Source organism: Talpa europaea, assembly GCF_964194135.1.
Source record: "Talpa europaea genome assembly, chromosome: 5".
NCBI classification, from domain to species: domain Eukaryota; kingdom Metazoa; phylum Chordata; class Mammalia; order Eulipotyphla; family Talpidae; genus Talpa; species Talpa europaea.
In genome coordinates, this window is record NC_140071.1 from 115,589,938 (window position 1) to 115,722,361 (window position 132,424).

General features: G+C 41.5%; 2 protein-coding genes across 2 annotated transcripts in view; one reads left to right on the plus strand and one right to left on the minus strand.

The window, feature by feature from the left end:
- The window catches only part of LRRC66 (leucine rich repeat containing 66), a gene marked incomplete at both ends in the record, with an annotated part of 15,831 nt that extends 5,168 nt beyond the window's left edge, over nucleotides 1-10,663 (plus strand). The window contains 5 exon segments of the mRNA XM_084233012.1: nucleotides 4,542-4,711; nucleotides 6,371-6,563; nucleotides 8,536-10,367; nucleotides 10,533-10,542; nucleotides 10,545-10,663. Of these exon segments, the coding sequence (XP_084089138.1) occupies nucleotides 4,542-4,711; nucleotides 6,371-6,563; nucleotides 8,536-10,367; nucleotides 10,533-10,542; nucleotides 10,545-10,663 (2,324 nt within the window).
- Nucleotides 10,664-48,184: 37,521 nt separating this feature from the next.
- DCUN1D4 (defective in cullin neddylation 1 domain containing 4) lies at nucleotides 48,185-113,271 on the minus strand (the record flags this gene model as incomplete). The annotated part of the gene is made up of 11 exons (XM_084233841.1): nucleotides 48,185-48,240; nucleotides 48,346-48,448; nucleotides 50,518-50,622; nucleotides 62,874-62,982; nucleotides 69,997-70,088; nucleotides 75,456-75,526; nucleotides 82,733-82,824; nucleotides 85,628-85,742; nucleotides 94,221-94,260; nucleotides 94,437-94,507; nucleotides 113,109-113,271. The coding sequence occupies 11 exons, from the start codon at nucleotides 113,269-113,271 to the stop codon at nucleotides 48,185-48,187; spliced, it is 1,017 nt and encodes a 338-aa protein (XP_084089967.1).
- Between the last annotated feature and the right edge of the window lie 19,153 nt (nucleotides 113,272-132,424).

The window sequence follows — 132,424 nt, forward strand, 5'->3', positions numbered from 1 at the left end:
TATTTTTTGTAGCAGGTATAGATCCTGTCTCCCATCTGATTTCATGTTTCATCTAGTTGAATGACATCTTTTAACTTCTGGGGTGAGTCTGCTTGCCATGAGTTCCTTCAGATCTAGTATATCTGAGGTCTTTATGTGTCTTCGTTTAAAAAATATCTTTTCATTCAGTAAAGAATTCCAAGTTGTCCATTTTTGGGTATTTTTATTTTATTTTTTTTTAAAGATTTATTTATTTATTGATACAAGCACTGGGTACAGTCAGAAGCGTGGGAGGGTGAGAGAATTCACCAGAGTCAGAGCAGGGAACAGAACAGGCAGGCTGATGGAGAAATACACTGCTGAGGGGAGCAGCGGGTGCGGAAGGAGAGGTCTGTGCGCCATGTGGGACCCTCGCCTGCGGCCGGGGATCGAACCGGTGTTGCAGAGGCTGCGGGCAGCTTCGCAACCCAGCGCTCAACCGCTGCGCCACGGGGGAGGCCCTGTTTTTGGGTATTTTTAAAATACTGCTTTACTGTTTTCAATTTACATTGTTTCTTATAGCTGTCATTCTTTGTTCATTTTGTGGTGTTCTCAACCTATGTGCAATATAAATTTTTGTAGTCAAATTAATATTTTTCTTTATAATTTATTCCTTTGCCTTTAATTTCAAAAACAACTTCCCATAAGTATGATTCCACCATGCACTTATTTATTTATATGTCTTCACACCCCATGGGAAGCAGTTTCCCAAAGAAAACTTTTCAGGCAGATTATACTTTTAATCAAAGTGAAATTTATTTTGTTGTATGGGGATCAGAATGCCATCTGCAGGTGATCCCTGGAATTCACCAAGATCAGATGGTTTTATCAGGAGCACTTCCCTGTAATTCACACTGGACACCTTTAGTCACCCAATGCTGGCAGCTAACGTGCCATATCCTCAAGGAATGGCACCTATTTTCTTAAGCTCAGTGTGTTGGGTCCAAGTCTGCTCACACATCCCTCATTATCTTTGAACCAGCAGGCTAGTCAACGTGTGTTCTTTTCATGACACTGTTCTTGGCAGATGCCAAGAGAGCAAAGTCCACCACATTTGCACAATTCAACTCTTTGCTTGCTTAATCTCTGCTAGCATCTCATTGACAAAAGCAAGTTACATGGCTAACGTGACGGGGTGGGAAAGTCTACTCTGCCCATAGAGGAGTGGATCTTTGCTGAGCAATTAACTATTGCATTGGTGTCCATGGAGTTCAAAGTACTTGAAAATTATAGTAATCAAAGATAAGTCTCAATTACAAGTGAGAGAGATGATTTTTAATGGAGGAAATCGAGGCATGAAGAGCTTAACTAAAACTCCATGATTTCACATCAAAAGTCAAAAACAGAGCAGGAATAAAATGCAATCTCTTAAGATCCTCTCCAGGACCCTATTAACTACACGATACAAGTGGAATCACTAAACCACCACCCATGTTTGGCAATTTCATACATCATGGCCTCAGCCATTCTCTTGCCAAGAAAGGCGTAGCTCACCCCTCCCAACCCCCACACACTCCCAGATTTATTTTTCCCTTTTCTAGATTCAAGTTATCTTCTATGGCCTTGCTCAATGACTTTCTAAAAAAAATATAATGGTTGAAAGATCTGAATTCCAGGCCAATCTTCACACACACACACACACACACACACACACACACACACACACACACACACACACACGCTCCCCACCCCTGTGACTGGGCAAGTTTGTGGTTTCGCTGCACTTAGATTCTGTCATTTTCAAAATGGTAATACCCTCCAGGGCTTTGTAAGATTTAAAAGGAGATGTTTACAAAATGCTTAAAGCATAAAAATAGTACATGATTAAATAGTTTTAAAATAATTTCTTCCCTCCCTGCCAAAGCTAGACATGACCTCCCTCTCCACTGAACTAGAGTGCATCTTCAGTGCAACTGAACTCTGAGATAGTGCAGGAACCGTGAGTTCACAGAGCTGTGTGGGCCAGACAGGCCTCAGGAAAATGTTAAAGAAACTGTTAAATTCCTCTCTTATTGGTGTTGCGTTTTTTTCCTCACCCTTGGTATTGTTTCCATATTAAAACATCTAGGGATATTCTTTTCACAAGAAATATGTTTTTTTAAACAAAAAACAAAAACAAAGCTAGCAAGAAAACTAAATCGGAGACATTTAGCAGCGGAAGGAAAGGAGAGGGATCAGAACAGGGAGGGAAGAGCACAAGCTACTATGGCTTGGGTCACTGGTATCTTGGTGGTGGGAATTTTATGGGGATTACACCTGAGCGGAGAAATCAAACATTGTACAAAAATGAACAACGATGTAAAAAATATATGTATAGACAAATTTAACAAATAAACAAATAAATAAACAAACAATAAGCATCTGTTTTTCTCCAGGGGTTATATTCAAAACATTTACCAAGTGGTCTTTAGCTTGGGCTGTCCAGCTGGATGTCTCCTGGCTGTAGTGATGAAACAGAATTGCTGGGGCTGGGGGCAACGGGCTGGTGACTTGGGGGCTCTAGGAGTAGTCTAGAGTGGCCAGGGCAGCACACTGGACTCACAATGGCCATTCGCAAACCAATATGGAAGTATATCTTACAGTATATCCAACTGAGTATCAGCTTTGATTCTCTCCCATTTTTCAAAAAAGATTTATTTATTTATGCATATAAGAACTAGGTACAGGCCAGAGATGTGGGAAGTGAGAGGATTCACCAGAGAGAGTGGGGAGCAGAACAGGCAGATCTACTGAAATACACTGCTGAGGAGAGCAGCAAGTGAGTCAGGAGAGGTCTGCTGCACCATGTGGGTAGCGCCTTGACCAGTTGGGGATTGAACTCATGCTGCAGAGGCTGCAGATTGCTTCATAGTGCAGTGCTTAACCCCTTGTGCCATCAGAGAGGCCCTCTCCCATTTTTTTAAACATGCAGGCTTTGGGGCCTACCCTTTGATTTCCTATTTTTGATAAAGACAAAGAAATCGTGTTCTTCTATAAGTGAATGCCCTATTTAAAGCTGGCAGTCCTCATTCAACTCCAGCCAAACACTGTCTTATCCCAGGTACAACTTTAAATTTTTCAAGGCAAGCTAGAAATGCAAATTTTTGTATCGACTCTTTAACTTGATCCAGCAATTTTTATTTGGTCTCTGCACATGCCACACACTGTGACCTCTGGCCTATCGAATGCCTAATATATTTCAGGCATGGCAAGAGTTCACAAAGACATAAACTCTGCCCCAAAGGAACTGATCATCTGATAGAGAGGCTGACGAGCTGCAGTTAATTTTATAGACCGGAAGGTAGGAATGTAAATGCTTTGAAAACTGGTGACTCTTTCATTCTTGTGTGTATTCTTATTGCTCAAACAGGCACATGGATTTTATGCTATACTTGTCCTCAGCACCAACTGACTTGCTTATAGTGTTTTGATTGAATTATCCTTACAACTTAACTTCTTGCTTAGTGTGTACAGCTGATACGAGCATATGATAACACTGGCACACAGTCCTTTTCTGTAAGTCATCTTCTCTGCATAATCAGTATTAGGGTAAGTACCTTGCAGACAGCAGGGAAGGAAAAAAACCCTTTGGGAAATGAACAAACCTGATCTGTTATGTAGTAGTTGGTTAAATGCACAGACTCCATAAAAGAAAAGAACAGGAGGAAAAGTAAAAATGCATACAACTTCTTGGGAGATTCATCTGGGAAATCAAATTTGGAAGATTGCTACTACTGACGCCTTATTCTCAATCTTTATTTTCAATGCCGACTGGGTCTCCTAGTTACTCTCTGGACTCAATGAAACACAAAGACAGAGACTAAAATTTGATTACAATCTAGCTGTAACCTTACTAGCTTTGAAAGATACCAGATTACCTAGAAAATAATTGTAATATCAACAATAAGTAGTTAAAAAAAAGGATATAGCTATAAAATAAGAACATCTTAAAACTTCAAGTATTCATCTGTGAAATATATGAATAGAACAACTGCCCAGTTTTACCATAGTTTTACCATCAAATAAATATTTATCACCTCCTTCAAAGTTATATTTTAATTGGCGTTTTTGTTACAAAATGAGCACATGCTCATTGAAAGAAATCATTCAAAAGTATATAAAATCAAAACAAAGTTTCTTTCTTGACCCCAACCTACCTCCCTCAACCCTCCTCTTCCTAAGTGTAAGGAGGAAGGAAATGGTTTAGCTCATCCCCTGAAAGCTCCTTTTTTTTTTTTTTTTTTTGCTCACTTAAAATATATATGGTTGTGTGAGGTTCTTTTATTCTGGTAACTTTGGATTTACACTCTGTACTGTTCTGCAATTTAACATTTTCCTCTCTGTTCTGTCAGTTAATGTTCATCTACCCCTTTCTCTTCTATGACTACATGGTATTTTGTCATATTGATAGACCATACTTTGTTTAACCATTTCTCTATCGAGGATCATTTAGGTTGTGTCCAGTTTTTCAGTGCGGTTAAAAAAAAAAGTGCTGCAATAAATATTACCAGTTTATATTTTAACTTACTCTTTAATATTAACAGGACTATGGAAACTGAAGTCATTGCAGACTTTGGATCTATCATTCAATGGGATATTGCAGATCAGTTTGGCTGATGTTCATAACTGCCTGCACCTGGACAGCCTCCATTTAAAGAGAAACAAGCAATTCAGAATTCATCCACAAGTCTTCAAGAGGCTCAAAAAACTACAGGTTATACAATAACTTTTCAAATATGCAGACATAGGGGCAGTTACATTAGAGGAATATTTCCATTGAGACTTTCAGGTCTGGTAGTACTGGCTACTAGTCCAAAAAAAAGTCTGTTTAACAGCCCCCTAAAAGATCTGAAGTCTCTCTCTTGCCTCAAAATCAAAAGCCTCAGTAATAGACTTGAATTTAACTCAAACATAATAGTCAGCAGCAAGAAATGGCACTTTTTTTTCTAAATCAAATTAAACCCAACTCCAAGTTTTCACTTGCCAGTTGGCAAGAAATTACCAAGGGTCTCTCAAGAGGCTGCTGTCGAGGTGTTGACCACAGCTGGGGTCTCACCTGAAGGCCCAGCTGTAGAAGGATCCACTTCCAGGCTCCTGAGTTGTTGGCAAGATTCAGTTTCTTATTGGAATGAGAGCTTGGTTTCTTACTGACTGTTGGCCAAGGCCTGCCCTGAGGCCTGGGCTATGTGTGCCTCTTAACAAATCTCTTCAAAGCTGAAAGAGGGGGAGAGTGTCACCATCTTATATAATAAAGCTATGGGAGTGATTATTTTTGCCATACTCTGCTTAGAAACAAGTCACAGGTCCTGACCACACTTAAGGGAAGGGGATTACTCAAAGGTGTGAATATCTGAAAGCAGGACCATTGGAGTCTGTCTGTCATGGTGGTTACCAGAGCAGATAAGAAAGTCCACTTCACCTGGCAGTGCACCCGCATTTAGTATATTGCATACTGATTATAAGTATTATATATTGTATGCTGATTATATTTGTTTATGTAATTGCTTAATGTCTATTTTATTTTCTCTGCATATTTATTATTTTGTAAGTATTACTTTATAAGTCTTCCGAGGCTCACAGGTGATATATGCTACAGACATACTAAAATCTTACCCCAAGGAAGTCTTATCTCATCTACAATCCTCAATTCACCTAAACTGCACACGATTACACAATTTCTACTCTACTGTCTCCTCTACATGTTTGCCAGTAACTCTAAAATCTGGTTTTGGCACTTAATGAACACATTTGGTACCAGAAAGCTGAGTATTAAAACAGATATTACTGGGGTTTTTTTTCAGATGTTATTTAATACTTGTAGTATGTAATGCATCTTCCCATGTGTCATTTATGTGTAGTGAATATCCACAGTTACAGAGAGACACTCTACAACTCGAGATAATAATTGATGCAAAAGATCTCTCTTTGCTATTTCTGGTCATCCACAGTTGACTTCTCTACCCTATGTCCACATCCTCCAGTATTTTATGCCACTTTCAGGATCTAGATTAGATATCTAATTCTGGACTATGATAACAACAGAAAGTCTAGGTTTTAACTACCTGTACAAATTGTAACTCCGAGAAAAGAAGGAAAGGAAAATGAGCATCTAAAAAGGCACCAGGGTTAAAGGTCCTCCTGTACTGAATCCTTACAGCAACCCTGGGGGGTGGGCTCATAGAGAGGAAATACTTTGCTAAGGCTCACAGAAGAGTTAGGGATACAACAAAGGTTTAAACCCAATATCCCCTGGGTCTCAAATCAGTGCTCAGCTCCTATTGCTCCCACAGAGATGTGAACAGTACCTGTAGCTTCTTTATTTTGCTTCTAAATGTCCTTATTCACAGATGTCCTGAATTTGGCTCTTCTCAAGCAGGTCGTGGGCCTCAGCAACAAAGAGCTGACCGCCATCCTTCCCATGGTGACCATGGCTCTAGCACTGCCCAATCTGCAGGCCAACCTGGCTGGGACCCAGTGGCGGTGTGGCTGCCATGTCGCTGTCTTCCAAAATTTCATTTCTGAATCCTGGAGGCTAAAGTGGGATATAATTTGCAACAAATCTATAAGTAAGTCAGTAATACCTCTTTTGTCTAGAATGATTTCTGTTAAGCTAAAAAGAAAAAGCGTAGGAAAAATTTAGTCTCACCTGAAAGGATGTTTCATTTGAAACATAATCTATTGATTAGCCTTGGGCTATATCCAGAGCAGTGTTCAGTACCTACCTGTTTTCCTCCCTTCATGAACAATTTTCTTCACGTGGTCAAAGAAACCTACTCCAAATAGTTCAGAAACCACTGGACTTGGTCAAAACCAGAAATGTTGTGAGGAGTGGATTTTGCTCTAAAACTCCCAAAATGTCTTTATTTATTTATTTATTTATTTATTTTTTTGGTGGGACCCTCACCGGCAGCCGGGGAATGAACTGGCACTGCAGAGGCTGCGGGCTGCCTCGCAGTCCAGTGCTCAACCACTGTGCCACCTGGGGAGGCCCAAAAAATGTCTTATTTTAAATCCCAGTCCTTAACAAATAATCGAGCAAAGAAAGAACTTTAAAACTTGAAGCATAATTATTTTTTTCTTTTAAGATTTACTTATTTATGCATACATGAACTGGGGTACAGGCCAGAGGTGTAGGGGGCAGTGAGAGGATTCATAAGAGACAGAGCGGGGAGCAGAATAGGTGGATCTACTGAAATACACTGAGGAGGGCAGCAGGCGAGACAGGAGAAGTCTGCTGAGCCATGTGGGTTTCTCCTGATTCGCCCGGGCAATGAACTTGTGCTGCAGAGGCTACAATAGCTTCATAGTGCTGAGACTCAACCTCTTACGCCACCAGGGAGGCCTCCCAAGCATAATTATTTTAAATGTTTGCTAACCCTCTAAAAGTATAATCCTACACATATACAAAACATGCATATTTCAAAAGTATATTTTTCTTTGGAACCCTGCCACTCTTTCCAGTGCTAGAATATATTACTAGAGTCAAACACTCTGGTAAGCTTTTTTTCCACTATTAATTCTCTTGGCTAAATCACAAAACTAACCTGGGGAAGGGGTAGGAGGGCCAGATTTCTTTTTTTTAACAAGTCCGGGACACTGTTCTCTTCAGGATGCCATTGAAGTAGAAATGTGTCCCAAGTGCAAGGTTGAGAAGAGTTGCATGAGGCACAGAGGGCAGTCTTGGTGCCCACCCCACACTTGCTTCATTGGTCTATAAGCTATGCCCAGCCTTCTGAATGTGGAAGGCAGAATGTCAGGAACCAGTGGAAAAACCTGAATGTTTCTGCTGTTTGCCAGCACTGGGGAAAAGTGAGGAAATAGTATGGCAAACATGGGAAGGACTTAGGCAGACTTTGCCTGAGGTTGATGGAATGTTCTGGCAAACATGCAGCAGGCGAGGATATGGAAGGAGAAGCATGTGTCTGTCCCTCCATCTGGTTTCTTTCCTCCCACGAGCAGCAGTAAGGCAAGAAACCTGAAAAACACAATTTTCTGGACCCTCCGCTGCAAACCTAACACACTGCAGCCGTGTGTCTGTGCACGCGGAGCCCTGCACTTATGCTTGGTATCAGACATCAATTAAGCCATGAGACCCCACTGAATATGTGCACTTTATCACCACCTGATAAGGAGTGCGGAGGATTCACAGACGCTTTGAAAACCCCATGGAATCTTATTTCAATGTCCACTCAATGAATTTTTTTCATAAAGAGGAAAGTTACTTCCTTTTTTTTTAAATGTTGTTTTAAAGATTTATTTATTTATGCATACAAGAGCTGGGGTACAGGCCAGAGGTGTGGGGGGTGAAAGGATTCACCAGAGAGATTGAGGAGCAGAACAGGCAGGTCTACTGAAATACACTGCTGAGGGGGACAGCAGGCGAGTCAGGAGAGGTCTACTGCACCATGTGGGTAGCTCCCTGGCTGGCTGGGGATCAAACTCGTGCTGCAGAGGCTGCGGACAGCTTCATAGCGCAGTGCTTAACCTCTTGCACCACCAGGTAGGCCCTCAATGAATGTTTTTATCCCTCACCTTCAGGCAATGAGGAGACATATTGGTGGACGCCAAAAAGGAGAATTTCCAGAGAGACCCACCTTCCTCGAGTTCAGTGGAATCACGCGGATCGCTTCATACAGAGCAAAGCTGAGCAGCCCCGGGAAGAAGTTCATGTGCGCTTTCCCACCCTGCGGACCGAGGAACATGCCAGTGCGGGTACCAGAGAGAAGCAGAGGTGGCTGCCAAGACGAGTTAGGAGCGCCGGGGATGTGCAACCTCCTGGCAGCAAGGAAGCCCCGGCCCAGGACCTTGCCCTGGCTGTCTGCCTGGCAGTGTTCATCACCTTCTTTGTGGCTTTCTGCCTGGGGGCTTTTACAAGGCCTTTCATTGATAGACTGTGGCAACAGAGATGCCAGAACAAAAGGCCCCATTCTGTTCATGCGCATTCAAATGAAGGCTTCGATGATGAAGTTGAAGCTGCAAGAAACATCCAGTGGCACCCAAATATAGATGCGCACCAAGGTTTCCATGACCTAAACCTCCATGAGAACCAAAACACTTTCCTGAGAACAGAGGCCATCCTAGGCGCAATTGTCCTTCCTGATACAGCCCTGGCAACAAGTGGGAAGGCACCTGGCAGCCAGCAGAGCAGGGAACCATGTGGGGCCCACACTGGGGCATGGAGGGGAAGTCCTGACAAGTTTCCAGAGGACAGTGCAGCCCCTGCTGTTCTTGGCGCACAAGCAAACACTCATAATAATGCACTGATGTCAGCAGCACAGGACCACATCTACAGGAATGTTATTGAAGAAGTTCAGTATGATACTGTGCCCCAGGATAATTTTCTCAGTGAGCACTCACTGCACATCCCTGATTGTTTACAAACTGTGTCTGGCTCCATCCCTAACATTTCAAATGAATTAGACCCAACACTCTCAAGAGACAAGACAGCTTCTCTTTCTCCAATGCTAGCACAAACCAAAGCACAGAGCACTGGAGAGGCCCAGACAAGACGTGGCACCCAAATCTCACCTTTGGAGCTTTCTAAGGAAATGCAAACAAGCACTTACATGAATTGGCTGGATTTACAGCAGCAAATGCCCAAGAGGACCAGTGCTGAGCAAGAGCCTTCAATCTGCTGCAATGCAGTCACACTCTGTGGCCAAGGAGATACAGACCCACCCTCACCTGTCTGTCCTTCAGGATGGAAGAGTGACATGGATGTCACTCCTGCTAATAGAGGACCAGGCCAGAAACATGCTCCTTCTGACACACAGTATGAATTGGACCCCAACGATGATTCTGATGAAGGGTCTTTATTTACTCTAAGTTCTGGAAATTCAGAAGATGCAAGAAATGGGACTGGAGAAGAGGCGTACAGTGAGGATAGCTGTGGGGCTAGTGAGCCCCCAGAGAACAAAGACTTAGGGGTGAGGAAGGACAGTGTCAGGTCCTTAGAGGGTGGTGAGGATATCACTGCCCAGAAGATTCTGGGGGAATGTGAGACTCAGGAAGATCATTTTGAAAAACCTCTCATTTCTGGTCCACACTCTGGTATGTATAAGACTTATGTGGAAAGTACTTCTAACACCAATAAATCTGAGGATACATCGACTTTGTCAAGATCACAGGGCAATAGCCCTGTCAGTGATGAAATCCCAGGCATGTCCATTTATGACTATGTCACAGCTCTTCAACCCCAGGCAATGGAGTGGCAATATTCCCTTAAAGATTTCATGTCTTCAAATGTGGATATTTCACCACAAACACCACCATGTTCCGCCAAAGTTCCCTTAGATCCTAAGAGTGACTGCAGTGGAATAGACTCAGTCCATGAATATGAATCTTCCATCCAGAGAACAGACACTCAAATGGTATTACAACCCTCACAAGATTCCAGAAGAGGCAAAATGAATTCCAACCCATTGGGCACTTATGTAAATGAGAGACTTGTGTAGCCTCTTGAGGGCTGTGAGACCAAAATGGTTGTAAGACAAATACAGTTGTTGCAGACCTGTGGTGATAGACCTACTTTTCAGTGTGAAAGAGCAGGGGAGAATATTTTGAAGATGGCTCTAAGAGTCAGGTACCATCGTTGCAAGAATTCCCAAATAAATCCTGTTCACGAAGAACACAAGAGCACTTCAGTGAAAGAAATGGGAGTAAATAATCAGAGAACAAGAGGTTGTCATTCGAGAAAGGTAATTCTGATTTTTATATTCAAATGCAGACCAAAAGCACCTGATAGGAACTGGCTCTCTACGTGGTGACCAGCTCTACTACTAAAAAGACAACACTCAACTTGAAATCAAGGGGAAGTCAAGTAACTATTTCATTACAGGCTGAAGCACTTTGATGGAACCATTAAAAAGACTTTAACAAATTCTGCCCAAAGACCAGCACAATTTTTTGGGATTGATCATGCAAAATTGAGGGACTCAAAGCAATTAAATTTTTTTTAATGTTATGTTGAAAGAAGGACCATTTTCTAGAATAAAATGTAAATTAAAAATCAGCTCTCTAAAGGAGAAGTGACATTTTTTGTAAAAGAAAAATATACTCTACCCTAATCCTTTGTGTGACTTTCCAATCTAGGCTGTCAGGAGCTACATCCTTGTCTTTATCCTACCACTTCTCTGACATTTTTTCCTTTTCCTTCCTGACACTTTTCCTCTGTACTCATCAAGTACATTTCTCAAGGGTCTGTTCCCAGCCTTTCTTGATGTCACCCTTACCACTCTCCATGGACTAACTGCTTCATAACCAGCTCCACATACATGATGACCAGGTTTGCAATGAAAAGGCCCAACCTCTCTCCCAAACTCCAGACCCACAGTCTCAAACCTACTTGCCCAAATCTACATAGATCCTTCCCTTATTTCATTGTGTCTGCTGTAAGCTTGACTTTTAGTTGCTTGACATGAGTGAAACTTGAGGCCTTTCATCTCCAAGTACTGTCACCTTGGGGTCTGCCTCCACACTGCTTCCAACTTTAAGCTACTAAGCTCCATAGATTCCTTTACCCCAATTTCCCTGTTTTAGTTTCATTTATTTCAATTATGTTGCTAGTTCTATTAGTACACAAAGGACCTTTCTTTTTTTTTTTTAAAGATTATTTATTTATTTATTTTTATTATACAAGCACTGGGTACAGTCAGAAGTGCGGGAGGGCGAGAGAATTCACCAGAGCCAGAGCGGGGAGCAGAGCAGGCAGAAGGACCGAAGTACACTGCTGAGGGGAGCAGCGGGCGGCAGGAGAGGTCTGCGCGCCATGCGGGACCCTCTGGTGGCCTGGGAGCAGCCGGGGATCGAACTGCGCTGCATGAGGCTGTGGGCAGCTTCACAACCCAGCGCTCATCCGCTGTGCCACCAGGGAGGCCCCACAAAGGACCTTTCAAATGCGTCTCACTTCTCATTAAGATAAAGCTTTCTGCATTTCTTTAGCAGAGTACCAACTTATCAGCCTAACATTTCTATACTGGCATATCGTCATTTAAGAAACATTTGAAAAAATCCTGGTATAATTTACAGTTATATGTTTCTAAAACTATTAAAAATTGGTCCAAAACCATACAACAATGGCTGCAAAACCAAAACATGAAACACTAAAACCTTATTCTTTTTCATTTGTCCTTATACTATACACCTGAAACTTACACAGTGCTATATGCCAGCTATAACTCAATAAAACTGGGGGGAAAAAAAAAAAACCCTTATACTTCTTGAAGAGGACCAAGTGCTATAAATGAATTTTCTTTTTAATGGTAGCTTCTACAAACTCTTCAGATACAATCAATTCATTGTGGATCAAGCTGACAAAACTTTCCTCCAGAATGGATAAAATCAAGTATCTAGGAGTAACTGCTAGAATCACCAAACAGGGAATAAATGTGAGCAAATAGGTGTTTACACACTGTCAGTCTATTTAAAAGACAAAATTCACTCCATTCAAAGCCACAGGTTTTCTTTGACTTGCTCTCAGAGCCAAGGGAGATGGAGGTGGAAGGGGGAGAAGTCTATATAGATCATGAATGAGAAGTTTTGATTAGTTTCATTAGGGCTTTGCACTAGATTTATAAGTCAACCGATGTCCCTGTCAGGCCACGGATTAAAACAGGTGCTCTTGCCAGCCTGTCCACTAATGAGGGGAGAAAATACCATCTTTCCATTGCCTGAAAAATCTCATATTCATGAGTTTTAAGGACAAGACTTCTGGTTACCTGTCCCTAGATTTTGCACAAACTTTTAGCTAGTTTACATTCTTCAAACTTCTACTTTACTGTTTTATTATTACCTGAAAATTCTAGGTAATGTGGGCAATGAATGTGCTGCTGAATTTTAAGATATTGCAGGCCCCTCTGCAAAGTGGGGTCGTATATAAATTCATAATTTAGCATATAATGAATGTACCTCAGTGACCATGATAGACAAGGATACTCCAAACCCGGGCATAAATCTTTCAGTTTCTTACTGGCATGTATTTCATCTGCCCTCGTGTTATTTATCTACAACCCTGAAGCTATGCATATAGCTAAACATGAATAACATCTTTTCTGATTTGAATAAATACATTTATTAGTGGAGAATCAATAATTTAGGGTTTTTCTGCTGTGATGTGAAATTTGCAGTAGTGAAAAACCTCACATTCTGCAAAATCATACCTTAAAAGCCTTGGGGAATAAATAAAGTTGGAGAGACCACTCAAAAGATAGGTGACCTTGTGGTGAGAGCTCTGAGAAAAACAACCATTTCTCTCCTTGGAAATCACCTTGGTTGACCCAGTCAGGCAGCCGGGCATGGCTAGAGGCTATGACAACAGATATTAAAATTCCCACAAACCATCAAGTAGAAATGCTACAGATTAGTGCAGAGTTTGGGGTGCCAGATAGTGCAGGCAGAAGAGCTCCAAAACAGGTTCTTCCTGGGCACAGTAGCAAGACTGGCACAAAAACTGGAATGTACCTCTTGGGGTCTCCCCAGAAAGTCTGAACCAAGTACATATTTTTGATTTTCTTAAAACACATCTAAATAAATCCTGCTTCCAGTACAATAGGGATTTCTTTCTTTCCTGCTGAAGGTTATAATTCTCCTGCTCTTCTGGTTCTCCTTGCCTTGAAAAAAATCTCATGTGATTGAGCTTGATTTCTAGGTTAGACTGACCCTCCCTAATTGCCATGAACGAATTCATATTGCAACAGGGTGGTCCCCAGGAAAGGGGGAGGTTCCCTGCCCCACCCAAGGGAGGGTGGAGCTGAGCAGGAAGAGGAGAAGCTGCAGAAGAGACGGAGGAAGGAAGCAGGATGGAGCCAGAAGGAGACCTGGAGGAGGCGCATGGAGCCTAGAGACACGTGAAGAAACTGCGCTTGTCTTTTGGTCGTGGACTGGGTGACACAGATGTGGGTGAGACCCGTGGGAGGTGACAATGGCAGCTTTTATCTTGATGTTGATTTTGCTCTTTTCCTTCCGGGCTTGTCTGGTTATTTCTGACCCTTTGCTGTGGGTCCCCACTGGAAGATGCTTTAGACTTGTGGCAGGCTTTGGGGCTTTGATCTGGGCCAATCCCATTTGGATGGACTTTTACCCACGAGGGGACGGGTAACTTTGGGTGCTTTATTTAGGAACTAGACTCTTTGCCTTACCTGTATTGTTTCCTAGTTTTATTAAAGTTCCTTCCCATTAAAGTCTTATATGTTTTGTGTTGATGTGGCGGATGGCAGAACCCATTTAGAATAGGCAGGTTTGCGGGGTTTGGGCTGCCCCTCTCCCTGTCCTATAACAATATCATCAAAGCATACTTTGAAAAACCATCCATTTCTTACCTCTTTGTAGAATGAGAGGTGGAGGTGATTCTTCCACCTCCTGGACTCTGAACTAATTTGTCACGCTTTAACCAATACAGCGCAGAGGAAGCAATATTGAAGGCCTCTGAGATTGTCATAAGTTTTGCAGCTTCTCTTTTACGCTTACTCTGGACCAAGCCTGCTACCATCTAAGAAGTCTAATTACCTAAGACCCCCATCTTGTAAGGAAGCCCAAGCTAAGCACTTGAAGAAGTCACATGGAGAGGGAGATGTCCAGCCAGCTCCCAGTTGTCCCACACTGGATGCCAGACAATGCCCTCCGCCCCAGCGACCTCCTGACTGTTTTTTTTTTTTTTTGTTGTTGTTGTTTGTTTGTTTTTTTTAAAGATTTATTTTTTTATTTATACAAGAGCCAGGGTACAGGCCAAATGCACAGGAGGGTGAGAGGATTCACCAGAGAGAGAGAGGGGGGAACAGAATAGACAGACTGACAAAATACATTGCTGAGGGGAGCAGTGGGCGAGACGGGAGAGGTCTTCTCACCATGTGAGTTGCTCCTAGGCCAGTGGGGATGGAGCCAGCACTGCAGAGGCTGTGGAGAGCTTCACAGTGCTGTGCTCATCCACCTGCACCACCTGGGAGGCCCCCTGACTGTTTGTAACCTGATAAGACAACTAAGTGGATCACCTCAACCTTCAGGACTGAGAGGTAATAGTAAATTGTTCTAAGCTTGAGCATTTCATGATGGTTTGTTCACACATAATTAATTATAACATAGCATCATATACTGTACTAAGATGTAAAAGTTAGACATGGGGATGCAGAATAGACCATCTCTAGTCTAGTGTTGGGTAACTAGAGCTGGGCTGCCTAGGGGTAGAGCTACAAAAGAATCTCTTTTACATTCATGAGGTCACATTAATACCTTCAAATTTAGCTTTAGATGTACTCTATGACGTACCTATTACAATATTTAGTTTCTATCCCAAAATTCAATCTTAAATCCTGCCTTTCCGAAATTTGTCAAGACATGGATTTATAACTTAAAGTCAAATGACATAGCTACTTGTTTGTTTTGTCCTTCCACACAAAATAAGAAAAAGAAAATAATTTCAAAGTAAAAGAAGTTAACGTTAATATAGATAAACTACTAGATTAATAATAAACTGTAGCTTTGCTGTGATCTGCAGGCATAGTTGAAAATATCTCATTACTGATTGTAACTCGAATTCCTTTGTTTTGATTTACTGGGCTTGATATATAAACAAAGTTTCCTTTTCTGTTTAGGTTTTGAGATTGTTAGAAGCCTTGTTATTTTTACCATCACTATTATTTCAAATACCAGAAATTACACTGTTCCTTCTAAAAGTATTGGTAGAACCAGAAACAGCTTTTCACAGGGAAAAGAAAAAACAATGTATTTTAAGTCTCTACTGTTGCGGTAATTAAATAGCACTTGTCATCTTCTTTTACACTTTGTGACTTTGAAAATTTCTCTGAAAACCAAGCCTCCCCTGGTGGTGCAGGCAGTTGAGCGCAGCGCTATGAAGCTGTCCACAGCCTCTGCAGCACTGGTTTTGTTATAGGACAGGAAGAGGGGTAGCCCAAGACTCGCAAACCTGCCTATTCTAAATGGGTTCTGCCATCCGCCGCATCAACACAAAACACATGAGACTTTAATGGGAAGGAACTTTAATAAAACTAGGAAACAATACAGGTAAGGCAAAGAGTCTAGTTTCTAAATGAAGCACCCAAAGTTACCCGTCCCCTCGTGGGTAAAACTCCATCCATGTGGGATCGGCCCAGAACAAGGCCCCAAAGCCTGCCACAAGTCTAAAGCATCTTCCAGTGGGGACCCACAGAAAAGGGTCACAAACAACCGGACAAGCCCGGAAGGAAAAGAGCAAAATCAACATCAAGATAAAAGCTGCCATTGTCACCTCCCCACGGGTCTCACCCACATCTGTGTCACCCAGTCCACGACCAAAAGACAAGCACAGTTTCTTTACATGTCTCTAAAAGACAAGCACAGTTTCTTTACATGTCTCTAGGCTCCATGCGCCTCCTCCAGGTCTCCTGGCTCCATTCTGCTTCCTTCCTCAGTCTCTTCTGCAGCTTCTCCTCTTCCTGCTCAGCTCCACCCTCCCTTGGGTGGGGCAGGGAACCTCCCCCTTTCCTGGGGACCACCCTGTTACAGTTTGATCCCGGCTGGCCGGCTGGTGAGGGTCCCACATGGCGCGGCAGACCTCTCCTGCCGCCCGCTGCTCCCCTCAGCAGTGTATTTTGTCAGTCTGCCTGTTCTGCTCCCTGCTCTGTCTCTGGTGAATCCTCTCACCCTCCCGCACATCTGGCCTGTACCCTGGTTCTTGTATAAATAAAAATAAATTTTTAAAAATTATTAAAAAAAAAAGCTGCCCCTTTCCCACAAGTCTCGACACCACATCTGGGGTCTGAGGGGCTAAAAAAAACCCAGTTTCATGATTATTGACATCCAAACAAACAAAAGAGGTTTATATTTCATATGGGTAAGGAGATAACTTTTATCTCAAGCAATTTGATGACAAGTGAGCTCTGATTGTTACAGGGCAGGGAGAGGGGCAGCCCAGACCCCACAAACCTGCCTGCCCTGAATAGGTTCTGCCATCCGCTGCATCAACAAAACATATAAGACTTTAATGGGAAGGAACTTTAATACAATTAGGAAACAATCCAGGAAAGGCAAAGAATCTAGTTTCTAAATCAAGCACCCAAAGTTACCCGTCCCCTCGTGGGTAAAAGTCCACCCAAGCAGGATCAGCCCAGAGCAAGGCCCAAAATCCTGCCCCAAGTCTGAAGCATCTTCCAGTGGGGACCCACAGAAAAGGTTCAGAAACCACCAGACAAGTCTGGAAGGAAAAGAGCAAAATCAAAATCAAGATAAAAGCTGCCATTGTCACCTCCCCACGGGTTTCTCACCCACATCTGTGTCACCCAGTCCATGACCAAAAGGCAAGCGCAGTTTCGTCACATGTCACTTGGCTTCATGTGTCTCCTGCAGGTCTCCTTCTGGCTCTCCATCCTGCTTCCTTCCTTCCTCAGTCTCCTCTGCAGCTTCTCTTTAGCTCTACCCTCCCTTGGGTGGGGCAGGGAACCTGAAACTTCCTCTTTTCCTGGGGATCACCCTGTTACTTGATGACTTCACACTGGATGATGGCGAAGCACAGCCCTCCCAAAAAACTGTCACCAGGCACACTGTTGTCTCTCTTCCCTAACACTCTTGTCTCAATGCTATTATTTAGCAGATATGCACTTGGCTGCAGCACTTTGTCTTTTCAGCAAGTATAGTACTTACAAATGATGCCTAATTAAACAGATGCACACTTAAGCAGTGAAGTAGTGTTTGCTTCTATTCCCTCTTAAAAAATACATTCCTTTCTTAAAGAGATTTTCATTCTTATTTTTCTCAAAAAGATGCTTGCATTATTCTGTTATCTTCCATTTGTCTTCCTTGCCATGTGACTTCACTGAACATCTTGTAAGTGTTGCCTCTGAGCCCAGGGCCGTGGAGCTGCATGCATGCCCTGGACAGCGCAGCCTCCCACGCCGGGCAGTTACTAGGTGGCCTCCGTCCAGGCTCTGTGAGATTTGTTGATTCCAGACCAATTTTTCCATTAGCTTTATGGACTGTGGGACAGGTTGAGATTGGAAGGAGTGGGTTGCTAAGGAGACCATTGGGGCGTTAGTTAATAAAGTGGGGAGAGGGATAGAAATGAAAGTACCACCTGGAGAGATATTATAAGGGAAGGAGCGTGATTGACTAACCCAGTGCCTGTCACCTCGTGAGTGCTCAATAAATAAATATTTGTCAAACATGTAAGAAAGGAATGAAGGGAGGGAGCGAAGGTGGGAGGGAGATGGAGAATTTTGCTGTAATGAAGTGCAGCATGTCTTTTAAAATCAAGATTAATCCTTCCCTCACAACTGCCTCTCTCCATGCTCGTGATTTCTTAGAGAAACAGGGCAAACTGACCTGCAGAATGACCCCCACTCTGGATTAGGCTAACTGCTTCTTCTTAACATCTTTGTATTCAGTTAAGGATTTAGAATTCTTGCCATTCACATTTCTCCAGGACTTGCCTGCAGCTATCCCACCTACCCTTCAAAACTCAGCTCAAAAGGTTCTTCCCTCTTTAAGGAGCCTCTCTTGATAGTCCCAGAATTAATCTTCCACACTCCTCTCTCTGTGCTCCGCATAGTTCCACTTAGCCTTTATTTCATGCCACCTTGCACTACATTTTTTTTTATAGATTTATTTATCTATGCATACAAGAGCTGGGGTACAGGCCAAAGATGCGGGGGGTAAGAGGGTTCACCAGAGACAGAGCAGGGAGCAGAACAGGCAAACTGACCGAAACAACTGCTGAGGGAAGCAGTGGGCGAGACTGGAGAGGTCTGCATTAATTTTTCTGGACATCACTGCATCTCTATCAAGGTCCCAGGACAATTTCTTTCGAGAACTTAAGGAGACCATTGGTCCCCTTGCCTAAAGACACTTGGTCACAACAAGCCTTCAGACTTACTTTCTGTAGTTATCTGGCTATCCTCCAAACTTAACAAGACAAAAAAACTGTCTGATGAAGTTTGATTGCTGAATGGCAGCTTAAATGTGGGCCCCAAGGTTATGTTTAAAATGCAAGCATGGGACTAATTTTTTGCCATATATATTTTATAGGCTTGGTGGGCTGTTGTACCAGCAGCTCAGACCCTAAAGTTGGCCTCTCTTGACTTGGGTCAGGACATCACCATTGACCCCACCAACAGAGCACCCACCCCTTCCTGTTCAGCGTGCCCTGTGGTGGCAGGGTTTGCTGTGGGTGGTGCACTGGGTACTGCTGCTGTTGCCTGGAGACTTCAGGCTATGAGAACAACGCTTTCCTTCCTTCTCTGACAACCCTCTAGGCTCGACCCAGAATTAGACATGGACTGAAGTTTATAGGGGTTCTATTCATGCCTTGTGGCTGTACCCTAGAAAGCTATTGCAACCTGTGTCCTATAGCATTGGACTGAAAGCTCCAGGAAAGCAAGGATCATGTGACACACATTTCCCCACCCCCTACATTCCAGTATCAAGAATTGAAAAGAACTTAAGGAAATGTCAAATTTCAAATAATTCTGCTTTTAGTGAATTATTTCATCAAAATAAACATACACTTGACTCTTGGTCTTAATGAAAAGCAGGTAAGTGTGGCTAATAAACAGGAGAATTAGCAGCTCCTTAACCATCCCAGGCTTGAGTTTTGTAACCCATCCTCTAGCAGGTGTAGCTGGAAGGAATGAACTCATGAGTTCCTGCAATTTTTGCCTAGGATCTAATGTAGAAATTTAAAATGCTTTTCAAATCAAATACAAAGTTCCAAAGTGAACTAAAATGAAAAATACCTGTGTCTATTTTTAGAAAAGGGAATGTTTATTAATACTTGATATTTCCCATAAATTCTTTGCATTCATGTAAATAAAAGGTTTTTTTTAACTTAATACCTTTAATAAGTAGTGTCATATTGCACTAAAAAGCTCATTTTCCCTTCAAATGCAGTGCTTTGACAATTTAAATAGCAGTTACCTAAATACCCCAGTGAAAAACCAAGTTACATAGAACTTCATTGGCTTTTTTAAAATTTTACTAATTATTAAGATTTTTTGCCACATTTGTTTTGCTTTCTTTATATACAGAGATAAAGACAGAGATAGATAGATCATATGTTAGATATACATGTTATGTATCTGATAAATAAATTTACTAAAAAAGTCAGAGAGCTATACAAAGTGTTCATAAAATCCAAACAGTGAATATACATGATGATGTCACAAGTATCTCCAATGTGAAAAAAAAGTAGCAGTGTTATCTATGTTTCCAGGTTCTAGGGACATCTAGTAGATATCCAGTTGCTAAAGATACATTTTTGTTTTGCCTCAGCATCAATTTATTAATGTTCATCATATTCCCAGATTACCGTTTCTACACACACACACACAGAGCAAGAGAAATGATGCTGGAAGATGAGCAATAATCTTGATAATTATGCATGAATAACAAATACATTTCCCCTTTTATGTTTTTTACAAATGTGTCATTCTGGTCTATCTTATCATTGAGGGTGTAGGGAACTGAGCTGATTGGGGGCAGCACTGCTCTAATTTGGAACAGTTTCCAGGTGTACAATGAGATAGTCCTGGAAGAGCCACCGCTTACGCCAACCTTATTCTGTAGATGAAGCACTGCGAGCACTGGATTAGTGAATTCATGTGCCAAAGTTCACCCAGCTAGTTCTTGTTTTCAACCAGAATCCACTTGGGATGGCCTTTCACTGAGGACAATGCTTCTCTTGCCATCTACCACTCTTGTTACTTGCCTTTCCGTGGACTGACTTGCTTGATAGGGAGGCCTGCCCTCAAGAGAGGTCTAGATCATTCTTTCCAGGGTGTCACAGCAACTTCCACATTCTCCTTCCCAAGGAAACTGGCCATCTGCTGCAGCAAATGTGTGTGCTGGGACCAGGTTGGGACCTGGCAGTGGCATGACCCTGTATTGTCCACAATTCCAGCCTGAAATTCACCTTCTTGCCTTGTGAGATAAACCCCACAGACCCAGCTTTGAAGTTCAGAACTTCCTTGCTCTCCCTTTCCATTGCTCACGCCATCCAAAGGAGCCCTATGTTTCTCCCTCTCTCATGCCCCCAACACCGTTCCCACACAGGCCCTTCCCCTCTGGTGGGCCTGGGCTCACCAGTGCCCGCAACTGGGAACCACTACACCAAAGAGCAGCAGCAGCTAAAATGGCCCTCAACTGCCCTCCCCACCTTTTTTGAATGTAAGCAGCTGGAGTGTGTTTGTTCTGGAATTATTCCTGCTCCAGACCAGCTGGCAGTGGCCGGTCCTCTGAAACCCCTTCGCTGCCTGCTCCCCCTGCCCTTCTTCTGCCCGCCCTGCACCACAGTCTGACTGCACACTGCCCACCTGGCTCCCCTACCATGGGAAGACCAGCACAGCAGAAGACTTTGAAGAAAAAGAGAATACTCCATTCAACATCTCCTTCTTTACTGAGGGAGGATTGGCAGCAGGGCCAGCTGCCACTGTGACTTTAGTTAGAGCTGCCAGCAACGAAAATAGAGGATGCCCAGTGGAGTTTGTCTTTCAGGTAAATAAATACCTTTTCAGTATTTAAGTATGGCCCATGCAAAATGTGTTGATACTAAAATATTTTTCATTGTTTACCTGAAGTTTAGATACAATTTGGTGACCTGTATTTTACTTGGTAACCCTATTTTAATATTTAAGTAAAATGATCTGAAAAATTTTCCATGCAAGGTACTTAGAGTCTGAGCTCCTCCATGGAGGGAAGCATGTATTGCTGAGCTACACTTGCTACAACAAAGATGTGATTAGATGCCTGGTATGTTCTGCTTTAGGCATGAAAGCGCATACCAGCCATACCTACAAAGCACCCCTGTCAAAGCCTCCACAATGATTTACAAAGCAGTAAAAATGGAAATTCACTCACACCCAAATCCAGAAGTGGAGAAACCCAGAACGTCAAGTCCTGACTGCAGTTACCAAGGAAAAACAAAGTAAAACATGACAAAACAAAATAGCTGCAGAAGTGTTTCCTTGCACAAAAGCAAAGAGTTACTCGCAGGGAGACTAAATTATGAAAAAACTTGCAGTTATAAAAATAGCCTTTCCCAGATAATGACGCTTTGTAAGTTCTACTACTTATCCCTCCACTTAGGTGCATGCTCCATCTGCTCCTCGACCTCAGGGCTTCGGATGCATCAGCTTTTACTTTGGCTGATTCAGTAACCTGGAGTGAGTTACTTTCAGTTAACGCAGTGACACATTAAAAAATACCGTAAGCACTACTTTGGCTTGCTAAATTGTACGTACAAATGTGGGTAATGCTCGTGAACTTAACACTCGATTCATCTGAGTGCTTCTAACATGCAAAATGATGTGCAAGCCTCCAGCTGAGGATGGCCTGCAGAGTTCGGGAGACAAAGGGCTTGGGGCCTGCACCAACACACTTCTTTAACTATCTAGAAGGATGAATACTGGAGGCCTTTGGTTTTACCAGACTGACTTCTCCATTACAGAGCACCTGGTGTTTGTCGTGTTATGAGCCCCCTCCTCTCCTGGAAGCCCCAGGCCCCTCTCCAATTCCTTAGCTCAGGATATATACCCCATTTTCCTGACTGACCTTGTGTAGTGGCAGGATGGCCCAGAGTAGGATCTCTATGATCTGAGCAGACGGGTAAAGCAGGAGAGTTCTGGAGCCCTTGGTGGTTTTTCAGGCTTTAATTGTGTTTACCAGGTACCCGGCAGGCAGGGCTACCTCCAGGCCTCCTGGCCCCTGGCGAATCTCCACTCTTCCTAAGCTCTCCGGCATTCTCTCGCGACCTCTGCTTCTCTACTAGTTCCCTTCTGGTGGTTCAGCTCCTTGATGCCTCCCTTATAAGCCCTGTCTCAGCGCAGGAGAACCCACCTACGCATGCCCACACCCCACTCCAGGTGCCCGCCATCAGGCATGCATTCAGGACCGCAGGCATCCATCATTAATCCTAATGGCAAGAGGGCAGAAAAGCCTGACAATTATTTACCCTACACCTTGCAATGCACATCTGTGTGGGTTCATCTTACACATATATTTAAATTTGTTTTTTTTCTCCTACTAGTCTGATGTTATTTTGACTATTGGGGAAAATTTCCTCTCTTCCCCAGTATATTCATGTTAGACTTCACCCCTACGGTAAAGTGGATCTACAAGAAAGAATACCTATGTATTGTTACACCACATATCTAAATAATAAATGTTAAATTGAATTCAAAATGTCATGTGCTATCGTCCTATGTGAGTCAGAAGAGGAGAAAACGATTTACAAATTCATGAACGAGATTCAATTTACATTTCATTTTGAAGGTCCAACCAATTAGGAGAGTCTAAATCTACAGATGGAAGCACTGGGAATTTTGTCCCAGACTGTTCACTTTTCAGAAATGACTAAAGAAAAATGCATTCAATCTCTTGTCATAATGACTTCATTCAATCTCAGAAATAATGATTTCTGGGAACTGCAATATGTGTGCAAGTCCAGTAAGGATTTGCAGGCACCTCTCCCAACACGATCAAGAACCAGTCTTGGCCCAGAGACTTTGTGCACGGACTTGGGGCGATCCCTTTTCTGCATCATGCCCAGGCCTCAGGCTGGCTGTTGAGGACAGAGGATGAGAAGGGTTGGGGGGCAAAGGATGGAAGCTCCTCCTGACTGTGAGAGATGGTAGGAGGTGATGAGAGGAGCAGGAGGGGAGAAGTTAGAGCTGCTTTCCCCCATGTGGAGGGGGGGATTGGGTTAGATGAGACCAAGAAAATGCCGATGGCATCATGTAGGTCTCTGGGGTATCATCTAAGACACCCCCACACAACCCCGGGACCCCAGCCAAGCAGAATAAGTGGTACAGCATAGTTAAAAGATTGGACTTGGACGTAGCTTAGCAGAACTGCAATGACTCAGACCCAGACAATCCCCCAAGCACTGAGAAGAGGGGGGTACTAGAGCTAAGTTTTGTGCTTCCCCAGATTGCTTTGGCTACGTATTCCTGGGCTGCACCCGGGCTGTGCCGGCTGCTCTGGATGCTTTCCACCCTCTGTCTCGGCTAGCATCGTATCACTGCCTGCAGAGCTTCGTTTCCTCACGTATGTATTAGTGTTGTAGAAATGAATTCTAGCCTTTTACCCAGGCAGAGGAAGAACAAGTGGTACTTCAGGAATGGTGAGGTCAGGAGAAACTTTATTACTCATGCATGAGGTCCCAGACCTGGGTAGCCCCATAAGGTCTGAGCACCGGTTTAAAGACCAAGGGTTCCTTTTATACACAACTGTGTCCATATCTGTTACATTGATAGCATCATTTTCTGCAGGCACAACCATTGCTGCAAAGTCCCCAGAAAAGGGGGGCAAGGCGAGGGGGAAAGATGCAGTCATTCAGGGATGGCCTTGGAGAGACAGACCAGCTGGTTGGCTGCCCGAACTGGTAGATGAGATGCTGAGGCCCTGGCCATGAATCTTGAAAGGGAAGGAGCTGTAAGTAAGCAAACTTGTTGATTATGCCTGCGCTGGAGTGTTCATTGCACCTGGGCTGGAAGTTCTGCTGGAATCTTTATTACATTCATTTGTCAATAATATATTTTCACTTCATTAGGATTCTATGCTTCGACCCCAGAGGCTTAACACCATGTGGTACCAGTTTCTTCATCTACAAAATGAAGATAATAACATCACCTATTTCAAATGATTGATATAAGGATCAATGACTTAACATATGGAAAGCACGGAAAGCAGTGTGTAATGCTAATAAGCACATATAAATGTTTATTGTTATTGCTGCTCTATTTCCAATTAGATTCATCTCATCAAAATTTCCACACGAAGCAGAGTACTTAGGAAATGAAAATATTTATTTATTTTTTAAAAAGATTTATTTATTTATTTACACAAGCACTGGGTACAGTCAGAAGTGCGGGAGGGTGAGAGAATTCACCAGAGCAAGAGCGGGGAGCAGAACAGGCAGAAGGACCGAAGTACACTGCTGAGGGGAGCAGCGGGCGGCAGGAGAGGTCTGTGCACCATGTGGGAACTTCACCAGGGGGTGGGGGATCGAACTGGAGCTGCAGAGGCTGCCGGCAGCTTCAAAACCCAGTGTTCAACCGCTGCGCCACCGGGGAGGCCCAGGAAATGAAAACATTTAAATATCAAAAATTTACAGCCTTTTAATAGATGTATTTTTTTTAAATAATAAATTTTATTTTTATATTCCCCATACAATTGCAACCCCCCCATTCTGACCCCAATCCCTCCTCTCCCGCCCCCCACCCCTCAAAAAGTGTCTCTGTTTCATAGTTTTTTGTTGATTTTGATTTTCACTTTCTTATAGTTGTTCATTTTCCTGGTCCCTTATTTAGGTTTTCTAGATTCCTGCTATGAGTGAGACCATCCGGTATTTTTCTTTTTCTTTTTGGCTTATTTCGCTGAGCATGATCCCTTCCAGCGCCATCCATGGTGCTGCAAATTGCATGTTTATCTATTTTGAATGCTGAGTAATATTCCACGGTATATATGTACCACATCTTCTTGATCCAGTCATCTTAATAGATGTATTTTTAATTGGAATGGAATTTTAAAAATTAATCATCGACCTCTGTTGTACTATAAAGCACAAAAACAGGCTCAGAGTAGTGTATGTGAGGTCAGCCAGTCCACAATGGCAGGGCGGGGACTGGAATCTAGTCCAGAGCTCTTTCCAAAGTGCCACACTCTGTCCCATGCTCATCACACAAAGCACTTTGTGCCAGTGGCCTTAGTCAAACCAGAGCCTTTATTGTGATGATGGAGCTTGGATCCAGAAGGTGGCACAGAAGCAAAATAGAAGAATTGGTTTTACCCGCTTCCCCCCACTGCCATTTCACTGACTTTGATTTGGAATATGCTGGAGACCTGATTCTTTATTCCACACCTTCAGACGCTATTAGAGCTCCCTTCTGTGCTCCCCCAGCCACAGCTTTCAATAAAGGTCTAGGGAATAAAGAGCAAAGTTTTTCCAGTTCTTTCCAAATGAACTCAGTTTATACCAACTCTTAACTCTCCCTAAAAAAATCTCGTCCAGGAAGAATGAATGTAAATTTCTGCTAGGCTCAAATCACAGTTCTCTTTCAGCAGCTAGGTAGTCATTGATCTCTGAGCTTTACCTTTCAGATTTCTGGGTTAGAGTACTTTCTGCAAAAACTCTTGTCTTTTCCTCGCCTTTGCCAGTGCCACCCACCATGGTGGACCCTTTTTATACCCCTGGTGATTAACACAGGAGTGCTAGAGTGGCTTGGTTAAGGGGATAGTTTTGTGGTGAGACCTGGGAATAAACCCTGACTCTGACAATACTGTGCAGAAAGTGCTTTTGGGGAAGTTGTCTAACTTCTCTAAATAGAAATGTTCTGGAATTGGTACCCGGGAGCACATTTTGTACCTCTCTTTCCAATTCTGTGTTCAGGGCCATTATGCAAGCATCTTGAAATTGGAAGTGGTGATGTTTTACACTATGCATATTGGAAAACGCTACAAATTAGGATCCCTTCCTTCCCAAGAGGATTGTTAACTATGAATCTGCATTCCACTGCCTCTAAGCCTTAGTTTCTTTACCCCTGTAATGGGGATGACAATGGCACTGTCCGTTTGGGTTGTTATAAAAGTTAAATGAGATAATGTTAAATACACAGGAAGCATCTTATCTGGCATAGAGTGTTCTAGATCATCATTATTACTATCCACCTCCTAACTGGTCTCCAAGCTATTTCCATTCTAACGCAACACTCATTCACTCAACAAACATTATAGTCTGTCCTACTGCCCCAACTTAATCTCCCTACATCAACGTCTCCATACTTTCCTACTGTCTATGATAATTTCCTCCAAACTCAAGCATAGTGAGACCAACCTTGGATCACAGATTCTGATGAGGGGAGAGGAGGTAAGTGTCTGTGAGTGAGAGGAAGGGAAATAGAGTGAATGGAGCTGAAAGAACTGCTTCACCACTTCAGGGGCTGGATTTTATACTTTATTCTGATACTAATTCCTTGCTGTCCTGGAAGTATGACATCCTCTTCTTGCCTCTCTTTATGCATCAGCAGCAGCACCTGTGTGTTTGCAGGAGCCCAGGCACCCACACCCACCACCACCACCCAGTGTGGTGAGGTTCTCAGTGTTAAGTGGGATGGTCAAAACTTCTCCAGTAGAAGGTACTGCCTGCCACTCAGTTCTCCATGAATGCTTTCCTCTTTGGCTTTCAGTTTTTCCTGTCCATCAATACCTGAGGCTGTGCCTACCAGATGCCAAAAAGCTACTGAGCCTGAATGTATACAAAAGCTAACTCTTCTGACCTAACCAGCTACTGATTGTTTTATTGACTTCAGAAAATCTGGACAGGAAAGAACAGTAAATGCAGTAACAATTGCTTGGGTGAAAAGAGAGTGTGGTGGTCTTTTTTTTAAATATGTCACAGATGCAATAGGTAACAGATTACCTAGTTCTAATTCTAATCTAGTAGAAAGAGCACATGGATATCAGAGGCCACAGAGTAGCCCCTGCCTGTCCATTCCACTTCCAGAGAGGCTATGAATTGAGAATGGATAGAATAGAAGCAGAATGATCCACTCAACTGGCCATAATTTATATTCTTTCGCATTCCTTTTTTAGACTTTTCCAAGTTAAATAATTTACAGGAAGTACATTCTTTATGGAGCTAATAACTCATTGGAATTTATTTTAAATAGCAGGAACTAAGGGAAAACTGCAAATAACAGTTATATTTTGAAAAGCTGTGTTATCCAAAGCCACCTCATTCAAAGCAAAAGGTCTAGAGAAAATAATCCAGTGCAAGGGCCTCCCTGGTGGTGCAGTGATTAAAGTCTCAGTGCTATCAAGATATTGCCAGTCACTGCAACATGAGTTCGATCCCCAAGCAGGGAGCTAACCCACATGGCTCGGGAGAGATCTCCTGTCTTGCCCGCTGCTCCCCTCAGCAGTGTATTTTAGTAGATCCACCTGTTCTGTACCCCACTCTGTCTCTGGTGAATCTTCTCACCCCCTCAACCTCTGGCTTACACCCCAGCCTTATTATATACATAAATAAATAAAATAAATCTTTTTAAAAAAATTCAGCGCACACTGTTTAGCTTTTGAAGATTCCAGATGGCATTTCAGATGTTACTCTTTTGTAGATATAAAATCATTCAAGTGTCTGTATCTTGTGCATATTCTCAGTATAAAAAAGAGTGAGAGGAAATGATTGACTTAATGTGACAGAATTTACAAGGGATAATATCACAGCTTTGCCCAGAAATTCCAACCCAGGTAATTTAAATTAGATGAAACTTACATTAGTAGCAGGTTTTCAAACCAATCATAACATAAAGAGATGAATTGACGTGTCCTTTAAAATGTTATCTTGAAAGCTATAAACATATTGCGATGACTTTTGGACTGTTCTTTTCAATGATTCCCTGAGCATGAAATCGTCATATATTCAGAATGGCTGTTATTTCTGGAAATAACGAAAAGTGATTCAGAGCCACATCTGGTGTCAATGACTAGAAATGCTAGTTTCATCAAAAAAAAAAAAAAAAAACACAAGCTATGGCTACAAAATAATATGGCTTATTTGTAAATCTTTCTGAGGGCAATTCCAAAAAAAGAATTCTGGAAATATTTTGAGCAAGGGAAGCGTTATTGGTAAAAGTATATCGGTGCCCAAGTTGACTACTCTGAAGGAAAACCTACAAGTTTAAACTCTACCATGAATAGTTGGGGGAAAAAACAAAACATTGCTTTCCAAGGATACCTCATAACTCATTTTCTTGGAAGGCCAAACACAAGCTGGCAACCCACAGACCGTATCTTGGCCCACACTTTGGTTTTCTTTGGCTTGCTGAGTATTTTTTCCAAATACTCTGAATATTTAAATTGGGAGATTTAATTTTTTTAAATCTCAATTTCTCTTTTAATGAAATTTTGTATTAAATTAACATAATATTATAACATCATGTAAGTTTCAGATGTACATTATTAAAAATCAACATGAATATGTACTGCGTCAAGTGCACTACTAATAGTCTGATTCTACTCTTCACCATACAACCCATCTCCTTTCCCCTCCCCCTTCTAGTTGGCACTAATTGGTCTTATATTCCAAAAGTTTCTTTTTTCTTTGTTTCATCTGTTTGTTGATTTCTCCATGAGTGAAATCATACTGTGTCTTTCTCCATCTGATTCATTCCACCAAGCACAATTTCCTCTAGGTTCATCCATGCTGTTACAAATGGCAGGATTTCACCAGGTTTTTTTTAGTAGCTGAATAGTGTTCCATTGTGTAAACATACCACATTTTTAAAAAATTTAATGAAGTTCTGTTGTTTCACATCCTTGTTAATATTTTGACAATATGGGATGTCCCCCCTTAGGTGTGGACACCTGAGGTCCGGAGAACCCATACCCCACTTTATCCTCTCATTTGCCAACAGGTGCTTAGGTTGTTTTCAGCTCTTGGCTCTCATAAATAATGCTGCAATCATCTCATTTTCTTTTTTTAATATTTTATTTACTTTTTATTATTTTATGTATTTTTTACATCATTCTTCATTTTTGTACGATATGTGCTTTCTCATCTCGGGTATAGTCCCCGTGAAATTCCCACCACCAATTCACCAGTGCACCATCACCACAGTTCCTTGTGCTCTTCCCAGCCCTGTCTTGTTCCTACTCCCTTCTCCCTCCTTGCAGAATGTCTCTGGTTTATAGTTTCCTGTTGACTTTGATTTTTACTTTATTATAATTACTTTTTTTTTCTGATCCCTTTTTTGGATTCTCTATCTTCCTCCTATAAGTAAAACCATCCAGTTTTTTTCTTTTTCTTTTTGGCTTATTTTACTGAGCATGATCCCTTCCAGCTCCCTCCATGTTTCTGCGAATGGCATGAGTTTATCTTTTTTTGATTGCTGAGTAATATTCCATCTTGTATATGTACCACATCTTCTTGATCCAGTCATCTATTTTTGGGCATTTGGGCTGTTTCCATAGTTTACCTATTGTAAATAGTGCTGCAATAAACCCAGGGGTGCATGTGTCCTTTTGAATTAATATTTTTGTGTCCTTTGGGTAGATACCTAGGAGTGGAATTGCTGGATCATATGGAAGCTCCATTTTTTAGCAGTTTGAGGAGCCTCCACATAGTTTTCCATAGTGGCTGGACCAATTTACACTCCCACCAGCAGTGCAGGAGAGTTCCTTTTTCTCCACATCCTTGTAAAGATTTGTTGTTACTTTTTTTTTTTTAATATGTGCCATTTTCACTGGTGTCAGATGGTATCTAATTTTGGTTTTGATTTGCATTTCCCTGATTATCAGGGATGTTGAACATTTTTTCATATGCCTATTTGCCATTTGCATTTCCTCTTTGGAGAAATTTCTTTTTAGCTCTTCTGCCCATTTTTTGACTGGATTGTTAACTTTGTTTTTGTTCAGTTTTGTCAGCTCTTTGTTCATCTCATTTTCTAATAAACCATTAAAAGTCAGCAGAATTGTGTGGTCATTACCCAGCATGCTTTGTAACCAGGAGTTGAATCCCAGCTCTGCCAGTTTCTACTTGTTTGACCTTCAGGTTACTTAACCTCTCTGTGCCTCAAGACTTAAAGTAACACGTTTTTTTTTTTTTTTTTCACCTGAAAACCAGGAATAATAATAATCCCTCCCACATGGAGTTATTGTGAGCTTAAAATGATATAATTTATTTGCCTCCATAAATGCAAGTTATTATCTGGGAATACTGCACCCTTTTTTTCACAGGAGATGAGCAGAGGCTGCCCTGTTTATGTAGGTGAAAATGCTTCAAATTACCATTGTTGTTCCCATCTGGTGCACATCACCCATTTATATTACCTGCCTGGCCCCCATGTGCATCTTCAGCCTGCAAGCCCTGCCTAAATTCATGAATCTGGTCCAACAGCCACCCTTTAAGATAAAGAAAGAATTACCTCCCTGTCACCGAGTTAGCCAACAGCAGTGCTCACTGCTGCCCACCCATTGAAGCCAACTTCCACGGCTGCCAGACCTAGAGATTCTGGGCCTTTCATCCAGTGCTGGTGAATTACAGCAGGGCCACAACATCGCTCACAAGGCATGCAGAGCAAATGGATTTCTTTCTTTCATCTATAACTGATATTCTTCCTGAGATGGCAGGAACAACTTAGACTTGCCAATGAATGATATTTATTCATATCTCCTCCAAATGAAATTGTCTACTTTCTGTTTAAACTTAGTTTCTTGAAAACCATTTGTACTCTCCATCAAGAGTAGTTTAAAGGTCTTGATGGAATGACTTCATCTCTCTAATTTTTATCTTCTCTCCAATTGTTTCATCAGTGTCTGGGTATATGAAGGCCATACTCTCTTGAGGCTTTGGGGGAGAAAAAGACCCCAAATAAGCCACTGTGTCCAAGTGCCTGGTTATCTTGTTGTCATTCTCTGGCTGAAATCAGTTGTCACGTATCCTTTATGTTGTCAAGGTCTGACAGCTTCCCCTCACTGGCCCAAGTTCCACAGAATTCTCACACTCCACCCCAAGTCTCACAGAGGCTGATATCTGGCTCCTCTGCACTCTCAACTCTGAGCTCCTACACCCAGGGTAACTCTTCCCCATGGCTACAATCCTCTCAGGGAAGGTCCCAGGTAAGCCCCTAACAAACTTCCACCCATGCAGCCTGAGTGTGGGTCGCCAGAAAGAATCTGCAACAAATCTGAAAAACCAGTCTGTTATTGGCAAGGGGTTGGGGGAGCAATTTCAGAGAATCCAGACTGCGAAGAAGAGGTAAATACAACAAGAGACAAGAGGATGCGCATGCAAGGAGAGGCTAGGGCACATGGATGTCTCTGGAGAGAGTGCACAGAATCACAGGATATTGGAAGAGCAGGGAGGGACAGAGGGGAGGCTGGAAGAGCAAGGAAAGGAGAGTATCTGCTGCCTCCTTCTGGTTCAGTCTCTGTTGAAATTTCACCCCCCAGGACGAAATTCTTCTGCTTATCAGGAGGGAATGTTCTCACTCCCTCCATGTCACCCTGAGAGAGCCAGACCAGTGTCAAATTATGCTGCATGAGCTTGAAAATGGTGGGCCACTGATTTCAGCTGCAATAGTTCCCAAGGGGTTCACATTTCAGATAATGAGAGGGTGAGGTGAATAGCGTGGCCTGGAGGCAGCTGTATGCTCAGACCGAGCCGCTGCAGGCTGACCTGGTCAAGTGGCCAGTTACTGGCCCAAGCTGCTGACAATGACAAAGGAGTATCAGGGGATGGAAAGAATCTGAGGTCACTGGTAACAGTCCCAAGACAGGGCCCAAGAACATGTGGCCAAAGCAATCTGAGGCAAAAACTTTAGGTCCAGTAAACCCCCATCTCAGTTCTTATAGGATCGCCTGGATCTGAACCTCACCACAATGCAACAAAGAGCAGCTGTGGAAAGCTATCTTCCAGCCCCCATCTCCTAACCATGCTGATTCTGCTTGGTTGGAGGGTCCCCAGCTCAGTGTGTGTGTCAGGGGGAGGGGCAGTAATCTGAGATGACACCCCAGGGTCCTACATGATGCCCTCTGCATTTTCTTGGTCTCATCTAAACCAATCCTCACCTCCACTTGGAGGAAGCATCTCCCTTCTCTGGTTCCTCTCATCTCCTTCTACCATCCCTCAAAGCCAGAAGCAGCTTCTATCTTTTGTCCCCCAACCCTTCTCATCCTCTGTCCTCAACAGCCAGCCTGAGGCCTGGGCATGATGCGGAAAAGGGATCGCCCCAGTTCTGTGCACGAAGTCTCTGGGCCGACACCATTTCTTTTTTTTTAAAAAAAAAATTATTTATTTATGTACACAAGAACTGGGGTATAGACCAGAGTTGCGAGAGGATGAGAGGATTCATGAGAGACTTAGTGGGGAGCAGAACAGGCAGACAGACCAAAAACACTGCTGAGGGGAGCAGCAGGTAAGACAGGAGAGGTCTGCCGCACCGTGTGGGTATCTTCCTGGCCGGCTGGGGATCGAACCAGCACTGCAGAGGCTGCATACAGCTTCACAGCACAGCGCTCAACCCCCTGCGCCACCAGGGAGACCCTGATTCTTGATCTTGTTGGGAGAAGACCCCTGCCATATGGGTCCCACTAGTCCTTGCTGAGGTGACATCTTCTCCCCCCCAAAAGAGCAGGCTTGCTGTAAAGCAGGTGACTCCCAAACCCCAGTACTCCTTGGCCATGACAAACCATTCTTACTCTACCCTCAGTGTTTCCTGGGAGCACCTGGGGAGGCCCATGGGAGATACTGAAAATGGGTATAAATTATGCAGCTCCAGTGGGTTCTCTGTTCTTATACAGGACACATTCGGCCTTTACAATTTGTTAAAAATCCCACATGAATCCTTCACATCAGCATGTTGGACATTTGACAGCACCTGCCCTGGCCCAGCAGGGGCACCGGGCCCATGTACTTGGATATCATTGTCTTTCCTTGGACTTTCAGATAGTTGGTTGATTTACGGTCTCAATTCCCTGACATGCTCAAGAAAAGTTGTGAATTTGTGGATTTTTCCTGGCAGAGCATCACTAAAATATTAAAGCCCAAATAAACACATTCACAGTAAACAGATAAACTGGAGAACAAACCATCAAATAACAAAACTCTTGGATAATAAATATATGGTAAGGAATGAACTAGATGGAAATGAGAACTGTAAAGGACTGTTGTTTTCATTAGAATCCTTCTTGAATTAGGTAATTCATCACCATGTTCATATATTACTTTGATAAAAATATTTTAGAGTCATGGAAGGCTCACAAGATCTCATATACCACTGATTCATGAGCAATAAGCAAAGCACCCACATCGTATGTGGTTGATTGCTGTTGCAATTTGGGGAACACATAAAACAGAGCCCAAACCTGTCCCATGGAGAGACTTCCTAGTCAGATCCTCTCCAAGAAACAGAAATGGTAAGTCTGGGAAGTCCTGGCATTTCTCTGCTCTTCTTTCCCTATTCGATGACTGCAGAAACTTGATTACAGCACCCAGGTAGCATTTAAGAGTGCCCTTAAGATTGGTGTTCATATAATCATATTGCCTGAGAGGAGTCATGCAGAGCAGCTAATGCCGCCCAGACAAGCTTGAACACCGCAGCGATTACTCACCTGGGCTTCGGTCAAGCTTTATTTCAGCAAACAAACACTTTGCCATCTGCTGACACCAACACTTACCAGGGGTTGGAGCCATAGAATTCCCAGACAGCCAGGCACCCCTAAACCTTCTGAGCCATGTCGGGGTTCTACTTGTCTTCTCCCAAAGACAATCTATAATCAAGCATTTCCAGAACTCAGTTACAGAAAGAAATGAACCACAATGATAGGATATGTAATATTTTAGCTATTAGTAAATTCCTTGGACTCTTTCCATTGAGCTGCTTAGAACTAAATAAGAACTAGCCTTCATTTTGTATAAGATAAAGTCAGATCAAGCAGAAATTTGAAGATTTAGAAATACAGAATGCTTTTTTAATTTTTTAATTTATTTTTTACATCATTGTTCGTTTTTAAACAATATTTGCTTTCTACCCCTCCCCAGGTGTACAATTTCCTTCCCCAAGGCACCCGTGCACCATCACCACAGTCCCCTGTGCACCTGCCTCCCTCCCTCCGATCTCTCTCCCTCCTCCTTCCCTGCAGGATGTCTCTGATTTATAATTGTCTGTTTTTGTTGTGTTGTGTTTTGCCCTGTTATTATTTCCCCCCATGATGTCTTATTTGGTTCCCCTATATTCCTGCTATAAGTGAAACCATCCGATATTTTTCTTTTTCCTTCTGGTTTATTTCACTGAGCATATTTCCTTCTAGCTCCATCTACGTTGCTGCAAATGGCAGGCGTTTATCTTTTTTGATTGCTGAATAGTATTCCATTGTGTATATGTACCACATCGTCTTGATCAGAATGCTCTCAAAGAAAGGGAAAAGTGTCAAATTATGTATCAAGGCTTTAATAATCTTATAGACATCCAAAAATAGATATTTAAAGCAGAGCAAAGACTGCTGGGAGATGGGTTCTGAATCTGAAACTTGGGGGACTAAAGCTACCCTATCCTTTTCTCAGGGAACACCTATCTCATGGCTGCTTTTTACTGCTGATCTTTGCTAATCAGTTTTTACTTCTGACTTATTGACATATGAACCATGTAAAATGTGAGCCTACTTCAGGGCTCTAATTCCTAAGGAAGAGACTATGAAAGGCTCAGCCAGTCTGTGGATTGGTCTTCATTGTACTGTTAGTCCAATTGGCTGTGACCGGAGAGGTGTAAGGTCACATGTTCAAAGGAGACAGTAAGAACAAACTGAAAGTATCTCAGTAGAACTGGAGATAATCATATCTAGCAAAATATGGTGGTACTCATGCCAGCATCAGCTTTTTGAGTGATTGATTTTCTTCATCTTTTTTTTTTAAAGATTTATTTTTATTTATTTATTTTATTTATTTATTTATACAAGCACTGGGTACAGTCAGAAGCGCGGGAGGGTGAGAGAATTCACCAGAGGCAGAGCGGGGAGCAGAGCAGGCAGAAGGACCGAAGTACACTGCTGAGGGGAGCAGCGGGCGGCAGGAGAGGTCTGCACGCCACGTGGGACCCTCCTCCGGTGGCCGGGGAGCAGCCGGGGATCGAACCGGCGCTGCAGAGGCTGAGGGCAGCTTCGCAACCCAGCGCTCAACCACTGCACCACCGGGGAGGCCCGATTTTCTTCATCTTTTAGCCTAGTGAAGATAAATTACATCTCATTGTCTTAAATTCAAATTCTTTGTTTTGAGTGAGTAGAATTTATCTACATATAAAACTCATGGGTGATAAATCATTCCAAATACAATTGAGCTCTGGTTCTGTCAGGCAGTTAGACTCAGTTAGACTTAATCCCACCAGGGACTGAAATGATTTGAATTTAGTTTTAGTCCTACAAGTATTGCTCTATTTCTCGCCAATCTTAGACCCCTTCTTGGGGCTAGGGCCCTTACCATAAAGCTGGCCAACTCTGAACTCTAATTTTGTCACTTTGAGACTTTCAGATCTTCTGAGCTCCTCAGTCTCTGCTTCACTTCAGAATTCCTCATTGCCTGGAGGGGAAAGTGGCCTCAGTCAGCTCATCTCTCTTGGCTTTCTTCTTCTAGACCTTTGCCCAAATAAATTTTTTACTTTCTTAATAGTTTTTCCAATTCCTTCAAACAGATTTTTTAAAATAGACACCTTGATGAAGTCACCCATCTTTTGTATAGAGCTTGGGCCACACAGCTCGTCTCTAACCCCTTAGTGTGGGGAATGCAGGGTTGGACAACGATGGAGAAAGTCAGCTACTGCTGCAGCTTTCTCTGTTTCTTGAATGTGTTGCCATACCTGTGATGACACCATAATCCTGGGGTAAGACCACCAGACTCATTCTTCAGTCTCCTCCCACTCACCATCAGTTCCATTTCTAGACTGCTCCCCATAGGAATGACTGTCTCCTATACTTACATCTTCCAGAACATCCTTCCAGATCTCCTAGTGAAGGGTGGGTGTGTATGTAGTCCTCGAGGGGACTCACAGCAGGAAACTGCTGCTATCCTTTTTATCTAGGCGGTCATAAATTGCCCTTCTAACGTGACACCTCAATCTCTGCTCTCACTGTATCCTTAGTAGAATTTTACCTCCTCTGATGTATATTCTAAATTATTAAGGAACAGTCGGTGTTGCTAGCATTGTAATTATGAACCATTGCCATGTCTATGAACCATAGACACGGTTCACTTCCTTTTTCATCTACTAGGTAATCCCTGGCAGCATTCCAGAATAATCCCACAGATACCCACATTCCATTATCCTGTAACCCAAAAGCCACCGAGCAAATGACAGCACTTGAGTAACTTAGGAACTTTCTCACACTTGCCTCAGTCTTTACTGCCTCCTTTTTATACACGAGGTTGTTCTGCCCAAGTCTGTTGACCATTTCACAAAAACAGGGCTGACCACAGAGCTAGTCTGAAGACTAAAGGATGGTAACTTGACTCGGATATGGAAACTTCCACTTTGTGTCACCATCCCGTCTGCATGGTGAGCTCTCCGCAAACATAGGTTCATGCCAAGTACATCCAGCATTCAAGGAAATGTGGCTTTATTTCTCAGAAGACATGGCCAGAGGTGGGTGTTCTCTGCAGAGAGGTTTCCCAAGTCAGAGGATCCCAAAGCCCAACTCCTCCTGCTTTTTATTCCAATTTAGACTGGGGGGGGGGGGAGGCTGGACTCTGTCGGCCATGTCACTTGACCTAATATTGACATTCTGGATCCATTATCTTCTTCCTGTGCCAATTACATAATCTCAGTGATTTTTACATTGTATTTATCTCAGGGCAACGAGACCTGTTCCTTAGACATCTTTCTTCTTAGATCTTCCAAGCTCTCATCTCTCTTCTTAAGCCTTTTACTTCTCCTTTTTCCGTCTGTAAAGCAACCAACCCATTCTGAGCAGGTTTATGAACGGTTCTAGCAGCCACATGCTCTTCGCCGTGGTTTGTAGTCGCTCCAACACTCCTCCATACACTCCACTCCTCCACCCTTAACACCGCACTACCACCACACCGCACTCTGCTGCACCACCCTTATATTATCAGCCTTTTAGCGCAGGTGTACCCACTTCAGGTGCCCGCCATCAGGCATGCACCCAGGATCACAGGGCTCTCTCATCTATCCTGATGGCGGAAGGGCAGAAAAGCCTGATACCTTTTACCTTACCTTACAGTCCACCTCCTCAGGGTTTTCTGCTATATAGTCTACGTATGTACAATTTTTTTAAGCAAACATAAACAGTGCAGCCCTGGACCACAAAAGCAAATACATCACAAAATGACTAAACTTAATTTTCCTAGGGGCGGAAGGACAGAGAAGTTACCGGTACCAGCAATGGGAGATCCCTCCCATCGGGCAATATACATGCCAATTTGGCATCCGAAGACAATATTGTTGCTGGCATCAGTGGCCTTCCAGGGCGTGAATACCACACTCGCTTTGCCAGTGAAGAGGCATCAGTGGGTTCTACATGCAGCAGGAGTGGAGAGCTCATAATGGGCCACAGAGTTATTACAAATGTCCCCTTGAGGATTGCCCGCTGATCTGTCACTCCAGGGTGGGTAACACGCACCCGTGGCGGCCACTGCGCACTCACCCATGGTTTTATCTGTAAATTGGCCTCCAGGCCACGACCCCAAGGGGCTATCAGAGCCACCCACTGCATGTGGGGAGCCTTCACTGTCCAGGGCCATTCCCAGTCCACAGTCTGCCCTGGGTCCACTCCAGTTGGGGCTGGCAATAGGATGTTGCCCTGCTGTCCAAGTCCCGGTTTTAATAAGATGTCTGACGTCTTTATTTGTAATTGGATGGGAGCAGCGGCACGATGTAGCAATGCCTCCACTGGAGCCAGGCCGCCTCTCCTGCTCCTCTCATTCAATGTCTGCAACACCTCCCAGAGACGTCGGCTCCACCCGGCCAGCGTCTGAGTGGGGGCAGTGGCTCTTAGTCCTTGCTTCAGTAGGCCATTATACCTCTCTATAATCCCTGCAGCTTTGGGATTATAGGGAGTGTGAAACTTCCATTCAGCACCCATGTTCTTGGCCCACTGCTGCACCCGGGCTCCTGTAAAATGAGTCCCTTGATCGCTCTCCACTACCAGCGGACGTCCATATGCAGCACATAGGCGTGCCAGTGCTGCCAACACTGCCTTTTGGTCCGCATGTGGAGCAGGGTAAGCTGCCAATAACCCGGTAGCAGTGTCCACACAGGTGACAGCATATTGTTGTCCATCGGAGCGAGGTAGTGGTCCAATGATGTCAATCTGCCAGCGTGTCAGGGGTACCTGCCCCCGCAACACCTGGCCTGTAGATGCAAAAGGTCTCCGGGGGTAAGTCCTAGAACATACTACACATGTTTCACATGCAGTCTGGATTTCTTTTAAAGTTACAGGTAGACCCCAGGCACGTACAGTGGCCCACATTGTCTTCTGCCCTGCGTGGAGCAAGCGTCTGTGTAGCCACTGCGCAACATCCCGCCCTGGAGCAGTTTCAAGCCATCGAACCCGGGCTAGGGTATCTGCCTCATCGTTGCCTGGTGAGGCTAATGGGGCATGTCCTGTGACATGATAAACAGTCACCTGCTTCTGATGCCCCAGATCCCATAGATCTTTCCATAGGGCCTGGCCCCACAATGGCTGATGCATAACTGTCCAGTCATTTAAATTCCATGTGGAAATCCACAGTGTCAGACCCCTGTACACAGCCCAACTGTCAGTACAGATTACTAGAGGGGAAGGCTCATGGGTCACCACCATCCATACTGCTCGCAGTTCAGCCCATTGGCTGCTCTGTCCTTTTCGGTGTCGTTGGCTGGTCCTTTCAGGCGTCTCCTTCACGCCAGGTCTCATCCTGTAGCTTGTGGACGTATCCATCTTCTATACCGCCATGGCGCCTCCAGCATCGTCACAGGCAAACACACAGTCTGTTCTCCTTAGTCCCTCCAGGTCTTCAGAGGGCTCCAATACCCGTCTGCATGGATCTTGCCAACTTATGCCAATTGTAAGGGCCGGACTGGGCACAGGTGCAGGTTTTCTGATCCCATGCAGACCGGGTAAAGGAGGAGTCAGAGTCCTCAGTGGATTTGCAGGTCTTTTATTGGGGTTCACCAGGCATATGGCAGGCAGGGGTGCTGGCTGGGGGGCTGGGAGGCTGGCAGGCCTCCCAGCCCCCAGCAAGTCTTTACTCTATCTGGGCTCTCTGGCGTTCTCTGCTTCTGCGTCGGCTTCTCCTTCAGGTTCTGTTGCTGCTGGCTGGGGCTGCTGGCATCACCCCATGATGCCGCCCTTAAAAGCACAGTCTTAGCTCAGCTGAATCCCATCTACCTATGCCCACACCCTACTCCAGGTGCCCGCCATCAGGCATGCATTCAGGACAAGGATCCATCATCTATCCTGATGGTGGAAGGGCAGAAAAGCCTGATATTTTCTTTACCCTACACCGTCTCAGTAGAAATCTTTAAATCAGCCCTGAAAAAATCAAAGTTTTCCTTCATTTCCCGAGCTCTCTCATCCACAACTCGAACTGGCTGCCTCCCTGTCTCTCCCTGCAGAGGTCCCCCTCCTGCCCCCCTAAGTCTCCCAATGCCTTACTCTCTCACCCTTCTCACCTCCCAGCACATCCAGCTTCCCACATTCCTTCCAGAATCTTTGGCGTCTTCCTTCCCTGGGTGTCCTGCCCGCTACAAAAATGCCTATTGGCTGCGCCTGGGGAGGGATGGGATCCACCTGGAAAACTGACCTTTCACCCATACCTCTCCTGCAGGGAATGCGCTGGAGTATTCTGCTTCAACTACTTCCATCTGAGGTGGGGCAGGCTTAGGGTCAAAGGTTCCAGAAGGTGACAGCTCAAACCCTCCTATGAGAAGGGTAAAGAGAGCACCTTGCTTCTGGGAGAACCCTTGCACTGTGTGGGCAGTTGCAAGTATGGTGGCACATCCCCATTGTGAACTTTGGGGATCTGTGAGGCAGTACCTCGTTCAGGAAACACCCTTTATCAACTCCTGCTCTAGGTTTCTACTTCAGAACATTCTCTAGCCTTTATCATAGAAGTCTCCATTTTTTCCATTGGCATTTTTTCATTAATTATTATACTGTTGGTGATCACCACAAACTCCTCTGTCCTGAAAAGCCTGACCTCTCTGCCACCTCTATTGCTATCTTTGCACACACTGCTGGGCCTCTTGAAGGAGAGTCCTGTGCTCTTACACCCTGTGCTCTCCAACACTCAGCTGCAACCCAGTCAGTCTCTCTGGTCTACCATTTATGAAGCACTGATGCCACTTTCACTCAATGGGTATAGGGCAATGCAAATTCTTGTCTGCTGTTGATTTTCTTCCTATTCACCCCAATTTCCTTCTCTGTACATGAGTTAATTTTAAAGCTCCCAAATTTACATAAGAATCTTGTCTAACAGACAATTAAAGTTTGTTGATACAATGATTAGAGTGAACATACTATAAAATCTGTGAACAACCACTCCCTGGTCTAGCAGCCCTGAGAGTAAAGCCATCTGCCGACTTGAATTTGTGAAGCAGTTATGCAAAATCTGCTGCCTGTGGGTAATGCCAGCCTTTTTCAACTCCCACTAATGGATAAGAAGTTTTAAATAATGGGTACTCAGCCTTGCATCTCTACAATGCAGTCTTTAGAAAGGAAGAGATAAAACCCCAGCATTTCCTTTCTCTGCACAGATAGCATCAACACATCATTAGTTCAGAACAATCAGAACTTCTTAGAACCCTGGTCAAGAATAATTACATTTTTAATGTAAATGACTCACGGTTCCTTCCTATGTAAACTAAATTCCAATTTGTGTTTGTGGCAATTTCTTGCAAAGTAAAATCTGTTAGACTACTTTTTGGGTTCGAATCCTCACTTTCATTATCTACTAAGCTCTACCTTTGAGACTTTTATTCTAGTAAGCAATACTGAGATTCTGAAAATCAACCTTGAGAGAAGGAATAACGGCTTGAAGGGTTTATGTGTGCTCTCACAGTCACCTGGGTAACAGAATCTGTTATAACAATTGAGAAATCATTCTGCTGAGCTCTTGCAAAGAAAGGGGGGAAAAATGTTGAAGAAACCATACCCACAGAATTAGTTAAAATCAGCCAACCAGGTAGGCGGGGGAAGCAGGCAACCCAGTTTGACCCTGGCCTCATTTAAGTACTAAACATCACATCCAGAGAGCTAACATTAATGTGAGACATGTAATCTGTATGCAAACATGCAACAAAAGAGCATACGTGCAGCCCAGTGCCCAAAAAGAAATCCACCCCATACACCACCCCCTTCCGCATCTTCGGGCTGCTTCTCTCTGACCCTTGGTGAGGTGGACTTTGGAACATGAGTTCCCCTTCTCTACGCTTGTCATCCTTTACCAGACCTGGTTGCTGAATTATTGGCTGACAATCACTAGGCGAGTCACCTTGTAGAGGCTCTGTAACACAGACATGCAGGTAAGGCTGCTCAAAGACTCCTCTGGGTTTACTCAGTGACTTGGGAGTAACTGTGATAAGATTGTAACCCTCGACCAAGTTCTACTCTCAAGACAGAGCATGTAGAAGCCACCACAGGCAATGATACCAAAAGAAATAAGCAAGTAGAGACAAATGCAGCAGCTTTCAACATACTACTGAAAGTTGGTCCAAAACTTCCTGGTTTACTGGAACTAAATACAGCTGCAGCTTCCTTTATCATCACACATTTGTCCTAAGATTTCTAGAGAGCTCTAGTTTGAATTTCAGATATTCAAATGTAGGCAAATCTGAGGTGTCTGTGCTGGAAAGTGTCAGAGTAAAACACAAACCCTCTTCAGTTTACTTTTTCATTGCCAGGATTCTTCACAGTCCACATTCTTCAGAGAGTGACTGCAAAAGAATTTCTTTCAAAGGACTGAATACATCTCTTTGGGAGAAGAGATTTACATATTAAATGTTTAAAAAATTTCCATTTAGTTACTATAGTCAATTTTTTGTTTTTCAGTTTCCAATTATTATTCCAGGCATAGACTAGTCACCATGATTTCTATGCCAGTACTGCTATACATGGGATGATTTTACTTTTTGTTAAGGCAATTGAAGACAAATGTTAGGAACCAATCAATGGTAGCGGGTTGGGGCGGTGGGAGTAGGTGGTGTGTGGAAATTCAAATTATTTTCTGCTGAATGTACCCACAGTGGTGAATATGTCCTATTTTGGATTCTTTTGCCTGCAAGTTTGGATAAGTAGACAGGGCCAGAAAGCTTGATGTGTTATTTCCTCACAGTTCTTGCTTCCCATCTAGTTATAAAAAAGTTCCAAAGGCAATTTTTTTCTAAAAACTACAAAGACTTTAATCTTCTGCCTAGAACTTATTTGTCACAAGAAGATTTGGGTATAACATCTAAATGAGTCATTGCAGTATGCTGTAACACATATTATGGCACCACAGAAAACAAATCCTGCCTTCTTGTAGGTTCAAACAAATCAAGTTGAGGATTTCCTCCTCGCTTCTTGTAGCCCTGGGATTGACCTAACGGTCTTCCATTTTCTACCGTGGATAAGAGTTTTTATTCTTCAGTTCACTTGTCTCTTCATGCCATTATTTCAAAAGGCAATTTTTCAACTGTCTTGTCTTTAGAGTGACCTTCCTGTAACTTTTCTCCTTCTTGGGTATGTCTGCACCTCAAATGGGTTTTTTGGCTTGAGCAGGCTTTGGTGATTTATTCTCTCTCCAGTCTTTCTTCTTCCAATTACATTACTGGAGCACTTTTATTGCAATTCTTGTAATTTCTATGTGGGCTACTGTATTCCCTATAAAATACATCTCATGCTCCTATTTCCTATTACTCGATAATGTGCTTTATGACTTTCTACTGTTAGCTGTGGCCTAAGTTAAGAATTCCCTGTCTGAAGGTTTGCCACTTCCCATTCCTTTCCATCAATTTAGGATTAAATTTTTTCTTTCACTTCCAACCACCATCCATCTCCTGTGTGTGGATGCTTGCATTAACAGAGATTTTCTTGTCTTAATCCTCAACTTTTGGTCCAAAATACAGTTGCAAGAAACATTTACATCACTAACTTAAAAGAGTGCACCTGGATTATGATTTATAGAAATTTTGTTTTCTAACTCCTATCTTGATTTCTAAAAATCTTCTGCATCTGTCCTTCCCGAATTCTCAAGTCTTTTTGTGAGGTTTCTTAGGCCCTGACAATTGTTGGGCAAGTGGGAATTCTGCTACTTGCTTTCTTCCATGCATTTTTCCTGGGGAATTAACTATAAGCTGGAGAGCCTGCCATCAGGGAGCTGACATTTTAGGGTAAGACAATTTCAGATGCTGTTAACCAGGGTTGAATACACATGTAAGAGATGAACTGGGTGGGAGCTTATAGGTGGTAAAAATGGTCATCTGTGCCTGGCTTCTATATAGCGAGCACTCAATTATTAGGCTCAATGTTTAGTCATGTACAATATATGGTAAATATCTTGAAATCACTATTTGGCTGAGGAGTCATTGCATTGTCTTTAATACTATATCTGGAACTGTCCTGGGTTGAGAGAGACTAACATGGCATGAGGCCTAAAAGCCACACTTACCCCTGATTAAAAATAACTATCAATGCCATTATTGCTACAGATGGGGAGATTTTAATCTGGACCATATATTATAAGGTAACAGGATTGTATCAATGTTAATTTTCTTGATTGTGATCATTCAGTTGCAGTTATAAGAATTTCCCCATTTTCAAAATATTAGGTGTGAAGTGTCATGAGGTAACATACTCTCAGATGGTTCATAAAAAAGTAGATCTCTAAGGGCCTCCCTTGTGGTACAGGGGTTACTGTCTCCGCACTGCCAAGTTATCTCCAGTCACTGCGGCGTAAGTTTGATCCCCAGCCAGGGAGCTGACCCATATGGAGCAACAGACCTCTCCTGTCTTGCCCGCTGCTCCCCTCAGCGTTGTTCAGTAGGTCTGCCTGTTCTGCTCCCCACTCTGTCTCTGGTGATTCCTCTCACCCCCTGAAGCCTCTGGCCTACACCCCAGTTCTTGTATGCATAAATAAAAATTAAAATTAATAAAAAAGTAGATCTCTATACTGAGAAAAACATGCACACACACACACACACACACACCCCTTCAAAGTGGTGCAAATAATGTGGCAGAATGTTCAGAACTAGAAAATCTAGGTGATAGGTATATGGGTACATTCATTCATTATATTATTCTTGTATCATTTCTAGCTTTGTATATCATTGCAGCTTTGAGATATTCAAGTACTGAGATATTCAAGTAACTCAAAGTTGGGAAAAAAAACAAAAAGTAAAATACTTTAAAACTACCTCCAGTGGATTTTGAAGAAAAAGTCAGAGAAGAAAGAATTCAGAAATCAGTTCTGAAACCAAACACAAATACTTTTTATTTATGGGATATCATTTTACATTAATTCCATTAAAACCTAAAACCAGTTCGCTGTACTCAAGTTAGGTGGCATAACAGTATTTTAGTTAAGCTGGGAGTCACAGGACTTGCACACGTTTATGAATGTAATGCAAATACTGACGACACGAAGCATTCACAGTTACAGGCTGGCTGCTGTTCATTTAACAGTAACCCCCGAGAGAAATTATTTTATGAAAAAAAGCAACCCAACATTTTGGTCTCATTTACAGACACCCAACATTTTAGTTGGTCAATGAATTCTATACATTTATTATACAACATGTGAAAGAATAAAAGATAAGGCTTACAGAGGTATTTTAGCAGTTGTAAGAATAAAAACCAAGGGCACAAACTAAGTTTTAAAGCTTTCTGTATAAACTTCAAAAGCACTGTTAACATGGCGACTGAGAGGCAACAGAAATTTGTTATTAAACTAGAGTCTAGAGGTTTGTCTACTTGTCAGATTTATAAAAACTTAATTCAGAGTCCGTGCTTCAAAAAAGCTGCATGTAACATTATAATGGATGTTTATGGCAAATCAAATCATGACATTTCTGACCTACCGCAGCAGTAAACATCTAAGTGCTACATTCCAGTACGAGAATACAGCAGTGTGGAGAACGAAACACAACGGGAATAGGGGAAAGGGTATAGACTCAGGTGATAAAGGAAAACCAGAAAAAGGCACCCAATTTATTTAACATTAGCCAGTAAGTGCGTGCTTGATGACTGCTCAATTTTATATAACTAGGGAATATATTTTTAAAAGTTTCTTAATGTTCTGTCTGATCCCTTTTTTCTTCCCCTAACAAATAACTACATAAAATCCAGAAGACCCAGGGCAAACACTCTGCAGGCACAAAGGCTTCTTTTTCAGGGGACCTTAAAGTATTCAGAGTTTTCTAGTTGTGCAAGATTTCCCATTCAGAATACTTACTTTGATATTATACTTCTTGAAATCTAAGTTTTTACTTGGGGTTTCCCCCATCATCAAAACATTGTGGATGAAATACAACATTTTCCCGGCAACAACTCTTTTATTTTAGGATTAACTGTGCTTAGTGTTTAAAAAAAAAAAAATTCTCCATTTTCTTTAACTTTTAAAAAGTTTCATCTGTGATTTATGTTTGCTTTAAGCAAAACTCTATAGTTGATCATATGTAAGAACTGTAGCTTTTAAAGTGTGATTGTTTCAACTTTATGGGATACTTCTGAAGAAGATTCAAGTTAAGTTCTCCACAGATTCAAAGCTGCTGATAGCTCATCACCACCGAACACATACCCACCCTGGGGACAGACACCCTTTCAACACATTGGCCTTAACAGCTGTGCTTGCCATCAATATCTCCTATTCTTTTCAGATATTAACTTTGTGCAATCTGGTGTGAATCTGTAAGGTAAAAGTGAGTCTAAAATTCCTAAGTGAGTAATAATTAATCATTATAGAGTTTTAGAAACTTCTGGCTTATTTCACAGCAAACCAAACCCTTTTATTTGGTAGAAGAAGGAATATCATTCTACCATATCACGGTTTTGTATAAGCACACACACACTGTATATATACACAAAATGTCTGTCTTTGGTGGTTCACTTAGGGAAAAAAATTATCCGACAATCTGAACACTGTTTGCAAAGAAATTATGAAAGAGTGGTCAAGAGACATGTCTGTGTGCTTCACTCATTTAATGTCATTTAAATGTTCACATTAAATCAAAAAGATATTTTGGCTAAATTTCAAAGTAATCCAAACCTCTATCAATCACTACATGCTCAATCATGGATCTTGCTCAGATAAAACTATAGTATTTGCTTGTTCAAATGCACCATTTAGCTTTTTACGTAGTTTAAATCATTAGTCTTTTGTGTTTTCACAAAACTTTAGGGACTGAATTAGTCTTTCAATAGCACCAGATAGTTGAAGGGAAAACATGTTATCTATACATTCCTCAAGCAGGATATGGCAGGGGAAAAAAAAAAAAAAGACATAAAATACAAACCTAAAAATACCATCCTGTTTATTCTTGTTTCCTCATCCACATAAATAATGGCTATCACCTTTCTGTACAAATTACTCAGGTAATGACGAGTGGCCCCTCCAGGAAAGGTCCTACCGTGTAATAGAGTTAGCGCAATGCTGGTGGTTTCGTGTCCACTGCCTGCAATGGACATTCTGCCAGGAAAAGCCTAGCATAAAAGAAACAAAAAAGGAAAACAAAACAAAACACCTCTCATTTATAGTATAGTTTTTTCCAAAAAGCTAGAAAATTAGACATCATGAAAGCTTAAAAATTCAAGCCACAACTAAAAGTGCTCTGCAGTTATAAATTGCCAGCAAACCGTTAGGTTTTCATGGAGGCGGCAAAATAAATTTTACTTAGTATGGCATAGGAAGAAGCATCAGCAGCCCAAACACTGACTAGAAAGAATGCAAAAGAAAAAGAGAAAGAAAAAAAAAAAAAAAACCCTAAAGAAAGCTCACAAGAGTTCAAACTCCATAAAAAAGGTGCAATTTTAATTTGTTCATTTGTACCTATATTCAAATTACTACAGCTTTAACATTAGAAAATAAAAAAACAAAAACACAAAACTATACCTTGCATGGTGGAAATGATTTGTGGCATGGAACATAGCTGCATTTTCAAATAATTATAACTTTCATCATTTATTTTAAATGCTAATATTTAAGAAAAACAAATTATATTTGGCGTATGCCTCTGAAAAGTTAGGACTCCCACCTCCTTCCAAAAGTTGGCCTCTTCAACAGTAAGGTTAATTCTGGCAACATTTGCTTACGGTAACAGTTGTTCTGTCTTGTTTTCTGAAATGCTACATTTGAGACCAAATAAAGTACAATTGGATCATTTGAAAAAAGGGACTAGAAATATGCCACAAAAATTATTTTTACAATACATTTTTGCAGAAATAATCTCTAGGTGAAGCTTTTTTTTATACACATATACAAAATTTAAACAGCAATATACACATAATCACAGTGAGGACGTTGGCAAATTCACCAATCTGTAGTGTAAATACAACTGCAAAGCAGCCTTCCAAGAGAACAATGCTACACAGCAAGCAGAGCTGGCCCATTCAATAGCAAACACCAAAACGTCCCTGCAAAAGGGAGATAGTGCAAGAAAAGCAGCATGCGCTTTGATACAAACAGCAATTTATGGCTAATGGTTGACATAACTGTGGTAACAGTGACTCTCTCGCTGCTATGCATAAAGTCCTAGGACATCTGTTTGTCTTTATACCACTCCACAAACTCGTCCAACAAAACTGGCCCTGAAGAGAAAGAGAAAACAACACAGCTGTGAGGCTTTTTCACAATGAAGAAGAGATGCAAGTGGACAGAGATGGGCAGGAGTGGATGGCGTCGCCGCTACTTACACGCTCCATCTTCATCGTAGTTGCTGAGGTCAAGATTAATTGTTCTGCTAAACTCCAGCACATTGCACCACTGGTCTTTGTTAATAACTTTGTATTTTGATTGCTGGTGAAGGGAAAAGGAATATGAATTATTGACACAATTAACAAATGGGACAGTTTCAACTGCTAAATCAACTCAATAAAGTTCATGATGCTTATTTACATTCTTTCCATTTGAGGTGTGCTGAGCACCCAACTAGGAAAATGGTTACAGACAGCAAGATGACAATTTTTGTTACAAAAATATTATATGGGGGCCCAACAGAAAATGACAAGCACATCAAAGGAAGACAACTTTATATTCCTAGAGGTAAAATTTCTGGACTACAGAAGTCCTTTTATAGCAAATGGAGGTAATATCTACTTCATAGAGATGTTGCAGGAGATAATTTATGTGTTTTATGTAAAATACCTCATTTGGTGCTTAACAAAAAGTTAAGTGCTAAGTAAAAAACAGCTCCCCGCGACAGTCCCTAACGTGACTGGCACGCTCATATGAAGTCAGCTTTAAACACATGAGGCAGTGAAGACACCAGAGGAGAATTAACTAAGTGCTGCAAGTGGTCTCTGCACTAGGTGTTCTTGCGGTGGAAGAAAATTACAGTTCCAGTAATTAAAAACTTGAGTGCCATCATAGAAGAAATTAAAATAGCCACGAAGTGATTTTTCGATTTCTCTTAGACAAGAAATATGCCATATGTGTATTTTAAAATGGAGTATTCCTGCATAAAGATTTAAAAATAAAACCAGATATGACAATTCAAAAATCCTAACCACTGATCTCAGGAACACTGGAAAACAATACAGTATGTACTATAAAAAGCAAAGGGAACTGAGCCAATGATTTTGAGGATACAAAGACAAGAAAAGCCAAATCAAAAGATAACTGTGTCCTATTAAAGGAAAAATGCAAATTAATATGAGAGAGAGAACAAAGCACAGAATACAAGTTTAAGTTTCTAAGCAACTAAAAGCAAAACCAGTCACTGAAACACTTGATGCTGCTCCTAGAATTGTGCAGTGAAATTTGCCTGTGGCAGGTCTCTCAGCCAAAGAATGCTTCACACTCCAGCCCGATTCTGCTAAACTCTGAGAACAAGAAGCTATTTCTGTTTCTTTTACAAATAGAGCTAACTTATTTCTGGGGTTGGCAGAGAAATTAGAGCACACCATTTGTCGACATGGACTGTATGTAAACAAAAAAATACTCCTTATATTCTAACAGGCTTTTATACTTTTCTTGAGCTCAGAGTCCCAGTTAGTAATATTATAAGTTTTAAAATAGTAAAACACAAGTTTTAAAAACAGCCCTCAAAGAACATCTGTTGGAAGTTTTTCTGGACTATTCCTTAAAGTATGTTATAAGACAGACTATTTCAAGAGTCGGGGCAAGACTCAGGCTTTTCTCAAGACCCTCATATCCTTTCAAGCAAAGGGCATTTTAAAGAAGGATATGCCCTATATGACAACCCAAGGAAGTCAAACTTACAACTCAGATACCTCGAGGTCCTACAGTATCACATTGCATGAAAACCAGTTCCTAAGAACCAGCAGCTTAAAAAGTCCCCCATCATCATACTTAAAGCAAAGCAACAATGATGGAATTCTAGAGTGCCATATTATCTTTAATATAAATGTGAACAAAGTTTAATTTAAGGAGATACTGTCAGTTTGCCTAATACGTAGCTAGTTCTAAGCCTCCAAGTTACTGGGAGATAAGAATACATTACGACCTTATTTTATTAAGAAGGCAGATGAATGTTTTTTAACCTTTGCTTAATAAAAGTGGACACTTATCTAAAGGCACAAATGGAAGTAAATCTTTACAACTTTTATAAAAGCAGACAATATAAACGAAAGTAAAGCTTTTAAAATAGGGGTGAGAAAGGAAAGAACAGAGCTGTGACTGTTTCTGATGCATCTGTACCAAGGTGTAATGCCATACAACATCCAATTCTCACAGATACACTCAGAGGAAACAGGGAGTTGCTCATGGACAGCAATTATGTCACCATACTTCCTACAGGCAGAAAAGTACAACAAACAAAAAAATTACATAAAATGCTTAAGTTAAATATTATTTGGTAGTTCTTAGCAAGCAAACATACATTCCAAAAAATAACAATTTGGTACCTCTAAGAATTGGTGAAAAACTGGAAAAAGGGGCCAGATTTTTCCTAATAACAGTCCCAACATGCACTTGGCAGTGTTTATGTCTAGGCTGCGCTGGTCCTTTTCCTGTTTAACAAACAAAAACAAGGATGAGCCAGATGCCCCCAAATAATAAATTCCAGTAATCCAAATTTGTTTTGAACTTCAACAAGAAATCAGTAAATAGCTCATTTATCACACACCATAAAAACCCCGAATTAAGACTAAGGAGGTGGTAGGGGAGTAAGCTGAACAAAATGGAAAAGCTTTGTTTTGGTAATATACAAATTTATTGTGAGAAAGACCCATGTCGACTGAAAGATCACCTTAATTAGTTACATAGTCAATTAGTTACATAGTAACGTATCTACAATTATTTCATGGGATAAATAAAAATCTGTAATTCAACCATCACTTGCTGTTTGACACTTACGATAATTACCCAATTTATAATTATTGACTCAAACTTCCATAACCCAACTAAATGGAATTTAAAGGTTTTGATTTCCATGCTTAGGAATCAGGTTTCCTTAATAAAAATCATTTTCCAACAATCTTATTTCATTGATAAATGTCTTAATAGGAATTAAATTCAGCTCATAATAAATGCTGGACTTTGGAGAGTCTCTCCAAGTAAGAGGATGAATTCACCCACCCAAGCTGGGGGAAAGTCATCTGTTACAGTCTCCCTTACCTTGGATTTGTCAGGTGAAAAATCGCCTAGCAACAAATGCCTAACTAGTAACCACGTGAAAGACAACATTTCATAAGGAAACCAAAAAGGAATAATACAAGAGCCTGAATTTGGGCAGATTAACCTCACTCCATTTACATCTGCAAGTAAAAACCCTCATTTCTCATTCTCTTCTTCCTTTCAAGTTTCCCAATGAGTAGTTTGTCTGAAAAGGAACACAGGACCTAGGTTGGGACGAGTGGTGACTTTACACAGCCCAAGTTGGCCTTCGTGTGGTATCTTAATGACAGTGGCAAGTTGCAAAATTACTTTTCTATGAATGGTTCCTGGCTACCCCCTTTGACGTGAAATGTAAATGTTCACCAAATTATGGGATGACGCCGTCACCACTGTCAGCCACACATGCAGCCACACATACCTCCAGAAAAAAAATAAATTGTTACTTCAAGGACTCTAATGCAAAAGTATTCTTTTTTACACAGAGAATTTCTGATGATTACACTGGATTTAACAATACAGCAAATGTAAGGGGCCTGCTCAACACGAGCACACACAGTAGATGAAGGTACAAGAAGACGTGGGATAGGTCTGTCTTCTGGGCCCGGTCATAGAGCGTGACGACCATTCAGAAACAGACCAGGTCAGATGGCTCCACGTCATCCTGCTGTTACCAGCCACACGGGTCAAGTCTGATGATGGTGGGGGGATCCCAAGTCCACAGGCGGGGCCCCCTTTCCACATATTCCATCTGTCCCTCCGCCATGCCTGCCGTCCTGCGCAGGGCGGGCGGCAGGACCCAATCCCGAGGAGAGGGCGGTAGGAAAGGGACTCTATACACTGCCCAACTTTGTGAACCAAGCTTCGTTGGTTTTTCACCCTCTGAGGGCTTGTGCTTATGTGCTGCACTGTGCAAGCAAATGGAAAACTTCCTCTCACCCGTAACACAGGTGTGGCAGACAGCAACAGCACACCACGCTATGAAGCACTCCACAAGAAAACGAGCAAACTGTTAGAGACACCTGAGGCACCACAGGACTGGGCCCACGTTCTCTGTTGAGCAGCAGCTCGTGCAGCCCTGGGCCGACGATGCTGGTGCTCTGCAAAAGCCCTCCTTCTGAGGAGTGTGGCATTCATTCACCAAACCTCCGATAGCTAGTCTTGCCTTGAGATGTTTGTGCCTTCTTCCAACATTGTCAATGCCTGTCCTCATCACAAGGGACATACACTAAAGTGACAAAAAAATTAAAAAAAAAAATAATAGATACGAAGGACCTGGACAGACTCTTTGCAACAATATAATCATCTGACAAACTGATGATCATGAAGGATTTCAATGCATGTGTTTGGCAGTGGTGCCAAAACATGGAGGAGAGGCAGCAGACTCACAGGCTCGGAAAGCTGAACCGCACTCACTTACTCCTGCTCTGCAAGGGTGCCAGCCAGCAGCTCGCAATCACTAACACCATCTTCTGCCTAGCAAATAAGAGAAAGATATTATGGATGCACTCAGGATCTGAACAGTGGCAGCGCGCTGATAACCAACATTGCCTGTGGATGGATTTGAGGCCAAGTGCAATGACCGTAACTGGAAACACTCCAAGTTCCTGGGAACAATACAGTAGAGAGATCCCACAGCAAACATCTATTAAATAGCAAAGAAGACACGCCCAGAGGCTCTCTGACCATGATCCTAATGGAATTCTCTGCAAAGGGGTTCTCAATTATAAGTGACATGAGTCTCCCAGGATGCTATGAGGCAGCCATCAACATTATGGGCATTAAAAAAAAAAAAAAAATCAACTTAACAAATTCAAGGAGTACAGCAACGGCATCTAGAAGCTACTCACAAGAAATTAAAATAATACACTGTCAACACCCTGTGACCCTCTACTCACTGAGCACCAAGGACAAGGGGCAGATTTCTGCATCCTAAGGTCAGAACCTAAGCAGAAAGTACCTTGAGACAGACTGTCAAGAGTCAATCAGCATGTCCAGAAAGCCCACCAAGGTTACAGGAGGGAATGGAACTTTCCTCCCTGCCTACCTCTTGACCCAAGATGTATAGGTATATATTTCATAAACTTGAGCTTTCTAAGATAACAAATTAAAAAACAAGGTCATTTTTCAAAAAATAATATGAACTGAATAGGTTCTTTGTAATGAAGCTGCACCCTAGACACACAACTTGATCTGGCCTTGTTGTCTTCCTTAAACACAGATTAAAACAGGAGTTCCGGATGAGATCAGACCTCTTACAGTGCAGCTGCAAAAGCAAAGGATCCTACTCTGAATTGCATAATCTAGGGAGGTATGTTCTGTATATGGAAGAAGTTCACTCCTCAAGCTAATAACAGATCATGTGGAGGAAAGAAAAATTACATTTTATGAAGGTCTGATTTGGAGTTCTAATATGAAAAAAAGTCTTTGTTTATGTAAGACTATTCGAGTATAGGGCATGCTGTGAAATGTGGTATTTCTTTCTTAGATAGCACAAATCACTGAAACAAAGTAATTAAATAATTCATTGTAAATATGTAAATCAAAATGCATTACAAAAGTGAATCTTCAAATATGTGTTAATAGTTATCCAGATATGGGCCTCCTGGTGGCGCAGCGGTTGAGCGCTGGGTTGCGAAGCTGCCCGCGGCCTCCACGGTGCTGGTTCGATCCCTGGCTGCTCCCCGGCCACCCGAGGAGGGTCCCACATGGCGCGCAGACCTCTCCTGCCTCCCGCTGCTCCCCTCAGCATTGTACTTCGGTCCTTCTGCCTGCTCTGCTCCCCGCTCTGGCTCTGGTGAATTCTCTCACCCTCCCGCGCTTCTGACTGTACCCAGTGCTTGTATAAACAAAACAAACAAATAAATAAATAAATAAAAAATAAAAAACATGCCTCTATAAAATAAAAAAAAAAATAGTTATCCAGATATGCAATATCAGAGGCCCCCAATGTTTTTAGATGCTTTATTTCAACTTTCGCAAGTTTCTATAACTTAAAGAGTGATTTATGAAGAATGGAACTTTGAATTATTAAAATTGAAGAACAAAATCTTCACCGGGTGAAAAAAATCACTAAGATTTTCAAGAGAGACTAGTTGGGTTCCAGAAACAATATGTAAATGACCATGATTGATAAACTTTAAGTGGTGACAACAAAATCAGAAACTGACATGTGAATTAAAAATTCCTGAACAGAAATTCTCACTTGAGACTACAGGGGTTACAAAATACAAACGGAGGGCCTTCCTGGGGCACAAGGGGTTAAGCACAGCACTTTGAAGCTATCCGCAGCCTCTGCAGCATGAGTTCGATCCCCAGCCAGCCAGGGAGCTATCCACATGGTGCAGCAGACCTCTGCTGTCTCACCCGCTGCTCCCTTCAGCAGTGTATTTGTTAGTCTGCCTTTTCTGTTTCCCACTCTGTCTCTGGTGAATCCTCTCACCTCCACATCTCTGGCCTGTACTCCAGCTCTTGTTTGCATAAATAAATAAATCTTTTTTAAAAAATGTAAAATAAATACTACCCTGAAGTAGATGAAACTTGCTTAAACACTTTATAAAAGAAAAGTATTGAGGGCCTCCCCGGTGGCGCAGCTGGTTGAGTGCTGTGCTGTGAAGCTGTCTGCAGCCTCTGCAGCAGCAGTTCAATCCCCGGCCCGCCAGGGAGAAACCCACATGGTGTTGCAGACCTCTCCTGCTCCCCTCAGCAGTGTCTTCAGTCCATCTGCCTGTTTTGCTCCCCGCTCTGTCTCTGGTGAATCCTCTCACCTCCTGCACCTCTGGCCTGTACCCCAGTTCTTGTATGCATAAAATGCATAAAGAAATAAATCTTTTTTACAAAAAAAAAAACCAAAAAAAACAAAATGCAAATGAAAAATGCAGGTCTCCTTAACACAGCTAAGTAAATAAACATAAGGTAAAAATAGAGTTTGAATCTTAACTAATGACTTGATACACTGCAAATCCATTTTTTGAATGGGAGATTTTATTTTTTAAATCATGTTTAAAAAAAGTCATAAAACTCAAGAGTACCCTTCATTAGGAAAAATGAAGCTAGATAATTATGCTCTTACAACTCAGCCAACATTAGTTTACAGAAAACAATGTTTGCCTAGCAATTACTTAATTAAGCTCAAGACTGACACTTCTTTTAAAACAAAAGAAAAAAAAATCTGCCAACAAGAACAGTCTTTGTCATTTTATTTGTTACAGATTCTACTACTCTAAGCACCATTCTTGGACAATAAGTCATTACTTGAAACTTGACGTTTACAGACACCTAAGTAAATGTCAGTGGAGAATAATTAAACAATTTCGAACTTGATGGTTAGCTTTTATTGAGAAATAAGTTAATTTGAATGAGAAATTGTTCTAAGTGCCTTTATACTCATTCATTTAATACAAGAATCCTATTAGCATGGCCAATTATCATCATCTCCAATTTATAACTAAGGAAACCACGGTGCAGACATGAAATGATGCCTGTAAGCAGTAGGGCTGGGACTTGAACCAGGACGTCTGACTGTCAGCTCTTCAATGTACCACTTACACTTCCCTGAGAGGTTCTGAAAGAAGAGAGATTTAAAGAGACACAGAGGCCAACTAGCTTTACAAGTAAATGGCAAGCAGATCTGGACAGTCAATAACCAAAGAGTAATCTTAACGGTAAACCTGATAACATTTCCAGGAAAAGGGACTCAGGATTAGATGACTAGATGACTACATAGTCTCCCCACTCTTGTGCTCATCCTAGCCTACCTTCTGTTCTCTTTGTAATTTCCAGTAAAAATGTAAGGGAAAAGTAGATAATGTGTGTGTTGTGCTGAGAGGGCTGTGTGCAGAAGGGAGTAAGTATGTTGACAAATGTCTTGGCTAAGAAGAAACTGTCTCAAGTTAGAAGAGGAAGTGCAAGGTCACAACAGATGTGGGTCAGGCAGAATTCTCAAGTATCACAAATCCAGAAAGTTTTCCTTACTGATTTCTATGAGTAACATTCATAATCATTTCTAGTTAAATGGAAATGACTTAGCTGCTGTTTTATTTAGAGGAAGGAGAAACATTAGCCTTACTATGAAGAAATTCTTAACATCTTCCCAAAATACTGCCTCAGAAATAGTAAATACATGCTCAGGCAGCTACCGCTGGAAAAGTGAGGTAGTAAGGACTGACTTGCAAAAGACTAACTGCCAGAAGAGCCTCTCTCAGTGTGAGAGATTGCCACTGGTGACTTCTGCCTCCATAAAACCCTGCATTATAACTTTTGAAGCTATTTTTTGAGGCGTTAAAAAGAGAGAACAACCCCCAATACTAGAATACTCTTCCCATTCTTCGTGCACTCAAGAGCCATTCCTTGCCTGTCACCTTGCTCCCCTTTCTCCAGCAGCTTCCCCTAACCACCTCCCACCCGATTCCATCTGGCTCCACCGCAATCGCACTAGGCTGGCTCCTCTCAACTCCCATCTGCCTTCTCACTTTCAATCCACACACTTCTCACTTTCAATCCATCCCATTGTTCTCTCTTCTTTCTGCACTCAGGACTGGAATGTACTGCTAGAAAGATCTATTGCTATGGACAGCAGTGTAAACTCATGGTGTCTACTCTAGGTCTAAGATGGTCTCTCAGCAGGCTGACAGGGCCCAACATTTACCCTTCTCAAAATGCCATGTCTACTCACTCCATGACTTTCCAGCATAGTAACTTGTGTCCACCAAAGAGAATGTAGGAAAATCAAATTTAACTGATAATTTAATTACTATTTCCAGAGCAACAAAAAATTACTATATTTAGCCTATCTCATCTTCTGCTTCCAATCTTGTTCTCACTAGATCCTTTTTTAAAAAGGAACAAAATCACTGGTGTTTTTTAAAAGGTAATATTTGCTTATAAATACACAGTTTATAAAGGTACAGTAATATTTATTTATACAGTAAATAAATTTTACATTGGGGGAAACAAACCTATGCATGAAAATTCTGAGATGAACTTTTACTTGTATGAGAGAACCGATCCTACTGCCCTTGAATTTACATCCCAACACCTTCCTCTAACTAAAGAGAGCATAGGTTGGTAAGAGTTTTGAGTCATGGAAGGCGGCGTGGTTCTGAGGAGAGGAGACTGGCCTGTTGGAGTGTTGGAGAGGAGGGGCTTTTGCATGGACCCTTTCTCTCTGGCTGTTTCATCATCTGCATAACAACAACACTGGACAAAGTGATCTGTGTTTTTTTAGTACTAAAGTTTTATAATTCAGTGACATCCATGAGATGGTAAGTAAGTTCAAGCCAAAGTAAATTAGGAGAAAAACAGTACAATTTTATAGCCAAATACTGTTTTTAATTTGATATTAGGTTGAAGGTGATGATAAGCAATTGCACCTTGGGATGACAATCTCGGTGGAAAGATGTTAAAGGAACCATTTCTAATTTTCTGGTATTGTACTACAGTTTCTTTCCTGGGTTGTTACTATAAGGTGTAATTCAGAGTATCTAATGCATTATATACCATTGTCACCTGAAATAGGGAATATTTAGAATATCCTTAATTTTGTCATTTCCAAACTTAATTTTAAAAGACTGCTGTGTTAATTATGAGTTATTACCTCTAGGAGTCATTTTTCTAGCAGGAAAAAAAGATTGGGTGTGATTGGGTATTTGCATTTTGCTTCCAACCAAGATGGAGTTAGAGAAACCAGGTACTTCCTTTCACTTCAAACAATAACAAGCCCAGGCAAAATACATGGAGTGTTGACTTCTACACCCTGGACAGCAGGCAGCACAGGACTGTGAGCCCGGAGGAAAAGGACACAGAACGTAAGCCCTCCAGAGATACCAGCTTCCTCTGTGGAGACGCTTTCCAGGCCACAGAATTGGAAGAGGAAAACCCAAATCCAGCCCAACGGTCTCGCTGAGTTGGAAAAGGCAGTTTGGAGTTCGGGAAGACAAAGGAGGCCATCTTTTGTGGCAAAATACTGTGATGTGGGAGCTACACAGAGATCTGTAAATCTATAGAAGTTCCCCCCAAATCTGGCCAAGGACTTACCTGTGCATATGTGAAAGAAAACCATATGAGTCTAGGCAAAGAAGCTCTTCAAAGAGTGAGCAAAAAGCCTCAGAGCAGCCCACATAGAGCCAGGGTCATCATCAGGCTTGGGTGGGCCCTCAGGCACGCTGCCTCACTAGCAAGCCTAAAACATTCCTGGACTGAAGGCTATTCTGGACCAGACCTTCTCAAAAAGTCAGACTGATTCCAAGTAGCATTAAGTAGGCACCAGAAAAATATAAAAATCCAATATTCTTTAAAGAAATGCAACAAAAACCACAGCAACCAACAACACGATTCACAATATCAAGCAGAGAAACTAAAATATGATCCACTACGAAGACAAAAATTAACCAACACACACAGAGAGACTCAGATGGGGAGAAATGAGGGCCCAAGGACAAAGTTGTTAAAACACTTGTAATAAACATGACCGAAATGTTCTAGAAGTTAGAAAATATGCTCATGATAAGAAGTAAAAGCTGTAACAAATACACAAATGCAACTTCTAGAGAGGAAATGTACACTATCTGAAATGAAAAATATGCTAAGATTAACAGCAAGCTAAATGCTGCAGGAAAAAAAAGATTAATATTAGAAGACATAGTGATAAAAATCATTCAAAATGAAAAAGCTGGAAGCCTTTGACCACAGCATCAATGGCTTTTGGGATAGCATCAAGCAAACAACATAGGAATTAACTGTAGTCCCAAAGAGAACAGAAAACAATATTTGAAGAAATAACAGCTAGAAAATTTCCCAATTTACTGTAAACGATAAACCCACAGATCCAAAAAAATCCAAGAAACCCCAATCAGAATAAGCACAAGGAAAATTATGCCAAGACATGTTGTAATCAATTTGCTGAAAAGCAGTCAGAAAATAAGACACTATGTCCAAAAGAACAAAAACTATGCCAGATTTATCATCAGAAGCCACAAAAGACAATGGAGATATCATTAAAGTCATGGCAGAATGAACTGTCAGAACCTAGAATCTTTTATTCAGAGAAGCACATCTTTTTTAAATTGAAAGCAAAATGAAAGCATAGAGAATTCATCACCAACAGATCTGTTCTACAGAAATATTAAAGAAAATTCTATTGGCAGAAAGCTAATGATACCAGATAGAAATATGGACTGATGCAAAAGGTATGACAAGCACAGAAAAGGTATATATTTGGGCAGTAATAAAGACTTAAAGACATTTTTGCCCATTTAAAGCAAAAACAACAAAAATATACATTATAGTACAGATGTTTGTATCCCTTCAAAATTCCAAAGGTGAAATTCTAACTCCCAAGGTGCTTGTATTAGGAAGTGGGCCTTGGTAAGCTGATTAGGTCATAACAGTAGAGTCCTTACTGAATGTGGACTAGGCCAATACCCTAGAGAGATCCCACTTCCCTTCTGCCACTGTGGCCTTACAGCCAGCCTCCAGAACTGTGAGAAATAAATTTCTGTTGTTTATAAGGTACTGATTCTCTGGTAGTTTCATAAAGCAGTCTTAATAGATTAGGACAATTTATTTTGAGATTTATAACACATGTATAAATAAAATATAGAACAAGAGCAAAAAGTGTGAAAAGGTAGAAAGTATACTGTTGTAAAGATTCTTGCATTATATATGAAGTGATGTAACAGTAGTTAAAATTTGTGGAAATTTAAAGATATACACTGTAAGGCCTAGAGCAACCACAAGAAAAAGGAAACATATAGCTAACAAGACGACGGTGAGAGAAAATGGAATCATAAAAAAACTCTATTGAAAAGAAGTCATGAAGAGGAAAAAAGGAACAAAAAACAGATGGGACAAACAGGAGAAAAAAACCGCCAAGAAGATAGGGGGAGATATAAACTTAACCACAGGAATAATAACATCGCATATAAATGGGTTAAACACCTCAATTAAGACAGTTTATTGTCAAACCCAACTACGTACTATCTTTAAGAGGTTGAGGAAAAAGACAAATCATGCAGCATAATCAAAAGAAAGTTGGGGTGGCTATACTGCATCAAAGTAAACTTCAGAACAAGGAACATTACTAGCGATTAGAGATATTTCATAATGCTGAAAGGGTCAATTCTTCAAGAGGACATGAGAAAACAAAGTTTGTCTATGCCTACTATCAGGGCTTCAAAATATATGAAGCAAAAAACCAATGGAAGTAACAGGAGAAATAATTTTAGCTGGAGAGTTCAACATTCCTCTCTCAGTAATTAACAGGAAAAAATAGAAATCAAAGACATACAGAAGATGTGAATAACACTATCAACCAACTTGACCTAACTGACACATATAGAATATTCCACCAACATCAAATATTCCTTCTTCTCAAGTAAACATAAAATATTCATCACAGCAGACCATACTCTGAACCAGAAATCTAGTCTCCATTTAAGTGGACTGAAATTATATAACATATATTCTCTGACCACAACAGAATTAAACTAGGCATCAGTAAGAAAAATATTACAAGGAAATTCCTGAAAACTTGGAAAATAAACAACATGAACAATAGTCTTGTAAACAACCAACGAGAAGTCAAAAAAACTAAAAAAGCCGGGCCTCCCCTGGCGGTGCAGTGGTTGAAAGCTGGGCTGCGGAGCTGCCCACAGCCTCTGCAGCGCCGGTTCGATCCCCGGCCACCGGCGAGGGTTCCACATGGCACAGCAGGCCTCTCCTGTGGCACTCACTGCTCCCCTCAGCAGTGTACTTTGTCAGTCTGCCTGTTCTGCTACCTGCTCTGGCTCTGGTGAATTCTCTCACCCTCCCGTGCTTCTGACTGTACCCAGCGCTGCATAAATAAATAAATAAATAAATAAATAAGTCTTTAAAAAATAAATAAATAAACTCTTCACCTGTATTATTTATTAAAAAAAAAAAAGCCACATGAGAAACTGGAAAATATTTTGAACAGAGTGCAAATGAAAATAAAATAGCTCACAATTTGTGGGATACAGCTACACAAAACAACAAAACGATTCTAACTTCTAACTTCCTTCCTCTGTGAAGTAGACTAACACCATCCCGTCTGCCACTTCAGAGCTGCTCAGGGACACAGTGAAGCCTGACACGACACAAAGGCGAAGAGAAGATACTGATCAGGCCTCAGTGAGCAGGTGGCAAATGGACACCGGGGCTAATGGCAGGTGAATGACACCCACTGGCGCTGGATGAGAAGGGTCGGAACTAAGGACAAGGGTAGGGACGCAAGCAGAGTGCTGAGGGCTCGACTGAGGAGGGTGCGGTGGAGCACCAAAAGGGCCCTGGGGAGACGGATCAGGGAGACAGAACGGGAGGGAGGACAGGGAGGAGAACGGAAACTGGCTCTAAAGCAGGGGATGTGTGGGAAAATTTAACCCCAAACACAGAAGGTACAGAATATTATTTTGGTGAGAAGGTGTATATACATACATACACGTGTGTGTGTGTGTATATGTATGTGTGTGTATATATATATGTATAAATGCTTCTAAACAAACTTTCACCCATACAATAAAAACACTTTGGGAGGAAAATAAAGCATTTTCCATTTCATTATCATGAAATAAAGCATTTCATACTACAAACTGTACATCTACTCCTAAAACATCCAGCAGATAATTTCTATATACAATTATACAAATGCCACTGAGTAAAAAATACTGTATCTCAATTCACCAAATAACTGCTCACATCTATAAATATTTATGCACCCTGTGATTTCACTTGAAGATTGCAATAAACACTCACAAATGAGGGCACCACAGAGAACTACTGACAGGTTATTATAGATGTGCCAGAATTTGCCACTGAACAAACCTTTGGTGTTGTACTAGCAGAGCCAAAGCAGGTAAAGTGAAAGAGATGGTGGTAAGAAAAAAAATCATTATTCTTTGCTTTAAAAAAAAACTGGAAAATGACTGAAAATCAACCAAGAAAGCCTAGTCACCTTAATCCAACCAAACACACAGACGTAACAGAAAATACTGCTTCCAAATAAAATATTATTGTGATTGTGTATGAATGAATATACTCACAACTGGTGCCACTACCTATAGTGGCCAGAATGAAAAACAGGACCTTATTTCACTCCTAAAGAACCATTATCAATGCACTTAGACCTAGAGGTCACTATGTTACAAACAGGATGACTGATCACTTTTCCAAAAAATGATCAGAAATAACATGTAACTAATGTTAGCCCTACTTTCAAATTCAAGTAATTTCCAAATACAATATTGCACCCAAAGTAAAGCTAGATTAGATCTGAATAGGTTATTCCAGTAAATTCAATGGGTGAAATTTGGTTCTTTCTAAAAGGAAGTTTTTCCAGGCTAATCTAAGAGACATTTAAACAGTGTCTATTACATGCCCATTTATAAATTCTTCAACTAATTACTTGCAAGAGTTATTAAATGTCTGCCACTGCAGTTTTTTGCTAACATTACTACAATTGCTAAGAATCAGGTTAGTTTAGAAAATGTACATATACAAAGAAATTAACTAGCATCCTGGGAGTATCTTATTCAACTTCTTTGCTGTAGCAAGTGAAAACAAACCTCAATGAGCAATTAAAAAAAGGGGAGGGAAGAGAAGAAAACATCTGGATAGGCTCCAAAGAACTCACCCGTGCAAAGTCAAACGCGTATCTGTAAATAAGTTTAAAGTTTGTAGAATCATTTAATAATGATCGTAAATAATCCAAAGTATTTCTGAGTTTTTCTGTGGTATCACATCTAGAAAAAAAGAGAATAAAGGCAAATTATAACCTGAGTTTTTGTCTTAGTTGGGGCAATAACAAAAAACATAATACCAAAGATAGGATAAAAACCTTGATGTTGGAATACGTCAACAATGACCTATTTTTTCCTACAGTTTTTATTTAAAAAAATTTCAGATGTACAGAAAACATGAGAATTGCAAATAAGCACCATCCAGCCATCCCCTCTAATCGCAATGAATTTCATCACATTTGTGCTTTCTCACATTCATGCACTTTTTTCTGCACTATTTAAAAGTAAACATGACACACTATCACCACTAAATACTGAAAAATGCCATCACCACTCCATTTCCTACTGAATGTTTTCTCAGTTAATATACACCCATATGCAAATTTCCTAATTGTTTCAATTTTCTTTATAGCTGCTGCCTTTTCTCATCTAGGATCCAATCAGTGCTCATGAACTGCCTTTAGCTGTCATGTTCCTTAATCTCTAGAAAGATGCCCACCTATTTTCTGTCTTTTTTGACCACATCATTTTTGAAGAGACCAGACCAGTCGTTTCCTAGAATCTCAGTCTGTCAGACAACTTCCCTATGATTATGTTTAGGTTGGCCACTTTTGACACCACCACACAGAATGTCCTTCTCAGTGTAACTCACTAGGAGGTTTATTACCAACAGTCTCCCTCGTTATTGGTGATAGCTGATTTACTAAGTGGCACCCACATACAGGTCGGTGTACTCCCTTGAAATGGCTATTGCAATCCATGGGATGGTATCTTCAGACTACAAATTTCCTGTTTCTCAATATTTCACGACCCCGTGTTTGACAATACCTGCCTGAATCAATTTTATGTTTACAAATGGTGATTTTTTTCTAATCTCATCATGCCCTTTACATTTACCGGTCACAATTATTCTATAAAAAAGAGTTCTACTCAGCACCTTCTGCATTTTCTGGATTTAAGGATTTCTGGTTCTTATTCAGTATTATAATCTGTTCTTTTCAATGCACAGTATGACCTGATTTGGGTGATGGCACCACTGGCCTTCTGACATGTTCCCATCAGCTTCTGAACATGTCCTTGCTTTCTGGCACACGATATTCCAGCTCACCCTGTACTTTCCTTACTTGACTTGACTTGAAATCAGCCATTTCTCCAGGGAGCCTGGTGATGATAGCCTCTTTTCACAGGTAGATGACACACTGTTTAGTTTTCCTAAGGAAGCAGACTAATTGGTTGTTTTTACAAACTAATTTTCTGTTCACAGTCTCTGGCTCTTAAAAATGAGAACCAAAAGTCACCATTTTCACTGGCAATATTACAGTTGTTCAATGCTGGATGTGGCTGTGTATCAGTAGAGCTTTTTCCTACTACTAAGTACAGACAACACATAAGGTATTATATCAATGTAAGTATTTTACACACTGAAAGCTATTGCTCACAAGAGTAAACTGATAAATTTTTTTACACTGATATATTTTTAGCACTACATTTGTGAAAACTATTCACAGCTTCACAGCTACAAAAGTACCTATGATTTTTCTAATGAAATGACTAAATATCTAAAAGCCCAAAATAAGAGGCAATACTTCTGTTCTAGGAGTTTACATTAACTTAGAATGCCTTTTATTTCTTCTTAATATTTGAAAAAAATAACATAACAACAGTAGACTATTTCATAAATCAGAAAAGTCTTTTTTAAGGGGCAGATAACCTGAGCCAAAGTTAAATAGAAACTGGATGAATGTTTTCGGAGGGCTTGCCACATAAAAGGAACAGCATATGTGCAAAGGCCCAGTGACAGAATGGAGCATGGCAAGTCCAAAGATATAAAAAAACAACAACAACAACAACAAAAAACAAAAGTACTGTGACTACAGAGTGGGTAGAATAAGAGGGAAAGTGGCACAAAATGAAAAGGGAAGTGGGGCCAGACTGTAAAGGTTTTTGGTGGTCCACAGTGTTTTTTCACAATGAATCCTAGAAAATGGAAGCCACAGGGAGACCATAATCATGTCCGTATCTTGAAAAGCTCATTCTGGATCTCTGTGGAGAAGGGGTGGGGAAGGAAAAAAAGAGACACTGATAGTCTAGTTAGAGATCTAGTGCCAGGGTCCAAATGAGGGTGGGAAGGGGCATGGAGATTTTAGTCATACACAAGTAGTAAGCTGGGAATATGGGGGCGGTGTCAGGATTGACTCTGTACTAGGCACTCTACTGTATGGTTTGATTTTTTGTTTGCCATATATAAATAACTATTAATAGTAGTAAAGGGGAGGGTTCAAGAGAAGGGAAGTTAGTTAAAACATGTAAGGCCCAGGTCCCTGCTCTTCATTGGAAAGGAAGGTCAAGAACTAAAGACACAGGAAATTGGCCAGATTTTGGCAGGCAGTTTAGTTTAGTCCTGCCCATGAGAGCAGGAAGAACAGCTGATTGTTACAAAAGACTCAAGAGCAGGAACCATTCATTTAGATAACCACTACATAGCTGAAAGAAATACAGTAGCTTCAAGTTTTTGGGCTGCTCACAGTGTTAGGGATGCTCACAGATCTTCTCTGGAGTGTAAGAAATGAAAAATTTGAGTCCAATAATTGAGTTCAAATTATGAAAATCATGTTTCAAGTACAAAATGCCCAAAACAATCTTTTTGATCCATGTACCTTTTAAGGACGGTTATATGGGTCAGAGCTAATATTGTCAATGAGGAGTTTAATCTGCTTTAAAAGGGGCCTTGTCCTGCAAGTCTCTGGATTTGCCCCATTAGGGAAATAGGCCACTGAGTCACCCCATCTGAGCCAGAGGCTGCCATCTAGTGGCAGAGGGATTAGATTCTAACACAGGCCTGCTAAGAAACAGGCTTCAGAACTTACGTGAGCAGCCTGAGACTTGTCAGGAAAAAAGTCAGTTTCTCGGTGTACCATGGATAAGAAAACTCACAGAAATCATACAGTGACCGAGTGACATTGCTAAGGAAAATCATTTCCCCAAAACAAAATAACGTGGGGTCATTTCTTATTTGAAATTTGCTGTTGTAATAGATTCAGGGGCAACAGGAATCAGGACAATAATCCTCAGAAGTTATAGAATCAGAAGTATTTCTCCTGGGATATGGGAAAAGTTTGCCTTTGCCCCTTTAATCGGCCACAAAGTGTTTTCCCAGCCCATCAATTAGTTCTATGCAGTTAGCTACAATTCTAACACAGCTTATTTGGTCTTGTTTAAACATCTCTATAAGCTTGATATATCAGAGATAACCTTAAATCTTACATGTTGAAACAAGGCAATAAATACAACACAGTCAGTTTAAACAAAAGTTGTGCCATATCTGATTGAGAATGATCTAGCGAGCTTGGGGACATTCCTCACCAACTACTGTCACTTCTTCCAACACTCTCATAAAACACCACCCAGGAGATCCTTCATATAATTCCTCTGGACAGGACCAAGGAGACTGACTTCAGAGTGCCCAGGGCTGAGCACAGTTCATCACTCTACCTCCTGACTTTGGAGACACTGCCAGAAACACCCAGAACATGGTAGGACTGATTCAAAACTCGAGTTCCAAATCTTGAGAGCTTTCTTTCTATTTTTAGTACACTCTTACCATACAGTACTTTTTAAAATGTAGGGTGTTATTTAAATGTACTAATATAGATTAAAAAAAAAAAAAAACAGATTCTGTACTTTATTTGCATTAATTCTAATTTGAGTCCAAAACATTTCACTGGACTAGGCTAATAAAACCAAAACTTAAGCAAGAGAAAAAAGAATCCAAACAGTTAATTCAAGAGACAACACTTTCTGTCTTTAAAGCATATAAAGGATTAGCCTCTGAGAGGTATTTACTAGGTGCACATATACCTTACAAATAAGGTGTAAATAATACCTTACAAATACAGTTCCTATTTAGTCTATTTAAGTAGCAAAAAAAGAAGTAGCCTTATGATTACTTCTATTTTAATCGTTTTTTTAATCTTTTGACTCTCTTGCCTAAATATTGCTTCCAAGATCCTGCTACCCCAGAAGGACTTTGTCATGCTCATGGATTTTGTTTCCGCAAGACCTGGAATACGATGCATGGCATCACGGCCATTCAAATATTTGCAGACTAAATGACGAATCCAGGGAGGTGTGGGAGGGATGCAAAGGGGGGTTCCTAAAGCTGGAAAAGTAACTATTTTTGAACTATAAAGAAATGAATAGTTATTCTGAGTAATTATGTCCACCTCTTTGATGAGGAAACCAATCTCAAAGTTTCATATCATAAAAGAAAAGCAGATCCCTCAATGCCCATGCAGTGGATCAGGCTTGTCACTACACCTGAATTTCAAGGCCCAAGTAGCAGTATTCTATTGGAAGCCATCCACTAGCACCTGAATCACACAAAGTGGCAAGCAGAGTTCCAAACAAAAAGCCTTGAGAGTCCTCATCACCCCTACTCCTAACACCCTGAGACCTCTTCCAGGAAATCTCGGCCCTCAAAACAGATGGGCAAAGCCTGTCATTGTGTAAAATATTTTGCCAAAGCAAATGCAAAAAGAATCAAAGAACTGAACAAAAATGGACATTAAACCCTACAAGATTGTGATTGATAAGAAATATGCATTTGGTCATTCAGATGATCCAAAATACATTTCTCATATATTTGGTCTTTGTTCAGAGTTCCTGACTCACAGCTCCCAAAACCCTTGGAATTTCCTAAGTGTTGAGAATGATAAATGTGTCTTTTGTTATGTGAGTGAGGAGATTTTGGGAAGCACCAAGGGTGGGAGCTGGTTGCCAGGAGAACCACCCATGTGATTACATAGCTGGAACTTTCAGTCCCACCTCCTGACCTCTGCGGAGGGGACAGGAACTGGAGGTTGAAAGTCACCAGGGGCCAGTGATTTCATCAATCGTGCCCATGTAATGAAGCCGCCATTAAAATCCAAAAGGATGGAATTCAAAGAGCTTCCAGGTTGGTGAACACATGGGGGTGCTGGGAGAATAGCATATGAGGAGAGGGCATGGGAGTGCCACACTTCACCCACTCCTTGGCCTGTGCTTCTCTCCCATTTGACTGTTCCTGAATTCATACCCTTTATAATAAATGGGCGACCTGGTGGGTTTAACTGGCTTCCTGAGTTCTGAGTGCTGATCTAGAGAATTAAGTTAACCTGAGGAGGGAAACACAGGAGACTTCAATCTGCAGCAGATGGATCAGCAGCACAGGGACAGCCTGAGCTTGCCACTAGTGTCTGAAGAGGAAGCTGGTCAGGACAGGCTGAGCCCTTAGCCTGTGGAATCTCAATTCTGGTGTCAGAATTGAGTTGACTTCTCAGACATCCTTGCCTATTGGGGTGGGGAAGCCTCCATACACACACACATTGGAACTGGAACCCATTCATACTCTCTTAAACCTAATAAAAAATATGTCTGAGAAAATGCTGATGGTGCCTCCTCTGAAGTCTTGAAATAAAATCTTGACAGGGCCATGATTCATCATTACAAGGACAGTTAAAAACAGGAGCCACCATGTGCTCTATTCAGAAGCAACAAAGAAAGGCAGAGAGGCAAACAATGACAGAGTCAGTGGACTTAGAATCATAAGGGGAAATTCTCCAACACAACAAACACACCTTTAAAAAGATTTTCAGAGCATGAGGCTAAAATTGTGGAGCAACCTAAAAAGAAATCATATTTGTAAAAGGATGATTTGACTTTTCAGTCTTGCCATCAGAGGAGAATGTGACATAAGAATCAGAAGTCTTGGGTTTTCTTCCCATCTCTGCCATTTATTTTGACAAATTGCATATCCCCGCTAAGCCTCAGTTTCCTCATTTGTAAAATGTGCAAGATAAAGCTTGATCTGTTTTCCTTACAAAGCAGCTGTGAGGCTCAAATGGGAGGACAGTGAAAAGTCTTCTTAAACTACTAAAGCACAATGCAATAAAGCCTGATTAATAACAACAAATGGATAATGACATGAAAAGTTGACAATTTCTAAAATTTTAATCCAGTAAATATCAAAGCCTATTATTCACAGTTAAAGAGAAAAGTAAAAGAAGTCATTCCAAGTACTTTTAGATCAAAGTTGTTAAGAATTGGCACTTCATCTTCCAAAACCATTGGAATTGGCATGCACTTAAACTTTATCTTTCAGTGCATAATATAGAATAATAATTTATGCTTCTTTAAATGAACCCCCCCCCACACACACACACACACGTGCATGTAAGCACAAAGTAAACAAATGAAATCACTGATTTTCTTTTTCTGGGTTAAGTAACACAAACAGAATGTTATTTTTTTATTTTAACCACTAGTCAATGAAGTTCCAATTTTGCCCAAAGCTAAAATCAGAACATCTAAATCAGAAAATATCAAATATTTTCACTTATATTTTACTTACTTTTTCTCACTAACTTTTTCTCACAAACTAAAAACCTAAACAGTCACTAAAAGCCTTTGCCTTATAAGCTCTAAACCTGTGCTGTTTAGCACAATACTTACTTGGCACATGTGGCTACTAAGCACTTGAAATACAGTTAATGCAGATTGAGCTGTACTATAAATAAAAAATGCACACTAGATTCTAAGTACTTAATATGGAAAAGAATGTAAAAATAACTCAATGATTTTTTAAAATATTGATTACACATTGGAATGCAATATTGAGTAAATAAAAATTAAAATCAATTTTATCTGTTTCTTAATTCTTTTTTCAATGTGGCCATGAGACAAATTTTAAATTACACATATGAGAAAAGGTTGCTCTATTTCTACTTGGCAAAGGTGCACTCAAAGAATATTAAGAAAAACAATATACATTATATAAAATGGTAAATGCTAAAATTCACTGGCAGTAGTCCCCTCATCACATAAAAATGGAGCGTGGTCTTTACAGTTATGGCCCCAGGAGAAACATGCCCAGGTCACCTGGTTTTCCTGCAGTCACCCACCCATGGAGCTCCCAGGGAGGAGGGTAGGCAGGTGGGAAGAATAGGACTCCTGCACTCCCAGTGCAGCTTCAGGACTTACTGTAGAGAAGTCATTCCTTTTAACCATTCCTGTAGCGTAAAATAGCCCATGTTTTGTGCATCTAATTTCCAAGCAAGGACAAGCATAACTACCTGTTTAAAAAAAAAAAAAATTAATCAAATCAGAATGACAGATCTGAGCAATTTATATTAACATCTTGTTAATGTTTCTGTTCACAATAGTTTAGTCACTGAAATATGAACAGGATAACTTCCATTATGAGTTCTAGTTTGGCAAACACCTGTAAGTTTGGTAATTCAATCTGCTGGCAAGGTTTGGAGAAACATAAACTCCTGATGCATGATGGTAGAAGTGTAAAGTGGTGCCCTCTCCAGAGGGCAATTTTGCAGGACCTGTCAAAATTGAAACCCATTATTGACTCAGCAACTCCACCTAACTTATCTTATTGATATATCTATCTGCACATGTACACAAAGATGTATATTCAACAATATTTACTGCAGCACAATTTATGGTAGTAAAAGAACCAAACAACAAAACATTTTTTCATTACTAATTAAATACTTCCTTGCTGACTACAGTCACAAAGGAATATTATGCCACCACCGAGACAAAGACAGTGGAGCCATTGGTACAAACATGGCATAATCTACAAGATTCATTAAGTGAAAAAAGGAAGAACAGAGTGTTAAAAAGTAAGAAGGTGGTGATGAGACACGCATATGGGTTGGTATGGCAAATACACTGGTGAACTATATGACACTAAGGGAAAATTACTTTAGAGTGGCCCACATTTCATTTAAACAGCACCGTGCCTGAATGGGCACAGGATGTGTGGCTCGGCCCAAGCACTTGAGGGGGGAAGTGGTCCCTCAGCACCACAGTTGTGCTTTTAATGAATTTTCTTAAACTGCAGGTTTTAAGAACCGTGACAACTTAGCTGCTTTACGGAAAAGATGTCAGAGAGATACTGATGGTGTGTTACTAACAAATACCTGACGGTGTAAAGATAAAATGACATTTGAAAGATGCAACTTTTTTTTTTTTTTATAGAGGCATGCTTTTTTTTATTTATTTGTTTGCTGATTTGTTTGTTTGTTTTGTTTATACATGCACTGGGTATAGTTAGAAGCGCGGAAGGGTGAGAGAATTCACCAGAGCCAGAGCGGGGAGCAGAGCAGGCAGAAGGACCGAAGTACACTGCTGAGGGGAGCAGCGGGCGGCAGAAGAGGTCTGCGCGCCATGTGGGACCCTCCTCCGGTGGCCGGGGAGCAGCTGGGGATCGAACCGGCGCCGCAGAGGCCGCGGGCAGCTCCGCAACCCAGCGCCCAACCGCTGCGCCACCGGGGAGGCCCGATGCAACCAGTTTTGAGCCCTCTCAAAGGCTCTGCAAAAGAACAGAGCTTAGGCTATCCCTGGTTAGGAAGGGGAAGGAGTCTTCCCATTTCACCTACCTCAAAGACCTAAGGTGAGGAGTAACTAACATGCCAGTCCTAGAGAAGTAAAAAAGAGTGACAGGGCCTCCTAAGACCATCCTGCCACTCTGTGAGCTGGCTATCTCTGGAGAGTCATCCAGACACAAGGGACATGCAGGTCCTACACTGGGAATCATGTAAATACTGAATGGCTATCAAATGGCTATCTCCATGTGCTGTACCAAACAAAAAAGACAATGGGAAGAAATTAATATTCTGTAATATAGTTAACTGGGGAACAGTATCCATATTGGGCAGTTTGATTTTTTTTACACAAGATCTAAGGCTTTATTTCAACTACGAGAAGAACTGCCCAGGCTATTAAACCACAATCCACGTATCCAACTGGGTCAGATGGTAGTGGTGGTGAAAGGATAATATAACATGAAATAATGAGACAAGCAGTCAGAAATCACATCAGACAAGTTAAGTCTCTGACAGACTTGCACATTAAGAACTCCACAAGAGCGGAATTTCATAGATTCAGAAAATGTCCTTTCTCTTGTTTGCCAACCAGCTTGTGGACTAAAAATCTCCCATTTCATCTGTTTTATTAACCAAAATTAATAAAAAGTTTTCTCTTCATGCTTGCTTTACGGTTTTCCACTTTAGAAATTAGTTTCAGTGAGAAACCACTAAATCTCGGGCCTCCCCTGGTGGCGCAGCGGTTGAGCGCTGGGCTGCAAAGCAGCCCACAGCCTCTGCAGCGCCATTTAGATCCCTGGCCACCGGGAGGGTCACACATGGCACGACAGACCTCTCCTGCCCCACCCGCTGCTCCCCTCAGCAGTGTATTTCATCAGTCTGCCTGTTCTGCTCCCTGCTCTGGCTCTGGTGAATTCTGTCACACACACCGCCCCCCCACGCCTCTGACTGTACCCGGTGCTTGAATATTAAATAAATTAAAAAAAAAACAAAACACTAAATCTCTAGGGCCTTCATCAATGAATCAGTTCCTACCAAATTTTTAAGTAATTAGGTTTTCCAGATTTAAAAAAAATCTAGATTACTAGAACTAATTAGCAAACCAGTGTTTCAAAATATTATGTACATCATCACATACTAGGATTGTTAGATTGAAATATGGTGACACAGGCTACTCAGAAGAATTTCCCGAAAAAGAAGGGGTTACTTGTTCATCAACTGTTCACAAACTAGTGAACATTCTCCTCATCCATCAGCTTTTCTTGGAATTCTGGCTCTTATATGTCAGTCTGCCTAGTTGAACTAACCCACATTCTCTAATTCAAACTTGGTATCTTTTCAGACTATATTTATATTCAATGTTCCATCACAAAAATTAAAATTCCACATACACACATGAGATAAAAAAAGGTGAGGGCACAGGAATAAACACACAAGTATGCATGAAATACAATCAAACAGCCAATACAGATATTCATATAGACTTTTCCTTATGATACAAATTAAGGAAGCAAACCACTTAAATGAGGAGTTTTGCCATTACCTTAGTAAATGAAACTAGACTTAAATTTTACAAGCCTGCTTAGATTTCATAACTTATAAGTACCAGGTGAGGTAAGGGTTTTAAGTACTTTAACATGTTTACTCATCAATGCAGGCAAGGCTTTAAAAACTATTTCACCACTTTTTTTCAAATGTTAATGTTTCTGAAATTAGGATGCATCCTTACTGAAGGCATATAGGTTTACTTAGCAACATTTTTTCCTTCTTAGTGATGGTATAAAAATAATACAAATTCTATTAGTGGCATCTCAGAATTGAAGTACAGTAATAAATACTTGGCATAACATTCTGAAATTCAGTCTCTCAGTCTTCAACACAATTCAACATTTCAAGACTGTTGAGACAGGAACTTTGTGCCGCTTTGAGGCAGGAACATGACGAGGGACACAGCAGTTGTGGAGCAGGTTTGCAAGGCAAGACTGCTACTTGAGCAGAAGTTCTTGTGCCATTTATTGAAAGCACACAGGCTTGTAAAAGCTTGCCATGCCACAGTAGTATGAGGAATAAAGTCGGAAGGGTGAGAAAGGGATGGGGGACAAAGTTTTACAAGGGACAAGGAAGGGGACATCGTGACCCTATGTCAAGAGACATTTGTGTCAACAAAGTATGTGATGTTATCACAGGCAGAGTTATCCTGAGACCACCATGGAGAGAGTCATGTTATCAAGTCAACAGCGGCCTAGGCGTTCCCTGGCCTGCCTCATGATACTCTACTCCGTAGGTAGTCAAGGAATTCTCTGCTGTGATTTGTGGATAGCAAGTAGGTCACAGTTGCCCATAAGTGGCCAGCTTGTAGCCAGCTCATAGGAACCCACAGAAGACTATTTCCATTCCTACAGAAATAGAGAACTAAAGGGCTCACACCGCCAAAAGGGGTATAATAATAGCTGCTTCTTTTATTGTGTACTGGTATTGGGGGTGAGGGACTGTGAGGAGCCATGCCTCCCTTTATGTTCAGTCAGAATCAGCATCTGCCATCCCGACATACTTTTGCCCTCTGAGGATAAACATTCCCCTAATCCCACTCAGACCTGCAGCCTTACCACTGTCTCCCAATCTCCTCCGCTGGGAACCACTGGACTCACTTTCACGCCACCACTATTACGCTCCAAGAAAACACTCTGCCAACCTTGGCCCACCTCCCATTGGAAGATTTCCCTCTTAAAAGTCAGTGACATGGGGCCTCCCCGGTGGTGCAGTGGGTTGAGCGCTGCGCTGTGAAGCCATCCACAGCCTCTGCAGCATGAGTTCGATCCCTGGCCAAACAGGGAGAAACCCACATGGCGCAGCAGACCTCCTGACTCGCCCGCTGCGCCCCTCAGCAGTGTATTTCAGTCCATCTGCCTGTTCTGTTCCCCACTCTGTCTCTGGTGAATCCTCTCACCCCCCCACACATCTGGCCTGTACCCCAGTTCTTGTATGCATAAATAAATAAATCTTTAAAAAAAAAAGTCAGTGACATATTCTTTCTATGCTTATGAGCAGTCTGTGTACTGAGATTAAGCAAAATACTATTGACCCAATTGTCCCCAAAACTTTAAGCCAAATTGAATAATTTATTAAGACACCAAACTGGATCACATTAAAATAAAAAGAACAAGACAAAGAGCCACATAATAAATCTAAGATATTCCAAGGCTTTTTAGAAGATTGAAAGTTTTACTGAGGGCCAAGAAATGATAATGGCAAAAAAAGGTTTTAAGAAAAAAGTGTGAAGTATCAATTCCTACTTTTCTTGAAGAGCATGACATATGCATGAACATCAAGTATCTTGCCAACAGTCTGAATGAAGGAGGTGATCTCCTGAGAGCTCTTCCAAATCATAAATTCATTTGGGATCTTACACACATTTGTTGAACTAGAAGCTAATACATTCACCTGCATGGTCAATGAACCAGGGCTTGTATTTTTTTATTTTCGTGTAAGAGAAAAGTGTAGGAACAGGAAAAAATATTCAACACTAACATCATTAGAAGTTACACAAAAATAACTAAGCATATAAAATAACTTCACATTTTTTAAAAGGAAATACTTAATGACATATACTTAAAAGCAATCACTTTCTGAATGAAATTTACTTGGAAGTGAAAATTGTGAAACATTCATGATAATTACAAGCTACTCTAAATCCTTATGAATAACTTAGTTATTTTAACTACTGGACATGCTCTACATTAGAGAGAAGGGGGACAAAGGTTCACAATGCACAGTGACACCATGCCCCATCTCATCTGTCACTGTATATGCACATGCCCACACCACTTTTTAAAGGTGTAGTTTAATTACTTTATTACAGTACCTTCAGGAAACAAGAAATATAATAAAAGAGAAGAAGACTGACTGTATTTTACACCATACCAATATGGCAAAAATTTCTGCTTACAACTCAAATTAGAACTGGAACCTATTTCTTAGATTGCCACATGAAAACAAACATACCATTAGTTCTTTATTATGTTTTATTTGTCAAGGGACAAAAAATTTAAGAAAATTAATCAACTGATTCGCTCGCTCAACTTAGTAAGTTAGACTTACATTTTCTGGTTCAACACCAATGTCTTCACAAAACTTCTCCATGCCTTCAGGACCTACAACATCATCAGTACCTGTGATGAAATGCAATCTTATATAAATTAAATCTAACCATGCATAGTATTACTACTGCAGTAGTAATATAATGTCAAAATATTTATTATTAAAAGTAAACTAAAATCAAGTAACCCTTAAAGGCCATAATTCCTTATGAAGAAAGAAATCACCTGGTTTAAATTGAAAAATATTCTGGAATTTCAAATGGATCAAAGGGAAATCTTTCTTGTACAATCATTTAAGTCAATTTATCACAATGTCCCTCAACCTATGGACACTGTACATATATTTTATGTCTAAAGATAAGGCTGCCTGAGTTCAATTCCTGCTCTTTTAGCTTAAAAATCTTTTCCTATTTTGGTATAACTTTAATATATAAATCTAATTTTTGGAAATGTAGAAAAAATGACAAAATAGCCTTTATAAAATTAAATAGGAAATTGCATAATTGTTTATTTTACACAGAAAAAAATTAAGTAGTCTTTTTATTCTTCATAAGGCAATAAAGACTCTTCCCACTTGAACTTTAGCTCTCCTTCCTGAAAGAACTGTCCACAGGTTCCATCTCTATGTTATTTCTCATTCATTCTTCAACTACTACAATTTGGTGTCTTGTTTCTATCTCTTCATGGAGGTTCTTCTTGTCAAGGTCATTTATAAGCCCCTAATTGCCAAATCTAACAGACATAGTCAATCGTTATTTTATTTGACCTCTGTGCTTTCTGAAAATAAGCAATTGTTCCTTGGCAAAATTTCTCCACCCACAGCTTCTAGAAGTACTACTTCTAATCTGGTTTTCCTCCTAACCTCTACTCTTCTGGCTTCTGTATGAGTTCCTTTGCTTCTCGCAACTTGTTGAATTTGATGTACAAAGTTCCATCCTTAAACCTCTTCTAAATCCATTCTATGCACTCTCCATAAGGAATGTCAAACAAAAACACAGTTCTAGGGGCCTCCCTGCTGGCGCAAGGGATTAAGACGGCAACCTATGCAGCAGTCTGCAGCCACTGCAGCACAAGTTTGATCCTCGGCCATGGAGCTACCCGCATGGCGCAGCAGACCTCTCCTGACTCTCCCACAGCTCCCCTCAGCAATGTATTTCAATCTGCCTGTTCTGTTCCCCCCTCTGTCTCAGGTGAATCCTTTCACCCCCCACACCTCTGGCCTGTATCCCGGTTCTTGTATGCTATAATAAATCTTTTAAAAAAACAACAACAACAACAGTTCTAGGCACTATTCCAATCTCATTCTGGCCCACACATTCCCCCTTACTTTTGTACTGTCTACCACATCACCATCTGACTACCCCAACCACCTGTTTAACTGCCACAATTTAAATTATCTTCTGCTCCATACCTACTCCTCCAGCATTCCACATTATCAACCACCACCTCATTGAGCCTATTTTCTCTCCATGTAAAGTCCCTTCATCTTCCTGAATTCTGTGTCAGCTGGCGGTACCACCGGAAATAGAAATCTGAGAGTCATCCTGTATTCCTCCCTTCTTCTGACACTTTCCACATCCAATCAACCATCAAGTGTTCTGCCAATTATACTTCCTAATATTTCTTAACTACACCAAACCTGCACTGGCTTGTTCAGACTTTATCATCTCTCATACATTCCCAAATCAGTCCTTCATCACCTCTCTCACCCATGCTGCCACTCAATGACCTAAATTATCTCAAACACAAACCCCACATGCTTAAAATTTTTCAGTGGTTTCTTACTGTCTCAAGTCCAAAGTCTTGAGATATTAAAAAGATTCTCTATGATCTAGTGTGCCTGAGCGCCCCTCTTCCTCTTCAGCCTCCTATATTTCCACCTTTAAATCATATTTCTTGGAAAGAAATAAATCAATAAATATTACCAAATGAATGAAACTAAGATCTAGACACACTTATTACCTGTGGTTTACTCTGCACCAGCACCCTGACACATACCCAACATCACATTACTCTTTGTGGCCTCAGTCCCTCTACCTCTCCCTTGCCCCATCTTACCTGGCTAACTTGTTCAGTCTTTAACACTGAAACCAGACAGACAGTCCTCCTAATCTCTCCAGCCCTACCTGAGAGGCTGGGCCAGACAGTCCCCTATGACCCAAACCATGCTAGGAATGCGTCACCCACTGAGCACAGCTATATTAAAACCCAGCCCATCTGTCTTTCCCTTCATGTTCCTCAAATAAGAGCTATTTGTGTTCTTATAACCTCTACAAACACCTGACATGGAATACTTGCTCAATAAACTTTAATAAATATTATATGAATGAACACCAGAATCTAGGAATCACTTGACAATCTTTCCACAGCTTCTAGATCTAACAATTCATCAAATCCAGCAGAATTTACCATCGTAACATGCCTCAGTTTCAGATAACATCTGCTGGACACATCCTGGAACTAAGCAGTGTGCTACTTACTAAAGATGAATAAAACATGCTGTCTGCCCTTCAGGAAGGGAGAAAAAGCATAGATTAACTTTAATACAAAGTAATAACTAGACCACAATAAAGGTCTAAGATGATTGTTCTCAACAAAGGATGAATATTAAAATCACTTATAGTATTTACTGGCAAGTTTTATGTTAGTTCACTTCTTCAAATCCTTGGACACCCCTAAAGTAGCAACTAGGGACCTTCCACATAAAACAAGGCAGAGCAAATACCTTTTCTACATGCTGTTATTTTCTTTCTAATCATAAATGTACTATTTTGTTGCAAAAGGTTTTGTTTCATGTTTAATTTTACCTTTTTAAGTTTTCTTTTTTCCTTCATTTTATATCTTATTCTATGTATTCCTAGTTATCTTGATTATTAGAAGAAAACTCAGTGTATTTAAATTTTAGCTTGCTATTTTTTCTGTATTAATACATAAACCTGACCCAAATTTTATTAATGGAAAAAACAATTCTGCTACAGAACAGAATCCAAAATAGAGACTAAGGGCCTACAGTCCGAACTTGTAGTTTTTTTTTTTTTTTAATACTTTTTTTTTTTTTGGATAGAGGCATGCTTTATTTATTTGTTTGCTGGTTTGTTTTTTTTGTTTGTTTTGTTTATACAAGCACTGGGTACAGTCAGAAGCGCGGGAGGGTGAGAGAATTCACCAGAGCCAGAGCGGGGAGCAGAGCAGACAGAAGGACCGAAGTACACTGCTGAGGGGAGCAGCGGGCGGCAGGAGAGGTCTGCGCGCCATGTGGGACCCTCCTCCGGTAGCCAGGGAATAGCCGGGGAGCAGCCGGGGATCGCACCGGTGCCGCAGAGGTCGCAGGCAGCTTCGCAACCCAGCGCTCAACCGCTGCACCACCGGGAGGCCCTGTAGAGCTTTTTTGACCTAAATAGGTGAGCTTTAGTGTAACTCTGAAGTCAATGCTGGTACCTGTATATGTAGTTTAACTCCTTATTGTTGGGCATATAGTTCAGAAAGCAGACACAGTGAAACACAGTTTTATTTTGTTTTTTTTTTTAATTTTTTTTTAATAGAGGCATGTTTTATTTATTTATTTATTTGTTTGTTTTTGTTTATACATGCACTGGGTACAGTCAGAAGCACGGGAGGGTGAGAGAATTCACCAGAGCCAGAGCGGGGAGCAGAGCAGGCAGAAGGACCGAAGTACACTGCCGAGGGGAGCAGCGGGCGGCAGGAGAGGTCTGCGCGCCATGTGGGACCCTCCTCCGGTGGCCAGGGAGCAGCTGGGGATCGAACCGGCGCCGCAGAGGTCGCCGGCAGCTTCGCAACCCAGCGCTCAACCGCTGCGCCACCGGGGAGGCCCGAAACACAGTTTTAAATTTCTTTATCCATACACATGGGCTCATGCTATCCCTATAAATTCTACACCTTACTTTTTTCACTGAATGTGTAAGATAATCTTCCTATGGAAGAGCCTATACAATTACTTTATTCTTGTTAATTGATACATTTTATATTGCTCCACAATATATTGGGCATGTGCATGTCTCTATGCATATGTTCATAGCTCTTTCCATCATTCCACTACTGTAAAGTATCTAGGCTGAGAGATTAAAGAAAAATTATTATCTTAAGGCCAACACAAAGCAGGATAAAAGGAGGGTTCAAGGAAGATAATTTTTTTTTAAATTATACCTAAAATATCAGCTCTGAAATGTGATGGTGACAAGGTGTTGGAGGTACATCTGGAAGTCAGATCTGACAACAACCTACAGAAAAGTGGTCTGCCTACTTCCCCTATCATCATAAGCAGAGGCTCCTAATTAAACATATTTGATCTTTCGTGAAGGCTCAAGACCCGCCTGGTAAAGTTTCAGTAATTACACCACACTACACCACTGAGATAAACATGGCCACGCTGTCTTCTTTGGCAGTTTTTAGCATCACTGACAGACCACCTGGTCACTGAGCACCTGGCTCCTGGTCCCTGATCTCATTTTGATAAATGGAAAAAACAATTCTGCTACAGAACTGAATCCAAAGTAGAGACTAAGGGCCTACAGTCCGGACTTGTAAAGCAGTTTTGACCTAAATAGGTGAGCTTTAGTGTAACTCTGAAGTCAATGCTGGCACCTGTATATGTGGTTTAACTCCTTATTGTTAGGCATAGGGCTTAGAAAGCAGAAACTATTTTGATAAAATATTTATGTAAAACTGATTATTTTCATTCTAGTGAAAAGACAAGGATTCCAGTTTCAAGTGGAGGCATAAACACCACGCTCCCGGCAACGATGGCCCCAACAATCCTTCCTAAAGTCTCAAATTATCTAAGGAACTAAAGTATTAAAGTAAAAAAAGGAGTAAACCAGTAATAACAACAAAGAAAGGAAGCACCCCTAGTGGAAAAGGTTTTACTTATTAAATTTCTAAGAATCAGAAATTTGAGTTGACAGGGATTTAAAAGGTGAGAGCAGCGTCATGGAGTGGATGCAGAACGGGGTCAACTGGCCAGAGAGAAGCAAGAGGAGGGGAGTTCAGGCTACAGGAGTCATTCAAAGCAGAGTGGGGGGTGAACAGTGCCCCTAAACATGTCCAGGTCCACCCAGGCCCCTACAGCCCTTCTACTCCCCCTCAAAATTGGTGCAGGGAGATAGCATTTATCTTCAACCCAAGCCAACTGGCTCTTTCCTTAGGGAAATGAAAAGGCCTCCTCGTTCTAGCATCTAGGGGCCTGCTGCCTCACAGCCTGTCCCAGACTCATCCTCTAGACCAACCTGACGTTCACCCTGCACCTTCTTACCACAGGTTTTTTTCTTGAATAATACTGACCTACAGTTTCTATTGGCGTGGTTGGGACACTGAAGGAGACAGCAAGCGTCAGTTGGGACTTTTAATTATTCCCAAGTCAACCCTTTTTCCTTACTGATAAGATTCAAAAAAGGAAGGGAAAAAAGGGGGGGAGGAGGAAGGGTATAAAAAAATAGAGCCACACCCACAAAAACTTCCTACAGGAATGAACTATAAGGAAGCACCAGCAGCAATCTTGAGGAACCAAAAGAATGTGACTTAATCTTTATCCCACGTCACCTCCACAACCAGAGAAAAGCAAAGAAAGAAAATTGTAGCCTGCTCTCTTTTTAAAGCAAACAGAACTGTGGCTTATACTATGGAAAAATCTATGGTTGCCTGTTAAGGAAAACATACACACAAATCAACAGAGCTGTGTTATGATGGTGGGACTAAGCATACCTCTCCTGTTTAAAATTTCCATTTTAAAGAACATTTTCATAACAATACAGGTGAACCAAAATAAGAAAGCCAAAGATCTTCATAATTGAGTGATACAAAAATAAGAAAATCGCCATTCATTCAGCACCTGGAAATTACCAATTACTTTTACTGGGAATACAAAATATCTCTAAGAGATGCATGTTCTAATGACATGAATATGAAAACAGATAAATTCTAAGACTATATAAGTGTTTGCCCTAGTGCTAAGCCCTACAAAGAAAATTCAGCCTAATTTAGTTCATGTGACCATAGGAAATTAACTAGAAAGATACTAGGGTAACTAACAGAAGTCCCAGAACTATAGCAGTCAGGATCACATCCTTCCAAGTTCACCACCAGCCTCGATCTGAAAATCCCAGGAAACTTTATCTGACTGGTGTGGCCTGGCTTACCTGCCAGGCCCCTGGAAAAATCTCTGGAGCCAAAAATGCAAGGGTTTCTTTCATCAGAGAGAGGGGAGGGGAAGAAATGGGAGGGGGAAAATGATAAGATCAAGGCACAAGAGGAATCCTCATTTTGATAGCCAATAAATGGATATCAATACTAGTTATGAAAACTGTCCTGTGGGAGTACATAGAGGCTATTACACTAATTAAGGGGATTAAAAGATGTACGACAGCTTGTCATATGGAAAAGTGAAGAAAAACACTCCAAAGGCATAACAGTGAGTGAGTTAGGTAGCAGGGGATTTTAATTATCAGCTGAAGGTGGAGTGGATTGTTAGGGAATCCTGTAGATCATTTAATCCTGTAGATCATTTTGTTGTTGTTGTTGTTTTTTAATAACAGAAGACACAGGGAACCTGGTTGGGAGCAGTGGCTACTAACAGGAAAACTCATTTTAAAGTTGTTGCAACAGTCAATATGATAGGTAAAAGGTGGCCGGAAATGAAGTGAAGAGGAAAGGTTCAAAAGCCCTCAGCTCAAAGTTGTCTGAAAAATTGCTTTTCTCTTCTTTACAACATATGCAGTCACAATAACAAACCTTAGATTTCAGTATTACATTAACCAACCAATTATAATGCTTGCAAAAATGGGACTGAATATAAGACATTTTAAATAACAAGACAAACATTTTCTGCCAAATGATCTTTCAAAAAAAGACACTTAATATAGGAAATTCTGTTGCACCACATAAAGGTTTAAAGCAGCAAGGCTTATTTTAACTTTGATGCGTAAACCAAATAATCACCCGTTACCAACATTCTAAATAGGTTTCCAAGCAATCCAAAGTATTCCTCCCAAGTACATTTCATCTTTTCAGTTCCCTTCTAGTGTTCTGAATTCTTTGGCTTAGCTGCCGGCTATAAATAGGACATTGGGTGATTTGTTTCAACTATGTTCCCTCCCTCAAACACAGAGGGACAGGGACACGGACACACACACACACACACACACACACACACACAAACACACTGCAGCAAATTTGAAAAGTACCTATTTTTTATTCTTTAATTCCCTCTAAGGTATTCTTTGCTTTCATGGGGGTCAGTGTTAGATGATATAAATGATTACCTACCTGCATATTCATAGAACCATTCTAAGCACCTCTTACTTGAAAAGGCTTCCTCTTCAGTCTTTATTCTAGTTGAATCATATTTTCTATACATACTAGAAATTGAAAAAGCAGTTTTAAATTACTTAAAGAAGCTGAGTTTTTTTTAAAGAGATTTTTTTTTTTCTTTTACCCAAACCAGACATCTATTCAATCACTATCTCAAGTATATCTTAAATATTTTACTTCCTGCAGTGGGAAGCTTCAGCTTTTAAAACTACAGTTTTAAGTATGTTCATACCCACTGTAGAATTAAATGGTAAGCATTTAATACAGCTTTTTCTCTGATTAGCAAACAGTGATAAGAATGGAATAAAAAGGTATTGATAGACTCTCTCTACTTCAGTACCCAGAACTAACTGCAGAATGACAGCAAGAAATGTTTAAAGTATTTTCCTCAATCAATGACCCTACAGCTTCCTCATGCCTCTGCATTAAGTTCTCCTGACTTCTGTGTCTTACCAGTCAGGCTGGGCAAAGAGCAGTCTAAGGAAGGACATGTCAGTATCAGTCACCTTAAGAAAACATTAAACAAAAAGAACCATCAAATCATGTACCAGTCTCCAGGAGTAAGGGTGACAAGAGAAAATTCCTTGGATGGTTTCCTGATGAGTGCAACCTTAAAGACCTCAGGAGATCGCAGTATAGAGAAACCCTACAACTTAGTGGGAACACCCAGTAAAAGCAAGAGAACTAACAGGAAACATAGCAACCCCCTCCTGCAACCCTGGGAGCTTCCACAAGAATTCCTTATTTCATGATAACCCAGGGTTGAGGACCAAGATGTTCCCTACTTGGGAAGGAGAGAGGAAGCAGTTTGTTTAAAACAGTGACACTGATACAAAGTTTATTTCAGTTTACCCCTTAGTCATATATAAGCTGTCATTAAATAAACATGTATAAATGACTGTTATTTACATTAAAAATATAAAAAACATATGTAATTCCTTTTTAATGAGTGTTTACTCATGACCTAGATTTCACAAGAATATCTGTATATAATCTCTGATTAAAGACTCTGGGTTCTCATACAAAAATGAATAAATAAATAAAATGGTTATAAGGTGTTAAATTACTGAAACTATAAACCACCAATTTTGTATTTATTCTATAAAAGGTAGTCAATTCATACTACCTAAGAAGAAAGGTGGATACTGCCCAAGCATTCAAACAAGAATGCTCCAACTCTGGACGCAGACATTCCTAGCTCAGCTCAAAGTCTGTAACTGATCAACAATCTGAAGACCTACATAAGAGAGTAAGGTTTTACCTACTTACAAAAAAACCTACATAAAGAGGAATAATGAATGCCACTCAGCAAACAAAAGAAATAAAATGTTAATACATGCTACCATATGGATAAACCTCAAAATCATAAGTAAAAGGAGCAAGACACAATAGGGCCATTTATATGTACTGTCCAGAAAAGGCAAATCTCTAGAGATAGAAATGGCTTCATGGTTGCCCTGGGGCTGGGGATGGAAACAGAAGGTGACTGTGAATAGGCATTATGGATTGGGGTGATACGAATCCTCTAAAACTGGTTTAACCATGGCTGCACAACTCTGACAGTTTAGTCAAAATCACTGAATTGTACACTGAAATTGTACAAATTATGGTATGTAACTAAAGTTAAAAGGGAAAAAAAAACCAATGATAAAACTCATAATGCTGAAGGATACCTAATTTCCTTGGATGACCCCTGAAGTGCTATCAATAAGGGTACATTTTTCTGCAACCCTGCTCACCAGTTTTTAAATTAGCTTTTCCATACTAAATTAGTATCAGACTGTGGTGAAAAATACAAAGTGCTACAGATGGTCACAAAATGCCAAATAATTATTAGATCTTAATAATTCACTGATAAAAACATCTAATCACCAGAAGATTGTCAAGTAACATGAAAGCTAAAAAATTACTGGTCTAAATATTGCTGGTGGTTATCTTCTAAACCGCTGCTATCTTCTTTCAGATAATATTTTCTGCTCATCTAAGATATAGTAAGACATTATTTTACAGTCCATCTCTCTATCCTTGTAAGTTGTAGAAAAATGAAGTATTTCAGTAAGAAAGAACAGAAAAATCTAATCTCTTTGATTTATAGATGTGGAAGTTCAGCCCCATCAGTGAAGTGACCTACAGAGCTTCTGTCTTCAGGAAGATGGAAAAAGGCAGAAAAGATTAAAACTACAATGTTTGTTCAATGTTTTTTTTCTTTAAGGTAGAGAGGAAAAAATGACATTAAAATCAGGGTGAAACAGTAAAGATGTCTAAAATAAACAAGTATAACAGATCTTTGGAGTTGCCAAAATTAACAGTTCACTTGTCTGAAAAAAAGGGGGTTAAACAGTCTTGATTTTCACAGTTTCTAACAAACTGTGACTCTTCTGAGAAAGAATCTCAGCTCAGCTAATGTCCCAGGCAAGTTTAGCATATTCAGGACAGGAGCTCTCTGCAGCCAAGGACTCAGATCCTTTAGTCCTTTGCAAAGGCAATTACAAGACTTCTGTGGCAGTATTTAGTGAGCAAGACCCTCTCACAGAATAGATACACACCAATCTGCAGTTCCCAGCAGGCACAGATAACAAGCCCTTGAAAGGAAGTCTATACCAGTTCTGGAAGATAAGTGTACTAAGATGAAGGTTTAATTTCGAAGAACTCTAATTTTTTTTTAAATAAACCTACATCGAAAGTAAAATCACGAAATAATTATACATTGGAAGGTCACCTGGCAGAAACAAAGCAATATTCCAGTTGGCATTTGTACACTTGGAAGACCCACACTGGGCTAGGGAGGATAGGATGGTGTGTCTTTAACATGGATGTCATCAGTTCTGACCTAGTGTCTCTGTGACATACCTGTCATGCCTACTCTTCTTGGCGGATAAATCGTCCCCAGAGGCAGGTCTTCTCTTTTTCCTTGGTGGCATCACTTTACTAAAGCAGTCCGAAGAACTGCAGGACCGCAGACTTCCTATAGAAAGAGCATGCCAGGGGCCCAGAATTAAGGTATTATAACACTTCATAATTAGGACGTCACCTCTCAGACATAAACTTTCATGACTTGTAGCATAAAGGAGTTAGTGTTATCTGTAAATGCTATGCAGTAAAGAGACAGCTTTTAGTTCCTTGAGCAAATGTTACAGTCAAAAAATAAATATTACAATGGCACAAATACGTTAATATTTCCCTCCCAAGCCACACCAGATATAGAAGTTATCACAACTTAAATTTACTCTCCAAAAATACTGCTATAAATTACCTAAATTATCTTTCAGCTTTTCTTACATGTCAATGCTCCTTCAAAAGGAATTGTACTGCTATCTCATTTATGACTTCATTAGGCAAGATCCAACTCAAGTCTACAATACATACAGGGCCTCTATGGTGGCACAAGGGGTTAAGACACAACATATGAGGCTGCCCGCAGCCTCTGCAGCAAAAGTTCAATCTGCGAACCAGGGAGCTGCCCATATGGCACAGTAGACCTCTCCTGTCTCACCCGCCGCTCCCCTCAACAGGGTGTTTCAGTCAATCTGCCTATTCTGTTCCCCACTCTGTCTCTGGTGAATCCTCTCACCCCACACACACACCTCTGGCCTGTAACCCAGTTCTTTTTTTTTTTTTTTTTTTTGTGGGACCCTCGCCGGTGGCCGGGGAATGAACCAGCGCTACAGAGGCTGCAGGCAGCCTCGCAGCCCAGCGCTCAACTGCTGAGCCACCAGGGCAGGCCCTGTAACCCAGTTCTTGTACGCATAAATAAATCAATCTTTAAAAACATAAAAATAAAATAAAATACATACAAGCATATCAGTCCCAACCCTCTTAAATTTCAAGGCACATCTGGTTAAAAAAAAAAAAGGATTTGGATTTGAGGGCAGAAGTCTGACATGATGTTGACCATAATAATTTTCTTAGTTTGTTTCTGCTATCTGAAGTAGATTCGTTCAACCCTAATGTGGTTTTCAAAAGCACTGCCATGGTAAGATATCAAAATGCAATAACAAGCAATAATAACTGAGCACTCAGTGAGACCTTAGTGTGACAGGCCCTGTTCTAACACTTGGCATGTATTCACTTATTTAACCTCATAACAAGCTTATGAAAAAAGAACCATCATTATTGCCTATGCAGATGAAAAATGGAGGCGGTGAGAGGTTAGGTAAGTGGAAAAATTGGGATTCAAACCCAGTCTCACTTAAGCTGTCTAAAATCATTATAAATTACAGGACAATTAAAAGATAATTAAGATACTCTACATCTTGGCATGGGTGCTAGTAGATCTAGTATGTCATTTGGTTCCCACAATAACCCAGAATGACAGGCAGGGCAGAGATAATTATCTCTACCTAATAGGTGGGGAAAACTAGGTCTTAGGCATTTGGGTGACTTCACAAGGTCTCAGAAGTGTTAAATGCTACATTCTGGACCCCACATCTCTCCTCCTCCTGCTGGCCCCATGACAGAAGGCCTGGACCTTTCAGTGGGCTTTCGGGACAAGAGAGAGCACACAGCACCAGGGTTTGAGTGATCTTCATTCAATAAATGCACTCCAGCTTTTCATTTAACTATTGTGGCTTGGTCAATACCCTATTCTGGTTATCAACTGAAAAATGAGAACTGTGATATCTACCTATCAGGATTTTTTCAGGGAAAAAAATCCATTCAATCAGTGCTTTGTGCCAAGTGCTGTGGGCAGCTGGACACTGGGAATATAAAGAAACACTGTCTGCAAGTCACAATGGAGGAATATTGGCACTCATCACGCCTCACAACAACGCTCAGAGGTAGGCATTGTCAGCATCCCATTTTTCAAACGAAGAAAAGCAAAACAGAAAGAGCAACGGAGCCCTGGAAAGCAGTGCATGAAGTCACGATCAACTGTATGGGGCCATCTTTCACAGAGAAATGATGTCTGTTCAACTCCCTGATGCCCACTGCAGTTCCGGCACTCACTGGTATCTGGTCCTCTCATCCCCACCCCTCAGGAAGGCTGAAGCAAACTAATACCCCAGCAAAGTTACAAAGGACTACACTGCACAGCTCTGCAGGAAGAACCTTAGAACCCATGACAATGAAGAGTCCCAGGCTACATAAAAAGCAATTTTTTTAATGTCGAGGATAACAAGCTTACTTAAAATAAAATTTGCTAACATGAACTAAATCAACAAAATACACAGAGGTCACTCAATTCCAGACTTTTTGGCCTGAACCTGCTCCCTTCCACCTCAGGGATCCTACCTGAGCAAGAGCAGCAACTCAGTTTTAAGGGCACTTACAAAGGGGTTCATTTTGAAGGGCCCTGTCTGGTTCACCTGTGTATATACAGCAGCTAACACAATATCTCAGTACAGTAGTAAGATATACGCGTTACTGAGACTGCAGCAGTAGACTCTCAGTTTTTGTTGAATAAATATGTTCCTAAAACATGCATAAATAAAATTCTGCTTAAAAAAAATATACACCTAATCATTTCAGATTTTTTTTTCCATCTGTCCGTGAAACCAGACTAAGTTTTCTGGTAGGTAGGATTTTTTTAAAGTACAAATATTCAAGAATGTTTACTTCTTAAAGCAACTCTGTGATTTTTTTATAATAAAAATTCTTAAACATAAAAGAATGTTTTACAAACGTATAGTCATAGTCTTAATTTAGACTTTACTAGCTCAACATTTTTATCACTTAATCTTCAATTAAACTGAACTACCTTTAAACTAATAAAAAATTTGCAAGCAAATAACATAAATAAGGAAGCTATGCAATGTTTATCTGCTTCAAAGAATAAACTATATGAATGTTTTAAAAATACCTATGAGTACAATCTAATACTATAGGTAGAGGCAAAAGAAACCTACTAAAACTAGTATTTTAATAAACTTAATAATTGCAAAGCACTTTTAAAGTTACCTTATATTCACAAATCTAAAAGGTATTATTACTGCCTCGATTAGATTTTTAAAAATGGCCAATAAAATTGAGCATCTGAAAGATCCTAGATCAATAAGTACTTAACATATAAAAGCAACTTCTTAACAAACTTTAAGAAACCCAAAAGGTCATTTAACATGATTGGCAATGCATGTTTTATTCTTTGCCAAGTACCCAAGAAAAATCTTTTTTTTTTTTAAAAGATTTATTTTATTTACTTATGCATACAAAACTGGGGTGTAGGACAAAGGTGGGAGGGGTGCGGTGAGAGGATTCATCAGAGACAGAGTGGGGAGCAGAACTGGCAGATCTATTGAAATACACTGCTGAGGGGAGCAGTGGAGAAGTTAGCTCCCTGGGTAAGTTAGCTCCTTTGAAGCTTGCTTGTGGCAGTGGCTGCTGATAGCTTCATAGTGCTGAGACTTAACCTTTTGTGCCACCAAGGAGGCCCCCAAGCAAAATCTTAAAAATGATTTTAAGAATCCATTTTAAATCCCATTAGAAATGTTTACCAGAGGGCCTCCCCTGGTGATGCAGCGGTTGAGCACTGGGCTGTGAAGCTGCCCACAGCCTCTGCAGCGCCGGTTCGATCCCCAGCCGTCGGCTGCTCCCCTCAGCAGTGTATTTCGTCGGTCTGCCTGTTCTGTTCCCCGCTCTGGCTCTGGTGAATTCTCACCGTCCCGCGCTTCTGACTGTAACTAGTGCTTGCATAAATAAATAAATAAATCTTTAAAAAAAAAAAAAAAAGAAAAAAAGAAAAGAAAGAAATATTTAGCAGAGGGCCTCCCTGGTGATGCAAGAGGTTAAGTCTCAGCACTATGAAGCTATTGGCAGCTTCTCACACAACCCCCCACCCCCGCCCCCACCTCTGGCATAAACCTCAGCTCTTGTATGCATAAATAAATAAAAGAAATCTTTTTTTAAAAAAAGAAATATTTACTAGCTATATATGAAAGTCACAATTTTTCATAATATAAAGAAGGAAGAAGCAGAAGAGAAGAATCTCAGCAAGTATTCCCAAACTATAATTCACACTCCATAATATTATCTTGATTGATATTCTGGTGTTCAGTCTAAATACTTCAACATTTAGATGGACAACAAGTCTGCAATCAACTCTCCTATCATTTGAAGTCTTTGATTCTTTTTTTTTCCAAACTTTTTTTTTTTTTTAAGATTTATTTATTCATGCATACAAGAGATGGGGTACAGGCCAGAGTTGTGGAGGGTGAGAGGATTCACCAGAGACAGAGTGGGGAACAGAACAGGCAGATCTACTGAAATACACTGCTGAGGGGACACAGTGGGCGAGTCAGGAGAGGTCTACTGAGCCATGTGGGTAGCTCCCTAGCCAGCTGGGATCGAACTGGCTGCCAGAGACTGCGAGTTGCTTCATAGTGCAGTGATTAACCCCTTGTACCACCAGAGAGGCCCCCAGTCTTTGATTCTTTTTTATGTGATCCTTAGGCAAGCAACTTTTTTTTTTTTTTTTTTTTTTTTTTTACAAAGGGTTATGATTCGAGTTCAGATTCACTTCTTTTGGGTTCAGTGTTTAAAGAGAACAAATTAAACATTCTATTAACCGACTATACTTTCAGATAAATCAGTCAGTGAATATAGCCATTCTTCTCTCATTAAATAATTAGAAATACTGCCAACATTTTCCAACACATCCTATTATTTAGTCCTAGAATATAAATTTTAAAGAGCAACTTGAGTTCATCTAGATTAGACCAAAGGCCCTTTAATGTTTACCCAGCTTGCTGTTTGGATGACAATTTAACTGAGCATGTCATTCTTAATAAATGGTATTTAAGTAGATACTCCACTGCCTCCTTTTAAAAAAAAAAAAATAATAAATCTTTCTACTTGTGGGCCTCAAGTTAAAAAAAATCCTGATCAGAATTCATTTCTATAAGATGTTAAATTGTGTACCCAATTTTCAGTCCCAACCCCAACAAGAAGTCAATAAAATTAGAAGTTTTCTGACTTTTCCAAACTTAGTACAAACACATATTCCCATAAAAAAATCTCACCATCTAATTTCTCATTTTAGTAAATTTGCTGTATCACTGCCTTGTTTCACTTAGTAAGATTTTACATGATTCATTCTGCTACTTCAACACTTTCATATAGCTATTCCACCTCACTTTTCATTGTGCAAATGATTTCAAGTCAATAAACAGATTGCATTTTAAGACTTCTTATGAGTGCCTAATGTTCAATTTCATTTTCCTGAACAGATCCCTGACCTATTTGCTTGCTTGAGTGAAACAAGCAAGCAAATGCCCAATTTTTATCCTACTGTTTAAGACAAAATTTATCTTCCCTTTTCCCTAATATTGACTTCTGATATCAATGTCTTCCTTATTCATTTTTCTGGTGCTCTTTGTTGAGTTTCTTAAAATTCACTCCCTATATTTTGCGCTTATTTCTCTACATTTAGTGTTCCCTCTCTCTCACTCACTCACTGGAAGATTGGAAGCATCAAAGCTGGAAGACATGAGCCCCTTTTATCCTTAGGTCTGGTTATTCCATATACAGTTTTTATAGATAATGCTCAAAGTACAGTGGGTCCAGAGATTCAAAAGAGCACCACGGTGATTTTCTCATATCTGCAAACATAGATTTTATGTCATTTAATTTTTATAGTATACTCTGTCAGATATGATAATCACACAAGTGATGCTATAACCGATGGGAAGTGTTAAATGAAATGGACTACTGTCAAGAAGTTACTGATGGTGGGCCTCCCCTGATGGCTCAGGCGGTTGAGCGCCACACGGTAAAGCTGTCCGCAGTGCCTCTGCAGCGTGGGTTCGATCCTGGCTGGCCGGTGAGAATTCCACATGGCATGGCAGACCTCTCCTGTCTCACCTGCTGCTCCCCTCAGCACTGTATTTCATCAGTCTGCCTGTTCTGTTCCCCACTCTGTCTCTGGTAAATCCTCTAACCCTCCCGCACATCTGGCCTGTACCCCAGTTCTTGTATGCATGAATGAATAAATAAATCTTAAAAAAATAAATAAATCTTAAAAAAAAAAAAGAAGCTACTGATGCTAATTTACACTGACTGACTTGTGGTATCAGCAACACACCAACATGTCATTTACTAAACATCAGATATAACCACTGTCCCCAAGGGTGAAAGAGGGGGTATGAGGCCACTTTCATTTTCCTTAATTACAGCTTATTAAATTGACACATTCAGGTTAAATATTAAGATGTGAAACTACTATATAACAATACTCATTTAAACCCAAAGTTCAAAGTTAACTATATAATACACAATACATAGAACTTAAAGATCTTATTACCTGCACTAAGGGAAAGACAACCTAAAGACTTCACAAATATAAAGTTCAGTTTTAAATATCAAAGCTTCACTAACTCTTTAAGTTTAAAAAAAATCTTCAAAGTACACCAACATATTTTTCCAGTATAGGAGAGAAATGTGCTCTTTTTCTTAACTATTGAAACTGGCGCTGACCTGAAATTTCATTTCAGCATTATTGGCAGCAGAAAAAAGTTAAACATATTTAAATGTACATCAAACGTGTATCAGTGTACATCTATTCATGAAATAGAAAATTATACAGACATTAAAAGGTAAAACAGATGTTTATAAATGTGCTACTATAAAAGATATCTGAGTGACAAAATAAGATGTACAAACAAATATATACTTGGATTTGGGGGAAAATGTATCATCATCATCATTTGGGAAACAGATATAAGAATATAAGTGTTTCTCTGGAGAACAAATGTGGAGGGTGAGGCACTAAAATGGGACAGAAGCCTTCACTTTGTTTTATACATTTTCAACACTTCTTTTAAAACAATGTGCATGTAACACTTTTAAAATTATTTTTAGTTGATCTGTACTAAATGACAAGAAAGGTCAGGAAAGGGGCCCTCTATGGCCTGGTCTTCTAGAACATTCCAGGCATGGTCTCAGCCCCCTTTTCTAACTTCTTTCCTTGAAAGGAGGAAAGTCTGAGCTAACTGGTGAATGCAGGAAGAAGGACTTGAGGAAAGGAGCCTACCCCTTCCCAACACTCTTTAAGATCTGGCTGTCAACAGATACTTCTGTCATAAGTCAGAGGACTAAAAGGGGGGTCAAAAGAGTGTGATGGCCTGTCCTGATCTAGTCATGGTGACGAATGGGTGTTAGGGTAATTGAGGTAAAATACTGTAAAGTCTGTGTATTCTTTTTTATTTTTTTTATTTTTTTTTTGTGGGACCCTCACATGGCCGGGGATCGAACTGGCACTGCAGAGGCTGCGGGCAGCCTCGCAACCCAGCGCTCAACTGCTGCGCCACTGGGGAGGCCCAAGTCTGTGTATTCTTGCAGCACATTTGTGTTAGTTCCTTTTTGTGCCTAATTTTCAAATGATTCAGAATCAATTTGGAGGGAAGGGAGGGGAGAGTTCCGAATCCCAACACCCTCCAATATACAGCATTATTTGAAAAGACAAATGCTCTATACTATGTACAATATAATCTCAATGATGCTAAATGGAAAACCTTCTATAAAAACACATGCATAAAGATGTCTAGAACAACAAATATTGAATAGTATATACTGAGGGGAAAGGGGGTGAATTCGAAGACATGAAGGAAGACTGTCACTTTTTATTCCATTTACTTCTGTGCTATTCAAAATTCTGCAACAAGCATATATTCACATATTACTGTGGTAAATTTCAAAAAAATTTAATATATTTTATAAAATTTAATAATATATAAATTTAATACTTTTAAAATATATTTTCAAAATATTAAAATATATAATAACTTCTGCTGGAAGTTTTAGGACCATTGATCAAATGTAAGTTTCTGAACCTTATGACTATCAACAGTTTATAGAGAGTGGTTCTCAAAGTGTGGTCTTCCAACCAGGAGCACCAGCACCATCAGGGAACCTGCCAGGAATGCAAACTCTAGGGCCTCTCCCCAAGTCTACAGAATCAGAAACAACATGAGTAGAGCCTACCACTCTGTTGTAACGGGGCCTCCCCAAGTGATAACTGCTAGCTAAATTTTGAGAATCACAAGGGTAGAGAATCATTTACAATAATCAATTTTTCCATTCATAAATCCTCAGGACCTATACAAGAAACACACACACACACACACCCTTAGCTAACTACCAAATCATTTTTTATATCAATTCAACGGGCATTTATGGAATACCTTTCAAACTGCATTCTTAAATAGTACAATTTTAATATAAACTAAAATACTTCAATAGCAAAACAATATCTTAAAAACACAACGGAGAATCCCTCGCCCCTTTAAAGGGATTAAAGCATGCTGTCATCACCCAGCACCCCTAAAAGAGATTTCTTACTGGGAAGACGATGTAACATGGCTGCCTTCACTACAACCGAAGAATCAGCTCCAGCCAAGTAACTACCTATTAGTGGAGTGTATTACAGCAACATACAGCATGCTCAACTAGTTGTCAAAACTTTGTATGAGGAAGTTTATTTAAAATTAAGTAGTGTTAGCATCAAAGATACCTGTTTGGTGATCGTCTTGGCCAACGTCTTCTGTTAAATTCTGAAAAAAATATGCTCATTACTAAAAAAATCACATATCATGCAGCAAGTTTTAAAATTTAGTATTTTTATAAACAGCTGATATCTTAATATCTGTCATCTAAATTTTTATCAAATATACACTTAAAACAACTACTTCAAACAGTTGGTAGTATTGTTTTTAAAGGATTGACTTACTAGTTTATTAAGGGTGTGGTAGATCTTATGAATATTTGCCAGTGTTGAGAGATGAGAGTTCAGCTGAAAGTCTTTAAAAGAAGAAGGGGGAAACTTCAGTATCAATTATTTCCCATACTGCAAAAAGACTAAAAAAAAAAAAAAAAAAGCTCAAAAGCGAAAATAAATAAATGTTTTGATACAACTGAATACTATCTCCATCAATTTGATACTTATTCAATAAAACACAACAGGCAACCACTAATCTATCTCTAGAAATGATGTCTGATAATAAAGTTAAATTTCCAACCAAATGGTAACATTTGAATTCTAAGGCAAAACAAAAATACTTCAGTAGTTGTAAAAACCTACCAGCAATGAATCTGAACTTAAAAAAAACAGTAATGTGAACAAATTAACAAATCAAACAAAAAGACAGTTTTCAAATTAAACGTGTTCACTTTCTCTTTCCCTTTCTCTTCCCCAGAATTATTATTAAGGATCTCAAGCCCCTGGGAAGAAAATGATAGGAAAGCATCTCAAAGGTTCGGCATTTCTCACAATATATTTTATTGGCTCTTATACAAGAAAGAGGGAAAACAGAGTCTAAGCCCCTCCCCCTCCCATTAAACAAACAAGACAAATCAAAGAACTGCCCTGGCAAGCTCCCAGTCTGAGGGGCCAGGGCCCTTGCAGGAGTCTACAGTTACTTGCACTGCAGTATTAACATGGGCCGCAGAAGCAGAAACACACAAGCAGAAACCACACTTGTAAAAGAAACATGTCCAAATCGAAGACTGTATTGGTATAATTTATTTCTAATAAGTTTAGAAATGCACACTAAATCATACACACAAAACTGAGTTGTTCCATGTTAGAATTCTGTACAATAAAAAATTTTATGTAAATTTGTTAGGTTCTTTAATCTCTAATTTCAAATGTTTTACAAAGTTCAATTTGCAGGCATACATATTAGGCTATGTAAATATGAGTTAAAAGTCTGTATAATTTCATAAAAGAATAAACATTTGTGGAAATATTTTCATAACATAAAACATCAGGTTTTACATTAGTTCCTATTTTCACTATCATGAAAGGTAGTAAAGGTTAGTCTGAAAGAACCTTGAAAAGATAATGTAACTCCCCAAGTAACACCATTCCGACAAAAAGAAAAATAATTTCCCTCCACTGGAACATTTCACTTGAGCCATGGATGGACCAGACGCATAAGAGACCCGAAGAGTAGGCTCTGTAAGAGAAGTTGCCTGTGTTGGGGTCAGACTCTCAGCGCTGCTACTCTGAATCTGGAAAGCAAGTTGACATCCCTGCCAATTTTTAGAAAGCTTTACTTTCTTTTCTAAATCGTGCCAGGAATCCAGTTCTGGACTGGCCTGCAGGGCAGAGGGCCGGCAGGCAGCAGAGTCACTGACAGACAACGCCACTGACAGGAGCAGCAGACCCTGCATGCACCCAGCGGCAGCCAGGTAGGGACACGACAGTGACAACCATAGAGATGATCTAAAGAATCAGAGTTTTTGGCTGAGAGCAGGGTCTCAGGCTCTGAATGAAGCCTTGAATTTAGACAAGTGTTAACTTTTTGGTATCTGAATGGTTTAGTCTTATACCTTACTTAAGGTAAATGATGACATAATATGGCACAGAATATTGATTGTCCATCTTATTTTGTACAACTGCAATTTAAGGGGGGTGTGTGTGAATGTATGTGTGGTTGTTTACTTACGTTTCCATTCAAACATGATCTGGGTCTCTAAAGTTAGAAGCAACAGCCTGATCTGAAAGAGGTTTTAGGGAGCTTAAAGATACACCAACTCCTTTTCCCAACCCCCTCCACTAGCAAGTTATAAACCTGCTTTGTTCTCAAATTGAAAACAGGATGACAAATGATATATTCTATTATCATCTTTAAATATAAATTAAACTCCCTTTAAGAAAATAAAAGGGGGGCCACCCGGTGGTGCAGCGGTTGAGTGCTGGGTTGCGAAGCTGCCCACAGCCTCTGCAGAGCCAGTTTGATCCCCGGCCACTGGGCGAGGGTCCCACATGGCGCGCAGACCTCTCCTGCCGCCCGCTGCTCCCCTCAGCAGTGTACATCGTCAGTCTGCCTGCTCTGCTCCCCGCTCTGGCTCTGGTGAATTCTCTCACCCTCCCGTGCTTCTGACTGTAGCCAGTGCTTGTATAAATAAATAAATAAATCTTTAAAAACAAATAAATAATTTTTTTTTTTTTTAAAAAAAGAAAACTTAAAGAGTCTAGAACCTCTCTGTTCACTGAGGCCACACAGGAGGAACGAGAAGGGGGCTTGCCAAAGATCATTAAGCAAATGAGGTCTCCAGAATCCCCTTATGCTTTTTTTTACCACCCTGATGTTAATTCAACTGTCAAAATTCACATGAGAGAATCTAAACAAATGAAAATTGCTATATTCTTACACACATTGAGGTCTTTCAACCTCTCTCTAGAGGTCTAATAGCTGTTTTGAATCTCAGATCTACCAGTTATTTAACCTCCCAATGTCCTCATCTATAAAATGAGATTACAATGCCCAGACATTCACTAACAATCCTAATAAGGCTTAACAAAAGATACCAATTATCACTATATTCTCATAAACCATTTTCCTCACCACACAGCTATCTAAAATAGTCTCTATTTCTCTGGGTCCAAGTCAAGCCCCACATAAAAGACCCAAAAGTTGGAGCTCCCTCTGTGATTGAGGCACATGGTTTATACAGCTCTACAGCCTTCCTATATTCTTACACCACCATCTGATGTTCATAAATGAGAGTCAAAGATAATCTCAACATAGTAGGAAAAACATACTGGAGTGTTTAAGGACAGGTTCTGTGTATGAAGCTTCTCTTTACAGACAATGAGAAAAATAAGATTCATTTCACAAATCACAGTGTCCACATCCATATACATCACCACCTTTTCTTTAGTTTCACCAAGAAGCCAAAGAAGAGACACAAATTCAGGGGAAAGACCAAAATAGCACTAAAAGATAAATCCACAAAGGTTAGCACATACTGAGTTTATGGTTCAACTGTTCAGTGTTCAGGGCAAGTAATAGACCTTGAAATCTAAAATAGATTTCACATCCTTAAGGAAAAGATGCTAAGGGTAAAGATCAAATACTTTACAGAGAATGTATTTAGGAAAGCACTAACTGATTCATAAAAATCTCCTTCTGCACCTATTCAATTCCAAAGGATAACGTGAGGTTAACTCAACTTTATTTCATGATCAAATGGCTCTCCACAGTAAAGTGGTGGCAAGGTTTGAGTTTCCTGTGTGACATACAAATCCTGTATTCTGTATTAAAAGCAACAAATCGCTCTGCAAAAGGGTAGAGCCTGCTTAATAAATAGCTTGTCTATAATATCCTGTCTATAGTATCTTCTATAGTATCTTCTGGGTAGTCTTAAAACTATCAACAAAAATTGCCTGGGCATGAAGGTTTCTGGGAATGTTTGCTGGTTTTTTGGTAATTACCATTTGCTGTGGCCTACATAATATTAAAAAAAAAATAAAATAAATGCCCCCAAGGTGAATCAAAATCCATTCCTCCAAACTACCCTAGGCAATGAGTCTCACAAGAGAGAGACATAAACATTATGAATGAAAAACAATTACAGATAAGTTCAGAAAATGACCAACACCAAAAGAATCAAATTAAAATTTAGCAGACCTAACAAGAGCCTATTTCTAATAAGGGATCAGAAATAATTTAAGTGCATAAAAGCTGAATCTTCCCTTTAGATAATAAATAATCCTTTGTAAAATATAGTTAGGGGATGATTTCAACTGTAATAACAGCCAAAAGAATAACACACACAGAAAGAAGCAAATAGGTAACATACTAATGAAGACACAATAAAAGTTTACTAAAAGGCATAAATGCAGTTATAATATTTCTGGACTAGAAAGACCCAGTATTGTAGAGCAATTACTTCTTCCTTTACTAAACTACAAATTAAATGCAATCAAATATCTATTCCTCCTTGCCTCCCAGATCCTTACCCCAAAGAAGGGGTGGGGAAAAGTGAGGGAGTCAGGCAAGCTTGGCAAATTGATTCCAAAGTTCATCTGGAAGAAAAAATATGCTAGACTTGCCAAGAAATTGTTGAAAAAGAATGAGGAAGAACTTGCCTATCAGATGCACACAATACACACAGTATAAAGCAGGTGAACTGTGTAGAAGGCAACATCGTAAATATTTTAGGCTTTGCAGATCACCAGCACTAAACATAAGAGCGAGGCTGTGTTCCCACAGAACTTTATTAAAAAACTACCAAGTGGGCCACATATCACTTATGGGTTGTAGTTTGCCATTCCAGATTGCTTTTATTCACCTCCCTGATTTTAAAAGTACAGCAATTACAGCAGTACGGTAACATGTTCAGGAAGACAAACCTATGGAAAAGCGCTGATAAACATATGCATATGATATATGTATAAACACATATAAAATTAGTGTAAGATAAAACAGCATTTCAAATGAATAGGGAAGAGACAACTATTATCAGTGCATAGAGTGACAACTTGCCAACATATGGAAAAGTTAAAATTAATTCCAACTTCACCCAAAAATTACAGATAAAGGAAAAGATGTTCAAGGCAAAAGAAAAGTCCTTGTCATGGGCTCAGGGAACATTCTTCACATTTCCTCAGGTTGCCATTTGCACATGACCGTCTACAGAACCTTGCCAGTCCAACAAATGGAGTTTTTCTTCACTCTTTATCACCTTTTGCCATGCTTTACTTTTCTTTTATACACATATTTGTTTGCCATCTTCCTCTCCCATTAGAATATCAGCCATGAAGGCCAGAACTTGATCTTGTCCACTGCTCTAGCCCTAGAACAATACCTGGTGCATATTAGGTGCTCAATAAACACTCAACAAAAGAATGAATGCAGATACATAGGCATGAAAGCTTAAATTCTCTACGTCCAGGGCATTTCAAGTGCATCCACGTATTTATCTTCGAATGTGAGCAGCACAATGGTAAAAGAGGAAACTCAAGGAACCTGTGACTCCTGCTCACCACTTTAGACTTAATTTCCTAAGGATTTGTATTTCCAACTGAGACCAAAGGGGATGCAAATGTAACAAACAGCACATTCCAGCAGCATCTATTCTTCTCAATGATAATCCATCTACAACAATTTTACACAGAAACAAAAACATGATTATGGCACAGAACTTTAAGGAAATTCTACCAAACAGGGCTTAGTTCTCAAGATCCTCATCAGACCTCTGCCACAGCTGAACTTTGGTGGAGAAGTATGAGCAGCACTGCTCTGGGTCAGGTACCACAGATGTGGCTCAACCAGGAGTCTGTTTAAAGAAAAGTCACTCTAAGGCAAACGGCATGGATGAAGGGTGGCCTGGACTTTCAGGAAGACTACTGGGAAGTGACTGAAGTGGGAAACTCTCTGGGACTTAAGTTAGACACTGGTAGTAAAAATGCAACGGAATAATCCTGAGTATAATGGGAATGCAGAATATCCACATTTAACTCACACAAATTTAACTTCATTCACTTAGCAAAAAAAGAAGACGGACAGCAGAAAGAAATTCAGTTGTCCTAGTAACTGCCTTCCCTTCTACTAATGAGCAGGAGATGGGCAACACGAATCTGATATTCATTCAATCTATCTCACAACACTCTATGAGTTTAGTATTTACAGATACATTTGCATGAAACATGGTCCCTAAATGCAAGCCAGCTGCTGCAACTTGTGCTGAACTGAAGCACCAGTGATGTGTTCCAATGCTGGAGAAAAGAACTGGCTGTGCTGGATTTATTCAAGACCATCTCTTACGAGCATCTTCCGAAAATATTTCCAGTGGTATTTTTAATGCAAGTGATTTTCACCTTACAAATGGACTTTAGAACTAACCTGTCTATAAAATGCAATTGTACTGTAAAGAAAAAGACTGCATTCAGGAGACAAGAAAGAGAGCTTAACATTTCATGTCTTTTTGTCCAATCCTCCTCATTTTACTCGCTCAGCAGAGTCAGATGGCGAGCTGTAGTTAAGCTGGGAATAAATCACATTTTCTTATTCCCAATGCAAAGCCTCCATTCTAGCTTATTTCTGATCAGAACAAGTGTCCATCTATCTTCATACTGCTTAAAGGAAAAAAAGCAGCAGCATTTCCCACCCAAATTAGTTAATAACCAAGCACACAAACTTAAGAGTAATACTAAATAAAGACACTAAACCTGGTGAAATGCAAAACAACCTACCCACTTTTTCTTTTAAGAAAAACATAACACCATTGTTACTCCTATTTTAAGTACACTTCTTTTATTCACCAAAGATTCATAAGTGTAGTTTACTATTCAGTAGGCCAATTTGAGCAATGTCCACAGGTAAACAAGCTTTTAATGCTGCACTTATGTACAGATATGTGCTAAATAAATGCTTTTTGATGATAATGAACTGATGAACTAAACCAGTAAATGATGAACTAAACCTTCTTGGGGAGAGGGGCCAAGTTATTGCCCAAAAAGCGAAACAAAACTGGACAAAATTGAGTATTATCAAAATTATTATTCATCCTAATGCTCCGGGGGCTGAACAAGCACGCTGATGCAGCAGTGCAGAGCTAGGCCGTCTGGCTGCAACTCTGCAGGCAGCGCTCAGGGCTCTCCGAGCCAGGGCTATATAGCCCACTCCCCTGAAAAAAGTTTTACTCCGTGATATGGAAAAAGGAAAAAAAACAAAAAACCTGCGTTAAAGCCAAGGTTGTACTGTAGTTGAGACCCATTGTTTAGGTTTGCCTGGTCTCCTTCCTTCTAGAAACACAAGCCCTCTATTCTCTAAGAGTTTTAGACAGTTTGAGAATGTTAATGATGTTGAAGAGAGACCCCCTACAGCCTTTATAGGACAGGTAATGAACTTTGATTTCAACCACTGAGATTTTGGATTTGTTACCTCAGCTTAAAAAGAGAAACAAAACAAAACAAAAAACACCCAAGTCCTGAAGTCCTTACAAGGCCCTACATGATCTGACCTAGGTCACCTCATTTCCCTTAGCCCGGCTGCCTCCATTCTGCTACTCTTCCTGGAGTACTCCTGTGACTTCCTACCTCAGCGCTGTGCATTTAATATGCCCTCTGCCTCAGTGACCTCTGACGTTCACAAGGCTGGACAACTGACTTCACTGAAATTACCTACTCAAATGTCACCTCCTTAGAGAGGTGTCCTCTGACTCCCCACTATCCAAAGCAGCAACCCCATCCCCCACCAGACTCAGATCTTTGCATGGCACTCATCACTTTCTGAAAGTTTTTAACAGTTTTATTGAGATATAATCCATATTACAATTCACTTATTTTAAGTGCGCAATTCAATGGTTTTCAGTGGTTTGTCACCCTCATGTTTTGCTTGGCATATATTGATACTTACAATGGGTTTCCATACTGCAAAACTAGGAAAACCCAAAAGTTAGGTTGTGTCCTTCATACTACATGCTCGTCACTGCCAGAAGCAGCATTTTATAATTTCTTATAGAGCATTTTGTAGATAATTTCTTTACCTATAAAATAAATAGTAACCGTGCCTGCCTCACTAAGGATACTTCAAGGATGCAATGAGCAGCGTGCTTACAACAGTACCTGGCACAGGGCAGCACCACCTGAGGGTTGGCTAGGCGTTCACACAGCAGACCAGCCCTGTCAGTTGCCTGGGGCACAGCCCAGGGCAAAGCAGCTACACCTCTTGAGCCCTCTTCTCCAAACCAAACCAGCTCACAAATTAAGCTGCTTAAAACCAATCCAAAATAATAATAAAACCAATCCAGGGGCTCCACATCACAATCACCTGGAGCACTTGAAAAAAGACCAATGCCAGGGGCCCATCCAGATCCATTAAATGAAAGAGGGAGTGGGCTGCCCTTCCTCAGGCAGCGGCTGACTCTGATGTGTAACAAGAGGGGAGAGGTCCATCCCTACCTTCAACTCATTCCACAAGCGGCCGGCAGCCAGCCCCCTCTGGAAACACAACACAGGCCACACAGGAATCCACCTCAGTCACTTTTTCACTCATTCCACCAGCAAGTGAAAAAGATTAAGATCCAGGGTGGGGATTTTATAAGGCTGAAAAGCCAGGCAAAAATGAAAAGCAGCAAAGGTGTTAATGTCATTCTCCATTTACAAAGCACAAAAACCAACAAGGTGAGCCACAGAAAGGGGAAAACTGATAAGGGCTGGGAAGCGGGTCATGGTAGGTGACTCAGCGTTTTCATGGAACACAAGAGCCAAAGCTAAAACCCTCCAAGCAAGCCACTGCTGGTTTTTTCCTCCTAAGTCTCCCAGGACCCATAAAAGAAGCTGGGAGGAGAAACCATGCGCCCAAGAGAGGCCGTGTGCCACCTAGCACCCGTCATCAATGCAGAGTCGGTGCCTGCTGGAGCCATCTCAAAGCAGGCGGCCACTTCAGGACACCCAGCTGGCGGTACTCCCAATGTGACAAGGTACAGAAGGCCCTAGATTCATTCCCTTCACCACACCCCCCTACTGAAGAACACAGATCCACCTGACAGTTCAGAGTAAAAATCATCCTTTAATCACACTGAGATTACAAGAGCCCAGATTTAGGCTAAGGAGTGCAGCAGAGAGCCCAGGGCCAGAGCTCCCACGACGGAGAGGCATCGGAGTTGAAGGACCCTACTTTGCCAACCTCCCTATGTCCCGAGGTCCCGACCTGAACAGCCCGATACAGGATCCTCTTCACAAGGCTATAGTGAGGTCAATGAGCTGCTGCTCACCCCGCACTCGCCACAGTGCTGGCCACGCTGCACCAGTCAAGGGCCATTCCTGCGGCCCCTGCTATTATTAGAATGTAGAAGAGACTAAGACAGACGGAACCTGGAAGGCCAAAAAGTAAAGATGGGGTCTTCAAAGCTCAGACTTCAAGAGCCAATGTCTGCTGAGCTTCCTGTTTAATTAAGAACAAGTAACTGTGGTCTAAATTTGGGAATGGCTTCTGTAGAAAGAGATATTAATGAAGAAAAGACTTAAATTTGTCCTCAACTACAGAAAAAAAATTCAAAGATGTTACAAAAAAAAACTGTATTAGTAGCTCTATAAATGGTAAGTTTTACATTTTCTAGCATTTCTGCAATATTGTTAGCTATCTCCTGCGTTTGGAAAGAAGAAGTGTATGTTTAAAAAGTACTTAATATAAATGTCCATCTAAAATAAAACCTAATACCAAAAATGACTATTTCATTATTGACTAAAGAAAAAATGTGGGAATCATTATCAGTTGCCCATATAAGAATCAGTTTTTAAATATCCATTAGGAATAAGATGGCAGAAATGAGGGAAAAAGGAGGAGCGCAAAAGAAGGAATTTATCCCAGCTCCCCATCCTGCTGGGACTCATTCCAAGAAGAAAAAAACCAAAAGCAAAACAAAGATAACCATATCAATGGGCTCTGCCTGCATCATTCACTGGCCAGTGAGCGACAAACTATGGAATTTCAATTGCCCTACCTCTGATGAGCGTAAGAACCAAGTGCAAAGCACAGACAAAATGCTGAGGGCCACTTCACTGGCAGAGGTGGGGCACCCAGACCCTGGACCTAGAATCTCATCTCGCCACGTACAAGCTGTGTGGCCATGGCAGGTAAGTGACCTTACAGCCCTCAGCCTCCTGTCTGTAAAATGAGCACAATGACAGGACACACACTACTTTGGAGGGTTGTGATGAGGATAAAATGAGTGAATCCAATCAAAGCAGGTGGAGCAAACCAAGAACAATCACTGTCCAGGTGTTAAACCTCCCCCCCCCACTCCCTTTTGTCCCTTTTCTCTCTGTGCCCCACCTCACTGGCTTCTCTCTTTCCTTCTGTCTTGTCCATTCATAAACTCTCCTGGTGCCTCTAATCAGCCTTTCCCCACTGGGCCCCTGGCAATTCCCACCTACCCGTCACTCTGGTCTCCCTAAGGGCCATTCTACTGCCAGTTCTTGGCATCCTCACCTAAGCTGTTCCCTGGGTTGGGAAAGCACCTCCCCCCCCCACACCAATCTCCCAGCACACGCAGATCCCTTTCTTCACATAATAAAACTTCAAATACTAAACTCAACATGACAATTGCTAACCCTGCTCTGAAGTCTAATTTTAATGACTCCCCATTTGTACTCACAGTACCCCGGGGCACCCACCTACCCTACCAGCCTTCATCCCAAACTTCAACTGTTCAATGCTTCTTCTATGCCTCCACCACTGAACTCACTGGAGGGAAAGTCTTAAACATAGGACCCTCCCAGCTGTGTCTGTTACAGCAGCGCCTGGCAACAGGGAAAAGCTGAAATGTTTGGTCATGCCTAAGGGAGACAATGCCTCAGGACGTTCTTTTCTTCCTTATAGCCTCTCATCCTCCTGAAATCAGGAATTCTTGTGGAAGCTCCCAGGGTTGGAGGAGGAGGCTGCTGTGTTTCCTGATTAGTTCTCTGGCGTATGGTGGGTGTTTCCACAAGATTGTAGGGAATTTCAAGAGAATGGCAGGAGTTGGGGTTTCTATAATGTTCTCTCCCGAGGTATTAAGGAGATGGCAGAGCAAATATTTGAAGTCGGACAATCTGACTCTATGGCTATGACACATAACTACTATGCTTTCCTGCCTCCTAACCCTGACCCAGAAAAATTAAAATATATCACATGCGAGGAGCAGATTCTAGCATTGTGTGTCTCTGGATCACAAAGAAGCAAGAAAAGCCATCTACTGGAAAGTTGGTCAAGAGAGTAAGTCATCTAACTCTAGACAGTTCCACGTGGTAATGGATTAATTACCAGCTCTACGATACATATAACACTGACAGTTTTTCTTCGGACTTAATAGTTCAGTTTAAAAAAGAGAGAGGGCCTCCCCAGTGGTGCAGCAGGTTGAGCACAGAGCTGTGAAGCTGTCTGCAGCCTCTGCAGCACGGTTCGCTTCCCAGCTGGCCACGGAGATACCCACATGGCTTGGCAGACCTCTCCTGCCTCACCTGCTGCTCCCCTCAGCAGTGTGCTTCGGTCCTTCTGCCTGTTCTACTCCCCCACTCTGTCTCTGGTGAATCCTCTCACCCTCCCGTGCCTCTGGCCTATACCCCAGCTAATGCATCAATTTAAAAAAAAAAAAAAACTTAAAAAAAAAGAGCACTTTATCACATTTTTTTTTACTGTAATAATCTCATGAACAGCAAAATCACTAATCATCAACTAACATGGAAGAGACCTACGATAATTTAAAAGCCAAAAATTGGGTGAAACATGGAAGAGAGAAGACCGGTTGCAAGAGGTGCAAAGGAACTCTTGAAGGTAATGGAAATATTCTAGATTTTAAATTTAGTGGTGGTTATAACAGTACAAGTACTTTATTAAAATTCAAACAGTGTGTTTAAAGTGGGTACAATTTTATAGTACGTATGCTATACTCAATAAAATTAACTAAAAAGCATTTAGGATCATTAGATATGAATTTTGGATAAACAAATATCCCTTCAAAAAGGATCACAAGAATTATTTCCATGTTTAATATTCCCAAGTCAGATCCAAAGAGCTGCACAAGATGTTATACATTAGATCTTGAACATCACACCTCTAGACTTTAAAGGGACAAAGAAATAATTAGGACAAAACTGCAGTATAGTGCTGCACAGAGTAAGATTTAGTGTTAGTGGGGAGACTGATTCGTAGCTAAGAGTCCTCCCTGATCATCCCAAATGTAGCTACTACAACTGGCATGGGTGGTGTGCTCCCCTCACGTTCTTTAAGTTACCCCGTGAGCCAGGACTGTTGGTCTCTGAAAAGTCAACCAAGTGGAAAGGCACACTGCTGTTCTTCTTCACAAGGGCCTCTGCCACACTGACAAGTGACAGCTCTGGATATTGTATTTCTCAGAATTCTTAGTTGTGCACATCAGAAACCAACTAGTTAATAAACCAGAACAGTGATTTTTCTTTCAAAGGACTACTGAAGAGTTCTCAGAATCTCTGAGAAATCCAAGAGCTGAACCAAGTGCACTGGCTATCCAACCGAAGGCCGCAGGGCGTGGTACAAGAACTTATTAAAATTCAGCCAGCACCTGCTTGATCCCTGGGACTACAATCTTATTAGTCCCAGAAACAGCTGCCACCACTACCCATGCTTTCCAAATGGCCTCCAACCTCTGGCTTTGGATTCACACTAACAGTGGGTTGTCTGTTAGAGCAGCTCTGTTAAGGTGTGAATTCCCCAATCAGAGTAAGTTCCAGGGCCCCTAATACTGACAATACCCACCACAGACACAAATGAATAGTAATACCATCCTCCCCAGGAATACTGCTGATATAGCCCAGCAAGTAATAAAGGGTTTCAAAAATATATACACAAGAAAAAGAATTCTCAAAGACAGAAACTACAAAGAATCATACCCAAAGGCGACACTATTGGGGGAGGGAAAGGGGAAGCAGGGGTTTTTATATCATGTACTGCTTTACTCAGTATATTAATAATTTTTCACAAACTACAAGCCTACCTTCTTAGATTGAAAATCACTCATTAGCACGGTTTTCTAATCAAAAGAAAAACAATTCAAATCTGAAATAGCTAGAATACTGAGCACTACAGGCAAAAAGATTTTTGGATCTGAAACAATCACACAATGATTACTAAAATGCATGCCTCTATTTTCAACACATTTCATTACCATTTTCTACTTAAAGGATTTTTTTTCGAGGGCCTCCCCTGGTGGCACAGCGGTTGAGCACTGGGCTGCAAGGTTGCCCGCAGCCTCTGCAGCGCCAGTTCAATTCCAAGCCACTGGCGAGGGTTCCACATGGCGCGCAGACCTCTCCTGCAGCGCCCACTGCTCCCCTCAGCAGTGTATTTTGTCAGTCTGCCTGTTCTGTTTCCCGCTCTGGCTCTGGTGAATTCTCTCACCCTCCCGCGCCTCTGACTGTACCCAGTGCTTGTATAAATAAATAAATATTTTAAAAAAGGCTATTTTTTTCCATGTATGTATTGCTTAAAAGAATAATTCTCAAGTGGTATTGTTCCTAACCTTGATCTCAGGGGGGAAAAAAGCACAAACTATTAAAAATTATTAACCTAATTCAAGCTGACCAATGAAAAAAATAGCGTTAATGTCAAATTCTCAGAAAAATCACTTCCAATTAACAAACTTTACTTTCTAAATGAAGAAAGCAATCTCTTTGGGCAATTGCAGTGTATTATTGTTAACATTAAGAAATAAACCCTTGCAAACAGAATCTGATCATAAAACAGAATGAGGGAGCAGCACAACCGCTCTGGTCCCGCACCATTCAATCTGTGAGTCCTGCCTTAGCTATGTCTGCCCAGCACTAACAGGCCAGCGAGATATGAACACGGTACTTTCACACACAAGAGTCCAGGTCCCGTACCACACTGCCAGCATTTTATTCTCTCCTAGAGAATTTTTCCATGCCATAAGCAGTCTCCAAAACTGCTATCTGCATGTATTTTAAAAGATTACTTAAATTGGTTTGCATATAGCTGACTTTGTCAAAAAAGGTAGAGAAGGAGTAAGTGAAAGCTTGCCTGGAGAAAATTCCTGGAAGTAAAACCTAAAGACAATGAAAGATGAATCAAAAACATGCTGGAAAGCAGAGGGAAGAATTAAAACCTTGCAGATAATTCACTATTCAGGATTGACCACTTCGATTCAATTCAACACTTATTTGAGGACCTAAGCAGGGCACCTGGCTGGATGAGAAAGTAGATACTAAGACATGGTCCCAGTATCAAGGGATAATAATCTAACTGGGGAGGGGACAAATGAGTAAATAAGCAGCTATTGTCATGTAAGTTAAAAGAGACTAAGTGCTAACAGTACTTTGAAGATTCAATGGAGGGAGAGAGTGAGTCTGCTAGAGAGGAAACAATGACCATAATAAAGGAAAGTCCCACAGATGTAACTGAGGGCAGTGGGTGAGGAGTAGCTAAAGGCAGTAGCAGTCCAGAGGAAAGAAAATGAGATTAAACTACAGAAGTCAGTTCAACCCCAGGTTCTCAGGAGTCTGGTTTGGGTGTAGGGGAATCATATGAACAAACTGGTTCAACTGGTGATGGAGAAAATAAATTTAGAGGAAGATGAGCCCAGCCAAAGGCTACAGGTTATTACAACAATATAAGAGAGAGATGAGACCTATGGCAATGTCAGTAGGTATGGGAAAGGAAAGATGCAGCTTCTCTCTCGCACTGCCGACTAGACAAAGAAAGCATAAGAAATGTGTAGGGTTCCACCAAACAAAAGGTCAAGAAAAAGTCAAAACTAGCAATCTGACGGCAGTACTGAGGCATCCAGCAATGGAGGGGGAGGTGAGGGGGGGCAAACAGGGGAGAAAAGAACACAAGGGCATATGGTGATGGTTCACACAGGGTGAGATGGTGGCAGGAGAACTATGGGGACTACAATGATGTAAGAAAAAAAATTAATTAATAATTTAAAAAAAAAAGATATGTGGAGGGTTCCAGTTTGGAACTGTAGTTTGAGTAACCAAACAAATGAAATCAATTGGTCTTTGTTTCTTTTTGTTTTGGTTACTCGTAAGCTCAGGGTCAAATATACGGCGTAAACATATGGCAAACATTTATGCGCAGTCTGATAGGATTATATTTGTGCTTAATAACTCACCTCTAACTATTTTAGAATGAGGCAGAAAATAAATCAACAGATTAAAAAAAGGCAGAGGGCACACCAGAGACAGTTGAACAAAGTAGAGAGATTAGGGACATAACCTGTTGGTTGCCAACCCAGAGCATTCTACTCACTCTTCTTCCACTCCAGCAAAGACCACATCCCTATCAGAAGCTGAAAATGCTAGACTTTCACTTTCTCACTCTCCCTCACAACTAACAGTGGCAAGAAATCAGTTCTGTCCAATGACTAATGGAGCAGTCTTCAAGATGACTTTCTGGAATAAGACCCCTCTCTACTAACAGAAAGTTACAAGGAAATCTGCTCCATCATCTCTTTCTTACATAGCCATGATGCCTGGCACTGCAGCAACCATATTGCAAACTCTGAGGCAATTAGCCTAAGATTTTTGATAAGTCAAAATACTAAGACTGGAGAAAGAAAAGGATGGAAGGAATCTAGAGCATATCACCCAAACAATGCACCAGCATCAAAACTCTCCATCTATACAATTCTTGCTATTAAACAACAATAAGGTCTCTAACTTAAGCCAATTTTAGTTGAGCATTGTTTTTTGCCAACTGGCATACAACAGAGATCACTATGGTCAGTTTCTGACAGGGTGATTTTTATACTGCTGAATTAACAAGATTACTACATTGAGGTGAGAATAATGCAAACATGTATTATTAGACAGAAAGAAAGCAGTAAATCAGTAAGAGCTGCTGGGGGCAGCTAAAACAGAAAAGCATGCAATGATAAATACCATGGGGGTGTGTCTTAGAGGTAGAAACATGAAGAAAAGAGTAAATGTACAGAAGTGCTCTAAGGTGGAAAAAATCAGGGACACTTTCTTTTCTGCCAATGTTATGGATAAGATAACCTAAAAAAATCTACCTCCAAGTGCACTGTCAAAATATTCTGGGTGAAGTCTAAGAAACATCTGTTTAAATGCATAGCTAAGTTCACAAGAAAATAAAGAACCTCCCAAGGCCGAATATCAAAGAGGAACCTAACCCAAACAGGAGCAGAAGAGGCCAGCAAACAATGTATAGGAGCCTACGGTTTGTCAGGCTAATGGTGAGGGAGATAGTGTGTATGTCAGAGGCAGCGGCCCTTGGAGGTGTAATCAAAAAAAAAGAAAAGGGAAATGACCAGTCAAGTATTTTCTTCAAAAACACCACCTTGAAGACAATTATAGCTCATTTACAACTCATACACTTTACTCTCTTCAAGAGCAAATTCCAGGATGAAACGCACATTTTAAAAGATATGTTCATATTATATATTTGCATATCACAAAGGTTTTCAGGGATATTTCACCACAAGCTTGAGTAAAATATTACATATAAATCTTTTCTGGAAAAACACACTGAACAATTTTTCAGCCAACATGTAAAGAATCATGGTTCAAATTAAGTCCATAAGTTCACTGTATTTGTAACTACACCAAGTTTTAAATATTAGGACTTCTTGGTGAAATTTTAATCATGTGGTCATTATTATATTATTCTAGTGATTATGCAACCAATACTTTCATAGCTTGCATATCACATAATGATCTGTCATCTCTGAGCTAATCCTACTGCTCTCTACAGACAAGATTCTGGAGTCACAGCACAGAAAAAAGTAAAAGGAACCAGCAAAGACTGTAATGTCTGGCCAATCCATAGCCTGAGAGAACTGTCTTTCATTTTAAAGAGGCAGGTCTCTAATTTTAAAGAGGTGGAGAGAAGGAATTACAGCTGCAGCTAAAAACAAAAACACAGGAGCTCCTCCACCGCGTTTACTTTCCCCTACTGCCATCTGCTTCTTTGAAAACTGAAAACATCAGAGTCCTTCTCTCATCTACACATTTTCATTCTGGCCTTACGATTGGGTCCATTTCAACCCTAAATTCCATTAAGCTGCCTCCCGCACTCAAATCATTTCGAAACCTTTCTTCAAAGTCCCCTTATCCTTGGGCAATCCAATCAGCCCAAAACCTACAAAACACCTAATTTATATTATCTTCACAAGGGCCACATTTATCTCCACCGCATTCCCAGACTTACACATAACACCAAACCTTTGAACCTAGTGTTTACATACACTAGATGCTACAACAGATACACCATCCCAAACGCTGCTTCAGATTATGTTGCATCTTGAATGTTTCTCCACACGTGTGCTAGATGGTCAGAATAAGCACTGAATCTACAAATAAGGCCACCAAATGCCAGAGGGAAATAATTAACTCGCGAATCAAGAACCCAAGTGTTAAAAGACTGCGCTTGGCTGGGTTCCCCCCCTCCTGCTGACACAGGGAGAAGGTCTGGTGAACCGCTCCAATCCCGGGGGACAGGAGCGCCTCCAAAGAGCGCGCTCCGGTCCACTGGGAATAATGCACGAGTTAGCAGGGCTGGGAGGCTCCGAAAGGCGCGCTGCATTGTGGGACTCGTTTCCACAGTTACCCACGTGCACCCAACCCAACCGCGGCCCCGCGCGGCTGGGACTACAAATCCCAGAATTCCGCGGGACAGTCTTTCCCCTTCACACCCGGCGACTGAGCCAGACCCTAAAGGAAACCCCTAAAGCGCTCTCCCCGCACGCCAGGGAGAGGTCGAGCTCCCCGGGCGCGGTGCGGGTGGGGGAGGGGAGTTCCAGCCCGAACATCCCTGCAGGGAAGCAGGTCCCCGAGACACCAGCCTCCACACCTGACGACCAGAAATTAGACAACTGCGTCACAAACTGCCAACCCCAAGGACCGCCAGGGACCCCGACACCTCCCCTGCGCAAAACCCCGCAGCCAGCCTCCAGGGCCCGACCCCTGCAGCTCCCGCCTCGGAAAACCCGCAGCCCGCGCCCCTGCCCCGCCCCCCAGTCCCGCAGCCCGAGCCCGCGCCGGCGCTGACCTCGCTCCCCACCCGCCCCGGGGGGCACCCCGACCGAGGCCAGCCCCGGGGCTTCTCCCCCGCCCCTCCAGCCCGGCCCCGCCCCCTCTGCGCCCCGCACCGGAGGCTCAGGGCTTGCCCCCCTCCAGGGACCCAGCCTTACAGGGGGGAAGGAAGCACCTCCCCCAAACTCAGTCTGACACCCCCCTCCCCAGCCCCGGGCAGACCAAATCCGGACGTGACAGTCCCCCCCCCAGCTCCGACCCCTCCCACCCGCCCTCGCCTCCGAACTAGCGCTGCACCCCCACCGCACCTCCCCGGCCCCTGCCCCCATCCCGCCACCCCGATCCTCCCTCCACTTCCTCCTCCTCCGACTCCCGATTACCCCGTCTTCCCAACACCTGCTCCGCCCCGGAGCCCACCGCCTGCCCCCACTCACCACTCCCAGTTACCCCGGCCCCCTCCATGCCCCGCCCGCGCGCCCGCCGGACTCCCCAACTATCCCGCATCGCACCCAGATCCCTCCCACCGTCTCGCTCCCCGTTACATCAGCCCTCGCCTCCCGCCGGCCCCCCGGCCCCCCTCGCCGCTGCCCCCAATCCCCCACCCCATTGTTCCCCACCCCCATCCAGCCTTCTTCCCATTGTCCCCGCCCCCGCGCTCCCCCAGCACTCACCCGCCTTTCTCACGGAGCCGCCCGCACCGCGCAGCCCCCGGGAATCCCTCACCCCTGCGCCCCGCTCGCCCGCCCGCCCGCTCCCCGCCTCGCCCCCCGGTCCCCGCCCCCCGCCGCGGCCGCCCCCCAGCCCGACCCGCCAGCGCCGGCAGCCGCCACCTCCATTCACCCCCGACACTCCAGTCCCGGCCCTCGGCGCACGTCCCGCCCCCCCTTCCCCCAACCCTGAAATGAAGCCAGTCCCCACCCCCCTCACCTCCGCCCTCCCCGGCGGGCCGGCCCCTTCCCCCCATCCCACCCCCGCCGCACGCTGCCCGCGGCGGCGCCGGCCCCGGCCCGGGGGGAAGGGGTGGCTCCCGGGCCGGGGCTCCCGGCGCTCCCGGGACAGGCGGCGCGGGGCGGGGACTGGGCGCCGCGGGGCGAGCGCCGCCGCCCGGCCCGGCCCCCGCGCCCCGCTACTCACTGACAGCGGCGGCATCCGAGTGCATTTTCGGGCAGCTCACACCCCGCTCGCCGCCCGGCTCCCGCGCTCGCCTCGCGGTCCCCCCACCGGCTCGCCGCACCTCGGATCCGCGCTGAGGACCCGCCGCCGGGCGCTCCCGGCCCGCCCACCTCGCCTCCGCCATTGGCTGAGCCGCGGCCCGGGGGCCGCCCCTCGGCGCCCCTCATTTGACGGAGGGAGAGGCGAGCGCCGCTCCGGAGCCGGCGACGAGGCCCCGCCCCCGAGGGCCGGAGCGATTGGTCCCGCGGCCTCGAGCCCGCAACGCCCCTGGCGGAGGCCACGCTCGGGGGCCGCGGGTTGGGCCGCGCTGCTGTCACTCAGCCCCGGGGGTCCGAGAGCGCGTGGAGGGGCGAGGCCGGGGACTAGGTCCACCTTGACCCTGAAGCCCCGCCCCGCGGCGGGCGGGATTGGTGGAGGCGCAGACCCTCCGAGGGGTGGGGGGGCGGCCTCCGAAACAAAGCACGCGAAGTGCGCCCCGAAGAATCAAGAAGGGAGAGCGCAGCCGGGGCAGCCGGCGTCCCGCTGCACGGAGCGGGGGCGTCTGCGTTCCCCCAGCGCGGCGCGGCCGGCTCCCCGGCTGGCCCCGCGCGCCTCCGGGCGGCTCTCTGCGGGCGCCCCGTCCGTGCGGACTCGGCCCGGGACGTCCCTCGCCGGCCGCTGCAGACGGCTCGGTGGTGGGTATAGACCTGTCGCGGCTGCATTGCCAGCACACCCTCCTCCGGGGTGTGCAGGTTCCCTTATGCAATCCGTCCCGTCCGCGTTTTCGAAATGCACTTCTTCCCCAGAGTCCATACACTTCTTCGCCTTTCGTCGCGGATAGGCTGAGCTAAAGGCTTCCAGGGATGCAGGCGCTGCGCTCACCACACCTCTGCAGGGACACCCCAGCGGTGCACGAGGTGGTCTGGGGCCACGCAGTGAGCGTCGGGCTCGTCGGGCTTAGGGGGCTCGTCGGGCACGTCCGCAAGTCCAGGGGGCAGGGAGCAGCCCTCATGACAGCCACCGTAAACTAAGAGGACCTAAGCTGTTGGCACTGAGAGGCGATGCAGAAAACGTTAACTGTTGACTGGTATTTGACAGAGGAAGACGTTGATTTGGGTGAATTCTTCTAACCATTGAGCTTCAAGTCAAGAATTTGCACCATTTTCATGAATCCCGAGCAGTTTCTTCAATCCTTTCAAACGTACTCAGCATACGTATCCATGTTGTGGCTGAACAATGTTTGTAGATATTAACGGAGGATTGCGCCCTACCCCTTAAAGCACAGACAACACTTTTCGGTTTCCCAGGGCCCCAACTGGCAGCCAAGGCATTCCCCAGCCCCCTCAGAGAATGGATGACACCACAGACAACCCGTGTCGTTGTGGCGTTAGCTTTCTACAACCAAGGATTTTGAATGTCAGAGTGCTGACTTTAAGGTTTCAAGTCAGGCAATAAATGTTACACCAAACACCAGATATTTGAAATAACTGGATCAAGTCATTTTCTCTTTCCCACACCATTCCCAGTGTGATACTGGACTTCATACCTTGTAATCCTTAAAGTCTCATTAATAAATTACACCCTTATAATTTTATATCTCTCGGATTTCTATCATTTAAAAATGTTAATCGCTTCACCTAATCATAGTCTCTGATATTTACCTGAATTCATCCACTTGGTTAGAGAAGGAACCTTCCGTAGACAACAATCTCATTAAAAAGGGGGACCTTTAACCTATGAGAACCTTTCAACAGGGACCCACAGAGATGGGATGCCTCCTGAATCTCAGCTAGGCCATTCCTTGTTGGGTAGATCTAATTGTAAGACTGTATGCTTTTATTCCGAGCAAAAAATGCTGCTCCCACATTCTTTATCCTATTTATGTTTTCAACCTATTCTATATCTAGGAAATAATAAATTATATATAGTTTATAACAAGTTCACAGTTTTTCTGCATGTAATATTTGGGTTTTTTTTTTTTTTTGGTGCTTATGATACTTCAAGGGCTGAGACACAGTTATTTTTGTACAGAAATGGGCCTGCTTCTTGACACATCTGAATTAAGCACACAATTAACTTGTTTTAGCTAGCTATTTGCTTTCTTGATTTGTTTGCAGCTAACTTCATGCTAATATACGTAATGGTTAAGTTACATGAGGGACCAGCCAGTTGCTTTGCCCTTAGCACCCAGCACTCTACTGGAACATGGTATCCACAGAAATTTATAGAATATTCCACTTTCTTGTCTCTTAGCATCGCTTTCAGATGAGTCAATCTGATTATTTTCAATACAGACATAGAAAGTAATTTACACAGATCTTTTGTAGAGAGTCAGCAAATAGCTTGAGGATGGAGAGGTAAAGTTCATTCTTAGCAAGATCTCACTGCCCCACAGTTTTTGTGAATAATCAAACTGGCATAATTAAATGACTATCACCCAGTACAGTGCTTTCAAATGGCAGGCACTAGTTAACTGCTGCTTATAGTGAACTGAATGTTGACTATAATGTGAAATTTTAGATATGTAAGGAACTTTGGGGATTATCAAATACAACTTCCTCATTTAAGAATATGAGACTTGAGGTCTAAAGGAGTTAAGTGCCTAATCCAAGTCAGTCAGCTAGTTGATAAATAACAAAGCAATAAATTCATTTCCCACTTGCTGGACCAGATCTTTTTGCCTTCACCACACTGTCCAATATCAAAGTTTCAAATTCCAACTTACAGAAACTACTCCCTCTTCCCATTAGAAAGTTGTCAATATAATACAAACTCTATACTTCATAGCTGAAACATTGCCCTCTTTTTTATGAACTCAATAAGGAATTTTAAAATAATATTTCATTTTTTTTCCTCATCGGTACCATTCCCAAGTAACTCGATCCCTATAGGGATGTTTACTGAAATAAATGTTACACTTACATTTATTTGTACTCAAATCCTTAGAGAAAAAAATTAGCCATTGTCTAGGGACAGTGACGGATAGAGATATTTGGAAATGCATTCTCTATGTCATTTTACTCAGCTGGTTACTGATTTAAGGTGATATTAAAACAAGTTACCTGGTGTCAACTGATGGCTCTTTGATTAGTTGTATAATATTAATTTAATCAGATATATTTTTAAATGCCCTAAATTTAGATTAGAATTTGGTATGAGAAGTCTAGTGAGAGGAAGAATAACATAGATCTTTAACCAAATTTTAAAACTTTTCTACAAATCCCACTATGGCATGATTTTCCTGTATGTGTTGGAGTTGGGGATACAGAATGAGGAATGGCATTTTTCTCAAGACTAAAATTAAGTTGGATCTGCTCAGACAAATAAATGTGTACCCAGTAAGATTTGAAGATAATGAGAAAGAACATGGCATGAAAAGAACAAAGGAATTTGGCCTCATATCTGAGCCAGGATGTAGAGCTCTAGTTACAAAAGTCAAGTTCAGTGGGTTTCCAGGATATGAAAGTGGAAATGATGATGATGATGATGATGATGATGATGATGATGATGATAAAACATATCCATAGAGCTTAGGATAGTTAATTTCTCCAAACTTTAACTGACCCAAACATTAACAACATTTTTTAGTGCAAATCATAAAATAGGCACTACACTTATAGTACTTTACTTGTAAATTATTCCCCTAACTTCACAACAACACAACTACTGCTATTTCTAATTTACAGATAAATTAACTGAGAATTAGAGAGCTTCAGCAACCTGCCACTAAGCTGATAAGTAATAGTGCCCCTAAGTAGCCAAAATGCCTACATGCATGTGTGATAATATTCCCATACTGACTTTCAGTTTTTTCTCTTTTTAATCAGATTACTATATGTCCTAAATACTTGAGAGATGTAGTGATAATACACAATAATATGGTTATGAATGTTCTTTTAAAAATTAGAGTGGTTGCAAATAGCCTGCAAATGGTATATGAAAAAAATGCTCAATATCACTTATAATCAGACCACAATGAGATACCACCTCACACCAGTGAGAATGGCAAATATTTACAAAAAAAATGGTAACAATGAATGCTGGCAAGGATGCCGAGAAAAAGGAACTCTCTTATACTGCTGGTGAGAATGCAAACTGGTCCAACCACTAAGGAAAGCTGTGTGGAGATTCCTCAAATCACTACAAATGGAGCTGCCATATGAACCAGCAATTCCACTTCTAGGAATCTACCCAAAGGACACAAAAACATTAATTTGAAAGGAAACCTGCACTCCTATGTTTGTTGCAGCACTATTCACAATAGCTAAAATATGGAAACAACCCGAATGCCCAAAAAGAGATGGTGATCAGGAAGATGTGGTATATATACACAATGGAAGACTATTCAGCAATCAAAAAAGATAAACTCGGGCCTCCCCGGTGGCGCAGCGGTTGAGCGCTGGGTTGCGAAGCTGCCCGCGGCCTCTGTGGCGCCGGTTCGATCCCCGGCTGCTCCCCGGCCACCCAAGGAGGGTCCCACATGGCGCGCAGACCTCTCCTGCCGCCCGCTGCTCCCCTCAGCAGTGTACTTCGGTCCTTCTGCCTGCTCTGCTCCCCATCCTGGCTCTGGTGAATTCTCTCCCCCTCCCGCGCTTCTGACTGTACCCAGTGCTTGTATAAATAAATAAAAAATAAATAAACCTTAAAAAAAAAAAACTGCTAGTGACTGATAAGTTTAAAGATGGCATTGTTTGCCATCTATCTTGCTTTACTATACTTTTTCTTTTACCAGCCTTCTTTCCCCTAGCCTATCTTAACACCAACTGTTAAACACAAGCAAGGGATCTGTGTATATTCACCACAGGCTATTTCAGAGTACTGATGGACCCGTATCATGTGGGCTTAAAATGTACACTCAATCGACTTCCATTTTTTCATCAGCCTTTATTGGTGCTATAATGCATCTCTTAAACTCAATAGATGGAGCTTTCTAGAACCAACTCTACACTGGGCTTTTTAGCTTTGGGAGCATTTTTGCCTTTTTCTTGAAGCAGAACCTAGGCTTTCTGGAGGCAAATTCCTGGATTAAAATCCCATTGGCTCTACCATTTGAGACAAATTACATCTCTGTGTCTTGATTTCCCCATCTGAAAAATAGAGAAATAATAGGACCTACTTGTATAGTTAGAATTAAGTGAATGGATAAATACAAGTAAAGCATATAAAAGTACCTGGTTCAATAAATGTTAACTGTAGTATTACTCATCAATCATATTCAGTACCCCCATATCCAACTTCTCATTCCAAATCTTTCTTTTCTCATCTTTGACTATGCTTCATTAACTTGACTTTCTTCCTCTCATCTGGAGTATACAGTGAACACTGCCTTAGTATACAAAGGGTCCACATAACACCAAATGTGAAATTAGCCTTATGTGAAACTGAAATCTGAGAATTTACACAGTAAAGAAAAAAAAATCAATGCCAGGACGCTCAGACACTTTGAAAACGAGCTTAATGAAAATTGATTTACTGAAAGTTCAAATGGATATAGGAATTTCCTGTAAATATAAAGAGAGGGTATCTTATAAAAAAAAAAAAGTAATAAGTTGGAGGGGATTCTCTGTGAACAAAGACACATTTGTGTTCCCATAATGAATGAGTTCCCTTGCTTGTACTATGAAGTAATTTACCCATCCCTGACAACCACAATTACTGGTATAACAGTTATTTAATCTGTTATACCAGAGGCAAAGGCAGAAAATATCTTTAAGCATTACCTTTGGGCCAGCTTGGATGAAGACTCAAGATCCTACCACTTAAACCCTTGAACAAGAATTAAATTTGTCTGAGCCTCAGTTCCTTCATCTATAAAAATAGGGTTAATGCCTTCAAGGGATACATAATGGCTAAATAAGATAAAATATGTAAAAGCACTATAAAAGTAGGGGAGGCAAGCAGGAATGAATATTTGAGCACCAATTATGTAATGCTTTCAAATGTTTCCCCGTAAACTAAGTGCAATCTTGTGAGGTGCAGTTGGCTAATTTTTTTTTTTTTAAGATTTATTTATTTATACAAGCACTGAGTACAGTCAGAAGCACGGGAGGGTGAGAGAACTCACCAGAGCCAGAGAGGGGAACAGACCAGGGAGACCGACAAAGTACACTGCTGAGGGGAGCAGTGAGCACTGCAGGAGACGGCTGCGCGCCATGTGGGACCCTCCCCAGCGACCAGGAATCGAACCAGCGCTGCAGAGGCTGAGAGCAGCCTGGCAGCCCAGTGCTCAACCGCTGTGCCACCGGGGAGGCCCTAGCTAATTTTTATGTTGGGATTATTTCAAGTGAAAAGTGTGTATTTTTAAATTATCTAGAAAATCCTGGTTTCTTTTTTTATGGAGCAGCCATCTAGAGCTCTCAAAACTAAGAACTTTCAAATTGTACTGAGATTTGACAAGTGTTTCAATTTCATTTAGCTGTGCATTTTCTTGGTCCCTCTTACATAGAGAAAATTTCATATATTTTTAAAACTATTTCTAACTTTCAACATTTCTTAACACATGACTACTAGGGTTGCATCAATAACCCTCCCCTCTCCCCCCCCCCCCACTTTTTCTGGCTAATCTTTTTCTCCAGCAGATCTACAGGATGCTTTAACAGACACTTCTTTTTTACCAGGGCTTTCTATTTTATGAAAATCACACCTGCCTAAGGATTTAATGGGGTATTTGAATAAAAATGTATTCATTCATTACCACATGTTCTTCTCTGAATTGGATATTTTCACCTTAATCGTATTGAGCTAATCAAGTCCTAATGATGTTGCATTAAATTTCATCTCAGAAGGTGTAATTTTCCAATTGAATCTAAACAATTGCATGACCTTTATAGTGACTTTCATAAATATAGCATTGCTTCACTTACTCCAGCAAGGGGATGGATGGAAAGAATAACCATTTCACTTGGACAATGGCTTCTGTGTGTTGTCAGGCTCTTCATTTCTCCTCGTCTTTTCTAGCCTTTTTCCATGAATACAATGTCTTTTTAACATCCCTCTCAGGGCAGCACAGAAGGCCCCATCCATCTCAAGACGTCGTGGCTGCACAGCAGCCGAGCATCTCATTATGGCAAAGTGAGGCATTCTGGGAGAGTGGATGGAGTCTGCGGAAGGCAGTAAGAAATGGGGGAGGGAAAAGGAGGGCAGGAGCTGTGGAAAATATATGCTCACTTCCTTCGTGGTGATAACACGTTGTGGAAGTAAAAACCTCCTGTTTTAGAAATAAAGAAGGTATAGGAGGTCAAAAACCTGTGACTAAGTAGATTCCAGCCCCTGCATGCTGGTCATACCCACCTCAGCTACCACATACCCCCCAACACTCACACCTTAACCCCCAGTGGAAGCTACCACAGGAGTCACTTTGGTGAAAGAAAGCAGTAGATCACAGCACTGAAGGGAAAAACAAACAAACTATGATTCCACAACAGAAACAGAAAAGAATTTGGACACACACTCACGCGCACACACACACACACACACAAATCACTGACTCACCAAATTGAAAGAATATTTTCTTCCAACTAACCTGAATGCTTATAGTTTACTTTGTTGCACCACCTTAGCCAAAATAGATTGAAGCATGTGCCCTCGACATTTCCAGAGTCACAAGCTCCTTTAAGAGTCACTGAGTCATCATCCTTTCAGTCACCAATAATGACTCTCCCTCAAAGGCCTGAAACCTACCAATCTCACCCCATCACGCCCTACATTAACAATTCCCAGATTAGGATTCATTTTTAATTTACAATCTAGTATTTTGAGTTTAAAAATCCAGGCACTTTAAGGAATAATCAGTGGCTATCAGTAATTTTGTTACTGAGAGATTAGTTCCCCTTTGTTAGTTTTCCTCCTGAGTCTGACTGACATCTGAGCCTGCATTCAGATAATAGGAATTTTGTTAGCAAACCAGTGGTTCAGGCTGTAGAGCAATGGGAAAGCAGGACAGGCTCCACTGGATCATGGAAGCATTTTCAAGTCTGTGTAGAGGTATTGGACATAGAAAAATTCAGGGGTAGTTTTGCTCACCCCCCAGATCCAGACTGGATTGCTGTCTAAACTGCTTTTTTCAGCCACACAGACAACACCTAACCTGCCCACAGCCTCCTTTCCTTTCTCTTTCATTGTTTCACCCCCTCAGCCCCTGGCCCCAGGTCCTGATCAGCTCCCATGGCGCTCCAAGCCTCCCAGTCACCCTGCCCTCTCCCACGGTGCCTGGTCAGTTCATCCTGAAAGCCCTACCTTAAGGTCATAACTGCTTCCCTTTTATTCGTCATCCCTCCATCTCATCATCATTTTTTTCTGGTTTCAAAGCTCTATGGCCAACTCCTCAGTCTGTTCTAAGCCTCCATTCAAGTATTATATAGTTTAACTTTGAGGATATAAATATTGGCAAACACTTAAATACTACGCAGTTGGCACCAGGTACTGTTCTAATGCTCAAATTCATTCATTTAATCGTCCCAACAATCCCAAGTGGTAGAAACTTTGGTTAAACCTATTTTATAGGAGGGCCTCCCCTCGTGGCACAGCGGTTAAGCGCTGGGCTGCAAAGCTGCCCGCAGCCTCTGCAGCGCCAGTTCAATCCCCAGCTGCTGGTGAGAGTCCCACATGGCGCACAGACCTCTCCTGGTGCCCGCTGCTCCCCTCAGCAGTGTATTTCATCAGTCTGCCTGCTCTGCTCTCCCCTCTGGCTCTGGTGAATTCTCTCACCCTCCTGTGCTTCTGATTGTACCCAGTGCTTGTATAAATAAATAAATAAATCTTAAAAAAAAAAAACTATTTTATAGGAGCACAGATAGGTAAGGTAATGCCCAAAGACACAGCTAGTCAGTGGAAGACCTGGGAGAATTATATCCAGGCTTCAGAAGATCTGTATTTTTAATTATTAAGCTATATTATTTCTTTATATAGCATTTTATTTATTTTATTTTATTTTATATATTTTTACATCATTTTTCATTATTGCACAATGTATGCATTTTCATCTTGGTTATATTCCCATATAATTCCCACCCCCCTTATTTTGACCCTAATCCTTCTTTCCTTCTCCCCTCCTTCCCCCCCTCCCAGTGTGCTCTGGTTTATAGTTGCTTGTTGATTTTGATTTTTACTTTATTATAATTAGTCTTTTTCTTGGCCCCTTATTTAGGTTTTCTAAATTCCTGCTATGAGTGAGACCATCCGGTATTTTTCTTTTTCTTTCTCACTTATTTCACTGAGGATGATCCCTTCAGCTCCATCCATGTTGCTGCAAATAGCATGAGTTTATCTTTTTTGAATGCTGAGTAATATTCCATTGTGTGTATGTACCACATCTTCTTGATCCAGTCATCTATTTTTGGGCATTTGGGTTGTTTCATAGCTTAGCTGTTGTAAATATTGCTGCTTATATAGCATTTTGAAGAGGGCTGCTTACCCTCCCTTCACCCCCAACAGACACCCCAAGTCTTTTAATGTGGACACTGTACTGGGTTTTTCAGCACCACTAGGTACAGATCTAGGAGACCCAGGGAAATGTGTTGTGTCCTCTCCGCTCATCATTAGTGGCACATAGAAAAATTCATTAGTCTCCCCAATTGCCAGCTATGGAACTTTATGTTCTTGCTTCTGAAACAGATGGGCACAAGACTACATGTGGGGTGTGTAGAGAGACCCTAAGTAGCAGAGTGTTGGGCATTAAAGGATCACACTGCTCACGGGTCAGAACTGGGCCACTTGCCCCTCCTCCCACCCCATTGGTGAATGTCTCTCCCTTTTCCCAGTTCCCCTTGCTAGTACCCAAGGCTCCCCCATGGTGGCATCTGGTGAATGGGCCTCCTGCACAGACTGTTCCCATTTTCAACGTGAGGCCATCCTTAGTGAGTGAAGGCCAACCTCACTAAGACTGAGGATGATTAAAATGAATTTAATCATTTTCCTTGAGGAAAATCACAGAGGAGTTGCCTGAAGATTTGGAGGGAACAGAGAGGTGCCGAGAAGATTTTACTTAACAATCTTGGGGAGGGCGGCCTCCCTCGTGGTGCAAGGGGTTAAGTACCGCACCGTGAAGCTGTGTGATCCTCTGCAGCACGAGTTCGATCCCCGGCCAGGGAGCTACCCACATGGCGAGGCAGACCTCTCCTGCCTCACCCGCTGCTCCCCTCAGCAGTGTATTTCAGTCAGTCTGCCTGTTCTGTTCCCCACTCTGTCTCTGGTGAATCCTCTCACCCCCCCACCTCTGGTCTATATCCCGGCTCTTGCATGCATAAATAAATAAATCTTTTTTAAAAAAAAAAAAAACTATCTTGGGGAGGGTTCAGGGCCAGTTGTGTGTATAGGAGCCTCGTGCCATTTTAGTGTCATGAAATGGAGATAATTCTGTCTTCCTTGAGTTAACTCTCCTGCTGTTGGAGTCAAACCCCCTCCCTCCCTCATGCCCCATCCAGCCCATAGGCAAAGCACAGGCCCCAAGGCCACCAGCCTAATTCATTCATACACCCTAGAGACACATGTACCAGGACCCGATTCGGATGATCACAACTCACCTGTCCAAGGTCGCATTCCCTCAGATCCTCGTGAATGACCAACTTGCTGTTCTGGGATATACTTTCAGGGCGAAGTACAGATGAGTTAACATGGTACCACCAACAAAGATATTTACATTAAAAAAAGACTCCTAACAAAAGACTCACCACCAATATCTAACATCCGTCCCCTGCCAGCCCGCCACCCTGAACATTCTCCATATATAGCTCCTCCTCAGACTTTCCAACTTGACATAAAGCTCACCTCCATTAAGCCTTCCTTGACTGAGGCTGCCCACGTTCATGTCTCTTTCCACTTAACACCTACAGCACTAGAACAGAATTTGGCAGGAGGAAACAGAACCAGAACAAAAGGGAATAGAACATTGGGCTGAACTATCTCAGAGGTGAGCTCAGCACATTCCCTCTTTCACAGGTGAGGAAACAAAGACCCAGAAGTGACCAGTCTACAGCCAGTCAACGACTGCTGAAGGGCATCTGGAAGTATGTTTCATGTCCAGCCCTCCCCTCATTTGCCAGGACTGCTCCCTCTTCATTTGGGAAAATGCCCATCACACCATTCATCAAACAAAACTTTGATGGGATTGTCAATCTTTTTGCCTCTTCCAGTGACTATGTGATCTCAGCTGGGGCCATTAACATTCATCCATGGAATTTAAATATTAGAGTCAGAATTAAGAAGTAACAGTTTTGTCTGTTGACTGATAAGCTGCCAGCAACCATGTCTCCCAACTCATAGAAAAAGCCTGTCCAAGAGAAATAAATAAACACACATTTGCTTGCTCATTCATTTATTCATGAAACAACCATTATTTATCAAGAGCTCTTGATGTGCCAGACCACTGGGCTAGAGGAATAACATGCTGAGAAAAAACAAATGCAATTGCTGTCCTCATGGGGCTTATGAGACATTCTTTAAGTAAGCGTGCAAGCAAAGAAAAACTGCTGTCTTTCCTAGTAGTGAGGAGAAAAGGTACACAGTTTTCTGAGAGCTTCCAAGAGGGGAACCTGGCTCAGCTGCTGTGTACGCTCACAGTTTGTGCACTGTTCACTGAAGCACAGTGGAGGGGCAAATAAATGGAGAGAAAATCTGCTTACATGGTTCACAAAGCAGATGAAACCTAATGGGAGCTATGTGTGCCCAGAGGGAGGGGTACCTTGTTCTTCACACGCTGGTACTGTCCACCCCAAAGGGCAACCTTTGTCTTTTTAAAATTTTTATGCGGTAACAATGGATTTTAACATAATACAGGTTTCAAGTGTACACTGTCACAAATCAACATCTGTATATAGTATATTTACTACAAACGTCCTATACCACACAATTGAAGGATACCTATTTCTAATTTGCCCTGTAGGCTTAAACAGATGAGCCCCAACTCCATGTACAATCCAGTCAGAAAGATGAGTGGCAGGAGGGGAGGCTCCCTTGATGAGGTGGCTGGAGATGCATGAATAATAGTGAGTAGTAAATAAACTGAGAAGGAAAAACTTCCAGACACAGGAACAACCACACGGTGGTCTTGTGTTGATAGCTATCTAGTGCCTGCTTCTAGTCGCTTCTTTGATCCAGCTAATCCCTTATCTCAGGGGATAGGTTGCATTCCCTCTTTGTAGTTCAAGTCACATGCTCTCATTTGTGTCTAGGAGAGTGCGAGCTCCTATAGCAAACCTGATCCAGCTCTCCTTCCTCTAGGTTCTGGGGGCCCTCCCCCCCTGACAGGCACCATGCTTCCATGTTAGAAAGCTCCATTCTATACTTGCTCCCCTCACAGGCAGGTGAGGACAGCATCCAGGCCCCAGGTCTCATAGGTGACAGGAGTGGGATGGGATAGGAAGTGTCCTTACTGTCCTGGGAGTCCACCACGGGAAAAAGATGTTGGACAGGGATCCTTGAGGTTGAAGCCTCTTTAGCAGAGGGAGAGAATAAACATCACAAGAGAATAACAGCTCCTGGCATAACATATGAAAGAGGTGGGATAAGCAAGCAGTTGGAGCAAAAAGCTGTATCACAGAGAAGGGAAGAGGAGTTCTTGATGTCTATTGTCTGAGCGCTAGAGAAATCCAAGCACTCACACTGAGAGATACCTCAGAGTGTGGTATGGAAGGAGGGACAGCATCCAAGTGTAAGTGAAGTGAGTGTGACTTGCAATGAAGCCAATAGTGGGTATGTTTTTGAGGCTAGTGTGGAGCATCAGAAGTCAACACTACTGGGACCAAAAGACATGAGGTTGGGACATGTGTCTACTGACTCCTGCCTCGAAAATGGATCTCTGAGAGTGATATTGCTCCTATAGCTCCAGGGAAACTGACCAAGCCCCCTCTGCTTCTGAAAAAATGTGGAGGCGGCTAAGTGGAGACATGTGGTATATTCTTGAGAGGTATAGAAATCAGACATGGACAAGGGAATGTGAATGCAGTTAGCTCACTCTGTATCAATCACTCCAACCCACCTATTTTCTGTCTTTCATGAATCTTTCCATATTATTCCCAGGAATATGCAAAATCTTTATCTGCTGTTAGTACCATTTCTTGTCTTCCCAAGCTGTTATGAATTTACTTTTTCAAATGTTTTCTCTGTCTTGTCAATAAGACTTTCGGCAGGAGGCAGGTAGATAGGTATTTAATCTGTCATCTCAATTCAATTGCACAAGTATGATTTCAATTCTAGGAATGACTTCTAACAGTGACCTTGAGAAAGCCATGATGTTAAAAAGGATTCTGACCCAGAAGCCAGGAGACCCACATTCTATACGTAGGGCTGTGCCTCACTAGCTGTGTGATTTCAGTCATGGCATTCATCTCCCCAGTTTTCTCTCTTTTCATCTGGAAAATGAGAGGGTTGACAAGATTAGGAGCTGTCAACCTGGAGTCACAACACACCCAAAAGCCAGACATAATAATGGCTTGAGTGTGATAGAAATGGAATGCTCTCACACGGACACATCGGCAGTCCACGGTTCCCAAGACAGGACCAGCATCTTTAAGGACCTGGGCTCCTACTTGGTTCTTTCCTCTGTCACCCTCAGCACATGCTTTCCCCATCCTAGTGTAAGATGGTTGTTTTAGCTCTCATTTCCACATTCCCATCACAAAAAAGAGAAAAGGGCCTAGCCCTATATGGACACTACCTGGAAGTAGTGGTTATATGGTTATATGGTTATATGACTTCCTCTTAAATCCTATTGTCAAAAACTTAGTTCCATGATCATTCCCAGAGATTGGGAGATGTTGTTGTTTTTTTCTGGTCATCCAAGTGCCCAGCAAAAATATGGGGGTTCTTGGAGGAAAAGAAATACCAGGAGATACCTACCAGTCTCTGCCACAAAGGTGTGTCTTGATTGTGATTGTATCACCAGAAAATCTATTACTAATAACGTACTCAAGATTACTAATGAGGTTTTTTTAAACAAACAAAAAAAAAAACTTGACTGGATTCAAAGTCATCCCTGTGTTAACATTTATTCTCACCCTCTTGTATACTGATAAGTTTGAGAGTTGGTGTTACATTCAACAGTGGGGACTTGAATAGAGGACACTGGCAATCTTATCAATGCCTCTGTCTGCCATGAATGACTACTGCTGATAGCTGTAGCATTTTTTTCTTTGTCCTCAGCATTTATGATTTTTGTCAAATTTGAATACATTAATGAGAACATATCATGCATTTATCTTAATGACAATCATCTTGACTCTCGTGAAGAGAAATAGGTGAAGAAGACTTACACGAAATGAGCTCTAACGTGTTTATCAGCTCAAAAACATCTGCGATTCCAGGCATAGAAATTCTCTTTAGCATCAACCATTTGTAGTAAAATCACCTGGGAAGATTGTTAACAGTACAGCTTCCTAGGCTGGCTTCAATACAATAAAAATCTGGGGCTGGGGATAGAACTATGTCAATTACTCATATTTTCCAGGTGAGTCTTAGGAACATAAAGATTAGGAGCACTTCCAGGTCTCCAAAGAGACCTTTGCCAACACTACCTGTTGGCACTAACTAACTCAGCTATGTCCAGCTGCCAGGCAGAAGCACATAGAGCAGGAGGCACAAGGTGGTGTAGGCAACTTGCTCTACTCAGACAGTCCTATGAACTTTCCAAACTCATTCTTACAACTGTGTGATGTTGACTTGCTACAGTCTCCAGCATCACCCACTCTGCTCTTCTTTGCACCTTGGAAATTCCAGGGAAAATTACGTGTAACTCTTGGAAAGGGTAAATATGTTGAAAAACCTGGTTTACTATCCCCCCATCTGTTTTTATTGTCAAGGTTTCATGAAGCATAATATATGAGGTGATAGTCTGTAGACTCTAAGAGGTTTTTTTGGGCTTCTGTACATATAGTATACTGTCTTTACTAATAATCTGTGCTTCCACTTGTCTTTATCTCAAAATTTCAAATTTTATATTAATATATTGATAAATATTATTATTAAATTAATAATTAATTTGTTGATATAGTGATTAAATTATAAAATTATTATATAATAATCATTAAATTATTATATAATATATTAATATATTAATTAAATGAATATATTATTTCCCTCGCAGGAGAAGAACTTAAACTGCTGATGCTGCGTGGTCCACAGCTGTAAGGGAAAAGAAGCCAACAGCTATTTTGTGCTCAAAGTTCACTATGTGCTTCTAAGATACACGAGCTCCTTTAGCTCTTGTAACAGTCCTGTGAGATAGAGATATCTCACTTTATTCTCATTTTCCTGAGTGGGTAAGAGGCTTGCTTACCTCACCCAGAAAGTAAGGAAGTGAAAAGGCAAAATGACCTTCCAGAGAAATTGTGGTCCTTGAGGCAGTAGGATTCCATCACAGCATCATCTTCAATGTTTTTAAATAATTTTTTTATTGAAGTAATACTGCATTATAGCATTATATAAATTTCAGCATTCCATCAGTAAAACCTTCTGAATGCATCTCCCACCTGTATGGGTTTAGTTATGAATATAGACATTAGAAGCCAGTTTACTCTTTAAACTTTAGTGGGTATCAGAATCACCCAGAGAGCTTACTCAAGCACAGTTCCTCAGTCCCCAACCCTAGAGTATCAGAATTTAAGTAGGTTTTGCATTTCTGGGCCTCCCTGGTGGTGCAGGGGTTAAAGACTCAGTGCTATCAAGCTACCTCCAGCCACTTTGGCCTGGGTTTGATCCCCAGCCAGGGAGCTGACCCACATGGCTCAGCAGACCTCTCCTGTCTTGCCCGCCACTCCGCTCAGCAGTATAGTTTCAGTAGATCCACCTGTTCTGCTCCCCACTATGTCTCTGGTAAATCCTCTCACCCCCGCTCACCCCCACACCCCTGGCCTGCACCCCAGTTCTTGTATGCATGATGTATAAACAAATAAAAAAAACTTTTTAAAAAAAGAATTTGCATTTCTAAAAGACTGGCAGACAATAATGTCCGTGCTGCCTGTCAGGGACCTCACTTTCAATAGCCTTGCTATAAATATAACCAAAAATAGAAACTTAAAACACTAAAATACTATGGAGTAAAAGTGATTCTAATACATATTTTTCCTCTACCACTAATAATTGTCTATGCAGCCCCAGGAGATCCCATTTTGGACACGACTGCCCTAAACAGAGCCACACTAGCATTCCTCGCCAGACAGGAAAGCCAGGTGACACTTCATAAATCAAAAATATTCCCCAAACCTCACACATTGCAAATAAAAGAGATAATAAAGGACCACATCAGAGGGGCACACCTCACAATCCCACTAATGTTCCCCTGTAGTGCTCAAGCACTCTGCTTTTCATTTTCAGCTAACTCTACTCCTGTCATCTTTCCTCTGCCTTAATTTTTTTCCCTTTGTGATGATAACAGCTACCATCACTTTTACGGAATGCAATCTAGCACTCCTGTTGTTCCTTTTATGGAAATTCAAGCCACTGCAAGTACATGCAGTACTTGATATCCACAAAGCAAAAATGTTCCGAGTGAACGATGCTTTGATTGAACTTTAATTTTGCTGTTGCTTTGAAGTCCTGGCTCTGCATAAGTGATGTGCTATTCAGCATGGCTACATTCAGAAGCAGCTAGAAGGGGATTTTTTCCCCCTGCTCACATATGATGTAGATATCCAAGGTGCTTTTATAGATTTCTTCAGTACTCTTGCCATTTGGTGGAAAATGAGGTAGATTTAGATGCAGTAAATGAGCAAATCCTAGCACTTTGAAAAAGGAGTGACGAGGTGTTTGCAAAGATTTGGCACTATGTTTAAGTCTAAGGGATACTATAGCAATAAACTACAGCAGCAGTAGCAATAGGCTATTACCGCAATACAAAAATATAATTGTTAATGTATCACAATAGGCTCCCCCATAGTAAGAAAAAAATGAAAGGACTAGCATAGCCAGTGCTTCACTGGAAGAGAAAGGAAGCATCTTTTGAAATTTTGAGATAAAGGCAAGTGGCAGCATAGGTTATTAGTAAAGACAGAGTGTCTTCTGCCAGAGATAACCCCAGTATTTCCTGTGACAATCTGAGCAATAGAGCAAATGTCATGTACTAGGAGATGCTTTTCAAAAAACCATTTGTACTGTACAGGAGAACTACTGTGAAACATGCTCTTCTTGCTTTTGTTGGATAATGTCTTGATTTAAAACCAGATTCTTTACACAACAGATTCATATTGGTCAACAGAATGGCTCATACTAATTTTTTTGCTCCATAGCTATTTACCTCACGACTATTTCCCCTCCCCACTAATCTCAAATAAATGGTGCTTCTTTCATGGATTAAGCCTTTTGCTTGCTCAGATCTCAAGATAATATTAAGCCAGCAGTATACATGTTGGGAACCATCTGGCTCCACTACAATCATCTAAGTCATAGAAACTCTCCCACATTTCCCTTCTTGCCCTTACCTCATTCCTACCTCAGGAGGAAATAGGTCCAGTGGGAAAAGAGAGAAGCAGTAGAAAAACATACTATGAGAAACACAGGACATGGGGGCTCATCTGGGCCACCCCAATAGATTTTAAAAGGGGAGGATCAGCTCAAAAAAGAAACAATGTTAGCCGATTATATCCAGAGATATATATGCACTGGCCTTGGTGTCAGCAGTTCTGGACACAGGACTGTCTCACCCTCCCCATGACAAGATGTACCATCCTGGGCAGCTTTAAGAGGACAGAGGCTCTACCCCAGTTTTCTGCATGTTTCCAGAGCTCACACCGTGCTTAGCACAGGCAAGTGCTCAATAAATGTTTGCTGCCTCAGTGTTGTCAATAACATCCAGTCAATAGTGCCCACACATGGAGCTCCTGTAGAACTTCAAATGTATTGCAGACTTGGTACATTGCCTGGCACATATTAAGTGTTCAAAAAAAAGGAAGTAAATCTTACTACATTACTGCACCCAGTCTGATCCCATCTGGACTCCCAGAGTATCCATTGCCTAATTCAGCAGGATGCGGGAGGCCATGCAGAGAGAAATGATTGCAACTTCTACTTGTATTTCTTTTTATCTAAAAACATTGGTGATAAATTAAACTCTACTTTTACCTGATATGTGGATTTATAGTAGAATATGCATATAAGTAAATAGACTGATAGGGCTGCATACATAAATTGGAGAGTGTTGACCTTCAAATAAATTCCTGGACTAGAAATAAGGATAAAGGTAGATCTTGACCTTAACAAGGAAGCCAAGCAGTGGGTAGAAGGAGCTAAATGTCCTTTGCCACAAAAAAGGGCTTAAGTCTATCCCTGTAGCCTCCAGGAGAGGCAAGTTCCACCTCCTTGAGAAGAGAATGTCACAAGAGAACCAGAAGGGTAAGGAGAGGAAGAAAGAGCTGAGCACACAGCCAGGCAAACTGTCAGCAGAAGGGTAGCCAGCGAGTAAGTTAGCGTGGGCCCCCTTCGGTCAGGGCAGCTCACAAGTTGGGGAGGATGGAGAATTTCCTGCTAACACCAGATCTAACACAGTGAAGGTGAGAAATGAGCTCAAAGAAATGGTCAGGAAAGGGATCTCCATAGGAGAAATGGACCCTGTGCTAGTGACTAGGGGGAGGAGAAAAGGAAAGAAAACCAGATGGAGGTGAAAGGCAAACTTCTGTCCAGTAGGGTGGCAAGTCCAGGGCTGGGACGCCATGTGTGTACTTGAGATGTGTAAGACAGACAGAAGTCAATTCAGAACATCAGTTTTCATGTTGTAGAAGTTGGGACTACATATCAGATCTTCATGCTAGACCTTTGCAACACTTTCCTCACCAAATTTTATAATAGACAATATCATGTGGAAGGTAGAATGCTTGGGCCAGGGAGTCAAGAAATCTTTATTCCTGTACTGGCTTTTCTATTATTTAGCTGTGTCCTTGAGCAAGTCACCCAGTGGCTTTGAATTCATTTTCCTGCCTGCAAAACTAGAGAATTGATTTATGTGATCTCTAGGTCCTCCAGCCCTGTGATGATGATTTCTGGGATTCTGAAATGGGCATATTTTTCTTATGATCTGCCTCTTATGCCTAAAAATTGAGTGCAGGGGGAAAATTATAGTTTATTAAAGGTGTCTAATTTGTGTTATTTGTGTTATCAATCAATGTTTGACTAAGTGGTTGCAATTTTGGAGTCTTCTTTAATGTCTTTACTCTGAAATTACTTGACTATGTTACAGCTCCTATTAACTGCTCACATAATGAAGGCAGCCAAGGCAGTAATTCTTGTAGAGCTCCTTAGCACAAATTAAGGTAATCTAACTGAGCAAGGGTGAAAAAAAGAGGGGTGAGGGTGGTTTGCATTATTAGCTTATAGGA